The 121896-nt window shown below is 43.5% G+C and overlaps 2 protein-coding genes, 1 long non-coding RNA gene and 1 pseudogene across 15 annotated transcripts; 1 reads left to right on the top strand and 3 right to left on the bottom strand.

Moving 5' to 3' along the window:
- The first annotated feature begins 6776 nt into the window (after nt 1–6776).
- KIF7 (kinesin family member 7) lies at nt 6777–23415 on the top strand. 12 transcript variants are annotated; one of them, XM_082448540.1, is made up of 19 exons: nt 6779–6886; nt 9025–9376; nt 10649–10849; nt 11227–11620; nt 11881–12400; nt 12904–13020; nt 13598–13825; nt 14753–14889; nt 15288–15403; nt 15605–15757; nt 17015–17217; nt 18300–18497; nt 18900–19025; nt 19222–19398; nt 20504–20719; nt 21440–21646; nt 21812–22010; nt 22096–22242; nt 22446–23415. In XM_082448540.1, exons 1-19 carry the CDS (start codon nt 6788–6790, stop codon nt 22817–22819), a joined length of 4164 nt encoding a protein of 1387 aa, XP_082304666.1. In that variant the 5' UTR covers nt 6779–6787; the 3' UTR covers nt 22820–23415. The 12 variants fall into 12 exon arrangements, 11 of the variants coding, with proteins under 11 accessions (XP_082304662.1, XP_082304661.1, XP_082304669.1 ...); XM_082448539.1 differs by having other exon boundaries at nt 14750–14889; XM_082448538.1 differs by having other exon boundaries at nt 11881–12415.
- A 1116-nt stretch (nt 23416–24531) lies between these two features.
- On the bottom strand, nt 24532–75478 carry TICRR (TOPBP1 interacting checkpoint and replication regulator). Its single transcript, XM_082448917.1, has 22 exons — nt 72427–75478; nt 67513–67792; nt 66225–66463; nt 64676–64910; nt 63586–63715; nt 59720–59859; nt 58682–58900; nt 56015–56166; nt 55308–55405; nt 54160–54253; nt 53990–54069; nt 53581–53817; nt 52971–53064; nt 51294–51351; nt 48100–48246; nt 39301–39391; nt 38215–38273; nt 36898–37032; nt 36125–36282; nt 32178–34350; nt 31927–32052; nt 24532–31047 (listed from the first exon to the last, which is right to left on the bottom strand). The coding sequence occupies exons 1-22, from the start codon at nt 73087–73089 to the stop codon at nt 30935–30937; spliced, it is 5721 nt and encodes a 1906-aa protein (XP_082305043.1). The 5' UTR covers nt 73090–75478; the 3' UTR covers nt 24532–30934.
- Nucleotides 75479–84073: 8595 nt separating this feature from the next.
- Nucleotides 84074–85806, bottom strand: LOC309654905. Its single transcript, XR_014260486.1, has 2 exons — nt 85283–85806; nt 84074–84402 (listed from the first exon to the last, which is right to left on the bottom strand). It is a non-coding gene; the product is annotated as an uncharacterized lncRNA (long non-coding RNA).
- A 2569-nt stretch (nt 85807–88375) lies between these two features.
- LOC309654724 (heterogeneous nuclear ribonucleoprotein K pseudogene) lies at nt 88376–100540 on the bottom strand (annotated as a pseudogene). Its single transcript, XR_014268278.1, has 4 exons — nt 100502–100540; nt 97611–100312; nt 96583–96641; nt 88376–90013 (listed from the first exon to the last, which is right to left on the bottom strand). The product of XR_014268278.1 is annotated as a heterogeneous nuclear ribonucleoprotein K pseudogene (transcript).
- Between the last annotated feature and the right edge of the window lie 21356 nt (nt 100541–121896).

Here is a 121896-nt window from a genome sequence, read left to right as displayed (position 1 = left end):
AAACAGTTTGCCATATAAGTCTCTTTTTATTATTAAATAGATGGCAAAGTGCTCTGAGCCTGGCCCTCAGTATTTCTGAATACTTTTTGGTGAGAAATGAGAGCAAAGCCTCTCCTCTAAATGGCAGAAATTTGCCTCATTGGCTCCAGGTTGGATGTGGGACTTTTCTCTGTTCTGAGAACAGAACATGTTCTTGCTCATGTGGATGTGAGGGCTCATCCACTCTCATCTTTGGTAGCTCTGGACCTCAGGAAGACTTCCCCTTCACACTGGGATGCCAAGGTCCCTCTCCAGAGAAATACTCTGTCCCCTCTCTTCTATTCCAGCTCATAAAATGCACCTCCAACTCAATCACAGCTTTTAGAGATGGAAAAACAACCATTACAGACATACATTTATCCATGCAATTATTTACCACTTTTTTCTTCCATACTTATCTAGGATCTTAATATCCAAAGGACTTCTGAGCCTGGAGAGAGATAGCTCTACAACTTGGGTTTTAATGCTCATTGTATTAGCCATAGTTTTCCTAAACATTTAAGCACTTTTTACTTAATCAAACTTATAAAATGCATTAATCAAATTATTTTAAATATTTAAATGTTGATACGAACTAAAAAGTCATCAGCTCCATATTCCAGCCACAGAAAAGAGCAAGGGGGTAGAAGAAATTAAACTGCTTATAACTCACTAGAAAAAACTTAGAGTCACATGGCCACATCTGGCTGAAAGGGAGGCTGGGAAATATAGTCTTTATTTGGGGTGGCTATGCATCTGGTTAAAAATCTGAGGTCTTAAAAGGAGGGGAAGTGGATTCTGGGGGTGGGGGGCAACTTACAATCTCTGCCACACCACTCTCCTGTCAACAGACATTTGGGTTGTTCCTCTATTTTTACTATTACATACTTTTGGCAGTAAACATTGTTATGAGTTGCTTAGGGAATATGATGAAGAGTGGGATTGCTAAGTCATAAAGTATGTGTACTGTTAACTAGATATTGCCAAATTGTCCTCCAACTTGGTTGTTCTGATTTACCTTCTCACCAGAAGTATATGACTCCTCTTATTCAACATTCTTACCAACACTTGATATTGTCTGGTTTTATCATTTTTGCAAATCTGAAGTGTGTATAATGGCATGTCTTTGTGGACTTAATTCCGTGAATCACAATTATATTGAACATTGTTTATTATGTTTATCGAATGTTTGTATTTCCCCTCTGTGAAGTGTCTGCCAAAACTTTTGTGCAATTTTCTATTGGTCGTTTTTCTTTTTCTCATCGATTTTTAGAAGACTTTCATATTTTTTGGATACTAATCCTTTATCAGCTCTACACGTCAGAGCTTGTTCCAGTGTGTGGATTTTCATTCTCTTTATGGTTTCTTTCAATGAACAAAAGTTCTTAATTTTTACTTAGTCAAAATTATAATTCTTTTCCTTTATGTTTTGCAATTTTGAGTTGTTTTTAAAGCTCTCCCTACCATGAAGTCATGAAGATATTCCCCTGTATTTTCTTCAAATATTTTCATAGTTTTGCCTTTTACATTTAATTAATTTTTATGTATGGTTTAAGTAGGAATCTGATTTTTTCTTCCATATGGATAACTGATTATCCTATACTTTTCCTAATTTCTTGAATTTTTAGTTTCTCCTTGATTGAATTGTACACTGTGGGAAGGCTAAGAGTTTCTCATAGAAGTCAGCTGGAAGCTTCTGACCTGTTGATGTCTGATGCCTGAATGATGCTTTCTTGCATCCAGGTGGAACAGAGGGACCAGGTTCTGCCTCATGTATGGAATAGTCTGGCTTCCCCCCACTCTCAGTTCCGTTGTAGATCAAGTTTCCAAATGTGTTCTATTTATCTATTCCTGTGGCATTAGCACATTGTCTGACTTACAACGGTTTAAAATCTGTTTTCATATCTGGTTGGGCAAGCCCCCCACATTGCCCTTCTGTAGGAGGGCTTTACAACTTCTGGCTCTTTGCTTTTCCATACAAATAATAAAGTCAGATTGTCAAATTCTACAAAAGGAAAATTTACAGACTCAGCTTGTTTCAATTAACTATAATTATTATTTGCTCTTTTGATGCTCAGATTGTCACAATTTGGCCCCTTTAAGTTGGGGCCTTTGTCCTTTAGGTTGACAACAGACATTCTAAAAGCATGTTTTTTCTGACCACAAAAAAATTATTCCTGTTCTTGACCTAATCCATGGGATAAGCTACTTTTAAAGAGGAATAGTGGTAGCACAATTTGGACCCTGGGTATGCATATCTGATTGTTCGATGTGAATATTGGTGATAGACAGAAAAACATTGCACACCCACTAGTGACAGCTAGAAAAAAGGCACTTCTTTCCAAGGTCATCAATTCACATTGATAGTTCCAGTGAACTCTAACATCACAAAAATCTTTAAAATTACTGTAACAAAAGTTTCAATATTCTTTTCTCTAAACTTAAGCACTATAAAATTGTAATTATAATTATACCAAGGTTTCATCGATCATGATCACCTTTTGTTACATTTACATACATAAAGATCCAAGTTTAGTTTTAGGCTTCTTCTCATTGAGTCTAAATGAATCTTTTTTGACTGTGTGGTAACAGGCTGCTCCGAATCATTCCAGCTGAGGACCCCAACTGCTTTAGAATATTTCAGACCAACAGTGTAGTTCTGTAGCATATCAGAGAACACTGGGGTTTCATCTACTTTTCCCACATGCTTGAATTTTTGGTTTCTCCTAAACTGAATTATATATTGTAGGAAGGGTCATAGCTTCTGGCAGCTTCTAACAGATGAATGTTTGGTACCAGAATGATGGTCCTTCATGATACATGAATCAGTTGACCAGCCTCTCTTAGCTTTGAAACTTCTAGGAGGTGGTTGTGGATATTATGGATGACTTCCTGTATTAGGGTTCTATAGACAAACAGAACCAAGAGGAAGTATATAAATTTATACCAGTAGGAAATATATATACAATTGACCCTTGGACACTGCATAGGTTAGGGGTGCCGACCCTCTGCATAGCTGAAAATCCGAGGGAGTTTCCCTGGTGGTCTAGTTGTTAGTGTTGTGGTCTGCGATTCGGCGCTTTAACTGCCATGGCCTGGGTTCAATCCCTGGTTGGCCAAGGGGCCAAAAAAAAAAAAAAAAAGAAAAGAGTATCCGAGCATAACTTTACAGTCAGCCCTCTGTACCTGCAGTTCTGCATCTGCGGATTCAACCAATAGGGATTGTGTAGTAATATAGTATGTATTTATTGAAAAATATATGAGTATAAGCCAACCTGCACAATTCAAACCTGTGTTGTTTAAAGGTCAACTGTATATATAACTATATATACATATATATATTTTATATTTATGTATATATAAAGAGATTCATTATAAGGAATTAGCTCACAAGATTATGGAGGCTGGCAAGTCCCGAGAACTACAGGCTGAGTCAGCAAGCATGGAGACACAGGAGAGCCAGTGGTTTAGTTCCAGTCCAAAGACTGGCAGGCTCAAGACCCAGGAAGAGCCGATATTTCAGTTTGAGTCTGAAGGCAGGAAAAAAGCCAAAGTCTCCGTTAAAAGACAGGCAGGAAATCTCTCTCTTATTTGGAACAGGGTCAGCCTTTTTGTTCTATTCAGGCCTTCAACTGATTGGATGAGGGCCACACACGTTGGGGAGCGCAATCTGCTCTACTCAAACTTATATGTTAATCTCATCCAAAAATACCCTCACAGAAACATTCAGAATAATGTTTGACCAAATATTTGGGCACCCCACAGCCCAGTCAAGTTGACACATAAAATTAACCATCACACTTCCCAACATTCATGCATATTCATCTCATGTGCATATTCCAAGACAACCATAGTTATTCTGTCTCCTTGTCAGTGATGACTTCAGGGGTGGACAGGCCTCAGCCATGATGTGAGGGAAAGCTGATGGTAGGGCTCCTAGGAAAAGTTCCCTTGATCCAAAGACAGTGCTGTGTGACACAATGCTCTCTTCCCCCTCTGGATGTTTTATGGTTGATGGTGATGGCAGAGGGGAGAAATGGAAAAGCCAGGTCCCTTGTCACTGACTCAACCTGCCCCAGAACCCTCCTCCCTCTGGTCTCTCTGTTCACCGAGATAACAAATGGCCTATTGTTCAAGCCACTTCAAAGTGTGGTTTCTGCTCCTTGAGGCTGAGGATTTCCTAATATAGATCTATCCTAAGAGACTTGGCAGTTTCTACAGCCTTTAATTATAATGCCTGTCTGTGACAGGCAATCTTCTATATATATAATAAGTTGTTTCGTTACTACCTCAAAGTTTGATTTTTCGAATGACATTTTAAGTCGCAAAGACATTTCTAGATTTTCATTAAAATTCAACCATGCGTGATGCTCCCAATGCAACCAATCCATCAGAGGTCACAGAGGTGAAGAGACCATCTCTTTCAGGCAGCACGTGGACATTCCTATATCATCTCTCCTGGTGCCAAGTTTCCCTTGGCAATGACTACAAGATGCAACTCAATTTCAGAAATGTTAAAATGAGCGTCTTAAAACTGAGGAAGCATTTTTGGATGTAGGGAGATGCAAGTTTCTGCTGGTTTTGGCGGAGGGATGGCTTAGGGCTGAGAGTGAAAACAGGGATGAGTGGAGAAAGGACTCTGAACTGAGGACAGGATGTCTGTTATCCAGTTTGGAGGCTTGACGTAAGGAGATGCCATCATGAGGATACTTCCTCATTCTCCAAAAATGTTCTACATACCACTCTGTCGTTTGTGCCTACATAATGAAAATATGAGCCACGTTGATCCACATCCATATTTCTGTTAATGCAGACAGTTTTTCCTTCCTTTCTAAAATAACTTGACCAAAAACCTTCATGGAGTGACTATGCCAGGTCTTGGGCCAAGGGAGAGAGACTTGGAGATAAAGCACACTCCATTCAAGGACCTCACAGTTTAGTAAGACAAGTTATAATATGTATAACATACTTGTATATACTATATATGTATGCACATGCTTGTATATCATAGTGCTAAAGCTTGAATGTTGGTGTCCCCCAAATTCATATGTTGAAATCCTAACCCCCAGTGTGATAGTATTTGAAGGCTCGCCTTTGGGAGGTGATTAGGTCATGAGGGTAGAGCTCTCATGATTGAGATCAGTGCCCTTATAAAAGAGACCTCCAGAGAGCTAGCTCGTCCCATCTGCCATGTGGGACACTGTAAAAAGATGGCCATCTAGGAAGTGGGGCCTCACCTGACACTGAATCTGCCAGCACCAGGATCTTGGACTTCCCAGCCCTCAGAACTGTGAGAAATAAATATTTGCTGTTTATGAGCCACCCAGTCTGTGGTATTTTGTTATAGCAGCCTGAGTGGACTAAGCAACATGGAGAGTAATAGTTGGAAGGGTACCCTCCAAAACATGACTCTTCTTACCTGTCTCCTTCTGTACTTTTGTGCTTTTTAAAAACATTTTTTAAAAATTGGCATGCGTTACTAGGGCAGAAGGGGGACCAGTGATAAGGCTTTGCAGTGGCCCAGGCAAGAGATAGCAGTGGCTTGGGCAGCAAGGATGTGGAAGATGAAGAGACTTGCTTGGACTGGAAGCTACTGAGGAGGGGGAATCAGGGCTTGGTGGTAGATAGGAGAACAGAGGAGTCAAAGATGGCTTGAGCGATGGGGTGGATGGTGGGGAGCCTGCTGGAAGAGATGTTTGGGGGCAGTTTCCTGGTCAGCACCTGCCCAGGTAGATGCAGGATGAATACCTCTGCAGGATTTCCACTGGCTGTTCACCCACAAAATTGCCTCACCAGCTGGAGAGGTTGGCTAAGAACTCTACAGCAGCCCCCAACTCCCAGCGGCCTCTTCTAGGGGCAGTTGTCCATCCAGGAACCCAAGGCTGGGTGGCAGTGTAATCCACCAGTGGGCCAGTGGATCCCATGCCCATTCCCAACTGGGGGCTTACAAGCCAGACTTTGTCAGGGCCTGCCCTGGGGTGAGGCTGCCCCCAGCAGGGGGCAGCAGCCATCCTGCTCTCTGCCCAGAATGCTAGAAGGCCTGAATAGGAGCTCCCTCGTGGTTTCATCCATCCACCCCCTGCCTGGTGTGAGTGCCCAGGGTGCAGCCAGGGCCTCGGCCACACCGCCGGGAGGGGGCCCCCATCCCAACCCCGAATATCTCAGGGGGGATGAATCCTTCTCAGCTTTATAAGGGGTAGTGAAATCAGATGAAAAAAGGGGTGGAGGCTTTGCTGACTTTTGACGGGGCGTGGGAGTGCTGCGATAGAAGGTAGCAATGGCGGGAAGGAGGGAAGGTCTGCACTTGAATGAACGAACGAACTAACGAACCAAGAGTAGTTGATTTTTAGGCCACTTTAACCGGAGTCTCAGGGTTAGAAAATCCACCCTCCCCTCCCGGAACGAAAATGTCTCCTAGTTAGTTTTCATTCTCTCACTTGTTACAACTCGCATTATAAAACTTAGGCTCCCCGCTCCAGGAGCTGGTGGGCTTCTCCAGCTCGGAGAATCCGGGAGGCCTTGTTGGTCGCTGTGTCCCCAGAATTCGGCGAGTAGTGCTCGCGACTCCGGGCGGTGCTGGGGGACCCCACACGGGGCTGCGGGCCCAGGGGCGAGGGGCCCCGCACTTCAGCGCAGGCCACGCCCAATACCCCGCCCCTCCTGTACCCGCCCCGCCCCGTCTGCGGACAGACTCCGCGGCGCCGCGCAGCCCGCGCCTTCGCCCCCGAGCACCCAGGTGGGCGGAGTTGCGGATGAGGGGCGGGATGTTATGGTGGGCGGGGGTCCCGGTGACGGCATCCGCGCGCGCCGCACTGGGGCTCAGAGCCTGACTGCCCCGCGGGGGGGTACTACGCTCACAGCCGAGCAGGTGGGTGTGGGCCGGGGAGGGGTGGAGGTCGACGACCGGGGTGGGAGGGAGGAGGCGCGCGCTCGCTCCCTCCCTGAGCAGGCCTGGACCGGGTGGCATGGTGTCGGCACGCCTGGGGAGCAATGACCGAGCCCGGGGACCTCCCCCATCCTTGCTTTCTAGCCTCCTGGAGGTCCGTGTCTGGGCGGGTGGGAGTCTCCCCTTTCCTAAGTCGGGGGCCTGAGGCCGGCCTTCCGGGCCTGGCCAGGAGGAGCGAGCGCCCACGCTGCGAGAGTTGGGTTCGCATTTGTAATCACTTCTCCGAACTTTCCGTGAGCTCCTATCCCGTGCCTGGCGCCTCCGACTCCGGTTCCCCTACCCCCGGCGCCCGACCGCCCCGGTGTTGTCCGGGCGCCTTTGGTGCGCGGAGCACTGTGCCCCGAGCCGGGGTGCGGAGAAGCCGGGACCGCACGGGGCTAGAAAAGCTTTGGGTGAGGGGTGCGCGAAGGCGCCCACAGTATCGCGTGGCAGTTACCGCTGTGGCCCCAGGGCCGGGCACCCAGCAGGGGCTGATGATTGAATGAACAAACGAACCGTTACAGCTGCTGAGAGACGTTAAGTAGTGAAAAATAAAGTGCTGTGACCTGGGGGTCGGGGTAGGGAGTGGTGAGGACTGCGATAAGAGAAGGGAGGAAGGAGATGGGAAGGTTCCTTGGATGGAGATTATTAATCACTATTGGGCAGCTACTAAGCTTCGTACCTTGTGCTGGGTGCTGGAGATGCAGCACGAAGGGGACAAGAGGGTGCCTGCCTCCCAGCTCCCAGATTGGGACGTGGGGGGGAACGACGGGTAATCTGGCTTTTGCAAGGGAAGGGAGTGGTTAGTGGCTGATGGGAGAACCACAGGGCGTTGTGTGTGTGTGTGTAGTGGTGGGGGCACAGAGCAGAGGCCCCTCCCTGGCTCCCTGAAGGTGGGACCAGCCTAAGCCTGGAGGGATGAGGAGTCTTGGGCAACACTGAGTGTGCTGCAGGCGGAGAAAGGTGAGGAAAGGTGGGGTATAGAGGGTAAGTAGTCAAGGTAGGCAGGGCCCATTAAAAGTTATTTTTCCTGTTAAGGTTTTGAATCTCAAGAGCATTGGGGAGTCTCTTGGGGGGAGTTTAAGCAGGAGAGTGATGTGAGCACATTTGCATTTCTGAAAAATGCCCCGGTTGCTGCATAGGGAGGTGTAGGGAGGCTGAGGCCAGTGAGGAGGCTGGTAAATGTCATTCCGTCGAGATGTCGGCGGGCAGGATCAGGGCTTTGGTAATAGGATGGAAAGAAGCAGGTGTACTTGATATTTAGAAGATGGGATTGGCAGTATTTGATGGTGGGGGCTCGGTCTCAAAGGATCTGCTTTTTTTTTTTTAACATCTTTATTGGAGTATAATTGCTTTACAATGGTGTGTTAGTTTCTGCTGTATAACAAAGTGAATCAGCTATATGTGTACATATATCCCCACATCTCCTCCCTCTTGCGTCTCCTTCCTACCCTCCCTATCCCACCCCTCTAGGTGGTCACAAAGCACTGAGCTGATCTCCCTGTGCTATGCAGCTGCTTCCCACTAGCTATTTTACATTTGGTAGTATATATATGTCCATGCCACTCTCTCACTTCGTCCCAGCTTCCCCTTCCCCCTCCCTGTGTCCTCAAGTCCATTCTCTACGTCTGCATCCTTATTCCTGTCCTGTGCTGACTCTTTTTAAGAAGGTGGAGCAGGGAATGTGAGGTTACAAAGGCAGAGACTATGGAAAACCCAGTGGGTGTTAGGGAAAAGAGATCCCTGGTGTAGTGCTGCTTGTGTGTGTGTCTGTGTGTCTTCCTTCTAGGAGATAGGGTCGCAGGGGAAGAATGCAGCTGAAACACAGAAACCCTTGGATGTCAGGTGGAGGAGTTAGGGCCTTATTTTGCCAGTGATGGGAGCCATGAAATGTTACTGTGTAGGATTTTATCGTGGCCCTTGCAGCATCTGGGCATTAGTTTGGGGCACAGAGGATGTTCTGAGTGTTGACCACCCTCCCTTTTAATCCCTGCAAGGTCAGGAGCTGCAGGATCTGGCTCCAGGTCACCTGCAAGGTGAGTCCAGGTGCTGATGGCAGGGGCCTCTTCCTCTCTTCGCAGGGCAGGGAACAGCCTTCCCTCAACATGGGGCTGGAGGCCCAGAGGCTGCCAGGGGCTGAGGAGGCCCCAGTGAGGGTGGCCCTTCGAGTCCGCCCATTGCTGCCCAAGGAGCTGCTGCACGGGCACCAGAGCTGCCTGAGGGTGGAGCCGGGGCACGGCCGAGTCACTTTGGGCCGGGACCGCCACTTTGGCTTCCACGTAGTGCTGGACGAGGACGCCGGGCAGGAGGCTGTGTACCAGGCCTGCGTGCAACCCCTCCTCGAGGCTTTTTTTGAGGGCTTCAATGCCACCGTCTTTGCCTATGGTCAGACAGGCTCCGGGAAGACGTACACCATGGGGGAGGCCAGTGTGGGTGAGTGACCCTGCTTGAGGCCCCCTGCCCTTGTTGAGGGTCCTCAGTGTCTCCTGAATTTCTGCCCCTGCCCTCTTGCTGCCATTCCCTGTTGAAGATGAGGATGCTGGGGGAGGGGGGAGGGGCAGGTTTCCTAAACAGATCTGCAGCCCAGAGTGGGACCAGCTGTGTCAGTGGGCTGGGTCGGGCAGGCAGGAAGAGTCCTCGGAGGTGAGTGACCTTCTCAATTCCATAGAGATGGGACCATGCTGTCTGGCTCTGGGGACCTCACGGGGAGGAAGGGCACGGGAAGTTGGCTTGTCTCTGGAGGTTGTTAGGATGGCTGCTGGGGGTCAGGAATCCATGTTCTAGTCAGAGTGGTTGGAAGGGGAACTGTCCTGGAAGAGATATGCTTTGGCTGCTGCGTAGCAGGGAAGCAGGCTGGTTCCATGAGGCTCTGGAGCAGAGTTTTGGGAGAGATGCTTTGGGCCAACTGAAGGAACTGCCCCCTTTTAAGGAGCATGAACTGCTTTATCCTAGGTTTTAAAAGTGTACATGTTTGTTGTGGAAAATTAGGAAAATACAGAAAACACATACACAAAATAAAACTTACTTGATAATTGCCTTTCAGAAATCACACACCCTGTTAGCATTTCAGTCTTTCTGGGTGAAAATTAGTATACGTTAAAAAATGGTATTATAGTGTATCCATTCTTTTGTATCCTGTTTTATTTTCTTAACAATATATCATGAACATTTCTCTGTATCATTAAATATTCTTCAATCAAAAATTTTAATGGCTGCCTGGCATGCCATTGTGAGTATAAGGTAACTTATTTAACCAGCTCCCCTGTTTGGATGTTAGGATGGACACTTAGGATGTTTACATTTTTATTGAGTTATGAGGAAGAATGTGTTCTGAATATCCTCTTATTACTTCCTTGGGATAAATTTAGGAAGTCCTTTAGATAACTGAGCATAGACTATGGTAATGAGTCTCCAGGAGTAATCAAGCAAAGGGTATCTGACCGCCTGGCAGGGCTGTAGTGGAGGGGATGCTTACATCATGAAAGGGATTGGTTGAACCTTGAGAGGTTGCTTCCAACTCTGAAATTCTGCCTGACCACCCTGGGGCATGGCCTGGCTCAGGCTGCCCAGCCCATCCTGGCCTCTGCTGCTGCCTTCTCCACACTGGAGCCCCATCCTCCAGCTGCTGCTAGGGGCCTCTGGGCCTTCTGGGCGCCATGTCCAGCTGAAAGCATGGTGGCAGGAGGCCCTGCGGTGTCTCCTCAGCCTCCCTTCACGAGGACGAGCAGGGCATCATCCCACGGGCCATGGCTGAGGCCTTTAAGCTGATTGATGAGAATGACCTGCTTGACTGTCTGGTGCACGTGTCCTACCTGGAAGTGTACAAGGAGGAGTTCCGAGACCTGCTGGAGGTGGGCACCGCCAGCCGTGACATCCAGCTTCGGGAAGATGATCGTGGGAATGTTGGTGAGGAACTCCTGGGTCCTCCACTGGCTGGGAGCGGGATACCTGGCTTGGGGAGGCTTTACCTGCTTAGTGTGGCTTACCTGTCTGGTGGGGGTACCTCCTAACTGGGAAACCAAGCTCTGGAAAGTTTTGCTTTCTCTTCCCGTCTCTACTGAGTTCAGTATACTTTGGTGTGCCCAGAGTGAGAGGCATTGAGGTGAGCGTGGGGAAGCTGGAGCCCCCTCAAGCCCCAGCCAGTATGGGCAGGACCCCCTGGGCGTGGGAAGGGACCCCTGAGTCAGGAAGAGCTGTAGAGGACCAGCCGTGCTCTGCCTGCTCTCCTGGCTGTCAGTCTCAGGCTGCCCCTGCCCTGGGCTCATGGCCTTCTGTGCCCGCAGTGCTGTGTGGAGTGAAGGAGGTGGACGTGGAGGGCCTGGATGAGGTGCTGAGCCTCCTGGAGATGGGCAATGCGGCGCGGCACACGGGGGCCACACACCTCAACCGCCTTTCCAGCCGCTCACACACTGTGTTCACCGTGACACTGGAGCAGCGGGGGCGCGCCCCCAGCCGCCTCCCCCGACCTGCCGCGGGCCAGCTGCTCATCTCCAAGTTCCACTTCGTGGACTTGGCCGGCTCAGAAAGGGTGCTCAAGACAGGCAGCACAGGCGAGCGGCTCAAGGAGAGCATCCAGATCAACAGCAGCCTCTTGGCGCTGGGCAACGTCATCAGCGCCCTGGGTGACCCCCAGCGCCGCGGCAGCCACATCCCCTACCGGGACTCCAAGATCACCCGGTGAGCCGCCGATGGCCGCAGGCCCACGGAGAAGGGTTCACAAGAACCGGGCTAGTCTGTTCTAGCTCCTGTCTGGCCTCTGGGGTTGGGGGGAGGCGACTAGGAGATGGGTCCCCCTCAGGCTTCGGGGGCGTGCCGTCCACGCGGTTCGAGGTATCCGGCCCATGGGGAACCACGCCGAGGATCGGACCCGGTTTGGGGTCTGGACCTCTGGCCCTGGCACGTTGGGGCCCCTAACGCGTCTTGCCTGGCGCCCTCAGGATCCTCAAAGACTCCCTGGGCGGGAATGCCAAGACAGTGATGATCGCCTGCGTCAGCCCTTCCTCCTCGGACTTCGACGAGACTCTCAACACCCTCAACTACGCCAGCCGCGCCCAGAACATCTGCAACCGCGCCACTGTCAACTGGCGGCCCGAGGCTGAGCGGGGGCCTGAGGAGGCAGCCGCTGGCCCGCGGGGGCCGCCTAGACACCGCTCGGAGACGCGCATCATCCACCGGGGCCGGCGCGCCCCGGGCCCCACCGCCGCCCCCGCCACGGCCGCCGCCCGCCTGGGCGCCGAGTGCGCTCGCTACCGGGCCCGCGCCGACGCCGCTTACAGCCTCCTGCGCGAGCTACAGGCCGAGCCCGGGCTGCCCGGCGCCGCCGCCCGCAAGGTGCGCGACTGGCTGTGCGCCGTCGAGGGCGAGCGCAGCGCCCTGAGCTCCGCCTCTGGGCCCGACAGCGGCATCGAGAGTGCCTCCGCCGAGGAGCAGGCCATGCAGGGACCCGGTGGACGAAAGGTGGCCAAGGGTCAGGTGTGGCCTGGGGGTGGGGAGGGGATGGGGAAGGAAGAAAGTCTTCATACAGCTAGCTGTGTCCCTGCCCCTTGCTCATTAGCAGAGCACATTTGGGATTCAGAGGCACTTCTGCTGGTGATCTTGATGACTTTCCAATCCTCAGGGTCTCCATCTGTAAAATAGGGATAGCATTAGTATCTACCTCCTGGTGATGTAAGGACTGAAGGTGTCACAAGTGCAGGAGAAGGCTAGTTGTTCCTAATAATAGTGATGTTATTGTTAATGAAAATATGATTAATAATTACAAGAGCTGGCCCAATGGCTTGTGGAGGGGACTGCAGGCCAGGTGGGGTCTCGAGCCCCTGTTGCAGGCAGGGCTTGGAGCAGAGTAGCAAGCCCGGCTAGGGGAACCTCTGGCAGGGCAGGGAGAGGGCTGAGGTGTCTCAGGGACAGGCAGGCTTGTCTTGACAGCTCCTGCCCCTGAAGCTTCTCTCCCGGCCCCATAGGAAGATGAGGGGGCACTGCAGCTGCTGGCCCTGCAGAGCCAGGTGGCCCGGCTGGAGGAGGAGAACCGAGACTTTCTGGCTGCGCTGGAGGACGCCATGGAGCAGTACAAACTGCAGGTGGGGCACCCCCTTCCACAGTGGTGTGTGTGTGTGGGGGCACTTCTGCTGGGAGGTGAAACTGAGCTGAGCCTGTCAGGATGAGAGGAAGTTAGCCAGGGGAGTGTTCTGGCAGGATGGGTAGAGATACGGGGTGCGCAGTATGAGCAGAAGTGTGGAGGTGAGGAATACATTGGCGCGGGTGGGTGTGCAGGATGGTCATGAGGACGGATAGGAAGTGGGACTGGAGGGGTAGCAGGATGAGACTCCAGAGCTGGGCTTTTCCTTTTGTCCCAGGGTAACTGGGTCAGCATTGCTCCTGGCGCCCTCTGGTGGCAGTGAATGGCATGGATATGGAGGGAGTGATAGGATGTGGGTGGGTGGGTGAGTTTGAACCCGAACTAATGCAGTGTGTGTGCGCGGGAGGGACACCAAGAGGGGGTCAGAGGTATTTGGCCCTCCTACATTTTAGCACAGAGAGGGCAGGGTGGCCTCAGACGTGCTCTTCAGTTTCCTGCACTTCTGCCTCTCAGCATCCCTGCACCCCACCTTTCGCACATCCGCGTTGCCCCATCAGCACCTGGACCGTGTCTTGCAGAGCGACCGTCTTCGTGAGCAGCAGGAGGAGATGGCAGAGCTGCGGCTGCGGCTGGAGCTGGTGCGGCCTGGCTGGGGGGCCCCAGGGCTCTTGCAGGGCTTGCCTCCTGAGTCCTTTATGCCCCGGCCTCACACAGCCCCCCTGGGGGGTGCCCACACCCGTGTGCTGGGCATGGTGCCCCCTGCCTGCCTTCCTGGAGATGAAGTTGGCCCTGAGAATTGGGGAGAGGTGAGGAGGTGGCGAGGCTGGGTGTCTGCTGGGCCTGTTGACCTGGGCAGGCTCTGGCAGGGGAAGGTGATGCTGGGGAATGTGTCCCTCACCCCATGCTTTCATGGGACCAGCTATGAGATGCCCCTTTCTGGTGTTGCTAGAGGAATGGCCAAAATTTGGGTAGCGCTTCTCAGAAGGATCTGGTGCTGTTGAGCATCCCTGGAGTACCTGGAGATTGCTCAGAGTGAGGAGGTTATAGAGGGGGTTCTGGCTTCTAGTATAGAATGGAAAGCTCACATACCTCCAGGGATGGGGAGCTCATCACCTCCGAGGCCACACCCTCTCCGTCTTTGGATGCGTTTCTTTGCAAGTTCACTTTTCCGTGAGCTCTAATCTGCTCCTCAAGCCTGGTCTCTTGTTTCTAGTTCTGTCACTTGGGGCCTTTTGGACAAAGGCTGCTCCTGTATCTGCCTGAGAGCTCTGGGTCATCTCAGCTCTAAAGGCCTGAGGGACTGAGGAGAGGGAGGACATGGGTTTGGCAGAAGCTTGTTATGCAGCCCCCCTACTCTAGCAGGGCATTGTTGGTGAGATAAAACTTGGTGCAGTTGACCTGTATGCAAGATAGAAAGGGCCAGTTGTCCCCCGAGGAGTGCCAGGTTTGCTATGGGAGCTGGAGCAGGGGTGGAGAGGGGGAAGAGAAGAGGGGGAGAAGAGGAAGGAGCGAGGGAAGCGGGAGGAAGCTCCTGCTCCGACTTGAGACTGGAAAGGCTTCCCAGAGGTGTCATTTGAGCTAGATCCTGAAGGTAAGGTAGGGCTGGAAGAGGTAGAGATGTGAGGAGCATGCAAGGTGGGGTGTAGGTAGGAGCAAAGACTTGGTGTTGGGAGATGGCTGATGGAGAATGCCCTAGAAGCTTCCTATCCTGAAACCTGGCATTCCCCTAGCAGGTGACAAATGGCGGGGAGGCTGGAGCCAAGTTGCTGGCAGAGGGAGAGAGGCTGGGAAGTGGCTCTTCAGCTGCATCAGAGGAAGAGGAGGAGGGGGGAGAGGAGGAGCCACCCCGACGGATCCTGCACCCACGCAGGTGAGTGGAACCCACGGCCCACCTGACAAGGACCGGCTCAGGGCCCCGGCTGGGCAGGAGGAGGATCCCACTGGGGTCTCAGGGTGCCCTCACCTGCGTCGCCCTGGCTGGCCCTTGGGGGAGAGCAGGCAGGGACTGTGGGCTCTGAATCAAGAGTTCTCGCTGGGGTGAGTGTGCTGAGGGGATGGGCCCAGACCTCCTGGTTCTCAGCCTCCAAGGTGGCCCTCGGTTCCCCCAGCTGCCCTGCACCCTCTAAGCTCAGCTGCTGGCCTCAGAATTCTGCCAGACTGACATCCTGGGGTCACAGTGACCCTGGTGGCCTCTCTTCCCCTCCTGGGCCCAGGAGGTAGCTGGGCTGGGGCTGGGGAGGGGTACAGGCTCCCACTTCTGCCCTCCAGGAATAGGATCAGTAAGGGGAGCCAGAGGATGGGGGCCCACCCAGGGAGTCCACTCAACAGGAAGGACCCAGAGCTTCGCCTGGAGGAGCTGGGTGCAACCATCCTGGGGCCCAGAGGTGAGCTGGGTAGGGCACAGAGAGGGTCCTGACCCCTTTTCCCCTTCATGGTCCTGGACTGGCCACCCCAGACAGTCCACACACAACCCCTGGCTGCCCCTGGCCAGGGCATGCCCCTCCCCTCCCCTCCCCTCCCCTCCCCTCCCCTCCCCTCCCCAACTGTTAGCTGGGACAGCGGCCCTGACAGTCAGCCTATTACAGTGGTTGGTGGGAGCCAGGCCCTGGTTCGGCCCTGCCAGGCCCCCACTGCCATGGCCTCTGAATGGCGGCTGGCCCAAGCCCAGCAGAAGATCCGTGAGCTGGCCATCAACATCCGCATGAAGGAGGAGCTCATAGGCGAGCTGGTCCGCACAGGTGAGGGGAGGGCTTTTGGGCTGGCCTCCCACCTGAAGGTGGTTAGGAGCGGGGTCCAGGTGGCATAGGTTTGGTAAACCAGCTCAGTTTCTTCCAGATATGTGACCTTGAGCAGGTAGGATAACGCCTCTGTGCTTCAGTTTTCTCCTCTCTGAAATGGAGATAGTAACTGAACCTGCTTTATAGGTTGTTGAAATGAGCTAATTCAAGTGAAGTGCTTAGGCTGGCTTTCAGGAAGCATTAGTTCTTATTATTGGGCTGGCCGAAAAGTTCGTTCGGGTTTTCAAACGAACTTTTTGGCCAACCCAATATTATTAATCAATTGCTGTGTGTCAGGCACCGCACTGGGCACAGAATCTCCCGGTCCTGGGGAGCAAACAGCGTCCCCACATCATCTACGTCTACTACTGGTGATACCGGTGAACGAGCAGGGGATGATTTTCGGTAGTGACTAGTTGAGCTTTTTAATTTTAATAGTTATAAATTTATTTATTCCAAAATGCACTGGGAACAATCTCAAACAGACATATGAGAGTCCCTATCACCAGATTTAGCATGTCCAAGCTTTGCTCGCATTTGTTTCATCTCTCCCTTTTTTCTTTGCTGAAATGTTTTGAAGCAAATCCAGGACAGCATGTCATTTCATCCCTACACCTTTCAGTATGCCTCTTTTTCAGCATTTCAACCAAAATGCCATGAGCACATCTAACAGAACTAATGCCCTCTCAGTGCCCAGAGCAGGAGCAGCTCCTCAGCAGTGTCTGTGTGCAGCTCCGGGCTTGTCCACACATTATATTTGCACGTTAGTTCTCTGAAATCTCCCTTCTCTCACCTTTTCACAGTCATCCTACAGAATGTTCCAAACCCCAAATGTTCTGGGTTTGTCTGTTAGCTTCCTGTGGTGTCATTTAGCTTGTCCCTCTGTCCTCCATATTTCCTACAAATGGAAGTTAGTTCTAGAGGCTTAGTTGAATGCAGGCTCAAGTTACATATTTACTTTAGCATGTGTTAGTTAAAAGTAAAACAAGTAAACCCATATTTTCCCTGGGTCACTGCTTTGGATAAGGCTATTTTTAAAAATGTGTCAATTTAAAGAAAAATATTAAGTAAATCACGGTTCTAGGGGTACAGAGTCGTGGCAAAATCCATGTAGGTGTCCAGGGCTGACAGAGGTCTGGAAAAGCTCCCAGGGAAATGAACTACGATGCTCTTCAGGCAGAGGGGCTGTGCTGACACGACCCTCGCCTTTTCTTCCAGGGAAGGCGGCCCAGGCCCTGAACCGCCAGCACAGCCAGCGCATCCGGGAGCTGGAGCAGGAGGCAGAGCGGGTGCGGGCTGAGCTGAGTGAAGGCCAGAGGCAGCTGCGGGAGCTTGAGGGCAAGGAACCCCAGGACGCCAGTGAGCGTTCGCAGCTCCAGGAGTTCCGCAAGAGGGTTGCTGCCGCTCAGAGCCAAGTGCAGGTACTGACCTGTCCGGACCCTGGGGTTGGTGGTTGCAGCCTCCCAGGCTGGGGTCCTGGGATCAAGACATGTGAGCCCTGGAGCCCAAGCTCACTGTGGAACCTGTGGGTGGTCAGGCCCTCGTGCCCCAGCCCCGGCTGGTGGCACTAACGCCCTCCTGGTCTCTCAGGGTGAGGCTGGCATTAGATAGAAGCTGGCGGTGCTGGGAGTTGGCTCAGCTTTAAACACAGCAGAGGCAGGGAGGTGGGGCCTACTCGAAGACCATCTAGGAGACCAGTGAGGGTGAGGAGTGGGCATCGGGAGAAACCAGCCCTCCCTCCTGCAGCTCCCCCCACCTCCCTCCATCTGTCTACTCTTCCAGTTCTCCATTCACCCACCTCTCCAAACCATCATCCCTCTGTCCGTCCACCCATCAGTCCATGTGTCTATCTAATCCATCCATCCGATTGTCCTTTTATCAGTTGGTATGACTAACTGTCCATTTATGTGTCTATTCATTTGTCTTTCTATTCCCCTTGATCGACCCTTGCATTATCTGTCCATCCTGTTTTTTACCTTTATATGATCCCATCATCCGTCTGTCCACCCACCCTGCCATCCATTCTTCTTTGCAGCTGTCCATCCATTATTCATTCCTTCTTTTCTCAGTTCACCTGTCCAAGAGACCGTACAGTAGAGTGATTAAGAGCACAGGTTCTGGGGCCTTGACTGCTTGGGTTTGAATCCCAGCTCTGCCATTTACTAGCTGTGTGTCTTTGGTCAAGTTTCCTAACCTCTCTGTGCCTCAGTTTCCTAATCTGTTAAGTAGGAAACCTTTAAAACCTTTTCATCAGATTGTTAGGATCATTTAGTATACTGAGAGCACTTGATGTAGCACTTGGTACATAATAAGCGTTGTAGTATTTTGACATTCTTATAATTTTGATATTTTTATAGTCCGTCATCCATCTGCCTGTTTTCCCTTCTGTCTGTCCCTCTATGCGTCGTTCTTCTGTCCTGCCTGCCCTTGTTGAGTGCCCGGCACCATGCCAGCCTCTTGGCAGCCCCCACGCGTGGCCCAGCAGAGGCTGTGTTGGTCCCAGGTGCTGAAGGAGAAGAAGCAGGCGACAGAACGGCTGGTGTCGCTGTCGGCCCAGAGCGAGAAGCGGCTGCAGGAGCTGGAGAGGAATGTGCAGCTCATGCGGCAGCAGCAGGGGCAGCTGCAAAGGCGGCTTCGTGAGGAGACAGAGCAGAAGCGGCGCCTGGAGACAGAGATGAACAAGCGGCAGCACCGTGTCAAGGTCGGGCGCTTGGGCGGTGGGGTGCCTGTGTCCCAGCCAGGAGGCCAGGCGGGGCACACAGCCAGGGGAGCACTTACAGCCACGTGACCTTATAAAGCAGCTCACTTGGCTTCCCTGAGTTTGTATTTTTACTTGAAAATGAGGAGAGTTATAGGAAACTCAGGGCTAGGGTGAGAATTCAGTGGGATGAATTATATAAGGGGACTGGTGTCTTGCAAGTGTTTGCTCCTGTTTGCGGGTCCCCAGCGAGACTTGGGGGTGGCGAGGCTGGGGGTTGCTGTGCAGGGCTGTCTTGGGAGAAGGGTAGGCGCTCCTTTGGGCTTGGGAGATCACAGGCTCTGGGAGGATGTGGGTACCACTCACGGCCCTGCCCACTGAGCTTCTCACCCTGCACATCCCCAGGAGCTGGAGCTGAAGCACGAGCAGCAGCAAAAGATCCTGAAGATCAAAACAGAAGAGATTGCGGCATTTCAGAGGAAGCGGCGCAGCGGCAGCAACGGCTCTGTTGTCAGCCTGGAGCAGCAGCAGGTGGGGCCGGGGCTGAGGCTGCACCCCCAGGGGCACCCACAGCCTGGCTGGGCAGCCTGGCCAGTTGCTAGAGTCCCCGGGGGGTCAGCTGGTGGGTACACCATTCTCCCCACCTGACCCGGGTGGCCGCCCGCACCACCCATGCAGCCAGAGGTGAGAGCTGAGTTCCCTCCCCGCCTCCTCCACTGTCCTTCAGAAGATTGAGGAGCAGAAGAAGTGGCTGGACCAGGAGATGGAGAAGGTCCTACAGCAGCGGCGGGCGCTGGAGGAGCTGGGCGAGGAGCTCCACAAGCGGGAGGCCATCCTGGCCAAGAAGGAGGCCCTGATGCAGGAGAAGACGGGGCTGGAGAGCAAGCGCCTGCGGTCCAGCCAGGTGAGGTCCTGCCAGGTGAGGCCCTACCCGATGAGGCCCTGCCAGGTGAGGTCCAGCAAGGAGAGAGCCTGCCAGCTGAGTTTCTGCTGGGTGAGGTCCTGCCAGGTGAGATTCCATCAGGTGAGGTCCTTCCAAGTGAGATCTCTCCAGTTGATAACACTGCCAGATGAGTTCTAGACAGGTGCGGTTCTTCTAGGTGATGTCCCTGCCAGGTAAGTTCCAGCCAGGTCAGGCTGTATCCTATGGATCTCTCAAGAATCCTAGGGCTTTAGGGTATCTGTGATGCAGGTGCTGCTGTGTGGGTAGAAGAACCTCTCCAAGTATCTATCCCACAATTCATTTTACCTCATTAACCACCTGCTCTGGGACTGTGCAGGCAGAACAGGGAACCACAGGTATGGAGAGGTGGTATGGCCAGAGAGGAAGAGCCTTCACTGGCATTGGAGGCAGACGAACCTGGCCCCACCCAGCTCCGCCAGGCTTCATTGCCTCCTCTTGAGCAGGAAGCTTCTGAGCCATACCTTCCTCCTCTGTCAAATGGAATCACAGTGTGGCCATGAGGATCAGAGAAGGGGTATGTCACACACAAAGCCCAGAGCCTGTTCCAGGAGCGGGTGCTCAGGCTAGATTCCCACAGGGTTCCAGACCCACTTCTGCCCTCATGGAGTCCAAGAGAGTTCAGCTGGATTATCTGGAACTTCCCTCGGCCACTAGAGCCCTTACTTCCTCCCACATCAGGTTCCCAGAAGGGCCTTTGGGATTTGGCCACTGATTCCCCATAATTCCCATGGCAAGCTGGAGTCACGTCATCGCAGTGACAGGCCACCACCATCCCGCTCTGTTTCTGCCCGGGTCGTCCCCTCCTTGTCAGGACTGCCCTTTCCTCAGCTTGTCTGTATCCTCCTTCCAGGCCATCTCTGGGGGCCCCTCTTCAGAGGCTCGGGTCCCATAGGCCTCCACTCCCCGGCTTATGCAGAGCTGAGGGTCAGGCCTCCCGCTGAGCAGCACTCCTCCTCAGCATCCCATGGTGGGGCTGGGCCATCCCTGTCGCCCTGGGGAGGATGGGGTCTGCTTCTTCCCTAATCGCTAGCTGTGCCGCCCCCAGGCCCTCAACGAGGACATTGTGCGTGTGTCCAGCCGGCTGGAGCACCTGGAGAAGGAGCTCTCCGAGAAGAGCGGGCAGCTGCGGCAGGGCAGCGCCCAGAGCCAGCAGCAGATCCGCGGGGAGATCGACGCCCTGCGCCAGGAGAAGGACGCGCTACTGAAGCAGCGGCTGGAGATTGACGGCAAGCTGAGGCAGGGCAGCCTGCTATCTCCTGAGGTGCGCCCCGTGGGCTGGCCCTGGCCGCCTGCCCCACGCTGGGTGTGGGCCTTGCTGCTTTTGGACACGCACACGTTCCTCCCGGGTGTTAGCCCACCAAGAGCGCACAGAACTGGCCCTCCCCCCCCCAACTCCAGCCCCCGTGTCTGAGACACACGGCTGGGCCTGGCTGCCCTCGGTCCTGCCCAGCTGGACTCTGGACTTGTTCCGCGCCCTGCGGCACATTGACCTCGTGTATGTATCATGTGCTCACACCTCTCAGCTCCCTAACGTGGGATGAGAGTTAGGACCATGTCAGCACTCCTCATAGCCACACAGGTTTGCCCTCCGGACAGCAGAGAAAGCCCATGTTAAGAGCAGCGGACCCCAGCAGATCCTGGGTGCCTCTGTGGTCCCAGCATGCCTTCCCTTCAGTGCAGGGTCTCCCGAGTGCAGGTCACGCCAGAGGCCACGTGCTCCAGAGGGCAGCCTCTTGGCAAGCCCCAGCCTCCCGCACCCACCCCAGGCTGAGGCTGAGATGGAAGCGTCCCTGTTCCTGCCGTAGTGGCCAGGGGCCCCTCTCTCCATGTGCTGACTCTGCGCTAGGACGAGGGGACACGTAGGGGCTGAGTCATGGCTGCGTGTGACTGTTGCAAGCCTGCCCAGGACCTGTTCAGGAAGCGGGCGTTCCATGGAGCAGGAAGCCAGTACTCCACCTCCACACATCCCATGTCCCCGCAGGAGGAGCGGACACTGTTCCAGCTGGACGAGGCCATCGAGGCCCTGGACGCTGCCATCGAGTACAAGAACGAGGCCATCACGTGTCGCCAGCGGGTGCTGCGGGCCTCAGCCTCCTTGCTGTCCCAGTGCGAGATGAACCTCATGGCTAAGCTCAGCTACCTCTCGTCCTCGGAGACCAGAGCCCTACTCTGCAAGTACTTTGACAAGGTGTGTCACCGGCCCACGAACCCCTGACTCCTCCTTCCGGAACTCGGTGGGAGAAGGTTGATGGCGTTGGTGGCTAGTTGGCCAAATACCTGCTGCCCCTGGTTGAGGATTCCCTGGGTGAAGGGAGCCGGCACTGGGGCTGAACCTGGCTGGGCCTTGGGACAGGTGGTGACGCTCCGAGAGGAGCAGCACCAGCAGCAGATTGCCTTCTCGGAGCTGGAGATGCAGCTGGAGGAGCAGCAGAGGCTGGTCTATTGGCTGGAGGTGGCTCTAGAGCGGCAGCGCCTGGAGATGGACCGCCAGCTGACCCTGCAGCAGAAGGAGCATGAGCAGAGCATCCAGCTCCTCCTCCAGCAGAGTCGAGGTGAGGCCCAGGCCTGCCCCAAAGGCCCTGGTGACTGCTGCCTGCCCATGGCCCCTTGCCACCTCTTTCTGCCTTTTCCCTCCAGACCACCTTGGTGAAGGGTTAGCGGACAGCAAGAGGCAGTATGAGACCAGAATTCAAGCTCTGGAGAAGGAGCTGGGCCGCCACATGTGGATCAACCAGGAACTGAAACAGAAGCTCAGTAGTTTGAATGCTGCCGGCCAGAGCAGGGGTAATTGTTATGTGCTGTCACCAGGCTGGCCAATGCTTTGCCCTGACGTCAGGTTTTCTTTGTTTTGGGGAAAGCTTAGAAACCACTCTAACTTCAGCTGTTGGGTCATTTCACATGTTGCTTATTGCACTGGGGCATTGGAAAGCTAGGACTTCAGGAAGGTGCTTCTACTCCATTTCTGACAAGGATGTTGTTATTCCCAGTGACAGGTGGGGAGAAGAGGACCCTGTGCCCGGAGAACAGACAAGCCCCTGGAAGTGAAGACGAGCCCCACCCAGCACCTGAGCCTCTGTGGCAGCCCCCCGTCACTGAGGGTGTGCCCCGTGCCCGTGAAGAGATGCGGGACTTGGTCCATGCCCCATTACCGTTGACATGGAAACGCTCGAGCCTGTGCAGCGAGGAGCAGGGCTCCCCTGAGGAGCTATGGCAGCGGGAGGCCGCTGAACCCTTGGTGGGGCGGATGCTACCTGTGGGTGAGATGGGTCTGCCCTGGAACCTCGGGCCCTTGCCCAAGCCCCGGCGGGAACTGCGAAGGACCAGCCCAGGGATGATTGATGTCAGAAAAAACCCCCTGTAGGCTCTTGGGGCAGAGCCGGTCTTGGAAGGAGATTTGGAGCCTGCTGAAAGTTGTGATGTCGACGCTCCCTTCTGTGAAGGAGTCCTTACCTCAAACTGAATCAGGTCCTGATCTTTCTAATTGGAGTCAACACATTTGGGTCACAGCCCAGAACTGTTTAAATAAGATGCAGATTCCTACCATTCATTTCCTTTAAGCTGCGATACCCAATTGCCACCTTTTGGCTTTTTAAAAAATTTTTATTTCATATTAGAGTATAGGTGATTTACAGTGTTGTGTTAGTTTCAGGTGTCCAGCAAAGTGATTCAGTTATACGTATACATATATCCATTCTTTTTCAGATTCTTTCCCCATATAGGTTATTACAGATTATTGAGTAGAGTTCCCTGTGCTATATAATAGGTCCTTGTTGATTATCTATGTTATATATAGTAGTGTGTATATGTTAATCCCAAACTCCTAATTTATCCCTCCCCTTACCTTTTCCCTTTGGTAACTGTAAATTTGTTTTCAAAGTCTGTGAGTCTATTTCTGTTTTGTAAATAAGTTCATTTGTATCATTTTTTTAGATTCCACATACAAGTGATATCATATGATATTTGTCTTTGTCTGACTTACTTCACTTAGTATGATAATCTCTAGGCCCATCCATGTTGCTGCAAGTGGCATTATTTCATTCTTTTTTATGGCTGAGTAATATTCCATTGTATATATGTACCATGTCTTTATCCATTCCTTTATCGATGGACATTTAGGTTGCTTCCATGTCTTGGCTATTGTAAATAGTGCTGCAATGAACATTGTGGTGCATGTATCTTTTCAAATTATGGTTTTCTCCAGATATATGCCTAGGAGTGGGATTGCTGGATCATATGGTAGCTCTATTTTTATTTTTTTAAGGAACCTCCATACTGTTCTCCATAATGGTTGTATCAATTTATATTCCCACCAGCAGTGTAGGAGGGTTCCCTTTTCTCCACACCCTCTCCAGCATTTATTTTTTGTAGACTTTTTGATGATGGCCATTCTGACTGGTGTGAGGTGATACCTCATTGTAGTTTTGATTTTTATTTCTCTGAACATCTTTTCATGTGCGTTTTGGCCATCTGTATATCTTCTTTGAAGAAATGTGTATTTAGCTGTTCTGCCCATTTTTTGATTGGGTTGTTTGTTTTTTTATATAGAGCTGCATGAACTGTTTGTATATTTTGGAGATTAATCCCTTGGTGGTCACTTTGCAGATATTTTATCCCATTCTGTGGGCTGTCTTTTCATTTTGTTTATGGTTTCCTTTGCCATGCAAAAGCTTTTAAGTTTAATTAGGTCCCATTTGTTTATTTTTGTTTTTATTTTCATTACTCTGGGAGGTGGATCCAAAAAGATATTGCTGTGATTTATGTCAAAGAGTGTTCTGCCTATGTTTTCCTCTAAGAGTTTTATAGTATCCAGTATTACATTTAGGTCTTTAATCCATTTTGAGTTTATTTTTGTGTATGGTGTTAGAGAATGTTCTAGTTTCATTCTTTTATTAATGCATGTATCTGTCCAGTTTTCCCAGCACCAGTTATTGAAGAGACTGTTTTTTCTCCATTGTATGTCCTTTCCTCCTTTGTTGTAGATTTAATTGACCATAGGTGCGTGGGTTTATTTTGGGGCTTTCTATCCTGTTCCATTGATCTATGTGTCTGTTTTTGTGCCCAGACCACACTGTGTTTTTTTTTTTTTAATATTTATTTATTTATTTATGGCTGTGTTGGGTGTTCGTTTCTGTGCGAGGGCTTTCTCTAGTTGTGGCAAGTGGGGACCACTCTTCATCGCAGTGCACGGGCCTCTCACTATCACGGCCTCTCTTGTTGCGGAGCACAGGCTCCAGACGCGCAGGCTCAGTAATTGTTGCTCACGGGCCCAGCTGCTCCGCGGCATGTGGGATCTTCCCAGACCAGGGCTCGAACCCGTGTCCCCTGCATTGGCAGGCAGATTCTCAACCACTGCGCCACCAGGGAAGCCCCCCGGACCATACTGTTTTGATTACTGTAGCTTTGTAGTATAGTCTGAAGTCAAAGTGCCTGATTCCTCCAGCTGTTTTTCTTTCTCAGGATTGCTGTGGCTATTTGGGGTCTTTTGTGTTTCCATACAAATTAAAAAAATTTTTTGTTCTAGTTCTGTGAAAAATGCCATAGGTAATTTGATAGGGATTGCATGAATCTGTAGATTGCCTTGGGTAGTATAGTCATTTTGACAGTGCTGATTCTTCCAATCCAAGAACATGGTATATCTTTCCAACTGTTTGTGTCATCTTCAATTTCTTTCATCAGAGTACAGATTTTCAGAGTACAGATCTTTTGCCTCCTTAGGTAGGTTTATTCCTAGGTATTTTATTCTTTTTGTTGCAATGGTGAATGGGATTGTTTCCGTAATTTCTCTTTCTGATCTTTCATTGTTAGTATATAGGAATGCAAGAGATTTCTGTGCATTAATTTTGTATCCTGCAACCTTACTGAATTCATTGATGAGCTCTAGTAGTTTTCTGGCAGTATCTTTAGGATTTTCTATGTATAGTATCATGTCATCTGCAAACAGTGACAGTTTTACTTCTTTTCCAATTTCGGTTCCTTTTATTTCTTTTTCTTCTCTAATTGCTGAGGCTAGGACTTCCAAAACTATGTTGAATAAAAGTGGCAAGAGTGGACATCCTTGTCTTGTTCCTGATCTTAAAGGAAATGCTTTCAGCTTTTCACCGTTGAGAATGATGTTAGCTGTGTGTCTGTCATATGTCATATTTTAATTCTTTATTATGTTGGGATAAGTTCCCTCTAGGCCCACTTTTTGGAGAGTTTTTATCATAAATGGGTGTTGAATTTTGTCAAAAGCTTTTTCTGCATCTACTGAGATGACCATATGGGTTTTATTCTTTAGTTTGTTCATGTGGTGTATCACACTGAGTGATTTACAGATATGGAAAAGTCCTTGCATCCCTGGGATAAATCCTACTTGATTATGGTGTATGATCCTTTTAATGTATTGTTGGATTCTTTTTGCTAGTATTTTGTTGAGGATTTTTGCATCTATGTTCTTCAGTGATATTGGCCTGTAATTTTCTTTTTTTGTGGTATCTTTGTCTGGTTTTGGTATCAGGGTGATGGTGGCCACATAGAATGAGTTTGGGAGTGTTCCTTCCTCTGCAATTTTTTTGAATAGTTTCAGAAGGATAGGTGTTAACTCTTCTCTAAATGTTTGATAGAATTTACCTGTGAAGCCATCTGGTCCTGGACTTTTGTTTGTTGGAAGTTTTAAAATCACAGTTTCAATTTCAGTACTTGTGACTGGTCTGTTTATATTTTCTGTTTATTCCTGGTTCAGTCTTAGAAGGTTGTACCTTTCTAAGAAGTTGACCATTTCTTCTAGAGTGTCCATTTAATTGGCATATAGTTGCTTGTAGTAGTCTCTTATGATCCTTTGTATTTCAGTGGTGTCAGTTGTAACTTCTTTTTTGTTTTTAATTTTATTGATTTGAACCCTCTCCCTTTTTTTTTCTTGATGAGTCTGGCTAAAGTTTTATCAATTTTGCCTATCTTTTCAAAGAATGAGCTTTTAGTTTTATTGATCTTTTCTATTGTTTTCTTTGTTTCTATTTCATTTATTTCTGCTCTGATTGTTATGATTTCTTTCCTTTTACTAACTTTGGGTTTTACTTGTTCTTCTTTCTCTAGTTGCTTTTGGTGTAAGGTTGGTGTTTGAGAATTTTTTGTTTCCTGAGGTAAGATAGCATTGCTATAAACTTCCCTCTTAGAACTGCTTTTGCTGTGTTCCATAGGTTTTGGATCATCGTGTTTTTGTTGTCATTTGTCTCTAAGTATTTTTTGATTTCCTCTTTGATTTCTTCAGTGATCCATTGGTCGTTTAGTAACATATTGTTTAGCTCTATATGTTTGTGCTTTTTTACAGTTTTTTTTTTCCTGTAATTGATTTCTAATCTCATAGTGTTGTGGTTGGAGAAGATGCTTGATACAATTTCAATTTTCTTAAATTTATGGAGGCTTGCTTTGTGGCCCAGCATATGATTTGTCCTGGAGAATGTTCCATGCGTACTTGAGAAGAATGTGTATTCTGCTGCTTTCAGATGGAATGTTCTGTAAATATCAATTAAGCCCATCTGGTCTAATGTGTCATTTAAGGCCTGTTTCCTTATTAATTTTCTGTCTGGGTGATATGTCCATTGATGTAAATGGTGTGTTAAAGTCCCCCACTATTATTGTGTTACTGTCAATTCCTCCTTTTATGGCTGTTAGCATTTGCCTTATATGTTGAGGTGCTCCTATTTTGTAGGCATATATATTTATAATTGTTATATCTTCTTGGATTGATCCCTTGATCATTATGTAGTGTCCTTCTTTGTCTCTTGTAACAGTCTTTATTTTAAAGTCTATTTTGTCTGATATGAGTATTGCTACTCCAGCTTTCTTTTGATTTCCATTTGTATGGAATACCTTTTTCCATCCCCTCACTTTCAGTCTTTATCTGTCCCTAGATCTGAAGTGGGTCTCCGGTAGACAGCATATATATGGGTCTTGTTTTTGTATCCATTCCGCTAGTCTATGCCTTTTGGTTGGCTCATTTAATCCATTTACATTTAAGGAAATTATCAATATGTATGTTCTTATTGCCATCATGTTGTTTTGGATTTGTTTTTGTAGGTCTTTTTTCTTCCCTTCCTCTTTTATTCTCTTCTCTTGTGATTTGATGACTATCTTTAGTGTTGTGTTTGGATAGCTTTTTCTTTTTGTCTGTGTATCTATTGTAGATTTTTGGTTTGTGGTTACTGTGAGGTTTTGATATAGCGGTCTATATATATACAAGATTGTTTTTAGTTGCTGGTCTCTTAATTTCAAATGCTTTTCCAATATCCTGCATTTATATTCTCCTCACAATGATGGTTTTGATATCATATTTGTGTGTGGATGATTTTCTACCTTTTCAGTATGTTTGTCTTTACCGGTGAGCTTTCCCATTTGTAATTTTCTTGTTTCTAGTCGTGGCCTTCTTTTCTGCCTCAATAAGTTCTTTTAGCATTTGTTGTAAAGCTGGTTTGGTGGTGCTGAATTCTGTTAGCTTTTGCTTGTCTGTAAAGCTTTTGATTTCTCCATCAAATCTGAACGAGAGCCTTGCTGGGTAGAGTTAGAGTATTCTTGGTTGTAGGTTTTTCCCTTTCATCACTTTAAATAAATTATGCCACTCCCTTGTGGCCTGCAGAGTTTCTGCTGAAAAATCAGCTGAAACTCCCTTGCATGTTATTTGTTGCTTTTCTCTTGTTGCTTTTAATATGTTCCTGCTTGGGTTTATCCTGTATGGGACTCTCTGTGCTTCCTGGACTTGAGTGTTCCCTTTCCCATGTTAGGGAAGTTTTTGGCTATTATCTCTGCAAATATTTTCTCAGACCCCTTTTCTCTTCTCCTTCTGGGACCACTATAATGCAAATGTTGGTGCATTTAATGTTGTCCCAGGTCTCTGAGACTGTCCTCATTTCATTCTTCTTTCTTTATTTTCTTTCACAGCAATGATTTCCACTAATCTGTCTTCCAGCTCACTTATTCATTCTTCTGTCTCATTTATTCTGTTATTGATTCCTTCTAGTGTATTTTTCGTTTCAGTTATTGTTCATCTCTGTTTTTTAAAGTTTCTAGCTCTTAAACATTTCTTGTATCCTTTCAGTATTGTGCCTCCATTCTTTTTCTGAGATCTTGTTATCTTTACTATCATTACTCGGAATTCTTTTTCAGGGTGATTGCCTATCTCCACTTCACTTAGCTGTTCTTCTGGGGTTTCATCTTGTTCCTTTGGAACATATTTCTGTGCCATCTCATTTTGTCTAACTTTCTGTCTGTGGTCTCCGTTTCTCAGGCTGCAGGATTTTAATACTTGGTTCTGGTACCTACCTGCTGGTGGGTGAGGTTGGTCTAAGAGGCTTGTGCAGGCTTCCTGGTGGGAGGGACTGGTGCCTGCCCACTGGTGAGTGGAGCTGGGTCTTGTCCCTCAGGTGGGCAGAGCCATGTTAAAGGGTGTTTATAGGCTATTGGCTCTGGATGACTATAGGCAGCCTGTTTGCTGATGAGTGGGGCTGTGTTCCCACCCTATTGGTTGTTTGCCCTGAGGCATCCCAGCACTGGAGCCTGCAGGCTGTTGGGCAGGGCCGGGTCTTGGTAGCCAAATGGCAACCTCTGGGAGAGCTCACACCAATGAGTGTTGCCTGGGGCATCCACCACCAGTGTCGTTGTCCCCACAATGGGCCACAGCTGACCCCCACCTCCCCAGGAGATCCTCTAAGACCCACAGGTAGGTCTGGTCCAAGCTGTAATGGAGTTACTGCTTTGTCCTGGGCCCCAGTGCTTGTGAAACTTTTTGTGTGCTAAGAATGGAGTCCCTGTTTCCCCCAGTCCTGTGGAGCTCCTGTACTCAAGCCTAGCTGGCCATCAAAGCCAAATGCTCTGGGGGCTCCACCTCCCAATGCCAGACCCCCAGGCTGGGGAGCCTGACGGGCTCAGAACTCTCACTCGTGGGAGAACCTCCACAGGTATGAGATTTGATTATATCACTAATGTGCCCCTCCTACTGTCTTGTTGTGGCTTCTTCTTGGTCTTTGGGTGTAGAATATCTTGTTTGGTAGGTTCAAGTCTTTTTGTTGATGGCTGTTCAGCAGTCAGTTGTGATTTTGGTGTTTTCGTGAGAGGAGGTGAGCTCAAGTGCTTCTACTCTGCCATCTTGTCTCTCTCCTTCTGCCACCTTTTGGCTTGAGTTTCAGAAGGATGATTCTGGTCTCATGCTGATGTGTGTGTGCTGTTGGTTCTGAAGTTCAGCCAAGGCTTGTCACAGAGCAGTCAATGGCAACAGGGTTGTGGTTTAAATGGTCTTATGTATATGGTGGTGGGGGGACTGAAAAGCTTAGTAGTATCAGGGTTTTCGAAAACCATTTAAAAATAAATGACAGTAATCTCTGGAGGGAGAAATGGGAGTTTTCACTTAAGAGTTTGATTTACAAGATCATAGTAAGACTCAGGTTTGGAAACACAACAGGCTTGAAAGTTTTTCAGAGACCATGAGACCGTTTTGAATCAGCTCTGTTAGCCAAGCTCCTGGCCAAGACTTGACAGCAGACTGGTCCACGGGGTGCTCTGGACAGATCCACGACTCAGGTGAGTCTCCCTGTGAATGGTGGGAACCGTGCCAGGGACTAGCCGACTCTCGGGGCAGACCTTGAGATGTGGCTGCTCCAGAAACCACTAGAGCTGGACCATGGTCACATTTAACCTCAGGCTGGAATGAATGTTATACAGAAATGCACTGGACGCCAAGTAGCTAGATGATTTTATTGTTACACAGGGAATGCAAAACATTTATTCTGCCCCCATGCCACAGTCTTCTGTTTGGTGTATGCTGCTTCCATCTCCAGGCACTGCCTCTGTCTTGGGGTCCTGGCCTATAGCAGCTCTGTGAGGGACCAATGTAGGGGTCCTTCTCCCATTTCATAAGTGAAGCAGAGTGGTCTGAACTTGCCACGGTCACGGTTGGGGTGGCATGGAATGGGATCCTGATCTTAACAGTTCCTTGTCTGGTTGCTGACTCCCAGGCTGCCTCTGAGTTACACCACCAGCTATACCACCTTACTAGGGCAGGGCAGGCATCGTGGGTTAGGGCTGGGCTTGGAGATGGACAGACTCCACACAGGGGTATGAAAAGCTGAAGGCATTCACGTGGGAATCTGAAAGCTGATCATGGTAACGGAGGCTTGGGACCAGGCCCCAGTTTCTTTATGCCCATGGGGACCTGGCTGACCTCACCTTCATGTTTTAAATTATTTCCTCAGTTCCATTAAGCCTTGGTTATTCCTGTTTCTGTGCAGCAAACTGAGGGTTACACATGATGAACAGACCAGTAGAGCCCTGGCTCAAATGAACCAAGTTTCTGGGTACATTACTAAGAATTCTTTTATGGTACATGTCTGGAATTCCTTGTACGTCCAGAGAAAACTGCTGTCAGATCACTTCTGTTAAGAAGTGTGGTAGCTCTGGGCAAGCTCAGTAGTGTTTGTAGTTATAAGTCCCCCAACCAGTTCCATCCTAACTAGCTAATCAGCTTCTTCCGTGTGTAAGTTCTGCTGATGGGACGTCTCCTGGAGAATGCTCGGCTGAAAGGAGAGTCTTCTGCCGTGGGGGAAAATACCTCCACATCCTCATCTAGAAAAAGGCAGAAAGACAGCATACAGGAAGTAACTGAGAAAAGAACAAAAGAAAATGGGCTTCAACTGCAGAGGGTTACATGTTAAGATGGACTTAAAACCAGCATTGCTTGTAGGTTCTCCCATCCCACAGACACACTACCTGGACTTTTTCAAGGCCCTCCGCCCTTACTGTCAGCACGGAGCTGACAACAAGTAATTGTGAAAATGCAGAATACCTGTGCGCTTCAGTTAGGTACTCTGCAGTTCTTTTTGTCTCAGATCTGTGGCAGTTTTGCTGTTTTGCATGATTTCTATCATGGTCTTGAGGGAAGAGAGCCACTGAAGAGCCCCACCTCCTGCACCCTGCTTCAGTTCTAGCAGAAGGAGGAAACCTCTCTAACCAGTGCAGCTAACAGGGTGAATCCCGTTCTTTCCAGGTGGGGTTGAGGGGAATCCTAGGGTCTGAAGGCTGATTATAATAGCCAGTCCGTTCTCAGACTGAATGTATGGAAACACAGGGGTATAACCCCCGAGGGGCAATGGCTGGCTCTGCACACACCACCTACCACTCGTGCTGCTTTCCCCTCAGATCCCAGCGACCACAGACGAGCAGGAAGTGATTGTGTGCCAGCTTCTGTCACTGTCTTCAAGAAGCTGAAGTAATTCGGTAGGATTTTGAGGGTTTTTTTTGGTTCAAATACACATAAGTTCTAAAGTGGTATTTCTCTGGGAAGGGCACATGACACTGTGGGGATAAAACCATCCCAAACTGTGGCAGTCCCTACGACTCCTCCAAGATGCAAGTGCCTGAAAACCCCGAGCTAGCTTGGGATAGAGCTAACCAAAGGGTAGAAGTTTGATCCTGGTAACATCTCTAGGACCTTCAACAAATTACCTCTGGTGTCTTTACACTGAGAGGAGGGTGCCTTCCCGTGGAACAGCAGCGGAGAGTGGGTCAGCGCCTGCAGACCGCTGGCAGAGAGGCAGCTCTGCATGGCACAGCCGGGAGGCGGGGTGGCACCTGCAGCAACGGCACGGTCAGCACAGCCCGCAGCCCTCACAAGGAAGCCCCAGCCTTCCCGAGGGGCGTCTCTGCAGTGCCTCCTGGCCAACATGCCCGACAGAGCTGCGTGGCGGCCAACTCACCAGAAACAAACACCTCGTCGCCTGCCGTGGAGGGGAGCTGTCGCACACCCAGGCCTGGAGACCTGTCGTCACTCTTACCGACTTGGGAGTCTCCTCTCTGCTTGTCACAGACTCTTTTGGTTTGACACTCAGCCTCCTCCTTGGCAGAAAGGAGTCTCTTCCGAGATCCCAACCCAAACTGTCCCCAGGAGAAGGCTCCCTCAGCCTTAGGCTCACTGTCCCTGGGGGGTGACTGGTCTGGCAGCTGACACACCCCCTCGAGCTCAAAATCCCCCAAGACGGGGGTCTTGGCGATGCTGAGTTCAAGGCCTCGCTCCTTCCCCTCCGGCTCCAGCAGCGACACTCCCCCAGGAAGGTCTGTACCGACCTCGCTCCTCCCAGCAGAGGCGCTGAGGCCGCAGTCCACTGCCCTCTTCCGGCGGGGCCAGTCTTTAATTGTGTCAGGAGTTGTCTTCCCACTGTGCTTGGGGGATGGTGTCCAAGGAACCCCGACTTCTGTCTGAAATGGAGAGGGGGTACTAGAGGGGCAGTGGGTGGGGGTACAGGACTGGCAGATATAGGTCTGTCCCCCGCTCTTGCCAGGGGTGCCGTGCGAGGGGCGAAGGCAGGGGGGCGACAGGTAGGTGGCTTCGGGTTTGCCTGAGGACTTGTTGGCCCTGGGCACACTGAGACCAGGGAGGCAGCTCTCCTCTCCCAGAGAGCTCTCCTCCCTTCGCAGGGGCTCAGCTTCTGACAGACAGCTGGGGTCTATCTTTTTAATTCGAAGCTTGGGAAGGCCAGAAGCTTGCATCTCCAGCTCAACCTCATAGGTCTGTGGGCTGGCAGAGGCTCTGGAGGGCCAGGCTGACGCCTGCAGATTCTCTAGTTGTGCGGCAGCCTGGCACTGCTTCCTGTCTGCAGTGCAGTGCAGGTCGTAGCAGGGTGTCAGGGGAGAGCTGGGCCCAGAGGAAGGAGAAGAGGGAGGGATCCCGGGGTTACACAGAGACGGCTTCTCATAAGTACCCATCCTTGACCCCTCACCTTCCTCCACCGGTGAAACGTTGCTTTTTAAGTTATCGCTGCTATGGTGCTCAGCAGCTCCATCCAGGAGAGTGAGATACTCCGAGTCTCTTGCAATAAGCAAAGGAGAGGATGTATGCCAGTGACTCCCAAAGCTAGTCCCAGGGTAACTATGTGTTTCAGGAGGAGACGGAGGAGAGAGGGTCACTTCCTTCTGGTTCTTTCTAGCATCTGTGATGGCAGCTGGGTTGTCAGTTATGGCAACCCTCAGAACAGCAGAGCTGTTAGGCTGGCCCTCCGGGAAGTTTCTCTCTGTTTTAGAGGTCTTTTTATGCCTTTTCCCAATTTTAGAAGGCGGTGGAGGGGGTAGGAGGTCAGATCTAGCTATCTGTGAGGCTTTGTGGGGAGTCGAGGGAGCAGGACAGGAGGGAGATGTGGCTACACTGGGTGATTTCTGGGCTTCTTGCCAATCCAGTTCTCCAGAGGGAGGAGATTCTATAGAAAAACTCCCAAGCAGAGTCTCCTCGGAAATACCACGTGAAGGAGAGGTAACAGGTTTCTTTGGAGAAGTCAGAGCTGTGTTCCCTGGTTTCTCTGGGGTTCCAACAGCATCATTCCACGGCTGTGCCAGCTTCTCTGCCTGAGACGCTCTGGAGCCACGGGGGAGCTGGCGTTTCTGACTTGGAGGTGTGCCCACAAAGGCAGCTCGTCTTCGGACCCCCGAGGCTGCTGCCCTCAGAGGCATTCGAGGAGAGTATCTGATGGGAGTCAGACACTCACTCCTGGTCTGGGCAGTTGACGAAACCAGGGCTGCCGGACAGGAGGTGCTTTCTGGACTGGAATTCACCAAATGTGGCCAAGTAGAATTCTGCAAAAATCTAGGTGGCTGACCACCTTGTCTCTGGGGAGTTCTCGGTATTTCTTCAAGAGGAGAGTGACCTTCTGCCAGGGAGTGTCCTTTCTGAGGAATGGCTTTTGGTCGAGATGGTGAATGCCAGCCGTGTGAGGAGTCTTTTAAGAACTCCTTAAAAATGACCGGTTTGGCAGGGGTCATTTCTGCAGGGGATTTTTGCAGCCTTTCAGGAGTGCGCAACGGAGTTCGTGGTGTATGAGGGAACTTTCTTGGTGTAGCTTTAGAAGAGATTGGAGATTTCCAGTAACTCTTCTCAGGAGTCTGTAAAGAAAAATGCTTATTTCAGTGCTTGAACATCATATTCTCTGAAGAGTGTTTTAATAATGTCTAAGATGATTAAAAAGTCAAATTTGGAAGATTTATAGTCAGCCAAAGGAATGATCTTAAGTTGGATTTCGTATAGTGACACGTTTCCACTTCCAAAACATGACCCAGATTTCACGTGTCCACTTTTTCTAGCACCAAGCACTGTATCCAATCTTAGTTTCTTCTCCTAAGACAAATAGTTTTAATAATTTGCATACTACAGCTAAAACATGCTTTGCCTCTAACTATGTCACTCCACTACTCACAGCTATCTTCTTCTTCAATGAGACAACTATTTCTGATCTTTGCCTAAAGTAACCTTTCAGAGCCACATCACCTGCTTTTGACCTGCATTCAACATGTGCTTTTAAGTACCTGCTATGTGCGCCAGGCAATGTGTGTGCGGGAGGAGGCCAGGGGGATGAGGTGGAACATGGAATATATGGATATATAAGGCACAGCCTCAAAGATAACATCTCAGAAAGGAAACTCTCCAGCAAAAGACTTCCCTTCCTTCTTGCAAAAATGCAGTTAAATACTCCAACAGGTAAGGAGGTCTGACACCTATTGTTTAATCTTACCTGATCATCTCAAGGGAGTCCTGGTCTAGTTGGCATTTCATGTGGGATACAGACAGATATATAGTATGGCCAATGCAATGACAGGGGCACGCATGGGACAATATAGGAGCACCGGGAGGGTTGGCTATCTAATCCAGCAAAGGGGAGAAAGAGGGAATAGGAATAGCGAGTCAGGTCTTAAAAGAATGGGTGTCAGCAGGTGAAGACAAAAGGTGGGAAAGTGGGGGAGAGGGAACTTCAGGCATAGAAAACAGTATAAGCAAAGGCACAAAAGCGAAAAACAGCAGTTGTGTGCATCCTGAGGCTGCTGGGAAGGTGGAGTGTGAAGCAGAGATGGCTGAGCAGGGATCAGATCATGGAGGTCCTCGCCTGTCCAGGGAGGAGAATGAACATGGTCCTATAGATCTGTGGTTTTCAAACCCTTCCCCACAGTTCCCTCCGTATCCTCCTCCATTCTCTAAGCAGTTTTTGGGTTTCCAAACAAAGATTATTATCTTTGAACACAGGGTTCCATTTTAGGAAAACTTAGAAAACCCTGCTTTAACAGATGAAGAGTCTGTAGAGCTTCAAGCAAAGTGATGTGGTCAGAGGAGCGTCCAATGGGGTCACAAAGGTCCCTTTGACCTCTGGGGACAGGATGAATTTGAGAGAGAAGAGGCTACTGAAGTGTTCCAGGCAGAACTGAACTAGGGCAGGAACTGCAGGGATGGAGAAGAGGGAATGGGTAAGAGATAGTTTGTCAATAAAATGGGCAGGACTAATTGAGTAGCCAGGCCTGAGGAGAGGGGGAAGTCCAGGATGACTCCCAGGTTTCTAACATGGGTGACTGGATCGAGTGGGCAATCTAACAGAAACAGATGAATGCTACTGCACATTTCAGAAGGATATATATGTAGTGTCCAATATAAATGGAAGATGAAGCCAAGAGAGTAGGGCGAGATCTTTCTATCTCCTCCCTGCCACCTTGGCCTCAGTCCAACTGCTAACCTAAGTCCCCATACACCCAATAATCGTTCACTCAAGTCAACCCCAACCACCTCAAATCTCTGTTATTATCTTCTCTTCCCTACTGGACTCAGTGGCTTTCCTTGTCCATGACTACATGCTCCCCAAACTATACAATCTGAAACATCATCGTAATTTTATACCTGATAAGCTATAGGTATTTCAGAACCCAGTGTGTTTCCTGAAGGCCTTTTAATTCGAGCTGAACCCTTCTCGGAAGGACTGATCATCTCAGACACTGCCCCGAAAAGAAGCCTCTTGGGAGACCGAATACTTTGGATTGGAGAATTTTCTCTTTGGTCTGCAAGTCAAAAACAGTGACAATATTTCATTCTTTCTCAACTCCTGCGCCCCCCCACCCGCCTCCCGCACCAAATACTCATAAAACAGCCAGTCCATACGAGAAAGATGATAATTCTTTTAGAGCAAATAGGGGCAGATCCCACCTAATTATGACAGCAGTGCCAATAATTGCTGCCTTCTTGAATTTTAAGACTGCATATCAAGCCCAGTCCCTGTGTTAGATGTAGGCAACTGAAATAATTTAATTTGCAAAGACAAATATAAAAAGACATATCTGATAATCCAAGCTAATAATGATAAAAGAATGAAGGACAAACAGCACCTTCCACCTGGAGATGCCTTTCTGTAGGATCTGAACATATGGTAGAAATTACAGGTAATTTCCTCTTGAATGAATGCATTACCCACAAGGATAATGTGGACAGCCAGCCGTAGGAATCCAAAGGGATGACTCTGATAACGGTGGCCACGGATTGTTCAGCTGGTCATCACTCTGAACCTCAAATATTTATACCGATTCTATTTCTCCAACGTCAAACTTCATTCTTTTCCCAACAACACTTCCCACCAAATTTGCATGGACCTCTGAAGACAGGTAGGCAAGCATTGTTACCTGACTTGACTTGCTGGAATGAGTGAACTCTTTGTATACTTCGAGACTTTGGCTGAGACACAGAGTAGAAGGAACCAGAATTTTTCCTGCTGAATGCCAACTGCTTGATTCGAGGACTTCGTCTCAAACTTACTTCTGTAAGAACTGATCACAGTTAGTTCTGACAAGAAGAAATGCAAACTTGACGTTTCCCCACATATTAAATGGGTAAGATTTATGTAACACCATGTACAAGATAGAAATTTGACAAGCTACTGGCTTTGAGATCTCTGAAGTGAGACAAAGATAAGAGGGATATGATACGTGGCCCCAACAAAGTACCAAAAAAAAAACCAACAACAAACCCCACAAAAACCAAAAACACCCCGACCCCCCCACTATAATCTGCAGAAGTCTCATAACCTGCCACCTTTAAGAATGATGTAGAGTGAAAAAAGGTTTGTATAGTGACTTGTTAAAAAGTTTAAAAATCAGTTTTCATATTTATGTTACACATATTTGTATAGAAACAACACCTGTAAGAGTATTATTAAAGCTAAATGTTAATAGTTATTTCTTTTTTTTTAAACATCTTTATTGGAGTATAATTGCTTTACTATGATGTGTTAGTTTCTGCTGTATAACAAAGTGAATCAGCTATATTTATACATATATCCCCATATCTCCTCCCTCAACAGACTTATTTCTAATTTGTGGGATTACCAAGTGATAAATTTTTGGCTTCTCTGTGTTTTCTAATTTTTCTACAATAAACATAAACTACTTGATTTAAAGAAGTTAGTTTTTGGAAACCCCTCCTTCATCATGTATACTTTAAAAATAAGCCACAGGGGACTTCCCTGGTAGTCCATTGGGTAAGACTACATGCTCCTAATGCAGGGGGACCCAGGTTCAATCCCTGGTCGGGGAACTAGACCCCGCACGCATGCCGCAACTAAGGGTCCGCATGTCACAACTAAAAGATCCTGCATGCTGCAACTAAGACCCGGTGCAGCCAAAATAAACAAATAAATAAATATATATATATTAAAAAAAGCCACAGCACTTTATATTAACGTAGTAGTTTAGCTTCCACTCTGAATCCCATTTCTCTTGTGTCAAAATATTTCTTCTCCAGAAACTCTCAGTACATTGTATGTAAAAGACCATTCACCAGTAAATATGTACTGATATACATTGTGGGCCCAGAGCTGTCACAATGTCTGTAAAATATCTTAGGCTATGCTGAGCGATAATACCAGTATAGAATAGCTTTCATAGAAAGCAGAGGAAACACAAAAACTGAGAACCCTAAAACAAAACAAAAGTAGGTAATACCATCTTCTTTTTCCGGGGACTCTTCAACAACGTCAATTTCAGGACCAGGATCAGAGGACCTTGAGGAACAGCAAGTACAAGGATTATTCAACACCACTCATAAATGATGCATGTCAAAGAGCTACAGGTTCACACCTCACAAGGTAACAAAGACCACAAGTGGTCTTTGGCAAGCACTCTCACACATTACTGTCAAGAGTGAAATGGTAAGAATATTTTTTTTTGGAAAGCAGTTTGACAACATAAAGTTAAAAATATGTATACCTTCTGACCCATAAATTTCACTTCTTACAATTTACCCTGAAGATAAACAAGCACAAGTGTGTAAAATCCACACACAAATAATGTCCAGAGGGAGCCTTGACAAGAAGTAGATGCACTTCTCCCCATTCTTCCTGTTATGTACAGCTGAGAACCCTGGATATTACATATAAAGGAAGCGTAAGACTCTCAAAGGTGGAGAGAAGAGGCTTGGGACTTTAGGACCTGAGGAGAGACAGGGCAGAGAGCTCCCGGAGCTCCTGGATTGGGCGCTCGACAAGCTGACAACCCCGATACACCAAGAGGTGCAGATGAAAACTGCCCTAAGGAAAGCTAGCTCTCCTTCGCCAAAGAACCAGGAAAGAGGCAGCCAAGCAAGACAGAAACTTTCAGACCAGAACTGCCCTACTCCAACCAAGTGCCATAGAAAGCTGTGGTCCCACCACACGCCAAGCTGGGATCCCAGACTTCCAGCCTTGCCTGGCAGTGAGACTCCCTCCTTCCCCAGGTCAACACATGAATAGATTTTTAAATCAGGCAGTATGCATTCAATGGAACACTACTCAGCAATAAAATGGAATGAACTATTGATATATGCAACAGCATGGATAAATCTCAAAATAATTATGCCAAGTGAAAGAGGCCAGACACAAAGAGTGCATTCTGTATGGATCTCCAGCCCCCATAAAATCTACAGAATGCTCTTTGGTTATAAGCAACACAGTTGAGACTAGAGTCACAAAGGTCATGAGAAGGTAAACATGGCCCATAAGATTAGGAGGGCTGTGTAGGTGTATGAAGAAGTTAGACAAGGATGTCATTTACCTGCCCTTGATCTGTCTATGAAGCAGCCTTCTGGAGATTTGCTTATGTACTGGAGTCTCGGCCACACTCTTGGTTAGCAGCTTGCGATAACCTAAAATGTAAAAAGGATAAATTTCACATAATCTTATCAAGAAGGAACAGCAAGGCAAAGGGAACAGTTTGAACTTAAATATGGTTTAATGCTTAGCCGGAGTGGCTCTTAATGGTCTTTTGGACCAAGGTCTAACCATAAGACTCAATTTAACATGATATAACAATTTATCAGCACTATTAGAGTTTAATAATAAATAAGCCAATGTAAAATATTATAAAATTTTAAGATAATATTCCTGAAAAAGTGAAAAGTTCTCATTTATTTGGGCTAACACATCTGTGCACCTACTTGGTGGTTCCTGTATTTATGATTAAATGAAATAAAGCATGTGAAAATGCTGATGTGTCATGCAATAAGACATTTAATATAATGATAAATCTAACTTATGCTCTGGCATAAGTTTTCTCAATAGAGTAGGTATGCAAGCTACTCATGGGAGGACTGGTTTTAAGGGAGATAAAAATGACTAGAAAGGGGAGTGATGTCAGCAGGAATGTGGAGTAAGGACCTCTTAAAAAAACTCTCCTCCATAAAAGGAACGAGAACACTGGCAAAAATTCTAAATCAATTTTTCCAGAACTCTGGCAATTAACCAGTTTGGAACAATCCAGGGAGTATTTATTCAACAAAAGCAGCTGAATCTCATTAAGAATAGCAAGCTTTGTGGAACTTTAACTTGCCCCAATCCCAACCTCCTCTCCCTAGGCCTGTGGTACCCTTGAGAACCAAAAGCCCATAATTACAGTGAAAACCAACAGCCCAGGAGCCTCTGGATGGAACAGAATGGGATCCAAGCTCCTCCAAAGCCCCATTCCCAGATAACTGTCTATTTGGCCTGTCTGGCGGTTCCCTGGAAAATCCCACTCACAAGGCCTGTCTTTATTTGACCTGACTCAGAACTCATCCAATGCAAACAACTTTTTCCCAGGGAGCATTTACTGAAAACAATCAGCAGCAACTGTAAACATCACAGCTGCCTGAGGTGGTGATAACACTTGGGGTAATCCACAAGCTGACCAAAAGTTTAGATGGGAAAACTGGGGAGTGAGATGTCCCTAAGGGACTCTGCTGACTTCTGACACACTCCTGGGACCCTAAAAGTACATGTGTGGTAGGGCTGTGTGCATGCCCAGGATGGACCTAAGAAGGCCCTTAGCTGTCACCTCTGGCTGACCTTGAGGCTCTGGAAAACAGAAAGAGTTGTAAAATGTCTGGCTGAGTATTTAAGACATGGGCCAATGCACACATAGGGCCCCTCAGCAAAGGCTGGGAAACTTACTGGTTCTGGGCATGTAAGAAAATCTCTGTCCAACCCTTAGCTGACCACTAAGCTAACCAAGCAGAGACTTCAGTGGCTACACATGACAGAATACAGACTTAAAAGACTTAGTTCAGGAAAGTAAACAAACAAAAGCAGTAATGGTAACAACAAACCCTGCCCTGGAGCAGTGGCAATCTGATCGTCAGAGTTGACTCATTATATTATTTAAAATGTCCAGTTGTCAACAAAAAATATGAGACAAGAAACAAGAAAGAATGGCCCATACACAGTGGGCAAAAAAATCATTCAACAGAAAGCATCCCTGAGGAAGTCCAGACATTGAATTTATTAGCCCAAGACCTTAAATTAGCTATCGGGAATATGTCCAAAGGAAAAAAAAAATCATATCTAAAGAACTAAAGGAATGTATGAGTGAGCCTGATGACCTGCCAAACAGAGAATGTCAATAAAGAGAGATATCATTAAAAAACAGAACGAAATAGAAATTCTGAAGTTGAAAAGTACACTATCTAAAATGAAAAACTCATTAAAGGGGCCCAGCAGTTGATATGAGGTGGCAGAAGAAAGAATCAACAAAATTGAAGACAAGTAATTGAGATTATCCAGTCTGAGGGACAAAAAGAAAAAAAGAAAAATGAACAGTCTCAGACACCCATATGACACAATCAAGCATAATAACATAGACACAGTGGGAGTCCTGGAAGAAGAGGAGAGTAAGAGGCAGAAAAAATATTTGAAGAAATACTGGCTGAAAACTTCTGATGTTTGATGACAGACATTACGTAGCCAAGAAGCTCAACAAACCTAAGTATGATAAAGTCAAAGAGATCCACACCAGACAAATCATAATCAAACTGTTAGAAGCCAAAGGGGAAGAGAGAATCTTGAAAGAATCAAGAAAGCAGTGATCCATCATGTACAAGGAACCCTCAATAAGATTAACAGCTGATTTCTCATCAGAAACATAGGATAACAAAAAGGCACTGTGATGAAAGGCAAAGTGCTGAAAGAAAAAGACTCAAGGATTCTATATCCTCTAAAACTGTCACTCAAACATGAAGGAGAAATCAGCACATCCTCTCCACCCCCAAAGAAACACCCAAAAAACAACACTGAGAGAATGTGACACTAGCAGACCAGCCCTAAAAGTAATGTCAGTACTACAGGGAGTCTTTCAGGCTGAAAGGAAAGGGCACTATAGAGCAACATGAATCCACGTGAAGAATTAAAGAGCACTGGTAAAGGCAACTATACAAGTAAATGCAAAGGACAGAATAAAAGTATTTTTGTTTGTAATTCTTTTCTCCTTTGAGTTAAAAGATAAAGCAATGATTACAAATGTGCTGATGGGCATACAATGTATAAATATGTAATCTGTATGACAATATAGCCCAAAGAAAGGGATAGAAAACAGAGTTATACTGGAGCAAAGTTTTTGTATACTCCTGAAATTAAGTTGGTATTAACCTCAACTAGATAAATTAAGATACTTAATTGTAACCCCCAGGGAAAGTGACATCACATGAAACAGTGAAGTAGGAAGCTCTAGGGTTTGGTCCCTCCCCCAAAACAACTAGTAAACTAGGAAAAAAAATGATCAGAGTAAACTATTTTGGAACTCTGGAACCTGACTGGCACTTACGACAACCAGGGAAGTGCCTGATGAAGGGAGAGGCTGATATTTAGTAAGGAAATGACGTGCACGAACCAGCTACCAGCCTCCTTTCCTCAGTCCTGCTGCAGCTGTGGGGACAGTGGCCCACATCCTAGGAGCAGCTGGCTGGTGGTAGGGCAGACAGTGGGGACCCTGTCTTCCAAATTTGGGGTTATACAGTTCAGTCAGTGTGCTTTGGAGAATGGAGTCCTATGGGGCTGGTGCAGACATTCGCCTTGGTTTCTGCTCTCTCAGGCTGCAGCAGCTTTCCCCCACTGAATCTAACAGAAGATTTAGAGGGACAGGAACACCTTTTTGTTTTTCCCTTTTTGGAGCCAGACACTTAAGGAAATCTTTGTCAGGTCACTGGCTAACCACAGAGATAACAGAACAGAAACTTCAGTAACCACACAAGAAGGAATACACGCTTTGTAAAATATAGTTTGGAAAAGGCACAAATGGACAGGCCCTCAATAAGCAAAGATCAGCAATTCCTCAGGAGTGGGAGAATTTGATCTCCGGAGTTAACCAACTGTAATATTCAGAATATCTAATTCTCAAAAAAGAATTACAAAGCATACAAAGAAACAGGAAAGTGTGTCCAGGAAAAAAGAATTTGACAGAAACCACCCTTGAGAAATCCCAGACATTGGAATCACTGGTCAAATATGTTAAATCAAATATTCTAAACATGGTCAACGAGCTCAAGGAAAAAAAGAACAAAGAATTAAAAGAAATAAGGAAAACAATGGATAAATAAAATGAGAATACCAATAAAGTGACAGAAATTATAAAAAGGAACCAAACAGAAATTTTTGAGCTGAAAAGTACAATAACTGAAATGAAAGTTCACTAGAAGGGTTCAACCTCAGATTTGAGCAGGCAGAAGAATCAATAAACTTGAAGATAAAACAATCAAAATTATCCAATCTGAGCAGAAAGAAAAAAGGATGAAGAAAAATGAACAAAGCCTGCTTAAGGGAACTGTGGGACACCATCAAGCATAACAATATACAGACACCGGGAGTCCTAGAAGAAAAAGGAGAAGAGAGAAAAGGGCAGAAAAAAGTCGGGAGAAATGATGGTTGTAAATTTGCTAAATATGATGGAAATATATAGGAACAGAGTGTATACTATTGAAACTAAGTCGTATTATTCAACAGGTTTAAATTTAAGGTGTTAATTGTAATCTCCAAAGTGAACACTAAGAAAATAATTAGAAAATATACAGAAAAAAAGATGAAGGGAATCGAAACGGTACACTACAAAAAAAAAAATCAGCTACAAAAATGGCAGTAACAGAGAAATGAAAGAACAAAAGAGGTATAAGATATATAAAAAAATAAGTAGAAAATGGCAGAAGTCCTTCCTTATCAGTAACTACATTAAATATAAATGGATCAAGTGCTTCAATTAAAAGGCAGAAATTGGGGACTTCCCTGGTGGTGCAGTTGTTAAGACTCCATGCTCCCAATGCAGGGTGCCCAGGTTCGATCCTTAGTCAGGGAACTAGATCCCACATGCATGCCATAACTAAGGAGCCCGCATGCCACAACTAAGGAGCTGGTGAGCCGCAACTAAGACCCAGCTCAACCAAATAAAATAAATAAATAAATGTTAAAAAAAAAAAGAAAAGGCAGAAATTGGCAGAATGGATTTTTAAAAATATGATCCAACTATATTCTGTCTATAAGCTCACTTTAGATACAAAGAGGTTGAAAGTAAAAGGACAGAAAAAGATATTGTATGCAAAAGAGAGCTCGCGTGGCTATATTATTGTCAAAATAGATTTTAAGTCAAAAAAGGTTCAAAAGACAAAGTTCATCATGTTGATTTAAAAAATTCAATCCATTAAGTGATACAATTATAAACATATACACACAACTAACAACAGGGCCCCAAACTCTATGAAGCATGAAACTGACAGAATTGAAGGAAGAAAAAAATAGATAAGTCAACAATAATACTTGGAGACTTTAATACCCTGATTTCAATGATAGAGCATCTATACAGATGATCAACAAGAAAACAGAAGACTTGAACACCATAAACCAACTAGGCATAACAGACATCTATAGGCATTCTACCCAAGAGCAGAACACACATTCTTCTCAAGTACACACAGAACATTCGCCAGAACAGGCCAAATGTTAGGCCATAAAACAAGTCTCAAAAAATTTAAAAAGACCAAAATCGTACAAAGTATGTTCTTCAACTACAATGGTATGAAATTAGAAATTAATAAACAGAAATTTGTGAAATTAACAAATATGTGAAAATTTACACCCTCCTAAATAGCCAAAGGACCCTTGAAAAAAAACTACAAGGGAAATTAGAAAATATTTTGAGATGATGAAATTGAAAACACAACATACCAAAACTTACAGGATGAAGCTAAAGCAGCGCTTAGAGGGGAATTTGTACCTGTAAAAAGCTGTATTAAAAAAGAAGTCTGGGGAATTCCCTGGCAGGCCAGTGGTAAGGACTCCGTGCTTCCATTGCAGGGGGCACGGGTTCGATCCCTAGCCAGGGAACTAAGATCCCACAAGCCATGCAGCGTGGTCAAAAACAAAAACAAATAAAACAACAAAGAAGCCTGGAACCCTCCTACACTGTTGTTGGGAATGTAAATTGGTACATTTACATTGGTACATAAACCACTATGGGGAACAGTATGGAGGTTCCTTTAAAAACTAAAAATAGAACTACCATATGATCCAGCAATCCCACTCCTGGGCATATATATCTGGAGAAAGCCATAATTCGAAAAGATACATGCACCCCAATGTTCATTGCAGCACTATTTACAATAGCCAAGACATGGAAGCAACCTAAATGTTCATTGGCAGAGGAAAGGATAAAGAAGACATGGTACATATATACAATGGAATATTAGCCACAAAAAAGAACGAAATAATGCAATTTGCAGCAACATGGATGGACCTAGAGATTATCATACTAAGTGAAGTAAGTCAGAGAAAGACAAATATGATGTAACTTATATGTGGAATCTAAAAAAATGATCAAATGAACTCATTTACAAAACAGACACAGACTCACAGGCTTTGAAAACAAACTTATGGTTACCAAAGGGGAAAGGTGGGGGTAACTAGGAATTGGGAATTAACATGTACACACTACTATATATAAAACAGATAATCAACAAGCTTCTACTGTAGAGCACAAGGAACTCTATTCCATATTCTATAATAACCTATATGGGAAAAGAGTCTGAAAAAGAATGGATATATGATAATGTGTAACTGAATCACTTTGCTGTACACCTGAAACTAACACAACATTGTAAATCAACTATACTCCAATATAAAATAAAAATTAAAAAAAAAGAACAGTGGTGATAAACTGTTCAATGAGTGATGTAAAAAAAAAAAGCATGTATTTTTAAAAATCAATAACAAAACCTTAATCTTAAAAAACTGAAAAAGATCAAACTAACACCAAAGCAAGTAGAGGGAAGGAAAAAATAAAGATTACACAGGAAGTAAACGAAATCAAGAATAGAAAAACAACAGAAAAATCAATGAAACCAAAAGTTGGTTCTTTGAAAAGATCTTTAAGTTAACAAACCTTTAAACAGATTGACCAAGAAAAAATACAGAACACTCAAACAACTACAAAAGAGAGAATAAAACTACCAACCTTACAGAAATAAAAAAGGACTATTAGGTAATACTACAAACAACTGTATAGCAGCAAATTAGAAAACCTAGATGAAATGGACAAATTTCTAGAAAGACACAAACTACTGAAAACAGACTAAGCAATAGAAAATCTGAATAAACCTATAACAAGTAAAAAAATGAAATTGTTACCGAAAAACTTCCAAAAAATACCCAGGACTAGATGGCTACACTGCTGAATTCTACCTAACATTTAAAAAGAATTGGGGGGGACTTCCCTGGTGGTGCAGTGGTTAACAATCTGCCTGTCAATGCAGGGGACACGGGTTCGAGCCCTGGTCTGGGAAGATCCCACATGCCGCGGAGCAACTAAGCCCGTGTGCCACAACTGCTGAGCCTGCGCTCTAGACCCCGCAAGCCACAACTACTGAGCCCACATGCCACAACTACTGAAGCCTGTGTGCCTAGAGCCCATGCTCCGCAACAAGAGAAGCCACCACAATGAGAAGCCCATGCACCGCAATGAAGAGTAGCCCCCGCTCGCCGCAACTAGAGAAAGCTAGCATGCAGCAACGAAGACCCAATGCAGCCATAAATAAATAAATAAATTTATTAAAAAAAAAAAAATTGGACTTCCCTGGTGGCCCAGTGGCTAAGACTCCATGCTCCCAATGCAGGGGGCCTGGGTTTGAACCCTGGTCAGGGAACTAGATCCCAGATGCTGCAACTAAGAGTTTGCATGCCGCAACTAAAGATCCCGCACACCGCAGCGAAGACCCAATGCAGCCATAAGTAAATAAATAAATACATAAATAAATTTTAAAAAATGGATATCAAAATTAAAAATATTTTTTGTATCAAAGAACACTATCAAGAAAGTGAAAAGAAAACCCAACAGGTTGGGGAAAAAATATTTGCAAATTGTATATCTGATAAGGGACTGGTATCTAGAATATATAAAGAACTCTTACAACTCAATAGTAAAAAGACAAACAACCTAATTTAAAAATGGGCAAAGATTTCTCCAAAGAAGATATACAAATGGCCAGCGAGCACATGAAAAGAAGCTCAACAACATTAGTTATCATGGAAATGCAACTCATAACCACAATGACACACCACTTTACACCCACTAGGATGAGTAGAATCAAAGAGGGACAATGGAAGGTGGTGGCAAGGATGTGGAGAAATTAGAACCCTCATACACTGTTAGTGGGTATATAAAATGGTATAGCCACTTTGGAAAACAGTTTGGTAATTGCTTAAAAAGTTAAACATAGAGTTACCATATGACCCAGCAATTTCATTTCTAGGCATATGCCTGAGAATTAAAAATGTGTCTACACACAATCTTATATATGAATGTTTACAGCAGCATCACTCACAATAGCCAAAAGCAGAAACAACTTAAATGTCCACCAATTGATGAACGGATAAGTAAAATGTAGTTTATCCATACAATGGTATATTATTGTCAATAAAAAGAAATGAAGTACTGAGACGTACTACACCATGTATAAACCTTGAAAACATTATGCTAAAGTAAAAAAAGCCAGTTACAAAGACCACATAATATGATTCCTCTTAAAAGAAATATCCATAAGAAATCTATAAAAACAGAAAGTAGACTGGTGGTTGCCTACAGCTGGGAAGACTGGGAGAAATGGAGAGTGACTACTAATGGGTAGGTACAGGGCTTCTTTCTGGAGTGATGAAAATGTTCTGGAATGTGTCATGATGGTTGCACAACTCTGTGAATATACTGAAAACCACTAAAAGTTGATTTTATGATACATGAATGGTCTCAATTATAAAAAAAAGCAAAAAACAAACCAACACACCAAAAGACTAGAAAATTGCTAGTCACTATCTTTCGTTTTTGTTTAATTGGTTTTATAAAATAGATGTTTGTCTGTTGTCTGTAGGGGTAACTAGAAAGGGAGGAATGAGAAAGACCAGGATTAATTCTTCATCTAAACTTGGAGGGAGAGACCCCAAGTGGAAAATTAACTGATGGTAACCAAAGAGGAGAGGAAAACATGAGATTAATGAGCTTCTGCAACAAAGAGTCTGGAGACCGGTTTGGGTCCAAGAATCCCCTTCTCTTGGTTACCCTAAAATGTAGTACCTTTGGTCCTCTTGAAGTTGTCAAGTTTATACTCTAGACCTTCCACAGCTGACACAGAATGGCTTCTAGGCAACCCCCGCTTTACAGATCTCTTTGAAGGAGAAATCATTTTCTGGTTGAAGAGATTTCTTCGAACTTTGGTCACTTCTGAAAGCATTAAGAAAAAAAGAAAGTCAAATATTATCATTAATAAAAGCCACATGTGGGAAAAGAAAGATATCCAAAACAGAGAATCTGCTTGAGGAAACTATTTTACAGGCTGACTGCTATATTCACATTTACTAATAGGATTTCTTTAAATAGTACACTCACATGGTATATCAAAACTATTTACAGGACTTCCCTGGTGGCGCAGTGGTTAAGACTCCACGGTCCCAACGCAGGGGGCCTGGGTTTGATCCCTGGCCAGGGAACTAGATCCCACGTGCATGCTGCAACTAAGGAGCCCACCTGCCACAACTAAAGGAGCCCACGTGCTGCAAATAAGACCTGGTGCAACCAAATAAATAAATAAATATTAAAAAAAATTTTTTTTAAATTAAAAAAAAACTACTTACATTTATAAATTTAATTTAAACCCAACCTTTCAGGAATACAAGGAAGGCCCACATCACTTAAATTAGAAGTTTTATTCACTGTAAAATGGACATAATCCTTAAGTAAGAGGTTGGATAATGTAAATCATAGTCCTTTTAATATATCCCAGTGTTACGATATTTTTCTCACATTGGAACTTTTTGCTGCTTTGTATTCAGCGTCAAGCAGAGAAACTGTTCTTTTCAACCCCAGAGATTTCATTTTTCTTCTTTTGAGTATTTTACTAATTTGCTGGGATACAGTAGTCCCTCCCTATTCGCAGTTTCACTTTCCACATTTTCAGTTACCTGCAGTCAACTGCAGTCCGAAAACATCAAATGAAAAATCCCAGAAATACATAAGTCATAAGTTTTAAAGTTGTGTGTCTTTCTGAGTAGTGTGATAAAATCTCATGTCATCCTGCTCTGTCCCACCCAAAACATGAATCATTCCTTTGTCCAGCATATCCCACCCGTTAGGCGCTTAGTAGCCAGCTGGGTTATCAGAGCGACTAGCAGTATAGCAGTGCTATATTCAAGTAACCCTTATTTTACTTAAATACTTCTTGTGCCCCAAAGCACAAAAGTAGTGATGCTGGCAACTTGGATATGCTGAAAAGAAGTCATAAAGTGTTTCCTATAAATAAAATTTCTCAACTTAAGGGAAAAAAAATCGTATGCTAAGGTTGCTACGATCTATGGTAAGAGTGAATTGTCTATCTGTGAAACTGTGAAGGAAAAATTCACGCTAGTTTTGCTGTCACAACTCAAACTGCAAAAATTATGGCTACAACGCATGAAAGTGCTTAGTTAAGATGGAAAAGGCATTAAATTCGTACAACAAGATATTTTGAGAGAGACCACATTCATGTAACCTTTATTATAGCATATTGTTATAATTGTTCTATTTTATTATGGTATTGTTAATCTTACCATGCCTAATTTATAAATTAAACTTTATCATAGGTATGTATGTATATAGGAAAAAACATAGTATAGGGTTCGGTACTATCTGAAGTTTCAGGTATCTGAGGGTATTGGAAAGTAACCCCTGTGGATAAGGGGGGGAACTACTATATTTTAAATCCTCTTGCTAACTCCAGAGCATGAGAGTTGTAACCATCTAGACTCAAAGTTAGGAAAAATAGCTGAAGAGTCAGGAAATACTTGACAAAGCTAGCAGGCTAGCATTTTAATCTTAAGCAAGATGGCCTGGTGGAGGCTACTCAAAAATTCACCAAGAGTAAAAAAATTCTAAGAGCAAGTCACTTAAATAAAAACCAAATAAACCAGGATCCACAAACTGGGAGAAGTCTTTTTAACCCATCAATGACATAAACATTAAGGACACCAATAATGCACACCAAAGTTTCAAAAAAATGTTTCTCTATCTCCATTATAAAAGCCTCTGTTACCCACCTTAGGCTGTCTATGAAACTGATTTACGGCCTGACAGCCAAATTTGATGTTATTTTCCATTTTTCCCAAGTTTTGGAGAAGTTTAATATCTATAGAAAATTTCAACATAGAATCATGGTGACTTCCATGGTGGCGCAGTGGATAAGACTCCACGCTCCCAATGCAGGGGGCCCGGGTTTGATCCTTGGTCAGGGAACTAGATCCCACATGCATGTTGCGACTACGAGTTTGCATGCCACAACTAAGGAGCCCATGTGCCGCAACTAAGGAGCCCATGTGCCGCAACTAAGACCCAGTGCAACCAAATAAATAAATATTAAAAAAAACCAAAACCAAAATAACACACATAGAATTGTCACTAAAATTCACCAACTGTCAACATTTGTTTTCTCCCTCCATCTCTCTCTCTGTTTGTACAACTGCCCACCCCAGAACGCTGGAGAGTGAGTTGCAGACATCACAACTCTTCAGTTTCCTGTATTTCAGCATGTATCTCCAAAGAACAAGGGCATATATCTAATCCATCTTCGAATTTCTCTCATCATCTCAGTAATATCCGTTATAGCTTTTTACCCTAAATTTAAGACCCAAGCAGGGATCATGTAGTGCACTTATGTCACACTTAAATTCCTTTTATCTAAACCAGCTCCACTGCCTCTTTTCTTTTTCGGCTTTCATGTTAATGGCATTAAAAAAATATTTTAGGGCTTCCCTGGTGGCACAGTGGTTAAGAATCCACCTGCAAATGCAGGGGACACAGGTTCGAGCCCTGGTCCGGGAAGATCTCACATGCCACGGAGCAACTAAGCCTGTGTGCCACAACTACCGAGCCTGTGTGCCTAGAGCCCATGCTGTGCAACAAGAAAAGCCACCGCCATGAGAAGCCCGTGCACCGCAACGAAGAGTAGCCCCCGCTTGCCACAACTAGAGAAAGCCCACGCACAGCAATGAAGACCCAATGCAGCCAAAAATAAACAAACAAAAAAATAAATAAATAAATAAAAATTTTAGACCAGTTATTTTACAAAATGCAGTATTCTGAGACCGTGTGAACATCCTACTCCTCTAGCACACAGTATATGGACATATTTCATAAACCAACAATTACACAAAACTATAATTTTTAACTATATGCAACTGCTTAAATATATGTAATCAAAATAAAACTGTCACTGAGTACAACAAGGAAACAAAGTATACCTTGTACCGTGTCTTTCACTGGGAGTGGAGGCTGCTGAAGAGTAGGGTGAGAATTCTCCTGAAAGATGAGAAAATCCAATAAGAAAATTTAAATAGGAATTCATTTAAAAGAATAAAAATTCCACAAGAAACCCTTTGATCCTTGCAATTCCACTTGTAGGAATCTGTAACAGAAATAGTTGTAAAATGCACAAAAATAGGGCCTGGAAATATACACAACAAACTGTCATCAGCGATTACTTCTGAGGAATGGATGGTGAAGAGGCACTAACATTTAACTTTATATAATTTCAATTTTTAAATGATGTTTCTGTATACCTTTTATAACTAAAACATCAGGGAAACCCCATAATATTAGAGGATGGCTATACTCTTAGGAACGTCTCTGTATAAAACTGCTATTTGGGGACTTCCCTGGTGGTCCAGTGGCTAAGACTCCGCACTTCCACTGCAGGGAGTGCTGGTTCGATCCCTGGTCAGGGAACTAAGATCCCACATGCCGTGTGGCGCGGCAGAAAAAAAAAATACCCACCTGCTATTTATTTGCTGTTATAGTAGAGGATTCAAGTGCCTAAACTCAAATGGCATCTAAACAAGAGAATTGTTTTTAAAGATTTTGTTGCTGTTTTTTCAATTATGCCACTGTAATCATTAAAGAATAAACAGCCAAATAGCAGAAACTTAACAAACGATATTCTTTTTTAACCAAAATCAAATCCTGATCTTAGTAAATCTGGTCTTAAAGAAGTTAACTTTCTAGGCCAAACTGAAACAAAAGTTTTCCAAAAGGAGTGCTAGAAAGGACTGCTAATCGTGTAAAATCTAGTGAGAGAGGTGGTCTGATACCTTTTAGACTTCATACTCTCTGAACAAAATCTCCAAGATATCTAAGATTTGCATCTTATTCACTCATACGTATTAATAAGGTATACTAAGAAAGTGAACACCACTAACTCTTCAAAAGAAACCCCACCTCCAGTACTAAAGCACAGCTATAAATCTCTAGAAGCAAACCACTATTGTAATGATTAATGCTTCTAAAGCTAGTTCTCCTAGAATTTTAACTCTTCTCATAATTCACGCAGTTCAAAAGTTTCAATGCATTTTTTTGTCTCTCTCCTTCTCTTAGTAAGACATTAATTCTACTTAGTAAATAGACTCCAGCTGGATTTCTTTTTCTGCAACCAACAAGTCCTAACATCTACTGCCACAGAAAAATAATTACCACCTGGCTTCATGAGTTTTTTTGTTTGCTTTTGTAACTTGTTATTGACGTAAAACATACTTACTGAAACGTACTTTCTGGTACACAAAGTCCTATTATGATTGTACATTATTTTTCAATGGCTTCTTTTGCTTATGTTATTATTTCATGAGTTTTCTTAACTACATTAAAGACTTTGAATTAACTTATTCATTCCTAACTTTTACTATTTTTTTTCCCCTTAATATTACCTCTGTCACACTTCTGGGAAAAATGATTAATCTTTAATAAACTTATATTTCTTTATTCCTTAGATTACAGTTGTAGACACATTCATAAAAATACCTAATTTTATTTCTGTATCCTCCAATGCTCATTTCTTAAAAGTAAAGACACCGTGTGTTTCATTCTTATTTATTGTATGAACTCATGCCCAAAGTGATACCACTTTCTATCTCCTGGAAATGACTTACATTTTTCGTAGCTCTCTTGGATACCTTGGGAATTTCAATTTGTCGCAGATTTTGTGAAACCTCTGCAATGCTTTTATGTCTTATTGCATTTTTCCTTTTAAAAATAGAAAGAAACAGTCAATATACACTGAAAACAGGTTACAGCTAGTTAGACGAGAATGGAACTAAAGTTTAAAATAAAACACTTAAAAGTCGGTTATTTTGAGGTTGGCCTGAACTTACAGTAAAACAAGTCAATCCCAGAATTTCTAAAAGTAACAACTATAAATTTAACTAGTTATGAACAACGAAGAGCATCATGGAATATATACAAAGTAAGCTGAAACCCTAAGCTTATCTCATGGAAGGCTCCTAGTTCTTGGAGACCCCATGTGGAGAGTCAAGAGGGGTCTGTGCCTACACAATACAAGACTATATGTTCCCCAGATAATATAAAGAGTGTCAGATGCTCCTTGTTAAGAACTCTAATAATTGGCTTCTGTGATTCAGACATAAGGGCAACTACTAATTCAATAAATTATAGACAAAGACAACTGGAATATGGCTTAAACATACCCTATACCAGAACTGTAACAGTGCAAGTAATTCCTTTAATTCCTTGAGCTCCTACCTTCTCTTCTTAGCTGATCTGGTACGAAGCTCCTCCAGTTGGTCAGATTCAGTGCCACCCGACACTGACCTATGAGCATTTGACATAAGAGGCACAGAAAGGGGTGATTTGCTCTCTTGCGTCATGGAGTCATCACCGAAAAAATCTGTAGGAAGGACACGAGCCAGCTTCTGAGGAATCAGAAATCCTAGGCTGTCGTAAAGATTTCCAAGTATCTTTGGGATTGAATCAATATACCTGTGGAATAGATTGATTAAATATGGAACAGTCAGTCACCATTCCACCCTCTCTACTCCTTTCCTCACCCAGCATGAGAAATAGTCCTTACAATTCTACAATTCTGAGACAATACCTATATAAGTTCTTGGTAAAATTATTTTAAATTTAAATTAGTAGTCATCAAACTTACAATTCCAAAATTTCTTCCAGAAATTTTGCTAGGTATGCCGAATCTTCAGTTAAATACACCATGCGCAGCATATCTGTCACCTGAAGATTTTAGAAAATTACCACATGGCCTCTGCAGGAAGCTGAATGCATCTACAGCACATCCCCAGTGGCACTAAGCAGTATACTTGCCTCCTCCATTACTTGCTCCATTTCATCTATATGTTCATATACTGAAGGGCACTGCCGACACATCTCCAAATGAAGAAATACCTGGAGCTGGCACCTTGAGAGAAAAAAAAAGCTTGGTTTTATCTGCTTTGAGTGTCACTTAACTGAAATGAAAGTTCCCTCCTTATGCAGAGATCTGTTTACATAAGAAACAACAACCAAAAAGAAGAGCCATTGCTTTCTAAATAGCAGTATGGTTATTAGGTAAACAGGTGTTGCAAACTGAATGTTAGAACATTATAGAGAATCAGCTACAAAAGCCTCTTCAAGCAATTGGCAATCTATTTTAAACTGATATATACTCAGCCATTAAAAAGAAAAATGAAATAATCCAATTTGCAGCAATAGGAATGGACCTAGAGATTATCATACTAAGTGAAGTAAGTCAGAAAGAGTAAAACATATATCACTTATATGTGGAATCTGAAATACGACACAAATGAACTTACCTATGAAACAGAAACAGACTCACAAACATAGAAAACAAACTTATGGTTACCAAAGGGCTAAGGGCATGGGGGAGGGATAAATTAGGAGTTTGGGACTAGCAGATACAAACTATATTATATATGAAATAGATAAACAATGACATTGTAAAGCAACTATATACTCCAATAAAAATTTTTAAAAAAAGATAAACAAATAAGGTCCTAGTGTGTAGCACAGGGAATTATATTCAATATCCTATAATAAACCATAATGGAAAAGAATTTTTTAAAAATGAAATATTTAATTGATACAAGTAAATCTTGGGAGCTCTGTTTTGGAGTAATGGTTTAAAAAAAAAAAAAAGGGGACTTCCCTGTTGGTCCAGTGGAAAAGAATCCGCCTTACAATGCAAGAGACGCGGGTTCAATCCCTGGTCAGGGAACTAAGATCCCACATGCCGCGGGGCAACTAAGCCCACATGCCACAGCTACTGAGCTCGTGCACCTCAACTAGAGAGCCCACGTGCTCTGGAACCCACACGCCACAACTAGAAGGAAGCCCACGGACCGCAAGGAAGAGCCCGCATGCCGCAACTAAGACCCGATGCAGCCAAAAATTAAAAAAAATTTAAAAATCATAATAAATAAATCTTTAAAAAAATTAAAAAGGAAGTTAATTACTCTCTGACTTTATCTTCTTTATCCAGTCTTCCTACATTCTGTCGAAGACTTTTGCTAGTTTTCAAGAGGTTGTTTCTTACTTGATGTAGGCAGTTCATCTGAAAATACAAAATTACATAGGAGAATATTAATATTAATGCTTATCATTATTTCTAATTTCTTCACAGCTGACTAATGCCCTAAGAAGGGAAGTACATCCTCTTTCTTTCATTTGAATGAAAAATAGTGTAATATTCTTTTATATTTTTTAAAAGAACATGTAGAAAAGTATTTGAGAGCAAGTGGGCATGGATACAGCAAGCCTGCAGATTTGAACTTTCATAAAAGGAAGATTCCATAAAGTAGTGATTGAGAAGTCTAAGCAAAATGAATCAACATTTTAAAGAAATGTTCCAGGTGACTCTAAAGTGCAGCCAGGGTTAAGAACCACTGGCTTAATTCATGCAGCTAACATGCAACTTAGATGAGGACAGAGCTTTCATTGGAAGGGAAGTACATGTAATTACTCCCACCTGGCCCGTTTCCTTGATTTCTGCCTTCTCAGTGGACCATGTCCATCTTCCAAGACCTAGAACTGTGCTCACCCCCTCACTCATCATTTTTGAAATGTGCACTGCATAACAGATATTTTCCAAGACATATGAGCCAGACCCACCAACAAGCAACTAACATTGTTATGACAAACAACAATATCCGGATTCCCTTACTTCTAATTCCTTGGTGCCTTTGGACTTTAGGAATGCTTTAATGTTTGAGATCATGTTCCGAGCACATGAATACAACACGATTTCTCCTGTGGCCACAGTCTTTCGGTAATTTTCATGTATGTAAGATAGTAGCTCCTCCTCAGTTTTAAAATCTGTGGGAAAAAAAAGTCAAATTGATCATCAGACCCAGCTGAAGTCATTGTATTGTTTAAGCCAGTGGTTACCAACTGGGAAGTTTTGCTGCCCAGGGGACATCTGGCTATGTCTGGGTGGCAGTGACTGGTGGGGAGAGGGAGGGTACTACTGGCATCTAATGGGGTGGAGGCCAGGAAGGCTGCTAAACATCTTATAGTTCACAGAGGATTATCTGGTCCAAAATGTCAAAAATGCTGAGGTTAAAAAGTTCAGAGATAGTGATTAATTTTAAGGGTTTGCAAATCACGTGTACATGTTATAAATTTAAGGATAACCAGTAATGGAGAAGAAATAAACTATACAACCTCCAAACCTAGCAGAAAGGAAAAAGATGCATAAAGAAAACTTGATTAATCCCATAGCCTGCTAGAAAGGAAAAAAACAATTGAAAGCACAAAATAAGACACTAAAATACACCATAGGTTATCAGTAATCATAATAATTATAAATATTTATTTTACGAATACACTGGTTAAATAAAAGATAGAAACTGTCAGATTGGGTTAAAAAAAAAATTATGCTGTTTACAAAAGACATACCCAAAACACATGACAAAGAAACATTGGAAATAAAGGAATAGAGGTATAATCACAAGGAAAACATAAATGATTTTGTATGGACCTAAAAAGAAAGCCTCAAAATATATGATGCAAAAATTGGCAGAACTGCAAGGAAATTTAGACAAATCTACATGGTGGAAGACTATAATACAATCATCTCAGTTATAGATTCTTTTAAGTAGAAAAAAATTAATAAGAATTTTGAATATTCAAATATTAAGATGAATATGTATGGACCAAGTACCCCAAAATTAGAGAATACACATTATTTTCAAGTACACATGGAATATTAACAAAACAATCACATATTAGGCCATAGAGTTTCAACAAATATTAAAGATTCAATATCTTACAGAACACACTGTGCACAGTCCAAAAAAATTAAAAGCTAATTACAAAAATAAATCACTCCCTTCTATTACTGATGTCAGAAAATATTTAGATGTATCAATGAAAACGGAATACAGCAAACTTATATAATGCAGCTAAATTTATACCTAAAGGAAAATTTATAGACAAATTATCTTTTTAAAGAAAAATTCAAAACCAAATTAGCTAAGGGTCCAACATAAGAAATAACACAAAAGAGTAAATCCAAATAATAAAGAAGGCAATAATAAAGATAAAAACAGAAATGAATTAAGTAGGAAAAAAAGAAATGAGAGAGCAACAAAAACAAAGATGATTCGAGAAAATAAAGCAGAAATTCAAAATACTATTAAGAGATAAGGTTTAAGTTCAATTTTTCCATAAACATATCATTATTCCTACACTATCTTTTGAAGATTATCCTTGTCCTGTTGAATTGCTGGGGGCACTACTGTCAAATATCAATTTACCACTGTTGTACAGGTCTATTTCTGGAAAGGATCTAGTCCAGAAATTATGCTAATGCCACATTGTCTTGCATTACTGTTAATTCTGCTCTCCCATCCGCATTCTGGTATACCATACTAGCTCATCAAAGATGTGCTATCTCACTCAAACTGATTATCATCTATGATACAGTATTCCACAGGAAAAAAAAAATGTTTAAAGAAGCAGAAAACTTTCATTCCAGAATTTTCAAAAGAACTCAAAGGTGACATCAGGTAATTATTGCCCAAAGTTCATAAGCTATTGTCACAATCACCCCACAGTACTGGCACTGTCAGTGTAAGCTAAGAATGTATCCTGAGAATGAGAAACATACTGTAATTCAATCCATTTTTAAAGAAGAAAAAAACAAATAGGAAAATAAAAGCTACTGGACTAAATTCTTCTGCCTGACTTTGAAAGACCTCAATAATCTAACCCTAGATTATTCACGAACCTTTTCCTTTCTCTTTATTTACAAATGTATAAAACTTCTTTAACCACTTAACTTCTTTAACCACTTAAAGGGCCAAGACACAGCCCTTCTTTGTGACTTTGCTTATGCTAATCCTCCATCTAGCACACACTTCTTTTACCTTTCTGCCTTCTAAACTCTGCTCAGTCTTCAAAGTCTAACCTGGGCTCCACTGGCTCCGTAAAAGTCTTCTCAGCCTGTTCTGCTCAAGACTGGACTTTCCCTTTCTTGACTCCTAGGATGTCTTTACTTCCAAAATGAACAAGTATTTTCTGTTACAGTCTCTTGGCTCTCTTACGTATTCATTTTACCAATTCGTTGTGTATATGTATGTGTGTGTATATATATATATATATATATATATATATATGTTCATTATTATTCTTTGTAGCTGGATCATAAATCTAAGGAGAGGAAATTATCTTATTATTTACTGTACTCCCCATAACACACTTGTGGACATACAGTAGATAGCCAATAAATGTTCATTAAGCGAGGGATATGATTAAAACTTAAAAATATGAGAGTACAGAAGAGTAAACATGAATTTAGATACCAAAATGCAATGGAACTGACGAATACCTTTAGGTTTAGAACTTCTCAGTGTCCTTCCTTTGTTTTCCAATTTATCTGCTGTTCTTCCATTGGCTATCTTTTGGATCCCTTTCTCCCCAGCTGTGTCTGGACTGCCATCTGGATGTAACTTCTGAGCCTTTACATTCAGTCTTGCAACATTCAGCATCTTCAAGGAACGGCACATGGTATTCATCTTCTGCCTCACTGGAGTACGAGGGACACCTCCTATCAAAACGACATCGTGGGAAGAAAAGTAAAGTAACTTTTACTTCTGTGGAATCAAGAACTACTTTAATTCATATGAAATATTCTGTGAAGGAATACTGAAATGAAGTATATCCATTCAGAATGATCTGAATTAGGTAGTTCTTGCATCTCTTTCTACCTACAACACAGGGTAGAAAGGGAGCTCTTTTTTTAACTGAAGTTTAAGAACTAAATATCTCAAGGTGGTTAGATGATTTTTACATCTAATGCCAAACAGACAACAGACAAATGCCGAGCAGACTCATTTTGGTGTTACCCAGTAGTCACAGAGTTGTGATGAAACTCTTTTGAAAGGCAATTAAGCAGTCTGCATCCAGAGCTCCCTTTTCCATGAATAACTTGTTCATGGAAACTTATACTAAGGAAATCACTCAAAGGTAAATCATATGCATGATGTACACTATAGTATTATTTATAATGGTGAAAACTGAAAACAATCTACATGTTCAACAACATAAGAAATTTGCAAATTTTGTTAAGCAATGAGGTAACTAAAAAAGCAAAGTAGCAGATGAACAAGTATTTATAAGCAGCACACAAAGTTGTATTTAAATTTCTGTTATAACTAAAAACAAAAATGGTTTAATTCATTAAGAAGGTAGGATTGTGGGAGATTTTTAAAATCACTACTGTACTAATGTAATTATTTTCAAATATGAAATATAAGAACTTGTCCTTTATTCAGTTACCATTTCAACTCCATTTTAAGGAATATCAATCTTGTAAAACATACAGTGTCAAAAAAGACTGTAAGAAACAGCCTTTCTATGTGCTTACGCTTCTTTTTGCTGTCTTCCTGATTGGACACAGTGTATTCTTCACGAGACTTTCTCTGGTAGAGCTCAGAGAGGCAACGTGTCAATTCACTTTCAGTTTTGGAAGGCTCTTCCTTATTAGATGAGGCAGCCTGTAGTAACCTGTGAATAAGTCAAGATGTCTAGTACAAAGTTGAAATTCTGATTTTCCAAAATGCTTTAAAAACAAAGCAACAGCAATATTCATTATCCTTTTAAAAGCTAGTCAAAAGATGTCTCCACAAGATGCCTTCAAAAGTATTTTTTCTCAGGAGGGAAAATGTCCCTCTTCTCATTTATGATTTGTATAAATTCAGGGGCAGAAGCTACCTGTTCACAAAACCATTTATGTATTAATACATACAGTATTGACTTTTATTAATAAGATTCTTCATGTCCTAGGGTACATGTCTAATTATGGCAACTATTTCACTCACTTCTGGGCTTCCATAATTTTTACCCAGTTTCCATACATTAAAGTACAAGATGATGTAATACAGTGTAGTGAGTATCAGAATAACTTTTAAATAATTATTTCACACTCTAGTAAACTAATTTGGGATTGATGAGCAGGGAAAGAAACAGGGCAGGGGAGATGATTAGTTATTAACTGCTTTTCCGCCTAGAGCTAAATATCAGTCACTAAGGAAATAATGAAAATAGCACAACTTTCAAAATGTATTATTTCTATTTCATTATCTTCCATTATCTGATATCATCTGACTTAAAAGTAGGAGAAAGTTATGGTGCCATTAGTTGAATTAGTTCATACAAGCAGCAGGTCTGAAGCAGACTAATTCTCTTAAGTGTGCTGGTATTTCCTTGAGCAGTGAGGAGGGTTGCTTTTTCCCCCTGTTAATTTACTGTATCTGCTTCAGATTTTTTTTAAAATGAAATTAAGCATCATGGACACAGAGAAAGCCTCACCCAATTTCTTCCCATCCCTTCCTCCCAGAGGTATTCCTAGATTTGTGTGCACCTTATTTACAGAGACATACATATGTAACAAAACGAACAAAATGCTGTTTCATATGTTGTAAATCTTATGAAAATGGTATCATACAACACCATCCTTTGGCAATTTTGTTTGCACTCAACATATTTTTCACGTGTTGCTCTGGTTTATTCCGTTTTACTAATGTATGTATAATATTCTATTGTATAATGATACTGTAATTTATTTATCCATTTCCCTGCTGAGAGTCTGCTAGTTCTTTCCACTGGAAATGAACATTCTAGCACAGCCCTCCTTGTGTTTGTGCAAAAATTTCTTCAGTGCAGACACCTAGAAGTAGAATTGCTGAGTGTCAGAGTATGTGAAGTTTCTGCTTTACTAGGAACATTGTTCTCTAAAATGGTAACCATTTAACACTTCTACCATCTAAAATGTGCTCATTTCCCCACATGCTAATTTTTGACAATCTAATAGGTATAAAATAGAACCTGGTGGGTTTTTCCATGTTGTGGTTTTAATTTCCACTTGCCTACACTGAGTATCTTTCCAAATTACTGCTCTGTTGGATTTCCTCATCTGAATTGCTTGTTCACAATTTTTTAAAAAATTTATTTATTTATTTTTGGCTGCGTTGGGTCTCTGTTGCTGCGCACGGGCTTCCTCTAGTTGCGGCGAGCGGGGGCTACTCTTCGTTGCGGTGCGCAGGCTTCTCATTGCGGTGGCTTCTCTTGTTGCAGAGCATGGGCTCTAGGTGCGCAGGCTTCATTAGTTGTGGCTCGTGGGCTTAGCGCAGGCTCAGCAGTTATGGCACATGGGCTTAGGTGCTCCGCGGCATGTGGAATCTTCCTGGACTAGGGATCAAACCCGCATCCCCTGCATTGGCAGGTGGATTCTTAACCACTGTGCCACCAGGGAAACCCCGCTTGTTCACATTCTTTGCCCGATTTTCTATTGGATTTCTTATTTTTAGGAGATCTGTACTAATTTGGATACTAATCCTTTGCTGGTTATATGGATTACAGCTACCTGAGTCTATGACTAGTCATCATATAAACATTTTAAAATTCATTATAGTCATATATGTTCCTTCATGGTTTGAATTTTTTAGGTCTTATTTGAGAAATCCACCCTTAGCCTAATCTTCTCTCGTGTTTCTCCTTCTTACAATTTTAAAGTTTTTACTTTTCACGTTTGGTTTTTCAGTTTATTTGGAATTTATCATTATGTATGCTGTGAAGTAGAAATCTAATTTTTTATCTTTTCTCTTCTGGATAGCCAATCATCAACACCACCATTTACTGAATAGTCTATTCTTTCCCTGCTGCTTCTACTCCACTGGTCTATCTGTTGATCCTTGCACCGATACCACACTATGTTATTTACTAGAGCTTTATGGTAAATTTTGCTATCTCATATGGGAAGGTGCACCTGTTATGCTCTTAGCCTTTTTGAGCTATACCATGTCCATGAATCAGAAGACTCATTATTATAAGATGTCAGTTCTTCCCAAGTGGACCTATAAGCTCAATACACACTCAATCAAAAATCCTAGCAGGCTTTTTTTGGGTGTGTGGAAACAGGCTGATTCTAAAATTTACATGGAAATGCAAAGGGTCTAAAATAACCAAAGCAATTCTGAGAAAAAAAAAAGAACAAAGTTGAGAGGACACAGACTACCTGATTTCACTACTCAAGATAATGTGGTATTAACATAATTTCTGGACTAGACTCTTTCCAGAAATAGACCTGCACATTGGTGGTCAACTGATTTTGACAAAGGTGCCACAGTGATTGAGAAAAAGATTGTCTTAACAAATGGAGTTGGAACAACTGGGTATCTTTATGGAAAAAATAAACCTCAACTTTACTTCTTAATATTTTGAATTTCTGCCATATCTTTTACATTTCCAATATTATTTATGACTGCTCATACAAGTAGCTCAATCTTGCTATAGATTATTTTATTTGGCTTCTCAAAGAATCATCTTTTGTTTCTCTTGATTTCTATTTGATTTATTATTTTTTTATTTTATTTTTTATTTTTATTTATTATTATTTTTTTTTAATTTATTTATTTATTTATTTATGGCTGTGTTGGGTCTTCGTTTCTGTGCGAGGGCTTTCTCTAGTTGTGGCAAGCGGGGGCCAATCTTCATCGTGGTGCGCGGGCCTCTCACTATCGCGGCCTCTCTTGTTGCGGAGCACAGGCTCCAGACGCGCAGACTCAGTAGTTGTGGCTCACGGGCTTAGTTGCTCCGCGGCATGTGGGATCTTCCCAGACCAGGGCTCGAACCCGTGTCCCCTGCATTGGCAGGCAGACTCTCAACCACTGCGCCACCAGGGAAGCCCTGATTTATTATTTTTATTATTGCCTTCTTTTTTTAATTTTTGGGTTTACTCTCTTGTATTATTTCATGTGTTGGTCTTAGCTAATTGGTTTTTAATTTTTCTCTTCAAAAGATACTAAAAATTTTCCTTTAAGTATTAATTTAGCTGCATTATTCAAGTTTGCTATTTTCCTTTTTTATTGAAATTTAATACTAAATATTTTCTGACATCTATGAGTGTATTTTGTTTTTGTAATTAACTTTTTCTAAATTTTTAGTTCTGATAAAATACACAACATAAATTTATCATCTTAATCGCTCTTAAGTACATAGTTCAGTGGTATTAAGTATATTCATAATACCATCATCTCCATCCATCTCCAGAATTCACCTTGTAAAACTGAAACTCTATACCCACTAAACAATATTCTCCATTTGTAATTAGTTTTTAATATTATTGGACTATACTCAAAAAAGGTGGTCTGTTAAAAACAACAACAAACTCACATGCAGATAACTGAGAGCTGACTTCAATAATCAATACCCAGAGAAAAAAATAAGTTTTACCAAAATGACTCCATCAAATTTGAACTGGCACCACTAAAGTTAGAGCAAGGAAACCACTTCTCCACAACAGCGGAATTCCAGGGAGCTGTGCGGCCAAGCTCCTGCTGGGCCCATTCTGGAGTAGGCGGAGCTACAGAAACAAAGGAGCAGAGATGGGAGAGGAAAAGAGGCATTAGAAGCAAAGCAGAGAATTCCAAGCACTTGCTCCTCCCTTGGACTGACTGCATTCTTCCAAAGGACATACAAAGCAGCATTGTTAACAATGTTCCTTCAGCTGCATCCCCAATCCCAACAGGCCTATGTTGTCTATGAAAAATTTGCAAACACGGGCTTCCTCACTGTTCCTCCAACACACCAGACACACAAACCTTGGCACTTACTGTTGCTTCTACAATGTTGTCTCCCTATCACTTCCTTCAAAGCCTTTGCTCAGATATCACTTTTTTTAACAAGGCCTGTTTAAAATTACAACCCTCCTATCCTTTAACACTCCCCATTCCTTTTTCTCTGCTTTATAACTATAGCACTTAACTCTTTCAAACATACTATATAATTTCCTTATTTAATTTATTGTCTTGTCTCCCCTGACTAGATAAGCTTCTTAAGAACAGAGACCTTTGTCTATTTCGTTCTCTGATGTACTCCCAGCCCCTGGAACAGAGCCTGACATACAGCAGGCACTCAATAAATCTACTGAGTAAATATGAATGGAAGAAATATCGAATTGATTATATTTATATCTATCTAGCATAAATAAGGTTTGTATCATATCAGTAACAGTGCAACAAAGTGGAAGGAAGACAGAATCATAACAGTTTTACGTGCAGACTTTATTAAACATATTAAAAACCAGGTTTCCTCTTATACCTTCGATTTCAAACTGGTTTCACAGAGCCTTTGGCCTCCTCAGAAGTGCTTCAGGATTTCTATAAATAATGATTTAAACTGCCAGAAATATTGTAGCCTACTTTTATCTGTTTTATAACAGATATTGGGCTCTACTAAGAGCACACTGAAAAAAAGTTATGTTGCTAGAAAAGATGGTAAACCACTAACCTAGAGTATGGTAGCTATTGGTTCAGAAGCTTACCTGAGGTAGCAGGATCTTCAAGTGAATTGTGAATCTGATTCAATACACCATCCACAACCTCAGAAAAAAGGGAAGCTAAATCCTGGGGGCTCTCTGCCACAACTGTTTGGAGAAAATGTCTTTGAAATTCAGTCTCCTTGGTGTGGAACACAGTGAGAATTGTAGCACTGGCAGAGAAGGGGGAAATAACTCCAGTGATGGGGGGCCAGCCTTCACCAGGGTCCACACTGGTAACCTACATAAGAAGATCTAATTAGTGGGGATATTGTTGACATATGTCTAAAAAGGCATGTAGTTTAGTAAGAGACAGAATGATAGTTTCATCCAATGATTAATATAAAAGAGAAAACTGGAAAAGACAGACTTCACGGATATTAGTGCTAGAATTGAATTTACTCATCATCTAATCCTAATCCCTCAATTTACAGATAAGAAAAACCTAAGGTTATTAGGAATATTTACTAAGCACTTATTATGTACTTATTATAACTCACTGGATTCTCATAACCACTCTGAAGTAAAAATGATTATTATTGGAACTTCCCTGGCGGTCCAGTGGTTAAGACTCTGTGCTTTCACTGCAGGGGGCATGGGTTCGATCCCTGGTTGGGGAACTAAGATCCTGCATGCCATGAGGCACAGCAAAAAAAAAAAAAAAAAAAAAAATTATTATCCCCATTTTATAGAGGAGGAATTGAGGTTGAGCAATAAGCAACCTGTTTGTCACCCAGTTAATAAGAGGCAGAAGCCAAGAGTGTATGAATTTTAAACCCATGCTCTTAACCAGGAATCAATTCTACCACTTAAGGGGATTTATTCAGATCACATGGTGGGCAGCAGAGCTGAGATCTAATCCAGGTCACCTGACTCCCTGACTCCAGTGCTCTGTCAGAGCACACAACTCTTAGAACAACATCTGTCCAAATGACTACCCAGTTTTCTCTGGAATGTTTTACAGTGGAATCCAGAAGATAGAAGCTTTCTGAGGTTACAAAAGCAAAAGACAAGTAAGGTAAGGAATTACTGGTAGTTAAAAAATTAGCATCACCTTTATATCAAATCTGGATATGTATGTATTCCTTTTCAGAAGACATTACTAAATTTATATCAAATCTGGGTATGTATGTGTTCCTTTTCAGAAGACATTACTAAATTTGTATAACTACTGGACACTAGTATATCTGATTTTACAATGTAGGGTTTTTTTAAAAAATGAAATATATTTATTACGTAAAAGTAATAAATACATAATGCAACATTTAAAAAATGAGAAACCACCCATCACTTCACTGCCCTAATATAATCATTCCATTTGGCCCACTGCCTCTTCCCTATGTGAATATAATTTGGTTTAATTGGATTCAAGGTACATACAATTTTTATAAGCTGTTTCTTCACTAATGAGCATTGTCACGATGCTATAATACTTGCAAAAATATCATGTTTCACTGAGACTGTATTATGTAGGGCACTCCTTGGCATTTCATAAATGCACTTATTTCACTTTACCAGTGTGTGATTAGACTAGAATAACGTGAAAGATACCTACCAGATGTAACTCTTCAGCAGTCAGCCTGTTTACCAACTGCTGAAATAACATCCTTTGAGTTGATTTGTTACCCTCTGGACTTTGTAGCATCCAGCTATCAGTGCCCAAAGTGCAGCTTGCTGGGAGGGACCACTGGGTCACTGTGCCTTTTAGAAAAATTCTGACTGGTTTCTGAAAATGTCTCTGATGCATGGCCAAGGGCTCTAGAGTAACTGTCCATGTTTCTTGAATCTCTTTGCCTGTTCGAAATAAAGAATATTGAAATTCTAATATAAGAAATAGCTTCTAATAAGAGATTTAATAGTAAGAAAAAAAAATTAGATTGCCAGCCGAGGTACTAGTATTGTCACTTAGTTCACACTTCAACGCTCATTCTACTGCTATCATAGTAAGTTCATTCAGTTCTATAGGAAAAGCTGTATATGACTGGAATTACAATGGTGTGACTTGATTTCAGAACTTCTCAGTAATTATGACTTAGAAATAAGTATTCAAGCAATAAACACACACACACACAACCCACTGCTTCTTAAATCCAGAAAATACAGTACATCCTATCTTACGAGTTTAAATTCTAAAGACCATGTAAGACAAAACTGCTTTCCATGAAGAGAGGTGAGGTTCCCTTAACATCTTTCTTTCACTACCAAGCAGTGTTTCCCCAGCTTTAGTAAAATCCTGGCTGAAAGTTTCAAAAGTACTCTTGAAATTTCCTTAAATTGTCCATAGTGTATAATATAGTTTTATGTACATATCTCTATATGGTATTATTTATGTGACTACATAATGATTCAGAAATTAGATTCACTATATAGCAAATCATATGATAAAGCAAATTTATGAAGATTCCAACGTGCTGGCTCTTCCTGGTACCAGGCACCATTTTCTGCTTCAATTGACTAATTTGTTATTTCTTCTCTTAGTCAGTCACTGATTTTCTATGATCTTCAATTTATCAGTCTCTTTTATGAAGCAGTGAAACCTTACTACCCATTTGCTTGGGCACCTGAGCAATATTATCCTTCTTTGCAAAAAGTTGGGAAACTCTTTAAAAACATTCACTTGTCCTTTTTACATGGGCTTACAGTTGTACCAAACTTCAGTCGTTTCCTGTGGTATCTCTGATTTTGCTTAGATATCTTTCAATGACAAGCGTTAATGGAGTGCCTAGGCCGCTGGAAATTCTAAATTCTAAAGAATTCATGGGCCTGCCTTGCAGAAATGAATGAAACCCAGATCAACCACCCCATCACCACTCCTCCCCCGGCCCCAAGTATTATTTGCTTACCTTCAACAGGGAAAAATAATGTTCCTTCCACCCGTGGAAATGAGGCTTCATACTCAGGAGAATTATAGAGCAAACAGTTTAAAGTAGAATCAGTTGGCAGAGTTGAAATCCACGAAGAGAGGTGAGGTTCCCTTGACAGCTTTCTTTCACTACCAAGCAGTGTTTCCCCAGCTTTAGTAAAATCCTGGCTGAAAGTTTCAAATGGCAAGACAGTGCCTCCTACATGGTGGAGCAGTTCACATACTGTCCAGTACCCAAGGTGGTCCGGAGATTCCCACAACTAAAATAAAAATCACAAAGAACCTTGGGTTATTGTAAGTTAGGCATTCATTAAGCTAAGGGAAATCAGGAGAAAGTAAAGTTGATATGTACATTAAAGGATCAAATTACACAATTAATGTATTTGTTGAATCAAACACAAATAATGGCCAGCATCCCATTACTTGAATAACTGCTATATAATATGCCTTCAAGAAAGCACCTATTTAGTAAAAATAGCACTTCAATTCTATCTTCTGTCAAGGAGCAGAAGTGATGCAACTCACGAGGGATAAATCATAAAACGTTAGAAGGAATGCAAAGTCATTACACATTAATAAAAAAAATCAAGTCCTCCAGAACACAACAGCGGCCAAGTGTCACAGGAGAGAGGCAGGAGCACCTCCCTTAGAGGGTGATCACCACTGACTCACCCACCCTGCCCGCACCCACGGGTCTGTGTGGAGACCAAACAGGTCTTCTCAGTTCTATCTTCAGTGTTTTCACTGAAGTCTGGACCCTTAACTGCAGCTTACAGAGTCTGTGCTCTGCCTCCAATCTTTCCTCCTTTGTTTTAAGAAGTATTCTTCGAAACTACATATCCGATCATGCTACTTCTGTAAAAACTCTGAAGGGCTTCCCGCTGCCCTACAGTATAGCCATAAAGCCCTTTACAGCCCAGCTCTAAACAATCTTTCCAAACACATTGTCCTTTCCTCACCCATCCCTACCTTCCTGGCACCCTGAATCATTTGCTGTTTCCTGAACATGCCACATTTTACAATGCTTCCATGTTTTTGCCGGTGCTGTTTGCTGTGTATTCCCCTTCCATCTTCACCAACTGGATGCTTATTATACTTCATTATCTAGCTCAAACCCTGCTGTCTCTGTAAAAGCCATTCCTCACTCCTTCACACATAGCTGACTCTTCATCCAACCTTCTTTCGGCAAACTTTTATTGAGCAACCTTTATGTGCCATTGAGATAGGCTGGGACATGGGACCCTTTATTGGAGTGCTTGCACCTGGACAAACGAATACAAAGAAACTAGAAGGGACTAAAAATAACTGCATGCAGTCAGGACAATTATGTATAGGATACAAAAAGGCCACAAATCAACTGCCATTTCTGAGGTGCTGAGAGCAAAAGCAGGGTACTGAGTATGATCCCTGCACACAGCACCAAGGGGGTGCACAGACCACCTAAGCTATGCCTCCTGCCCAGCCCACCAATCTGGTGGGCTACACCCCCATTTAAGGAACCAGGCCCCTGCCCCTCTCTGGGGAGTAGGAAGGGCCCCTGTTTCTTGTTCTTGCTCCCTTGTGCAGCACGAGTCCCAATAAAGCCTTGCCTGCATTTCTCATCTGGCCTCTTATCAATTTCTATTGCTTAAAGAGTCCAAGGACCCAGGTTGATAATACCATGAACTAGCAAGACATAGTCCCTGTCTTCTATGATCTTAAAGTCAAGGGTGGGGTGCGTAAAAAAGCAATAACATGAAATATTTAACTCACAATCACAATATGCCATGACAATATTCAGGTACTATGGCAACATGAAGGAGAACCTACCCTAGAATACATTGATCATGCTGCTTTGCCTACTCCACAGGTGAGTTGACAACTGTGAACCATAAATTGCTATGTGAATGTGAAAAATCAGAACTGGAAGGGTCTTCTAGGTCCTCTCCAAACTTTCCATTATATTGAAGTTCAGAGGGTGCCCCAGTTCACAGCAAGGCAATGACAGTCCAGTCTAAGAACCCACGGCTCTCTTGGATCGTGCTTTTAAAATGAGGATCGTGATCCTGATGAACTTGGATGGACCCTGTGACGAATCAACTGAATGGTTTAAGATCAGTGTTAAAGAAAAAAAACCCGGAAAGAAAACATCAGAGCACAACAGAAACTATCACATGTAGTGAAGATAAGCAATGTACTGCCAAACTTTTGTTTTGGTTATGCCTATCAGTTTGGAAAATGCTGTGGTAGATTAATCAATTAGTATTTGATGTTACCACCCATATATCCACACCTGTGCTCACTGCCAAGGGGGAGAATGGTAAGCCTGTTCAGGTATCATAGATCCTGATTAGGATTTTCTGCCAAAGGGAAACAAAAAATTTGTTGAAATTATTTCAGTCAGAGGACCGGCCAGGAAAAAAAAATTGCTTGGCAAATGAAAAGTAAAACTTTAAAAGGAGCTGAAAAGGACATCAGCTTTGATTAAAAATATATGAACATGATAAAAAAAAAAACCCACAACCAGTATATAGAGTATGGCTACATTTTTCATTTTTATGTACATTATGGGCTAAGTAACAGACAAGTCCTAGTGGTAGTTTCAAATTTAGGGATTTATAAATGTCCACAAGACTATAAGCTCCAAGACAGCAGGGACCACATCTGTCTGGCTCACTAATGGTGCACCCAGTACTCAGCATACCTCGCAGTTTGTACAACAACAGGTATGTGTTGAGTAAATCAGGGGCATAAAGTGGAAAATGTGAGAGAGGTCTCTTACGCTTCCTTCTATCCTATATCTTTGCCAAGAGTTCTGTGTGCTTGGATTCCCTCCTCCCTGAGTCTGTTTATCCCAGTTTTACTTCCCAGACTGTAAGCTCCACATGCCAGGCCCTGGAATTTCTCTTCTCTTCTCTCTACCCTCGTAGTGAGAGCTCCCCAAGGACAGAACCTAAGTCTCCCTTTTGCCTCCACAGTGTGGCTAGGCAGAGGCTTTTGAACAGGAAAAGACAGATCTACACCAGAAAAAAAATTCCAGAAAAGCTTAAGATTATCTGATGGGCTTTTTCTTATGGGAAACAACATAACAGATGTAAGAAGCCTCAGAGAAGACCCATCTCCACAGATGATGGGATGTGCGAACTGGAAGAATCTTTAAAAAGATCCTGTCAACCTACTTATTTTAATGCCATTCAGAAAAAAGAAAAAGAATCTCCAAGCCCAATCTGCTAAGACTTATTTCTAGCCAGTATTTGATAAAATACAATTCCAGCATAAAGTCTTTGATGTGATTTAATATCAACTATCCCAAATCGAGCCCTTGTGTGTTGTGTATTGTGTCCAACACTTGATTTGCTGCCTTAAACAAACTAAGTTATAGGATTCCATTTTCTCCGTCAATGTTTACCATTCCCTTAAACACTTTTGCCTTCTCCTTTTCTTTTGACCAGCCACTGCTGCCTTACGTTGCATTTGCTAAGTCTTCCTTAGGCTTTGCATGTGAAAGCAATTTGGAAATTTTAACCCACTATATCATTATTTGTGTTAAGTATCTGCTCATTTCCCATTTGCAACCTTGCAATTTAACCCACCCCTGCTTTAGTGACATATGTTTCCAACAGATGCAATCACATCTTTCACCTGGTTAAGCCACTTTCCCAACAATTAGAACAAAATTTGAATTTATTACCTTGGCCCTACAGATATGCCCCTGCTACCTTCTAACTTCCTCTCCTACCGTGCTTGCCCTTGCCTACTAGGTTTCAGCATTCCTTGCCTTTTTGTTTCTGAAACAAACTAGGCTCATTTCCAGCTCAAATCTTTACACTGGCTCTTCTCTTAGCCTGGAATGTTCTTGCCCAAACTTCACTATCCTCCTTCACCATTCAGTTCTCTGTTCAAAAAGGCCTTCCCTGACTACGACCCTATTTACAACTGTCTCCTGCTTCTACTTCCTCTGCCCCACGGTCAGCCCCTTACTCAGCTTTATTTTCTTGAGAGCATTATTTGAAATCCTATCACTTGTTTATCTGTTTAATCTGTTAACCATACCTGTCTAATATATCTTCCCCCGGAAGGTAAACTCCACTTTGCTGACCACCGCATCCCCAGCAGCTAAAACAATGTAGTCGGTACTCAATGTAGTGGCTCCTCAAATGAAGTTATTTATTGACAAAATGAAGTGACAGGAAGAAAATGATGGAGGTAGAAATTTATACTTAAGCACTGGAGCAGGGGCTCCACTGCCTCAACGAAAATCCAAATTAGCCATTTAGGACTGTAAGTACATAAGAATTTGTTCATTTGGTCAACAAATATTTACTGAACACCTATAACAAGCAACGACACATCTGCAGGAGATACAGAGATGTGTGTGCCTGCCTCTGAGGTTATTTCTAGGCTAGATGGAAGGTGAGGGAGTGCACGACTGGAACATATAATGGAGAAAGGGTAAGTGCCACAAAAGTGTTTGGAAATTCAGAAGTTGAGATTGAGTAGTTGCCATGTGGGCAAAGGCCCTAAAGAATGAGTGTGATTTAAACTGGCACAGAAGAGAGAGCAGTGGCATTTCACTGCTAAGACAAAACAAGCCGTCAAGGCCTGTTGGCCAATTAAACTGTTTCAACAGTCTGGAATAAGGGTCGTGTGTAGGCAAGATTAAGTCTGGGAAGACAGATAGGGCCCAAATTGTGAAGGACCTCAAATGCGTTGACTCAGTAGGTACCGAGGACCTACCTATCCCGTTGTGATGAATGTCCCTCTTTGTGACCCCAGAACTTTCCTTCTGAAAGGACACCTGTTGGTCATGTTAGTCTCATTCTGGGTTCACGGGCTGCTCTGCAGACGCTGTCAAGTTCTGGTTCATCAGCACCAGCACCACGCACTAAAATCTGAGTTTGCTGTGTAATCTTACCTTAGGCCACTCGGTGGTATCCACCCAGTACAAGGTGATTTTTCGGGTTATCATGACTTCCTGGACTCTCTTGGGCAGCAACTTGTCCATCACCTGCTTAGGAGTAGGCGGCAGGCGCTGGGCCTGGGCCTCGCAACCGGACACGAACTGCAGCAGCTCCCTCTGCGAATGCGGACAGGGGGCTAGGAGGAAGACGGCGTTCACAAAGCCGCCGAGCGCAGACTCGGCCTCCTTGGCCTCGCCCTCCACGACCAGCAGTCTCCTCCCGCTGCTACGCAGAATCGGCTTCGTGGGCGATGTGATCTCGGGCCGGTCCCACTGATAGTCTAGCAGCGTCTCCATAAGGGCACTGTGCGTGTGGGTGGCCCTGGGCGCCGGGCCCGGCAGGTGGGCGCCGTGGGCGCCATCCCCGAGCCTGGCCTCCAGCTCCTCCTCAAAGTCCTCCCAGGAGCGGACCCCCAGCTCGCGGAAGTCAGACACGCGGGAAGGCCGGCTCCGCGCACCCTGAGAGTCAAAGAACCTGAAGGCCCAGCGGACCCTGGCCAGGCCGAACCGGCAACTCAGGTAGGTGAGGAGGCGCAGGGCGACCCGCCGGACCGGGCTCTCACCAGCGGCGCCTCCCGCGGTATCCAGGAGCAGCATTACGTTGTGACAGCAGGCCATGTCGGCCGCGCAGCCGCCTCAGGGTTAGAGCCAGGGCCGGCGCCGCTCTCTCCTAGGCCCTCGCTTCAGAGAACCAGCGCCATTCTCTGCTTCTCTCAGACACCCAGATCGAAAGCCTCCCGCGCTCTCCAAGGGCTGCTGGCATTGGCGGAGCTAACCCCCAAGGTCAGCTCCCATTGGTCGCTTGCCTTACATAAGTTACGTGAGCCACTTTCATCCTTGGCGCTGATTGGAAGGGTGATGGAGAAGAACCCTGCTTGATTGGTGGACTGCGGGACGGCGGGCGGGACGCTGTGTTCCGGGAGAAACTTAACGTTCATTGGCCTGGGCCTTCGTTTTAAAATTTAAAGAGGTGGTGCTGGGGGCCTGTGGCTTTAAGTTTCTCTTTTCCGAAGGAGGATTGGCTCCGTGCGATTGTACTGGGAGAGGTTTACTAAGGCCTTGAAAATAGTAGGGGAAGAGAATTTGGGATGGTTTGAATCCAACTGGTTTAAAGCAACCCTAGACTTTCTATGGAGCGGGATCTGATGGCGAAGACTTAAATTTTCTGTAATTTAAGAAAAAAATATTAAAAATTAAAAGTTCACTTCCTTTGCCCTAGTAATTTCTAAGCGTTTCTCTTGAAGAAGGTGATCGAAGATCAGGATAAAAGTTTAATTTGAGAAAAAAAGGAAACAGCTTGGGAATGATTAAATAAGGTATGGTGCACCCCCAAGGGGAACATCGTGCAGCTTTTTAAAGTAATGTTTTTATATGTAATGTTAGATGGAAAAAACTGCAAAACCGCACATGCAGTGAGATCCCCAAATTTTCTATCTACCTATGTGTATATTTTTAAACTGTTAAGATAATACTGTGTGCTGAAAGTTGTTTTTAATTGTATCTGGGTAACGAGATGGTGATTTTTAAAAGTTTTTTTTTCTTTTAATTCTGAAGTTCTATATTTTTATTTTACTTTTACATTCGAGGAGGGGGGAATATTCTTAATGAAAAGGATCCTTTTGTTGCAAATAGAAGAATCCTCAATTGTAGAGAAGGTTGTGACTCTAGATGGGAGAAATCCCTATTATTGGTTCTAACAGCAGAGGAGAATTTAAACTCTCTCTAGCTAGGACTGGCCTACCTTTAAGTATCCTTCCAATCCTGGGATTCTCTGAACCAGTTGTTTCAAGAAAGACCACCAATGATACTTCGTAGATTGTCAGTTTATTTTATTCATGGACTTTTCCTGATCCACCGACTGTCATTTTAGAGTCACAAACATTTTTTAGTCTTAATGTGTCAGGTGCTTACTAAACTGTACACACCCGTTGTGTTGTTCATCATTCAACAAATAGTCATTACAGGGAACAAAAGAGCTAGCTATACTTCCCCTGGGAAGCTTACATTCCAATAGGGGAAGCCAAACAAATAAGTAAAAGATACAATATGTTAGGTGGTGATAAAAATCTTTGGAGAAGAATTAAGTGGAAAAAAGAATATGAAGTAGGTAGGAGTATGCAGGGTAAGGAGAGAGGCACCGTGGACATCTGGGAGAAGAGGGTTTCAGGAAGAGGCAACAGCAAATGCAAAGGCCCTGGGACAGGATTTTGCTCCCTATTCGCCAAGCTAACTTCTAAAGAGTTATTATTAAACTCATGCTTTTATAAACAGAGGAAACTGAACCTCAGAGCAATGGAAGAATCTCCGCCATGATTTTATACACAGCAGAACCACAAGTGGAATCAAATTCAGATTCCAAAAAGCAGGTTCCTGGGGCGCAATGCTTGCAACCTAGATTGAAAAACCAGCTTCATAAGGAGGGACTTAGTATACTTTTAAGAGTAAAGTTGATTGGTTAGGTCTTCACTGAAAACAGTGACAGGATCTGGCTATTTAATCTGCATTTCTTCTCCCCTCTCCATTCAACAATCTCCCTTAAAGGTTGTTTGTTTATTTAATATTTGTTTCTCTTTCTCTCCCTGTCTTCTACACTTTTATTTAGTTAACGAAAAGTTATTGCCTATCTGCCTACTGTTAGTGGAAGTGAGGGATGGATGTAAAGGAAGAATAAGTTTAATATTTTTCCCTAGGGGGAATTAAAAACAAAAATACACAGAATGCTTAAGATACAGTTCAATGCTAAACTGAATGTTTAGTATTGCCAAAAGAAGAAACCATCCAAAAAGAAACCATCACAGTGAGCTGGGGTTTCCAGATATGCCACCCTCACACCAGGCTGGGAAGGGTGAGCGTGTGAGAGAAGCATTTTATCATTGCTGGAAAATTTGGATGCCTTTAGGCACCAGATAGGTAAAGGAAATGAGACATGGTGGGCATTAGTGATAAATGGGAAATAGAGGGGGGTGAGCTTGTGGCCCAAACACATTCAAAGTCTCTTTATTTAAAATAAAAGACATTTTATTTAAAATAAAAGTAAAAAACCTCCTTGCCATACTGCTTAACTAATTTAATTGAAAACTCAGCATCTGAGCACCTTTCTTGTAGTGACAAAAGTAAAATGATTCCTATTTTAAAGAGGTCACATAGCAATCAAAACAGCAACTTGCTAAATGCTTATTTCTATACTGTGAAATAAACAGCAGAGGAAATGTTCCACATCACTGTGGACAGTGGTGGAATATTTGGTTTAAAGTGCTCCAAAATTGGAGCCGAATACAAAATCATGATGAAAAATAGAAATATACATGTCCTTAATTTTTTTTAAATCTTACCAGAGAAAAGGTTAAGGCACTGGTCTGTCCAGTTAGATACTAGAAAACTGCGCTCCCACCCCCACTGGAAGATATCGTCATAGTGAGAGCTAGTTTATTGAGTGTTCACTGTGTACTAGACAGTATTTTGCAGAGGTTTCATAGAGCAGGTAAACATTTATCTGAGTTTATATCATTTATCAACTAGGATAATATAGGTAGTGAGATTTTATTATTTTATGTCACACTAAAAGAAAAATTCAGCCAATTATAATAACCCAATGTTTTCTAATCACTTCAAATTTGGGGGGTTTATATATGAAAGAACTCCTTTAGATTTATGTAGACATAATTTTTAAAAAATCATTTATCACTCTTGTACATATGAAAGAAAGAAAAAAAGAATATAAGCAAAATTAATTGGTTAAAGTATTCCTAAAACTTCTTCAGAATCCCAGTCAATCACTTTTCAATTCATTCTCCAGGGTCCATCTGTTTTCATAAACTATCATCCATCCTGTCTGCCATCAGGAGTGTTGGCAATGCAGTATTTCTCAAAAGAATGCTCCACTACTGCCTCTGGTAGTTACTTTCAAACCATTCTCACCCATTCTGCAAGTTCTGTCACACACCCACTGACCATGACACCTACCTCACTGCTCTCACCGGCCAACAGATTTTTCATAAAGGAGAGCAGAGAAATGAGGTGGTAGCCAGGGAAAGGTTTTGTGTGTGTGTGTGTGTGTGTGTGTATTTTTAAGGTAGGAGACATTACAGTGTATGTGGTTGGGAATGATCAAGAAGTGAGTGAAGGGGAATTCCCTGGCGGTCCAGTGGCTAGGACTTGGCACTTTCACTGCTGAGGGCGTGGGTTCAATCCCTGGTCAGGGAACATTCTGCAACCAGCGCAGCATGGCCAAAAAAAAAAAGGACTGAAAATCTGACGATACAGAAAAGGGTTGGGGAGGGAGAGGATTGCAGTAGTGCAGTAGCCTGATGTCTGGGTGGGTGAGAAGGGTGGGCTCCTCCCTTTTTCTGGGTGACCATGGGCTCTGTGACAACTTTGCGGTTCTATTACTAAAGGGAAAAGGGGAGAATGGATACTGGGGAATAACTTGCAGCCTTAGACACCCCAGGATTTGGTGATGCTGGACAAGAACAATAGGTGAAAGAGGAAGGTGAGGGATTTGAGGATGTGCCCCAGGGAGAGGTTTACTGATTAGAAATTGTTTCAGCTGCAAGGGCAGAAAATTTGACCACAGTGGCTTAAAAAACAGCTTTTTTTCCCTTTACATAACAAGAAGATTGGAGGTAAGTGGCTTCTGGTGTAAGTTCCTTGGTTGAATGATGTCAGGACCAACAAGTGTGCCATCCTCCTGCCTTTTCCACATGCTCATAATCACAAGAAGGCTGCATACACCCCATTCATACTCAAGTTAGGAAGAAGAGAGCAGATCCCACAGCAGGAAAGCAAAACTTTCACAGAAACCACCCCACCGTCAGATTTTGACTTAAGTCTCAATGGGTCACATAGCACTACCTCTAGCTGCAAGGGAGGCTGGGGAATTCGGGGAGATTGTTATGATTGACTGAGAGGTCTAGTGTTGGATGGATCATTTTCACAGATGCTGAAGTTACCAAGAATGATGACAGGAGCAGTAGTGGAGAGAGACAGTGAGCCAGTGGCCAAAATGTTCAGTGAAGAGGAAGAGATCTACAGATGACTGAGACAAGGAGGCAGGGTATAGTCTAATGTCAAAGAGGCTGGGGTTTTATGGAGAAGGGGAAAGGAGGACAGCTACTCCCACCTGCAGGCCAGGTGGAATAAGGGGTGTGAAAGGGAAAAAACAGCCCTTACTTGGGGAAACTACATTGGAAGCAATATCTGCAGGCATTAGCCAGGTTTCCAGTAGAGCAGGAAGGTGAAGGGCTGAGGACATAGGGGAGTTTGTTCCTGGTACACTACCATTCCAGAAGACACTGTAGGGAGGTCAAGGAAGGGTGGGAGATGGGGTCAGCTTAGGGGATATACAGAGCTGTAAGTGGTTAAAATCAAGATGATGAAGATTGCCTGGAAAAAAAGGGCTGAGGGTTCAGTGCAGGACTCAGAAACCATTCTAGGTATTTAAAGCAGGAAGAATTTATTTTATTTTATTTTTTTAACATTTATTTATTTACTTTTGGCTGCGTCGGGTCTTAGTTGCGGCACGTGGGAATCTTCCGTTGCAGCGCTCGGTCTTCTCTCTAGCTGTGGCGCACGGGCTCTAGAGCGTGCAGGCTCAGTAGTTGCAGCGCACAGGCATAGTTGCCTCTCGGCATGGGGGATCTTAGTTCCCCAACCAGGGATCGAACCGCGTCCCCTACATTGGAAGGAGGATTCTTAACCACTGGACCACCAGGGAAGTCCCTAAAGCATGAAGAATTTAATGCAAGCATTCAGTATCGGCCTAAAGTGGGAGGAGACAACCTCTGTCTATAGTAAGATAATGTGGCAGCTCTCCTAGTGTTTTAGCTCTCCTAGTTCCTTTTGCCTTTCCATATAAATTTTAGAAAAAGCCCACCTATATCTATAAGTAATCTTGCTGGAATTGCTTTAAACTTATAGATCAATTTGGGGAAAATTGACATCTTTACTATGAGTCTTCCAATACATATGTGAACATGGTAATGTCTCTTCATTTATTTAGATCTTTGATTTTTTTTGGTTAAAAAGAAAACTTGTTTTGTAGTTTTCAACATACAAGTCCTATACGTGTTTTGCTAGGTTTATACCTAAAGTCTTTTTTATTTTTTTGAGCAATTGCACATGGTATTGTATTTTTAACTTCAGTTTCCAAGTATTCATTGCTAGCATATTTAAAAAAATGCATTTTTTCATGTTGATCTTGTATCCTGCAACCTCATTAAATTCATGTATTAGTTCTATGGGAGTTTTGGGGTTTTTTTGTTTTTCTTGTAGATTCCTTGGGATTTTCTAGGTAACCCATAAAGCCATCTGCAAATAGGGGCAGTTTTACATCTTCCTTTCCAATCTATATGCCTTTTATTTCCTTTTCTAGCCTAATTGAGCTGGCTTAGTAAAAGTGATGAAAGCAGACATACTGGCTTTGTTTTTGATCTTAGGAGGAAAGCATTCAACCTTTTACCATTAAGTATGTTGTTAGCTGTTTTGTAGATGTTCTCTGCCAAGTTGAGAAATTTCCCCTTTATTTTTAGTTTTATGGGAGTTTTTATCAGAAATGGGTGTTAAATTTTGTCAAATGCTTCTTCTGCTTCTATCGATATGATCATGAGACTTTTGTATGTATACATGGTAGATTACATTGAATGATTTTTCTTTTTTTAAATTTTATTTGTCCATGCCATGTGGCATGCAGGATCCTAGTTCCCTGACCAGGGATCAAATCCCTGTCCCCTGCGTTGGGAGCGCAGAGCCTTAACCACTGGACCACCAGGGAAGTCCCTTGACTGAGTTTTTAATATCGAACCAGCCTTGGGTATCAGGAATAAATCCCACTTGGTCATAGTATATAATTATCTTTATGTATGGATGAATTCTCCTTGTTAATATTTTGTGAAGGTTTTTGCATCTATATTCACAAAGAATCCTCGTCTATAGCTTTATTTTCTTACATTATCTTTGTCTGGTTTTGGTATCATGGAACACTGGCCTCATAAAATGAGTTGGGCAGTTGTTATACAACAATGTGAATACAGTTAACACTACTGAACTGTACATTTAAAAAGGAATAGGAGGATAAATTTTATATTATGTATTTTTATCACAATTAAATATTACAAAATGAGTTTGAGAAGTTTATTAATTACAAATTCTACTTCTTTAATAGTTATTGGGCTATTCAAATGATATATTTTATGTTGGGTGAGTTATAGTAGTTTGTGTTTTCCAAGAAATTGGTCCATTTTGTCTAACTTATCAAATTTATGTGGGTAGAGTTGCTTGCAGTATTCTCTTATTATCTTTTTTTTTTTTAATTTTATTTATTTATTTATTTATGACTGTGTTGGGTCTTCGTTTCTGTGCGAGGGCTTTCTCTAGTTGCAGCAAGTGGGGGCCACGCTTCATCGTGGTGCGCGGGCCTCTCACTATCACGGCCTCTCTTGTTGTGGAGCACAGGCTCCAGACGCGCAGGCTCAGCAATTGTGGCTCACGGGCCTAGTCGCTCCGCAGCATGTGGGATCTTCCCAGGCCAGGGCTCGAACCCGTGTCCCCTGCATTGGCAGGCAGATTCTCAACCACTGCGCCACCAGGGAAGCCCCTCTTATTATCTTTTTGATGTCTGCAGTGTTTGTAGTGATAGCCTCTGTTTCAATCTTTTTTTTTTTAAGCAGTTCATTTTATTTTTTTATTATTATTATTTTTTAATGTATTTAGTTATTTATTTATTTTTGGCTGCATTGGGTCTTCATTGCTGCACGCAGGCTTTCTCTAGTTGTGGCAAGTGGGGGCTACTCTTCATTGTGGTGCGCGGGCTTCTCATTGCAGTGGCTTCTCTTGTTGCGGAGCACGGGCTCTAGTCACGCGGACTTCAGTAGTTGTGGCTCAAGGGCTCAGTAGTTGTGGCTCGCGGGCTCTAGAGCGCAGGGTCAGTAGTTGTGGTGCTTAGCTGCTCCGCGGCACATGGGATTTTCCCAGACCAGGGCTCAAACCCATATCCCCTGCATCGGTAGGCGGATTCTTATCCACTGCGCCACCAGGGAAGCCCTCTTTCCTCATCTTTTGACTAGAGAGAGCAGGCTTTGTTGTTGTTTTGTTGTTTTTTGCCTGCCTCCATTGGCGTATTAGGTTGTCAGCTTCTCCAGTATCCAGTTAGATATAAAAGGCAAAAAGAAAACCCAGGGTACTCACTGCCGTATCATTTCTTGGGTCTCTAGAGAGACCTAGCCAGTCTGCCTCTTCTCTCAACCTCTCAGAGTCTTCTTATGTTTGTTTATGTGGAATGTCCAGGGGATATTTAGCTTTTACTAGTGGGAAGACTAGGAATAAATATGTCTACTCCATTTTGTCTGGAACCAGAAGTCGGGAGTCATTGTTTTTATTAAAATATCACGCTGCACTATAATTCAAGCTATGTCCTTAGGAGTTTGTTTCACATTCTAAACTATGAGGGAAAGAACTGTGTTTTCTTCGTCTTTGCATCCCTAGTGTCTAGCAGAGTAGCAGTAAATTATTTTTTTAATTGAATTGTAGTGTGTTATCAAGCATTTTTGTATTTCCCAGAAGGATGGTAGGAATTTGGGCAGATACAGATATATTACCACCAGAGGGCAGTAGCAGCAAAACTTCACTAAGGGCTCTGGAGCATACACACCCTGCTCCAGAATGAAACCTTTCCCCAGAACTACTTCCTCCTAGTCTGTGTGAGAAAAGCTGAAGTCTGGGAACTTAACGATGGGCCTCCCGGGGGGGAGGGGGGGGAAAGGACTTGACAAGGCTGTACTGGGAGCACATGGGTCCCCCTCTTCCCAATAAAGGGATGGGAAGTCACATATTTCCAGCATCTAGAGGGACAGTCATGCTTCTGGGCACTCCTCACAATAATTCACAGGCATTATTTCCTCCATTTTACAGATGAAGAAACTGAGGCTCAGAGAGCCTCTCACAGAGAGTAAGAGGGAGCTCTGAAGCTCTTACACTGCTTCCTCCAAGAGACGCAAGGGCAGCCTTCTCCCTGTGATGGAATGAACAGGAGAAGGAACCTCCTTGGGCAATGAACCCAGGTCAGCCCCACACCCAGCAAGCCTCTGAGCCCTGAGTGTGTTCCTCATCTTTCTCTAGAGGGGTGATAATCCATTCTGCTTTCAAGAGCTGTATGACCTTGGGCCAGGGCCAGTGCAAAGTGAAAAAATGTGGGGCCCCCTTGTTAAAAAAAATTAAAAATTTCAAAACAGCAACAGCAGAGCATTAAACCAAGCATAGGGCCCTTCTAAGCATGAGGGCCTGTGTGACTGTGCAAGTCGCCTGTCCCTGAAGCCAGCCCTGTCTAGAGCAATAATAGAAATAATGAAATAATAATAGCTTCCCTCTTTGGGGCACCTACTTTGCACTAAATTCTCCCTGCCACTTTAAATATTTTATTTCTTTTAACCTTTCTGAGGTTGTTTTTTATTTCCCCCTGTGTGTTTTTATCTCTACAATGGGGAGGTTGGACTAGACCAGTAGTTCTTAACCCTGGTTACACATTAGAAGCACCTGGGGACTTTTAAACAATACCCAAAGCTGGCCCCACCTCCACAGATTCTAACTGAACTGGACTGAGTCTCAAGATGGGAATTTTTACTGGCAATGACATGAAGAATAGGTGTCCTTGGTGGGTCTGGGTAAAGGGTGGGTCTTCGAGGACATCGTTTCTCCTCCGCAGCAGCCATTTACCCAGCCGTCGGTTCCGCCCAGTGTGTCAGTACTCCAGTGTTAGCTGGTGGCCTCTGGAGGAAGCCATCCATTGGTGGCAGTATTTCTGGGCACAAAGAGAAGACGGTGGCTTCCCCACCTCTTCTGGGAACTGCCAGCTTGCCTAGCTTCCCTGATAGAACCAAAGCAATGTGCATAAAACTGTTACAGAGAAGAAAGCAGAGAGGAAAATGATGTGTATTGCACACTTTCTGAGTGTCTGGCATTACACAAGGAACATTCATATTTAACCTTCCAAAAACCCTTCTGGGTATTTTCTAGAATCCCCATTTTTGCAGCTCAGAAAGCTTAAGGATGTTGCTGGACATCACACAGCTGATTGAGTGGTCCCTGTACTTACTGGAGGGGCAGTGCTGCGGTTCAGAGACATGGTGGAGGGTGGAGTGGGGTGCAGAAGTGTAGGTATACGGCTGGGTGGTGCTTGCCTCACCTCTGCCCCATCATCTCTCTTGACCCCTGCTAGCCTGAGGCCTGGGACCCCTACCGTCTTGCTCCAACCCCACCTCCACTCCCACCCACCAGTAGTCCCTGGGCAAACCATGTCTGAGGGCCAGTACAATCTCAGAGCCCTGTGGGACTGGCCCTCCCTTTTCTGGCAAAGAGAGCCAAGCCGTGGATGAAGCCAGTGAGGCATGTCCCAGGCCTGCCTTATCAGGACCGCACAGAGCCCAGAAACAGCTCACGTTGGGTCCTATGGAAATGGTCTGGAACACTGGGTCCATTCACTTTTGTGAGAACCCAAGGACAAAAGGAAGGTCCCCTGGGGAGGCAGCCCAGGCTCCTCACAGAAGCCTGTCAAGAGATGGGACTAAAGCAGAAGGGGGACTCTGGAGCCGCTGAGCAAGGCTGAAACTCCTTCTAAGATTAAACTCCTTCTTTGAAGCCAGTTACGCTGCAAAGATCCTGAGTCTGCACACAGACTGGGGCAGTTCTCACCCTGATGACCGACCGTCAGCCTCAAGCTCTGCCCAAGGCGGGATAGCCTCACTTTTGAGGAAGGAGCTCAAATTCCCCTCCCTACTCTTGGAGGGCCTTGGATGGCATCTTGCCCATCCTTCCCTGGCTCAGGGAAGCCATGGGGTCTGGGGTGGAACGTTGGGAAGTAATGCAGACCCCAGACAATTTAGGGGGTGGGCAGGACTGCAGCCTCTCTAATGGAGCCATGGCCAGAGCAGAGGGGAGGGCTGGAGCTAATCTGGAGGGCCCCTCCCAATAGGAATCCACCCACCCTTCCAGTTAGGCAAGTAGACCTGCAGTTTCACAGCCCCAAGCTGGGCTAAGCCAGTAAGGCCTGGACCAGCTAATAGAAGCCACAAGGAAAGAAAGATTTCTATCACACCATTCATCTTGGGGCTGCCAAGTAGTTTGGGGGTGGAGGGCTGGGGAACCTGCTTTTTTTAAAAATTTATTTATTTTATTTATTTATGGCTGTGCTGGGTCTTTGTTTCTGTGCGAGGGCTTTCTCTAGTTGCGGCAAGTGGGGGCCACTCTTCATCGCAGTGCGCGGGCCTCTCATTATCGCGGCCTCTCTTATTGCGGAGCACAGGCTCCAGACGTGCAGGCTCAGTAATTGTGGCTCACGGGCCTAGTTGCTCCGCGGCATGTGGGATCTTCCCGGACCATGGCTCGAACCCGTGTTCCCTGCATTGGCAGGCAGATTCTCAACCACTGCGCCACCAGGGAAGCCCCAGGAACCTGCTTATAATTCATTCTTTTTCTTTTTTTTTTGTTTGCCCACGCGGCATGTGGCATCTTACCTCCCCGACCAGGGATGGAACCCACACCCCCTGCATTGGGAACACGAAGTCTTAACCACTGCATCACCAGGGAATTCCCTAATTCATTCTTTTTTTAAAAAAATAAATTTATTTATTTACTTATTTATTTTTGGCTGCTTTGGGTCTTCGTTGCTGCTCGCGGGGTTTCTCTAGTTGCGGTGAGCAGGGGCTACTCTTCGTTGCAGTGCACAGGTTTCTCATTGCGGTGGCTTCTCTTGCTGCGGAGCACGGGCTCTAGACACGCAGGCTTCAGTAGTTGTGGCATGAGGGCTCTAGAGTGCAGGCTCAGTAGTTGTGGTGCATGGGCTTAGTTGCTTTGCGGCATGTGGGATCTTCCCGGACCAGGGATTGAACCTGTGTCCCCTGCGTTGGCAGGCAGATTCTTAACCACTGGACCACCAGGGAAGTCCTAAAATGGTAAATTTTATGTTATGTGTATTTTACTACAGTTTAAAAAAAGAAAAAGGAGATTTAACGGCAGTTAGCTTAGAAAGCACACCAGACCAGAAAGCACATCATCAGACCGTCTCATCTGAGGCTGAAAAGAGGTTTCCAGAAGCGCCTGCAGGCTTCTGGGGGAGGCATCATCTTCCCCTCAAGGCTCAAAATGATCCGCCCATGGGGTTAGAAATGAATTCTTAAAAGCCTGTCAGATGTGCCTCCCTTCTCACCCTTTCTGGCTATCCTTAGGTCCATGAGATGGGATTGTCTCTCTCCTCTCCAGTAATATTTCGGGGTGCATGTGAGGACCGAGCCAGTAAGTCAGCCCCTGGCATTTTTGCACCCTGCTTTAGGACTGCTGAACCATTTTACAGAATCTTAGCTGGTGTGAGTGTGTGAAGTTTGCAGTGGAGAACGCAGACTGCATCCAGGCTGAAAGAGGCAGCTAACGATGCAGCAGAAGGTATACTCTCCGGGCAGAGGTCCCATACGCCCCCGGTAGGGGTCTGTGGCAGTGTCTAGGAGCACAGGAGGCCTCGGGAGAGAAGGGACTTACCTGCCTGGAGTGTATTTTTACTTAAAAATTCACAAGAGTGGATCTTATTATGTTTTTACTTAAAACACATATAACATCACTTTGGCAGCCCATATAATAAAACTGGAATGACACAAAAGATTAAACTGGTCCTTGTACAAGGATGACATGCAAATTTGTGAAGCATTTCATATTTCTTTGGCAGTCGATAATTGAAAAGTGAAATTGGGAAAGCAAGCCAATTTACAGCAAAACAACAACGAAAACAGAAAATACTTAAGGATAAATTTAACAAAAGATGGGCAAGACTTACATGCTGAAAACCACAGGTCACTGGGGCACCATCCTGCCCCCTGGCCTGCTGGCTTTGACTACCATGTTGGGTGACTCCTCAGTTGACCTGAGAGCAAAGGCACCAGCCTGTGTTGTTCTTGCCAGAACTGGCAGGGGTAGAGTGGGGTAAGGCTGGCTGGGAAGGGCCAGATAATCAAAAGGCTCTCAAAGACAAAGACAAAGATGACTTGACTCTTTCAGCTAAGGGCCTGTGGCATCCTGCCCTGGTCACCCCATCCTGCCCCTCCCCACCCTGTGATTAGTGTGGTAACTGTGAGTGGTGAGGATGGCAGTGAATACTGTGAGAGTCAGAGTTGATGAGTAGATGTGTAACATCCCTGCAGGTACCTACAAGCCTGGTGTTCTCTTGCCTAAGCATCTCCGACCTTAAAGGCATGGTCCTGGGTCAGCCCAGTTCTTGTTTGCTTACCTAGTATGGCTACTCTTTGAGTATCCTTGTGTGTTTATCCTGATTTCATTTCTTAAATATTATTTCTTATTAAAAAGTGATACTCAGGGGCTTCCCTGGTGCCGCAGTGGTTAAGAATCTGCCTGCCAATGCAGGGGACGCAGGTTCGAGCCCTGGTCTGGGAAGGTTCCACATGCCACGGAGCAACTAAGCCCGTGTGCCACAACTACTGAGCCTCCGCTCTAGAGCCTGCGAGCCACAACTACTGATCCCGCGTGCCACAACTACTGAAGCCCACATGCCTAGAGCCCGTGCTCCGCAACAAGAGAAGCCACTGCAATGAGAAGCCTGCACACCACAATGAAGAGTAGCCCCTGCTCGCCTCAACTAGAGGAAGCCCACACGCAGCAACGAAGACCCAACACAGCCAAAAGTAATAATAATAATAAATAAAAATAAATAAATTTTTTAAATATTAAAATAAATAAATAAATGAGGCACAGAGAGGTTAAGTGACTTTCCCAAAGTCATATCATCTCCTTCACATACTCTCTACTATTTACTCATAAGGGTAAGAAGCAGAGTGGGAATTGCGTTTGTAGAATTGTACCCTAATTTCTGGGAGGGCTTTTTACTCTGAGAATGTCTGGAGGATGAGGCCGTTTCTCTAGGCTTTCTGTGAACATGAGGGGTCTCTTCTCATGATCCTCAAGGGTTTTCAGTGGCTCTCTGTGTATTCAGTTCCCTGGACAAGCACACATGAGGAGCCAGAGGAGCCTGACGTCTTGGTAAGACTGCTTAGCTCTCCTCTGACCACATGTGCAGCCTCACTTAACCTCTTTGAGTCTTAGTGTCCTTACTTGCAAATTAGGAATAATACTACTACTCAGCTCATGGAGTTGCTATGAGGGTTAAATGAGATAATTCATGCAGAGTGCTTATACAGATTAAATGAATGTTCATTGTAATTATTAGATATGTTGTCTTCCCTATTGTCCATATCCACACACCAGAGTTACATTGCACGCAATGAATACAGGACAGATGGAAAGCGTCTGAGCTGCCTAACTCTTTCCTAATCCCACAAGAGACTGGGAAACCACTAAAGACCAAGGGAAGGCAGAGGTCACCAGACAGAACTGACCTTGAACAAACACTTGCAGGATGTTGGCCTGCTGTTGGGAATCATAAAAGACAAATGAAAAATGGGAGAGGGAGACAAAACAAACTAGTGAGGGGGATGTGCAACGGCCCCACCTAAACTACAGGTAAGGAACTGTAGGGTCAGAGAGTAGAGAAGACACTGTCCCCATCTATGGAGAACCGAAGGGGACAGGACAGCAAACTAGGATGCATTTAAATTGTCCTCCAGTTGCAGAACTTGATGCTGAAGCAGGGCGCCCAGCATGGCTCACCCCCAGTCCTTTGCAGAGTCCCATTTTTAATCTGCCTTTACAACGACCTTTTCCTTCTTTCTTGAAAAAAGTTATGATTGTAATTATAATGACAAAATATTTTACACATACAAAATATTATTAAAATTGAACTATTTTAAAGAAAAATAATAGAATGAATATCTATATACTCATCACCCAGCTAAAAAATAACATATGACCAATGCCTTAGAAGCCACTGTGTGTCCCGCCTTGATTCCACACCTCCTCCTCCTCATTATCCTGATTCTGGTTTATCCATTACCCTGATGTTCTGTATATTTGAACCACTTATACATGTTTCCTAAACAGTACAGTATTTAGTTGCTCCTGCCTCTGAACTTTACCTCCTTTCTTTGTTTTCTTTTGATTTTTAAAGATTTTTTCATTCCATTGTTCCCACCTTCCTACTTGTTTGCAACTTACGTGCTTTATGTCTGTTCTTTTGGTGATTACCCTAGCTTCTTCTTTCTTCTTTTCACTGTGGTGAAATATACATAACGTTAAATTTACATTTAACATTTTAACCATTTTTAAGTGTACAATTCAGTGGTGTTAAGCGCACTCATGCTGCTGTGCAACCATCACCACCATCTATCTTCAGAGCTTCATTTTCCCAAAGTGAAACTCTGTACCCATTAAGTAATGATGGATACATTATTATCTCCATTTTCCTCTCTCCCAGCCCCTGGAAACCACTATTCTATTTTCTGTTTGTAGCATTTTCTTTTCATTTTTTAATATTTATTTATTTATTTTGTTGCACTATGTCTTAGTTGCAGCAGGTAGTCTCCTTTGTTGTGGCTCCAGGACTCCTTAGTTGTGGCTTGCTGGCTATTTAGTTGTAGCACGTGGGCTCCTTAGTTGCAGCACACGGGCTCCTTAGTTGTGGCATGCAAACTCTTAGTTGTGGCATGCATGTGGGATGTAGTTCCCTGACCAGGGATCGCACCCAGGCCCTCTGCATTGGGAGCACAGAGTCTTATCCACTGCGCCATCAGGGAAGTCCCTGTAGCGTTTTCTTTAACATGCATACCTAACATAGTGAAGTCTAAAGTTCAATCAGTATCTGTGCATTCTTTCCAAATACATAAGGATCTTAGAATTCTTTCATTCCAATCACACTCTCTTAATTTATTTGGTATTCTCATCCAGCGCTGTAGCCTGTTTCCCTTGTCACACACACACAAATTTCACAGTATTTAATATTTTTATACAGACAATATGTGCTTAGTTTTATACACATATTTGTTAACATCTTTGCTCACCAGTTCTTTTTTAATTTTATTTCAGTTCTTCTATCCAGGATTTCTGAAGTACATTCTTTAAGTTTTCTTTAGTGAATTTTTTTTTGGCAGCACACTCTGTTTTTATTTGTTTGAATGGCTTTATTTCACCTTTCTTCTTGAAAGAGAGTTTCACTAGGTATAGAATTATTGTAGGTCAACAGTTATTTTCTGTTAGCAAATTAAAGCTATTATTCCACCCGCTTTTGGTTCCCTTTGTTGCCATTGAGAAATTGGCCATAGTCTAATTCCTATTTCTTTGGGGGTGATCTGTGCTTTCTCTCCAGCTGCTTTTTAGACTCTCTTGCTCTCACTCTCGCTCTGTGTGTATGTGCATGCACACACACACATGCGCGTGTAACAGTCTTGCAGTGATGTACCTGAATTTGGGTTTCCTTTTATTCATTTGCCTAGGATTCATTGAGCTTCCTTGATCTGAGAATTAGTATGTTTCAACAATTCTAGAAACATTTCAGCCACAATTTCTGCATATTTTTCTCTTCCCTACTCCCTCAATTATCTCCTTCTGGAACTCTAAGTTTACATATTTGAGACTTCTCAAATTGTCTTTCTGACCTGATTTTTGGTATTTCCTTCAGCTCTATCTTCTAGTTCACTAATCCTCTCTTCTACTATATCTAATCTCCTATTTGAAACAGAGGTTGGCAGACTATAGCCTGTATGCCAAATCTGGCACATGGCCCATCTTTGTATGGCCCTCAAGTTAAGAATGTTTTTTTAAAATGTTTTAATGTGTTGTAGAGAAAACCAAATAATATGTGACAGAGACCTATGTGGCCCACAAAGCCTAAAATACTTATTATCTTGCACTTTGAAGAAAAGTTTGCTAACCCCTGATTTAAACCATTTACTGTTGAAAAAATTTGTTTTGAATTACGGAAAATTTCAAACATTAAATATAGAGGAAAGAATTGTATAATAACCACCTATATTCTTGTGACCTAAATTCTATCATTTTAACATCTTGTCATACTTGTTTCATTTATATGTGTTTGTTGAACTATCTTAAAATAAATAACAGACATCATGATACTTCAATATTAAATACTTCAGCATGTATCTCTTTTTTAAAAGGCATTCTCCTAAATAACTCAATATCATTATCACACCCACGAAAAATAACAATAATCCCTTAATCCTGGCTAATACCCAGTGCATTAAAATTTCTCCAATTGACTCTAAGATACTTTTTATAGCTACATTTTCAAACCAGGATCCAGTCAAGGAACGCACAATGCATTTGGTTATTTTATCTCTTATCTTTAATCTAGGATTGTTCCTCCCCTCCCTCACCTCACTTTTTTTTTTTTTACATTGATTTTTGATGAAACCAAAGAATGAGCTTGTAGTATGTTCCACATTCTGGATTTGTCTATTTCTTCATGGTCATCCATTGAATATTTTATTTCAATTATTATAAATTGATTTGGTTCTTTTTCAAATCTGCTTCATCAGTCTTTATAGTGGTCTCAACGGTGGTGGAAATCCTATATAATAGTATTGTGATGTTCAGTGATGTCACACTGGTAGCTTGAAATCAGCCATGGTGGGAGTATTTACACCTGAAAATAAGCAAATGCTACAAATGAAGGCTTGGTTTAATGCTTTATTGTCTAGCCTTAAGAAACTGATGGAAAATGTTAATAATTTAAACTTAAAAGTGTGTTGTGTGTGTAGCCATTACATTGAGAATAGCACAGAAAAACTGAGGAAATATTCTCCACTATTCAAAATTATTATCTGATTTAGCAAAGAAGTAGCTTATATTACCGACTAATGAAGGAAGTGCCAATGTATGTCTTTGTTGTTTCATTTTATCTTCCTCCTTAACATAAATAAAAGTGTTAGCCAACATTCACGTTAGAACTGCAGTGAACTGCAACCATAGGTTGGCTATGGATACAAGAGTTTGGCAAAAATCATCAAGTGTTTTGTGTGAATCAATTTTCTATGTAGAATTTACAACAAGGAGTATTGTATATTTTATTATTATTTGTAAATTGGTGCCATACATCCTTTATGTCAGTAAAATTTATGTACATATATCTGCATGCATTTTTCCCATATCACTGGGTGGAACCTGAGATTTGTCTTTGATCTCTCACCTGGGGCGCCATCAACGTACAAGCTCACAGTCTCCAGTGTCCAGCAGAAAGCCTCAGAGTACCAGCTGGCCTTGGGGCTCCTTTACCCCCAGTTTTGAGATCTGTGCATTACTCATTTTTGTGTCAGTTCAGTGATAGATTTTAAAAGATATTTTGGGAACTTACCTGGCTGTCCAGTGGTTAAGATTCCACGCTTCTACTGCAGGGGGCATGGGTTTGATCCCTGGTTGGGGAACTAAGATCCTGCATGCTGCGTGGCACAGCCAAAAAATTAAAAAATAATAAATAAAAGATATTTTGTTTAATATTTTATTCAGTATTCAGTTTTTTCATTTTCTCATTGGGAGAATCATTCAGGTATCTAACCTACCACACTCATGGTTTCCAATGACTTGCAGGCACAGGGGGCTTGGCTAAACTGTAAGAGCCAGGGCTTTGTTTATTCATTTCACCTGTCCACTCTACAAGGCTGCAGACTCAGCCATCTCAGTATGTGCAGCAAATTAGTGCGTAATACCTGATTGCTGTGCCATTTCCTGTCTTCTCAAGGAAAATGTTTGGATTTAGGTTGTGATGTTTGGGGTGGTTCTATTGTTCTGAGCTTGTTTTTATGTGTTTTCATTTGTGAATGTTACAGGTGGCTTTGGCTTGGGTGTGAATTATCATCATTGTCATCATCATCATAATTATCATCATCATTTTGGTTCTTCCCCAGTCCTGCTCTTTTTGGGCAGAGCAACATTCCATAGAAGAGGAGCTGTTCATTTTAATTGGCATCCTTGGCTGATCTGCAGCAGCTGGGCCCCTGTCTTAGTCTGCTTGGGCCATAACAAAATACCGCAGACTGGGTGGCTTAAACAGCAGAAATTTATTTCTCACAGTTCTGGAGCCTGGGAAGACCAAGATCAAGGTGCCAGCCAATTCAGTTCCTGGTGCAGGCTCTCTTCCTGATTTGCAGATGGCCACCTCCTCACTGTGCCCTCACATGGCAGAGAAAGAGAACAAGCTCTCTGATGTTTCCTCTTATGAGGACACTAATCCTATTGGATCAGGGTGCCACCCTTATGACCTCATTTAACCTTAATTACTTCCTTACTCTAAATATAGCCACCTGGGAGTTAGGACTTAAACATATGAATTTGGAGGGGGTACACAGTTCAGTCCATAGCAGTCTTGCTGAACAGGAGGCCCAGTATGAGCTATAAAGTCAGACAGACTCAAGTTCAAAGCCCAGTTCTGCTACTTACTAACTTTGTAAAATATTTCATCTTTCTGGGAATTCCCTGGTGGTCCAGTGGTTAGGACTCAGCGCTCTCACTGCTGTGGCCTGGGTTCAGTCCCTGGTTGGGGAATTAAAGATCCTGCAAGCCAGGTGGCAGGGCCAAAAAAAAAAAAAAAAAAAATCATCTTTCTGACCCTCAGTTCGCTATTCTGGAAAGTAAAAACAGTAAGTTCCATTTCAGAGGAGTAAGTTCCACTTCCAATGTTGTAATTATTACATTAGAAAATGTATAGAAAGTAGCTAGCACAGTGGTGCCTGACATGGGGCTCAATGTGAAGTTTCCTAGATGATGCCACTCAAAGTGTGGTCCTTGGACCAGCAGCACCTGAGATCATGACAGACATGCAGAATGTCAGGCCCCATCCCAGACCTGCCAGATCAGGGTCTGCATCTTAACACCATCCCCAGTGATTTGAATGCACATTGAAGTTTGAGAAGCACTGAAGTAAATGGTATGACTTGGCCCAGCTTGGCCATGAGGCATATTGGGAATGCAGTGTCATAATTCAGCGGGGGAGAGAGCCAGAGCCAGGCAGCCCTGAGAATTGAAGGGAAGGGAGGGGAACCTGAAGAATTGGGACTGCTGAGAGCTGACACCAGGCCAAGCTCCCGCCATCCACTTGCACTGCCTAGAGGGGCAATACCAGGCAAGGTCCCCACTGTGCTGCTCTCCAAGGGGTCTTTTTTTTTTGGCCTCACCATGCAGCATGCAGGATCTTGCTGCCCAGGGATCGAACCCATGCCCCCAGCATTGGGAGCATGGAGTCTTAACCACTAGACCACCAGGGAAGTCCCTCCAGGGGTCTTACTGGTCGGTTGTGTCAGTGGTTACTGGTGACTATAAAAGGCTCATCCTCAGTCAGTTCTTCTCTTGTCTGAACTCTTAGCTGTTGACAGAATCTGCCGTTTTACTCTCATCTCTGGGACTTTGTACCTTTCTTCCCCATCCTTTTTCCCCTGACTCATTCCTGCTCCTTCCTGAAAACTCAGCTTGAAGGCCACCTTTTCCAGGAAGCTGTCTCTGCCCCTCCTTAACTAACTGCTCCCTTCCCAGCCTGTCTTCCCCACACTCATGTATCACATGCTTTAGGGATGCTGTGCACCTGCCTGCCTTTCCCTCTAGTTCCTTGGAAAAGTCTAGAGAGTTGTGAGGTTAGGAGGGCATGCTCAGGATTGAACGCTGGCTGTGCCACTTCCCAGCTCTGTGAATTTAAACAAGTCTCTGAATTTCTAGGAGCTTCACTTTCCTAATTGGTAAAATGGAGGCACAGATCTTTTGAGAATTAAATAAGGTAAGAGGTGAATGGCATGTGAGACTTTGCGCTACAACACAGGTGTGCAAGAAACACCACACTTCCTTATTTTCTTTAAATCAGCTTAAGTCTGACTCCAATAGGCTGGAGGGGAATTCAATTTCAGTTCTTACTGGGGCTTTCCTCCTCTCTCTCTTTCTCTGTTCACACATGAAAACTTTCATGATGTATGGAGAATGGGAGAAGGGCCCTAGATCTTGAGTCCCACCCTGGACGTCAGGAGATTTGCACACTTGTGTATGTAGGATAGTGGTCGTGGTTAAGGGAGAGTTCAAGAGTCGGTCCAGCCTCCACCCCACAACAACTGTGTCGCTATGATAAATTCACTTGACCTCTCTGACCCTCAGTTGCTTCATTCTTAAAGTGAGGGTTGTTCTAAGGACTCAAGCCAGTCCATAGAAAGCACTTAGCATAGAGTAAATATAAAGCACGTGGCACCCGGAAATAGTTAATTCAATAAAAGTTAGCCATTATTATTATAATGTACAATGTATTTATTATTGATCTTGTAGTCAGCCATCTTGCTAAATTCTCTTATTATTTCTAACAACTTGTTTGTAGATTCATCTTTTGGCTTTCCATGCAGACAATCGCATAATTTGCAAGGATAGTTTTATTTCCTCCTCTCCAATCCTTATCCTTCCATTCGTTTTATGACCTGACTGTGACCTCTGGAATAATGCTAAATAGAAAGGATGATAGAGGGCCTTGTCCTCATCTGAATTTTAAAAAGGATGCTTCCTATTTTCCCCACTAAGAATGATGTTTCCTATAGCTTTTCAGTAAATTAAGGTAATCGGTGTATTTACGTTCTTTGTTGTCTATTTGCTGACCTTCTCTCTCCAGTGGCCTTTCGACCCTTGATGACAGGGACTGTATGTGCCATGAATCAAGACAATTCCCACAGGGTTTAATTTACTGGTGGCCTGTCATTAGCCAAGGCTCTGGGCTTCCTGCCCCATTTGAGGCTGCACTGGAGTCCAGCCTTCAGCCTGCGCCACTAGCTCTCTTTCCCATTGCTGGTTGATTACAAGCGTTTCGTGGGAAACCTTTTAAATAGAGAAAACCTCAGTCCACCTCCTGTGTATCTCCTTTCCTCTCACACTACTACCACACTCACAATACTTCTGACACCAGTTGTGTGGGTTTTATCCCCCAACAAGCAATTCTCTGTGACACCAGCTGGGTGCCCTACAATTTAACTCAATTCTGACACTATCTACCTGGAGAGAGTGTCAGATCCCATAGGTTAAGGGCTCAGTCCCATGAGACTGCCCCCCACTTCAGATGCCAATGGCACATAGTAGGTCCCCAAGTTATGTACAACTTCTGTCCAACTTGGCTACAAATCAAAAGTTCCCATAACCTCCTCCCCCTTGGATCTGATTATTTGCTAGAGCAGCTCACAGAACTCAGGGAAACACTTACATTTCCCAGTTTATTAAAGGCTATGATAAAGGATGCAGATAAACAGCCAGATGAAGAGATACACAGGGCGAGGCCTGGAAGGGTCCTGAGCACTTTCTTTGGGTTTTTTGTGTTGTTGTTGTTGTTTTAATTTTTATTGGAGTATAGTTGCTTTACAATGTTGTGTTAATTTCTGCTGTATAGCAAAGTGAATCAGCTATATGTATACATATATCCACTCTTTTTTGGATTTCCTTCCCATTTATGTCACTACAGAGCATTAAGTAGAGTTCCCTGGAGCACAGGATTTTCCCTCCCTGTGGAGCTGGAGCATGTCAGCCTCCCAGGACATGGATGTGTTTACCAACCTGCAAGCTCCCTAAACCCCACACTACTGGGATTCTATGGAGGCTTCCTCACATGGGCATGATCAATTATTGACTCCCTTTCCAGCCCCTCTCCCCTCTCTAGAGAATGGGGAGCATAGCTGAAAATTCCAAGCTTCTAATCATGGCTTGATCTTTCTGGTGACCAGCCCCCATCAAGAGCCCACCCAGAGTCAACTCACTAGAACAAAAGACACTCCTATCACCCAGAAAATTCCAAGGGATTTAGGAGCCATGTGTCAGGGACAGGTCAAAGACCAAATATTAGAACAAAAGATGCTCCTAATGCTCTTATCACTTTTTTACAAGGGTGTTTTTTGTTTATTTGTTTGTTTTACACTCAGGTTGCCCTGTGTCAGGAGCTGGAACAGAGACCAATGTACCTTGCTTTTTCACATCCAGGATAACCAAAGGGGATCAGGTGCTGGCTAACCTCTTCCTTGGACCCTGGCTCCTAATCTCAAGGCAAACAAGGCCCCAAATCAAATCCATCCCAGAGGAATGACCCAGAGGACCATTGGTATCCTTCCCAGATTCTTATTTAAGATCTTTTCCTTTTCCTGGGAGCTCCAACACGTGGGGTTCCGGGTGGGGCCTGGTGACCCTCTGTGGAGTCCAGCGTACACTGCAGATAATAAACAACCCCCTTCTCTCCTTCTTTCAACCCTGAGGCCCTTCCCCACTCTGCATTCCTCCCCTCTCTGACTCCCTGTCCATCAAGGCCTGGCCTTGAAGTCTCACAGTTTGTTCTTTACCCTGCATGCCTATCAGCATCTCTCTATAATTGTCAGGTGTCAGGCAGACGCTTCCTCTCCCTAGAAGTGAAGGAGGCTGTCCTCTCAGGCCATTTGGCTGAGCCAGCACCTTGTCACACACAGATGGATCCACTTTAGACCTGCTTGTAGGGGGGACCACCAGGCCTGCTCAGACCTCCAATCCTACACGTGATTCCTACTTTTCTGCAACTCTCCTGCTTTCTCACAACTCCATGTATGTGACCTCCCTAATTAGTACATAGGGAGAAATATACTTATCTGTACTTCATAGACAGATATATGCTTAATAAAGAAACTGAACCCCTGCTGGGTTCCGTGGGGTCCACAGTGAGCACCTGATTCCCAGGTAAGAGGTCTGGGGCCTGGAGGACCATTGGTAGAGGCAGGGCCTTGGGGACTTGCACTTTTGCGAGCCCTGCCTTACATTATGTAGAGCATATTAAAATGCCTCCACATTTCACATTAAATATAAATTTGCCCTAAAATCATTTGAAATGATGTGGGGACATTTCTTTCTCTTCTTTCTGCTACAAAAATATATTGTAAAATTTTATTACATTTTTCATAAATAAAATAAAGAATAATATAATAAAAACCTGTGGTACTCACCACCAGCTTAAGCAATAAAATGTTCCCAGGATAGTTGAAATATCCTGTGTACCTCTCTCTGATACCCTCCCCTCCCTACAGAGGAAACTACCATCCTGAATTTTGAGTGTATTGTTCCCATTGATTTCCTTAAACTTTATATATATTTCTGAAACAGATGGAAAATGTTTGCATTTTCAGCTCTATCACAGTGATTTACGAAAATAATTTTTACAATTTTGCATTTGAAGTTATCTGGTTACAAGTTACTTACATTCCGATTGGTTCTGATTCTTAGTCGTCATCACTTAGATTCTTGTAGAATGAGAAAATCTAACATATAAATGGATTTCAAATGTTATTAAATGTTTGCAAAGACAGTTAAGGAAGTTAAAATAATAGTGTTTTGTAGACACTTCACAAGGCATTCACTAGTTTTGGTTTTGCACTTTTCCTTTCATATTTTGAGGCCAAGCATTTTTTTCCCAGGTGATATAAATGTTTCTATCGATAGGAAAACCTCCTAGGCCTAGCACTTGTCCAGAGCCTCTGCGGGGTACGACAGGATGGCTGTGCCCACCACAGACTAAGAGCAGCGGCAAAATTAAGCTGACACTTTGGAGAACCCACTGAGCCAGGCCCCCCTGTCCTGAGCCTTTCACATCTGCCTATGAATTCACTTACTCCTATCGGGTAGATGCTACAGCCACCCCACGTCCTATTAGAGGAAATAGGCACCAGGCAGTCCTGCGCCAGGTGGAAAGGGGCGGAGCTGGGATTTGAACCCAGGAAGCTGCCACCCTTCCTCCCGCTGCCTTCCATTTTCTGAGCCCCACCTGTACCGTACATGAACGTGTATTTTCTCAGAATCCTCTCAAGGACCAGGCATTGTTATCCCCATTTTATGAGGGAACCTGGCTCAGAGACTTGCTCCGGGTCACGCGGTTGAAACAGGTGGCAGATTTGGCATTTGAATCTGCGCCTGCGTGTGTGATTTTCGGGACACCGCACCGCTTCCCCCTCCCAACCTTGCCGCTTGGCAGCCAGGCCGAGTTCCCTCCTGCCCACACCTCCTCCCTCAACTCACCCCTTTAGGGGAGGGAAGGATCTGCAGGTGTTAGGGGTGGGTGAAGAGGGGCACCGACCTAACTCACCCTCACCCGGATTCCAGGCCTCTGTCAGCCCAGGGCCTCTGCAGTAGGGAGGGGGCTATTTATCTGCAAGTCCTGGCACCGTGCCTCGTTCTCCCCTCCCCACCAGCTCCCCCTCCCCACCCCCCTTCTCTCCCCACCCGCCTCCTACCCAGGGTGGTGAGTAGGTGGTTAGAAGCAGGCCTCACTGCTTTCTGCTTTCCACGTGATAGTCTCAGCTGGCTGGCCCCCCTCCCCCTGCAGATCTCCTTTATCTTGAGCGTCAGAATCTCTCTGGAGGGCACCCTCCCCTCCCCCAAGGTCACCTCCCGGGGGTTTGGCGCTTGCTCACTGAACAGGCCCCCTTCTGCCTGGAAATGGGGGATGGTTTTAAAGAGCCAGATCCTTCCCTGGAGTCTTCTACTTTCCACCCCAGGGAATAGAGGTCAGAGTGAAGGTGGGGAGGGGGAGGGAAGGACCATGGCTTGGAACCAGAAGACTAGGGTTTTGTCTCTGGGTCTGTGCCTCATTTGTTGTATGACCTTGGACTAGTCGCATCCTCTTTCTGGGCCTCAGTTTCCTCAACTAGAGAGTGTGACTGGACCAGATGCTCTCCAAGATCCTTTTCTTCTAGAAGTGTATGACTAAATGTATACCCTGCCCTGCAACGTTGGATATGTGACAGGTATATATACACATAATTTTTTTTTCTTTAATTAGCAATACAAGCAAACCTGTCTCCTGCTATTTCAGAAAGAAGTCTCACTGACTGTTCAGCCCAGAGAGGGAAGAGAAAACCAAGGTGAAACTAATACCTAGGGGAGAGAGGAGGAACTCTCAGGCTGAAGCAGGAAGGGAGAGGGAATTCCAGGGTACAATTTTGGAAGTACACTAGAATCAGAGATGGAGTTTTTTGTTTGTTTGTTTGTTTTTTAATATTTATTTATTTATTTGGCTGTGTTGGGTCTTAGTTGCGGCATGTGGGATCTTTGTCGTGGCACGCAGGCATCTCTCTAGTTGTGCCACATGGGCTTAGTTGCCCCAGCATATGGGATCTTAGTTTCCCAACCAGGGATCAAACCCGTGTCCCCTGCAGTGGAAGGCAGATGCTTTTTTTTTTTTTTTAGGTTCACTAAATTATTTTAAAAATCATAAAACGTTTCTTACAAAAAAGCATTACATTCTGCACACTGCTCTGAATAGATGCCAGGGACATATGGACTATTGTTACTTTTCCTCCCTGTCCCACACCCCCAGATGTTACAGCGACCACAAAGCAAAGTGTTCACAGTAATTACATGGGGGGACTTTTTTTAAACCACCAACAATGAACAAAAATTAAAATTCACTCTGCTGCTGTTTCAAATTTTCAATGTTAGTTTTTGCACACCCTCCCCCAACCCCCAACCCTGTTTGTAAGGAACTAAAACATTTCATCTGGTGAACAGCAAAGATTTCACTACACCTCAAATGCAGAACACCTACGAGGTAGAGGAATGTTGGCTTTTTAAACAGAAGCAGATTAAAAAAAAAAAAATGCAGGACTCCTTCAGTTCTTCACTAGTCTTAGAAAAATTTTCCAGAATACTGCTTCACACTGTTCTGCAGCAAATACTGTGCATTCTGTATCTGGTCCTGTGTTCCTGTAATGGTAATGATCTGATCTTCGGACCCCTCTAAAGGCTCATCAATTTTGATTGAAGCTCCTGACTCATGACGGATCTGTTTAATCCGCTGACCACCTTTGCCAATAACCGATCCAGCCAAATCTTTGGGAATAGTTACTTGTGTAGTAATAATAGGTCCACCAAGATCACCATATGAGCCACGACCCCCAGCATAGGAATAATCACGTCCAGAGCCACCCTGTGGTTCATAGGCTGTCTGCCACTCTGATGGGCTCCATGCATCTATTGCAGAGTCCCAGGTTTCATCAGCACTGAAACCAACCATGCTGTCATAACGGTCTCCAGGTCTCCCTCTTCTGTCAGAGGCCATTATATCTCCTCCTCTAGGTGGTGGTGGAGGAAGAGGAAGAGTCCGAGCTCTGCTACCACCCCAGCCACCTCGTCCAGGAGGAGGTGGAGGAGGTCCTCGAAGAGGGCTCATATCATCATAATCTCTTCCGGATGGAGGCATGGGATGCCCACCCCAACCAGGAGGCATTCTGTCAAAACCACCTCTTCCCCGCATGGGAAATCCCACGGGATATCCATGGCAGTCATCGACCATCATTGTAAAACCACCATAATCATAGGTTTCATCACAAAAATTGGGATCATAAGGCTAAGCACGTCCCTTGATGGGAGACTCTAATATAAGATCAAGGATGATCTTTATGCACTCTACACCCCTATCAGGTTTTCCTCCGATAAGAACGAATCTGTCAGTGGATTGAGGACAACATTCCTGGAAAAGCTTGATTGTTGTCTGACTGCTCTCTTGAAGTTCTTTGATTTTAACACCTTTGACGCCAATAATTCCTCCAGCCAGACTCTGGTGAATCAACAGTCTCAACTCGCAGTCAAAGTCGCTTCCTTTATAGTGTTAGTAATTTAAGCATTCCACAGCATCAGATTCGAGCGGGAGCTGGCTGGTTGCAGTGGGTGATGGCAACTGCAGGCCCTCTTCCAAGGTAGGGATGATTTTCTTCAGAATTTCTCCAATTGTTTCAATATTAGCACTGTTATTCAGTATGCGCTCGGGGCCACTGCTGTCTGGGACTGAAACACTGGCATTGTGGTCTGTAAGGAGAGCCTTAATATTCTTGCCTCCTTTTCCACTCACTGCCCCAGCATTCTAGCTCTGCAGCAGAATGCATAATTCAACCATCTCATCAGTGTTTCTAGATCTTTTAAAAGCTTGTTCCTCTTCCTATCTTCCTATTTAAGTCACAGGCAGGATAGGGGATTATGAGATCTTTTTCTTCAAATACCAGGGATGCTTCAGATGGGCCCCACATGAAAATAGAGGTCATGTTAGCTGTTACTTCAAAGGCATCACTCTGTACAAGTGGCACCTGGAAGGTTCACCTCCCTACAGACTGCTGCCTTTTGGACTTACCACCTGGAGTGTTCCCGTTCCCTGTCCTGATTCTGACATTCTAACCTCATCCTTCCTGACTCCCTTTTCCTTTCCCTTCTCTTCACTTCCCTTGCTCTCAGGTCCTGTCCAACCGCCAGAAAACACTTCCTTCTAGAGCACTTCATGGATTCCCCTTTCATGATTTTAGTGCCCATTTCCCTCTACTGTTCAACATGTTCTATGCCAACTGAGGATAGTGCTCATTTAATTAATTTTAGTTTGTTTTTTACTTATTTGTATTAGGTCAGAAAGGTCTTAAATCAGTTTAAGATTATTGGAGAACCCAAGCTCTATGTTGTGTTTGAGTTTGAATCTGCTAGAGCCACTTTTTTTTTTTTTTTAACTTGCACAGCCAGTAAAAGGAGGAGATACACCCAGGGGTCTGAGATTTTTCTAACAGAAGGGCCTGTAGTTAGTTCATTAATAGCCTAAGTTAGCAAATTCCAGTTCCTTCAACAAACATTTTATATATTAAATGAATAATATATTGTTTCCAGGGCTTCCCCAGTGTGGAGACTCTGTAGTTAACACTAAATAACCATCTCAAGAGGAACTCTGTATTAGTTTGCTCAGGAGTAAATGAGACAGAGGTTAAAATGTAAATAGGAGCTTTCTGCCACCTGTCTGGTGTCTTGATTCCTTTTGCTCTAGAGATCCCTGGAATTTAAATATTCTTCCATCCCCTTTCGCTTTCCTTTACTAAAATTCAAAGTAATTGACATAACAGTACTCTTCCCTGTAGTGTCTTTTCATCTTAATCAAACCTAAATCAAAGTGATTCTTTTTAGATATATAATTCCTATTTCCACACAGGGATACATGACATGCAGCAAGATTATATAAATAAAAAGTAAAGTTTTCCCCTTGATGGGGAAAACAAGGATAAGAACATAAAATTAAATGAGGAACAAGACTACAATTAAAAACAAACAAGCAGGGCTTCCCTGGTGGCGCAGTGGTTGAGAGTCTGCCTGCCAATGCAGGGGACACGGGTTCGAGCCCTGGTCTGGGAAGATCCCACATGCCGTGGAACAACTAGGCCCGTGAGCCACAATTACTGAGCCTGCGCGTCTGGAGCCTGTGCTCTGCAACGGGAGAGGCCGCGATAGTGAGAGGCCCGCGCACCGCGATGAAGAGTGGCCCCCGCTTGCCGCAACTGGAGAAAGCCCTCGCGCAGAAACGAAGACCCAACACAGCCATAAATAAATAAATAAATAAATAAAAATTAAAAAAAAAAAATGATCCCTAAGAAAATCAGACTGTTAAAAAAAAAAACAAACAAACAAGCAAACAAAAAAACCCACTATGGAGTTCTATATTTTTGCTACAAGTGCTTGTGTATTGGGTTTCCTGGCAGGCAAGGGGAAAAGGGACAACTAGTTAGTTACATACTTCATAGTGTCCGTGTGGTAAAAAATGAATCCACGGCTTAGGAGAGGCACAGCTAAAAGACCAAAATGACCCTGTGTAAAGTAGGGAGCCACCCCTTCAATACCAGCTTTGCAATAGACTTGGTGTTGAGTTTTGCATAGCATTTTTTTCGCGAAGCACAGCAGAGTAAAGGTAACTCTGCAGGAAGTGGTGTGTTAACCCTGGTATTCATCCCCTGTTGGTCTGGTTTAAGCTTGGGTTAATTTTAAAATATCTGGATTGGATCATCTGGTTGACCTTCAAAGAGAGTTGTATTACCAGAAAAAAGGTCTATCAGTTAGGATCCTGAGAGTGGCAAGCAACAGAAACTCCAGCCCTACTGGCTAAAACAAAATGACGTTTCTGGGTTCCTGGGACCAAAAAGATCAGCAGTAGTTTTAACATCAGACAAGGGCTTACCTAAGACTTAAGTGCTCTGAACAGGCCTGGTTTCTTTCTCTACATTTCTCAGGATCACTTCCTGGGTGTTGGCTCCATGCTCAGACAGATCAAACAGCTCTCAGAACTGACAGCACTGAGAGTAACAGTGTGCTGTTACATTGATACAGATAGTTATAATGTTGGAAAATTTCTATGCTCACTGGTAAATAGCCACCATCCCAAGCTATCTGAGTAACCCCTAGTGTGATGGTTAATTTTATGTTCAGCTTAACTGGACCAAGGGGTGCCCAGGTTAAACATTATTTATGGATGTTTCCAGATGAGATTAGCATTTAAATGGTGGACCCAATGTGGGTGGGCATCATCCAATCCATTGAAGGCCTAAATAGAACAAAAAGATGGCGGAAGGAGGAATTCAACCCTTTTGCTTCCTACTTGCCTGCTTGAGCTAGGACATCAGTTTTCTCCTGCTCTTGGACTGGAATTTATACCACAGTAAGTCCCCTACATATGAACAACTTGCATCCCGAGAGCGTGTTCGTAAGTCCAATTTGTTTGTAAATCCAACAAAGTTAGCCTAGGTACCTGACTTTTACAGATAATGTCAGAGACACATGAACTAACTTACGTGATTGGACATGCGAACACACGTTCGCATCTTTGAAAGTTTGCAACTTGAAGGTTCGTACGTAGGGGACTTACTGTATTGGCTCTCTCATTCTCAGTACTTGGGACTCAGAATAGAATTACACCACTGGCTTTCCTGGGTCTCCAGCTTGCAGACGGTAGATCATGGGACTTCTCCACCTCCATAATCATGTAAGCCAATTCCTCATAATAAATCTCTTCCTATATTCATGTATTCTATTGGTTCTTTTCCTCTGGAGAACCCTGAGTAATACACCTAGCCACCCTGGACCTCCCTAAAACGCAACTAAAGTGTTAATGCCCAGCATAGCCAGGAGCCTTTAAATCCTTACTTCCTGCACTGGCTTGTTCTGATTTTGAAAATCATCCCTAACTATATTTTCTCCTTTATATTGACTGGGGTAGAGAAGGTGTTTTCCCCAGCATCCTCAGCAAACATCCTGAGTCTCAGTCTGATTGCATCAATCACTGTGAACTAGAAAGCATTGATTGGCCTAGGCTAGATTACATGTTCTATCCTTGACCCCACTAGTCCCAAGAAAAGCACCTTGTCTGGGAACAAAGTGGTGGAGCAGAAACTCATGGGCTTTAGAATCAGACAGATCCTGGTTAGTTCATTCATTCATGAATCAAAGCAATGGGAATAAGGTACCAAACAAAACAGACCTAGTCCCAGCCCTAATGGAGGCACTAAATGAGTGTATCAGTTATCTAATGCTGTGTAACAAACCACCCCCAAACTCAGTGACTTAAAAACAACAACCCTTTTATTTGCTCACCACTGTGTGTGTTAGCAATGTGGGCTGGGCTCAGCTGAATGATTCTTCTGGACTCACTCCTGTGGCTTCAGTCAGCTTGTGGGGCAGCTGGGGCTGGTTGATCTAGGGTGGCCTTACTCCAAGGTCTGGCAGTAGTGGTTGGCTGGGCCAGGGTACTCCAGCAGGCTAGCCTGGGCTTCTTCACTTGACAGCAGTGTTTGAAGAAGGCAAGCCCCATGCACATGTGCTTTTCAAGCCTGTGATTGCATCATCATGCTAATGTGCCATTGGCCTAAGCAAATCACATGGCCAGGCCCCAGAATCATTATGATGAGAGACTTCCCAAGAACGTGAGTATGGAGAGACATGATCAGTTGGGGATAGACTGTAACAATCTCCCACAATCAGTAGCAAACACATAAACAAATGACAAATTTTGATTACTGCTCTGAAGGAAGAGAGCAAGATGCTGTGAGAGGATCATAGGAAGGACCTCATTTAGGTGGTAGTCAGGGCAGGCCTTTCTGAAGAGGGTCATTTGCGCTGATATCTAAAGAAGGAGTAACCACATGAATGCAGGGAAAGAACTGGAAAGGAGGACATCTATGACCTTGCTACTCCAAGTGGTTCCTGGACCAGCAACATTGGCATCACCTGGGATTTGTTAGAGAAACAGCAACTCAGGCTCTGTTCCAGACCTTTTGAATCAGAATCTGCATTTTTTTTTCTTATGATTACCCTTTTTATTTTTATTTTTTGAATTTTATTTTATTTTTTTAATATAGCAGGTTCTTATTAGTTATCTATTTTATACATATTAGTGTATATATGTCAATTCCAATCTCCCAATTCATCCCACCACCACTCCCCCAGAATCTGCGTTTTAACAAGACATTCGTGTGCACAGTAAACTTTGAGAAGCTTGTGACTATCAGAGAGAAGGCAGAGGTGTAAGAAAGAGGGAAGGAAACAGCACAGCTAGCCGGAGACACTCAGGTGCGCTCCTCAGTCCTGAAGTTTCTACTGTGACCTGGCTACCAGGCCAGGAGAGACCCTTTCTCCACTGCCCTGGGCCCCACCGGAGGGCCCCATGTTCACAGCTCCGCTGTGAGAAGGGCTTTGGTTCAGTGGGCATCACCCAGAGGGAAGCACCCGAAACCAGAGCTCTGCTGGCCTTGGCAAGCACTTGCCCTCTGATAGGAGGGGACAGTACAAATGGGGCCTCTGTTTATGCATACACAGTTCCAGGTGGGAGGGAGGCCAGTTATGCAGCAGCCAGTTCTGGGGCACCCTGATAATCCCTGGGAAGGCCAAACCCTCAAGGCTGCTTGGTCCTCTGGCCCCCACTGGGTATGGAAGGGGATGGTGAGTTTTCAGGTCCCTCTAGCCATAAGGCTACAAAGAAGCTTTCCTGGAGGGCAAGTGGGTGGTATTCAGCTGTCATGGTAGGGTGACCATTTGTCCCATTTGCCCATGGCAGTCCTGTTTACACCTGCTGTCCTGGTGTAATGATTAATAATGCCCCCTCTCACTCTGGTTTGGATGATAATTAGGGTCACCTTAGTTATAGCCCAAGTTTGATCTCCAGAACCAAGGGAAGGTGATTCTGAAAGAGCACTGGTCCAGGAGTAAGAAATATGGACTCTCGTCCTGCCCTACTGCTGACAAGCTGGGGGACCTTGGGCGAGTCTTCTCTGGCTGCAGCTGCCTCATCTCTGAATTGAAGGGGTTAGATCAGACAGGCCTCTTCTAGCTGGGGAGTTAATGAATGCGAGACATGGGTCCCTGGGGGTTCTGGCCCAACAATAGGTTTATGGGGACATTGCCCCTTCTCTAGCATCTTTGACTCCACGACCTCTGGGGACCCTGCATTCTGCTAGCTCTTCCTCCAGGTCCTGCTGTCTGTGCCCACAGCTCTCAGGAGCCCTAGGCTGGTGTCTCTGCCCAGGGCTCTGTGTCAACAGGGCCTCGCTGCCTGTCAACCACCTTCTCCTCCCCTGCACTCCACCCTAGAGGGACCCTTCTTTAGCCTGCCCTTCCTTATTGTGTGATGTTTGGGACAAACAACTAAATCACCTGCAATTGAGTCTCCACCTGTCATGGGGGATAAGATGTCAATATTGTAGGGTTAGGGATAATGTTCATAAAGTGCCCAGCTCATAGTAGGAACTCACCAAGATATTACTAAGCCTCATATTCCCCCATCTTAATGTTAATGCATCATCTCTTTCCATCTTAAAATTAACCATCTCCTGAAGGGTCTTAACAGAGTTGTCTGAGAACCAAAGGCAATGATGGACAGACAAGTGTGAAGGCACAGAAGGTCACTCCCTGTAACTTTCTGTAACTGGAAACCTGGTTTCTGTGAAACCTCTCATTCCTCAGCCCCACCTAATGGACTACATGTTCCGCCTGTCACTGGCTGGTGCATGGGGTGAAGCCTTATGGGCCCTTGAATCCCTGAAAAATGACCACATAGCTTCGGTAATCTTTATTCCCATGACATCATGTTGCTAAATTTAACTTTCTTCTTACTTGCTCCTTTAGTCTTGCTTTCGGGTGCTTTGCTCCAGCAAAAAAGAACACCACCTCTGCAGTCTGACACTTAACTAACCCTTCTTATCCCCTCAGAACCCCCATTTCCTCTTTTTGACCGGGGGTAATTGTCCCCAGCTCATAGAATCATGAGGGTTATAGGAGGTGGTTTATGAAAAGGATCTGTCTTATGGCAGGACTCAATAAATGGAGGCCTTTTATCCTGTTACCTTTCTCTTTGCTGAGAATAAAGAATTTTCTCTGGGGCAAGATAAGCAAGCAAGCCAGAGTTTCTAGTCTCTATTGCTGCATAATAAATGATCTCCAAACTTAGCAGCTCAAAACAATTTTTTTTCTCATGATTTTTTGGGTCAGGAATGTGAGAAGGCTCATCTAGGCAGTTCCTGCTGGGGGTCTCCCAGGCAATTGTTGAATGGAGCTGTCATCATCTGAAGGCTCTGCTGGGCTGGATGTCCAAGATGACTCTCTTACTCAGCTGGCAGTTGATGCTGGCTGTTGGCCGGGAGCTCCATCTGGGACTGTCAACCAGACTGCCTACATATGCCTGTCCTGCATCAGGGTAGTTGGACTTCTTACACGGGGACTGACTTCCTTGCCAGAGCAAGCATCTCAAGGGGACCAGGCCAAAACTGCCTGGCTTCTTATGACCTAGTTTTAGAAGTCACATAGCATCTCATCTGCCATACTCTGTTTGTGGAAGCCTGCCCAGATTCAAGAGGAGGGGCCATAGACCCCACCACTCCATGGAAGGATTGGCAAGGTTATATTGTCGATCAGTGTGTGGGATGGGAGAAATTGACTGACGAGGGCATCTTGGGAAAATACAATCTGTCACATTCCCCCCAATTCATATGTAAATCAGGGCTGTTATCATTCATAAACTACAGAAGCTGGCTCTGGTTAGCTTAAGAATAAAAAAAATTTTGGACACCTTTAAGGCTCATAGAATTGATGGAGGTTGGAAGGCCAAGATTGGCAAATAGGCCAGAAACAAGGAGGTCTGGAGGCCTGGGCAGCAGGTACGCACATAAAGAAGAAACGTAAGAACTATCCAGTCTAAATAGTGTAGCCCACCACTGCTAGAATAAATACAACCGCTAGGCACTCAGCTTCCTTGCAGCCCTCTGAAGAGCAAAGCCCAGGAAAGGTGAGTTGATGGGTTGAGTCACATGCTTTCCTCTGCTTGGGCCAGTGTAGACAGAGAGAGGACTCACTGGTACCTTTTTGTACTCATTGGTACCTTCCCACCATAGGGGGAAGTTGGGCTGTCCTCCACAGAGACTGTACACAGTGGGAGATTCTCCAAAGGAGATGTAGGGTGCTATAGGACAGTGTGGAGTAGGTGCTGCAGATCCCCAAACCACAAGTGTCCACCAGAGAGCCCACCGACTCAGACACCCCTCTGTAGTGATCGGTGCCCCGAGTACTGAGAAGGAGGAACAGAGAGCTGAAGAAGATGCTCAGAGGGACCAGAATACTGTCCTAAGGATTTAAAGGGCTGTCATTTAGAGGAGGATTTGATTTGTTCAACATGGTTGTAGGACATACTTTTGCTCAACATCAGAAAGAACTTTCTCTTAAAAATTTTTTATTCTATTTTTTATGTTTTGAATAGGCAATACATTCATTGAAAGAGTATTAAAAGGAACGCAGTGAAAGTCTCCCTCCCACTACTTTTCCCTATCCACCTACTTCTCACTTTATTCCCCACCTCCACTCCAGATACTCATCTTAATAGTGCCTTGTATATGCTCCCATAGGTTTTAAATTTCCTTTTAGATTTTTAAAATTTATTTTTAGTTGTGATTAAAATATACATAACATAAAATTTACCATTTTAACCATTTTTAAGTGTACAACTCAGTGGTATTAAGCACATTCACATTGTTGTGCAACCATCACCACCATCCATCTCCAGAATGTATTTCATCTTCCCAAACTAAAAATCTGTACCCATTAAACAATAACCTCTCATTCCTCCCTTCTCCAAGCCCTTGGCAACCATGATTCTACTTTCCGTTTCTATGAATTTGCCTATTTTAGGTACCTCATACAAGTGAAATGATACAGTATTTGTTCTTTTGTGTCTGGCTTATTTCACTTAGCATAATATCTTCAAGATTCACCCATGTTGTATCATATGTCAGAATTTTTTTCCTTTGTAAGCTTAAATAATATTCCATTGCTTCATATATTTTGATGGTCTGTTATTAGATGCATATATGTGTATAATTATTATATCTTCTTGCTATATTAAAGCTTTTACTGATAGATAATTCCTTCTTTGCCTTTTATAAACTTTTTTGATTTAAAGCCTATTTTGTCTGATATTAGTATAACCACCCCTGCTCTTTTTCGGTTACTATTTGCATGGAATGTCTTTTTCCATCCTTTCACTTTCAACTTATTTGTGTTTTCGGATCTAAAGTGAGTCTCTAGTAGACAACATATAATTGGATCAAGTTTTTTTTTTTAATCCATCCTACCAATCTCTGTCCTTTGACTCAAGAGTTTAATCCATTTACATTTAAAGAAATTACTGCTAAGGAGGGACATACTTTTGTTATTTTGCTATTTGTTTTCTATATGCCTTTTGACTCTTTTGGTCCTCATTTCCTGCATTACTGTCTTCTCTTGTATTTCAGTTATTGATGTTAGAAAACTACATCTTTATACATTATGTGTCTAAAACCATAGACTTACAATTTTTTTTTAATGTACTAGTTTCTTAAATCATATAGAAAACAAAAAGTGGAGTTACGAACCAAAATTATAATAATTCTAGCTTTTATAATTGTCCATGTATTTCTCTTTAGGAGAGATATTATTTCTTCATATGATTTCAAGTTAGTGTCTAATGACCTTTCATTTCCATCTGAAGCACTTTTCCTTTAGCATTTCCTGCAGGGCAGATCTAGTGGTAAGAAACTTTTTTTTCCTTTTAAGAATTTATTGTCAGAAACAACTTTAAAAGGAAATTTTAAAAGAAAAAATTCCACCACTCTGACAAGGCTGTTTTTATTTTTCTATAGTTTCCAGTCTTCAGCATAGGAATATATAGTTCTATATTTTGTAAACAAATGTTATGCAAGTTTCATTTCACATTGTTTCATAAACACTTCCTTGCTGCCAGAGATTTTCATGGTCTTTGTAATATTTCACCTGGAGAACACATCTGGATTTATTTAATCAGTCACTCATTGTTGGACACTTAGTTGCCTCCCAGTTTTCCACTATTAGAAGTAACACTGCAGTGGACAGCCTTGTTTGGCTTTTTCTTCACTTGAATTGTTCCCTTAGAAGGATTCTGTTCTCATAGGATGCTTTTCCTTTTAGGAAAATGAGGTCCATTCAAATTATGTCAAGGAACTGGGGGAAAATAATAGTTATTCTACAGATTTTGTATGCGAGGGGATCCAAGAAAAGGTAAACAACAAGGCTGTGGGGAGGAAGGTTGTTTAATAGAGCTAGTCCATGGGGTCTTCTCTCAGGGACTTCTCTCTCTTTCTCTTTTTTTTTGCCACACTGTTCAGCTTGCGGGAACTTCGTCTTTCCCTGACCAGGGATCAAACCCAGGCCACGGCAGTGAGAGCACTGAGCCCTAACCACTGGACTGCCAGAGAATTCCCAGGGACTTCTCTTTTAATAAGTCCCAGCTACTACATCAACCAGTGCCCTTGACTCCAATTGAGTTAGGCAAGAAAGGAATTTATTTACATGTTTGTGGGTAGATTTCAGAATTGGATGGAAGGAAGGAAGGAAAGAAAGAAGGAAGAAATCCTTCCTTAAATTCAGGTGGGATTAGAGAATCAGGCTTAGAGACTTCACGGGATCAATGATCAAAATCACATTATGGGACTAATCCAGGGAAGACCATCACAGGCCCTAGACACCCCCTGGACCACCACCACTGGACATACCACAAGAACTGTGGCCATGACAACCCTAGAGACTGTATATGGTCACTGCTGCAGCTACCACCCATCACCAAAATGAGCTGTGCACTATCCCTGCTACTTTGCTTCCAATTCCGAGTCTGAGGCTGATGCTCCTGATGAATGGTACTAGGTCAGCTCCCAAACTTCCAGGAAAACTGGGAGTGTACCTGGAATTTTCCACTTCTATAATGCCTCATCAGAAAGGACTTTCCTCAAACACTGGAAGGAGATTTAAATGCTGGTCAGCCAAAAAGAATGACAAATACCTGCTACAGATCCCAAGCCCATTGGGAATAAAGATCAAAACAGGGGTGGCAAATTCAGATGCCTACAGTGAGTGACCAGGCAGGTAATGTACTGGGTGAAGAGCTCTGAGTGGGCACTTATGTAAATTTATTGCCACACAGAATAAGAGGTCAGCAGGGCCACTTCTTCCAATATTTCAAGAGAAGCTAGGAATCTAAAAAAAAAAAAAAAGAAATGTATGAGAAATCTCCTGTTTTTAAATGTTGGCACTGTGGAAGACAGAGTGTATCAATTGTCTAGATTTGCTCCAAGGGCAGCTGGTTTGTGGCTTTTGTATAAACCAGGGCTTTACTAAGGCTGCTCAGTGTCTAGGGGCTGAATATGCACATTTTGTAGATTTATCTGTTGCTATATTTTGCTTTAAGAAATAATTTTTTTTACCATCTTAACCATTTTAAGTGTATAGTTCAGTAGTGTTAAGTACATTCACATTGTGCCATCTCCAGAACTTTTTCATCTTGCAAAACTGAAACTCTATACCCATTAAACAAGAACTCCTCATTTCCCTCTTCCCCAACCTCTGGCAACCACCATTCTACTTGCTGTCTCTATGAATTTGACTACTCTTTGTACCTCGTGTAAGTGGAACCGTACAGTATTTGTCTTTTTGTGACTGGTTTATTTCAGTGAGCAAAATGTCCTCAAGGTTCATCCGTGTTGTGGCATGTGTCAGAATTTCCTTTCTTTTTAAGGCTGAATAGTATTCCATTGTATGCATACGCATTTTGTTTATCCATTCATCCATCAACAGACATTTGGGTTGCTTCCACCTTTTGGCTATTGTGAATAATGCTGCTACGTACACAGGTGTACAAATACCTTTTCAAGACCCTGCTGTCATTTCTATGGGGTATATACCCAGAAGTGGAATTACTGGCTAGTATGGTAATTCTACTTTTAATATTTTTGAGGAATTGTATTTTGGGTTTTGAGAGTTCTTTCTATATTCAGATACAAGTCCCTTTTCAGATAGGTAACTTGCAAATATTTTCCTCAAGTCTGTCATTTATCTATTCATTCTCTTAAGAGCATCTTTCAAAAATCAGTCCTTCATTTTGATGAAGCACAATTTAGCAAAAAAGAAAAAAATTTTTACAGGTAATGCTTTTAGCATCATATTTAAGAAATCTTTGCCTAACGCAAAGTCACAAAGATTTCCTCCTATTTTCTTTGAGAAAGTTTATAGTCTTAGGTTTTACATTTAAGTCTATAATCCATTTTGAGTTAAATACTGTAAGTAACATGAGGTATGGATTGAGGTTTTTTATTTTTATATGGATATCCAATTGTTCTAGTACGAATGTTGAAAAGTTTATCCTTTCTTCATTGAAATGCATTTGTGGCTTTGTCAAAATTCAATTGACCATATATGTCTTGGTCTATTTCTGGACTCTATTTTGTTCCATTGATCTATATTATCTTTTCACCAGTACTACACTGTTTTGATTATTATAGCTTCAGAGTAAGTCATGAAATTAATGTGAATTCTCCAACTTTGTTGTTATTGTTTGAAATTGTTCTGATATTCTAGTCCCATTGCCTTTCCAAATAAACTTTAAAATCTGCTTATCAATTTCTACAAGAAATTCTTATGGAATTTTTATTAGAATTACATTGAATCTACAGATCAGTGTGGGGATAATTTTATTGAGTCTTCCAACCCATGAACATGATGTACTCTCCATTTTTCAGGTTTTCTTTGATTTCTTCCATCAGTGTTTTGTAATTTTTAGCATACAGATCTTGCACATATTTTGTTAGATTTCTACCTAAGTATTTCATGTTTTCTGGTGCTACTGTAAATAATGTTTTAAAATGTTTTTTTTTCAATTTTCAATTGTTTATTGATAATGTATAGAAATAATTTTAATTTTTGTATATTGACCTTGTATCCTGTGACCTTGCTAATAAGCTCACTCATTAGTTAACATTTATTAGTTATTATTAGCTAATAACACATTAATGTTTAAATATTATTTAAAATTGCAATCCAATCCTTGCCATCCTGATCCATTTTAGCACACTCTTCCCCCCACTTTTTTTTTTTTTTTAAACAACAACAGCAGTATTTATTATTTATTTTTTATGTTTATTTTTTTATTTTTGGCTGTGTTGGGTCTTCGTTTCTGTGCGAGGGCTTTCTCTAGTTGTGGCAAGCGGGGGCCACTCTTCATCGCGGTGCACGGGCCTCTCACTATCGCGGCCTCTCTTGTTGCGGAGCACAGGCTCCAGACGCGCAGGCTCAGTAACTGTGGCTCACGGGCCCAGTTGCTCCGCGGCATGTGGGATCTTCCCAGACCAGGGCTCGAACCCGTGTCCCCTGCATTAGCAGGCAGATTCTCAACCACTGCGCCACCAGGGAAGCCTTCCCCCCCACTTTTTTTGCTAGAGCATTTATTACCTTCTAGCTTTCTGTAATTTACCTGTTTTGTTTAATGTCTGTCCTCCCCACTCCATGCCATTAGAAGGTAAGATTCACAGGAGCAGAGATTTTTGTCTGTTTATTCACTGATTTATTTCTTAGCGCATAGTAAGCACTCAGTACCTAGCACTCTATATGCACCATTTGATTGAATAGATTACTAAACAGCAGTATCTAATGAGTAATTGGGCCACCTTGAGAGGTACAGTGCTTCTTGCCACCTAAGGTGTCCTTCTTGCCACCTAAGGTAGAGATCAGAGAGAAGATTCAATCTTCAGTGGGCCAGGTCAGTTGAACAAGGTGACCTTTAAGCTCTCTACTAGCCTACTGGAAACAAATCTGAAACTTGCCTGATCTCAATAACAATACCAACACCCTGTGCCTGAAGGTGTATGTACTGTGCAGTGGCATCCGGGGAGGAGCAGCTGCAAGGAGGAGGCAGGGGACTCCAACATCCTGGTCTGTTTAGGAGAAGCATTTTCTCATTCCCAGGGAGGGTGTAGCAGGGAGTCAGCACCCAGGAACTCCTTGATCCCAGCTGCTGCTCAGGGCCACAGAAGGAGGGGAGAAGGCCGACTCTTAGAGGCCCAGCCTGTCTTCACTGAAGGCCTTGCCACTAAGCCTGACAGGGAGTGAGATGTGGGTGGGTCTTGCTTACTGCTCCATCCCCAGAACTTAGCACAGTGCTTGGAACAGGGAGGGATCCCTGGTGTTTGTTGACAAACTAACACTTACCAGGGGTGCCCTGAAAGGGTACAATTACAAAAAGAGATTGGTAGATGGAATGATTACAGGCAACAGCTTGTTCAAAACAACTATATTTGGAGAGGTCTACTGATGCAAAAAAAAAAAAAAAAAAAAAAATCCTGTTTCAGGATGAAATGTCTCCCTTTCCACAGCTCACTATCAATTATCTCAATCTCAGCTATTGCCCAATTCTTTGTTTTCCCCACAAGGTCGGATTTGAATGATACTGCTGCTAATTATCAAAGAAGTTATTTCTAAAACTTGTAGTTCAAAATCAGCTGTCTTTTATAGTATACTTGTGTGTTTGGGTTTTTTTTCAAATGACAAGAGCTAAGTTTTCCCAAAACTTGCTTTTAACAGTGAAAAAAAAAAAAAAATGGGGGGAAAACTCTAAATGTTCAAAGAGGTTAAATAAATAAATTATGTACCTTCATTTACTAAAATATTTGCAGCCACTATGATGATGTGAAATTTTATTTACTAATACAGAAAAGTGTTCATAGGCATTATTAGATGGAAAAAAGGAAGTTTCAAAACACTATGTACAGTGTGATTCCATTTTTGTTTGTTTTAAAAAATCTTTTATATATTTTAATATACAAATATATAAATATAAATATATATATAAATTCTAGAATGATATGCAGCAAAATGTTGACAATAGTTATCTCTGGAATTTTAGGTCATTTTTGTATTCTTTCCTTTGTATTGGTAATCATGAGCTTTCTTTCCTTTATATTCAGGGAGAACAATAATACTATTGTCATTTTGTGGAAAACATTAAAATTAAATGAAAGCACATTTCCCTCTAAGAACACAGCTCTGAAATTACGTGAATCAAATAGAAATGAGCAAGAACTAGACCTAATAAGAATTTGCCAGTCCTGTCTGTTCCCAAGCTCTCCCTTGGACCCCAGAGCTGTCCACGCTCACTGGTCAGCCTGTGCCCATCCCAACCCCCCATAGTCCCAAGCTCTGATGCTCAGCAACCACCAGCCTGGCCTGACCCCTGTCCCTGGGCTGGGGCTGCACGGGGCAGGAAATATGTAGCAGCCCAAGTCCCAGCTGCTGCAAAGCCTGGGGTAGTGTTGCTGTTGATAAACCGCTGACCATCAAGCAGGGGTGAGTCTTGGGCATCTGTGTAAACTCTGGGTACAGGAGTCCCTCCCTCCTGCCCTCCTCCCTTCCTTCTTCTCCCCCTCTCTCTTCCTTCCTCTCTCCCTCTTCAGTTCCTTTATCCTTCCCTTCCTCTCATCCTCCTTCCTTTTCTCTTTCCCTCCATTCCTTCCTCCTTCCTTCTCTCATTTCTTTACATCTCCAAGCACCTGCCAAGCACAAGGGACACAATGATGAATCACCCTCTGTCCTCCCTCAAGAGACCTACAGTCTGTAGAAGGAAGTAGCCAAGTCCCAGAGTTCACTGCTGTAAACTCAGAGTCCTAGGGGACGGCTTCCTGGAGGAGGTGGTACCTGTGGTGGATCCTGATAAATGAGGAAGAGTTGGTCAGGAAAGAAAATGGGCAAGAGCTCAACCCTCATGGGCAAGAAAGTTGTAGCTTCAGGTTCCTGACTGGCCCTCCTGCTCCACAGAACCAGCCTTGCCCAGAAACCCTCTTTGGCCAGGGCAGGCTCCCTGGCCATCTCATTCCACTGCCTCCCTGGCAACCCAGCCAACCTGGCCCTACAATGGCAGCAGCCCTGACTACAGGGCTTGGCTTAGTTTCACTCCATAAATGCAGCTGAATCAGCGCTTGTCTTTGTGGCCAGGACTTCCTGGAAGGAGCTGGCCCAATTGCTCCTGCCGGGTCATGCCCAGGTTCTGAAGTTCTCACCATCAGTTTGGCAGTTCTTTTCTTATTTTAAGCCCAGATCCTTTCTGCTGCATTTAATCCAGTGTTCTTTTTATTATAAGCAAAGATTTAAAAACTGGTCTCTCAGCTCTAGATCCAGACCTTCTAGAAAGATGTGATTAGGTTTGTCTCTCCATCATTGTTAAGCACTTGGAGCCACTTTAAGCAAAAGTGTGGGAGAGCAGGAATGTGTTTGGGGATCTTTCTCACTACTTTCACCTCTGCCAAGGACCCCTCCTGGGTGTCCTGATCCACTTGCCATGTTTGGACCATAATTTGATAAAAGACCCATTCAGGGGTGATTAGTCCATGTGGATAAAGCCACTACCCTCTCCAAATTTTCCTAGTTTTAAAAGGTGTTCCAAGCGAACATAGACCTTGAAGAGATCAGTGTCGGTATGAGTCACCGTGGAAGCTCAGACATGGAAGCTGGAGACCAGGATGAGAGGTTTGGAACAAGGGCAAAGAGAGAGAGCCACTGAAACTATTTAAAGAAAGGAGAACAAGTAAACATGCATGGCTGTATGATTTAAATTTTTTTTGCCAATAAATTATATTCAATTTCTGTCTGAATTAAAAAAAAAAAAATCCCACAAGGACTCAGAGGCAAAGAATATACAAATCAATTTTCACTGCAAAGTAAAGGAGCTGTTACAGTGGAGGATTGCTGGACTGAATGTCAATATAATGACATAGTATGAGTGTGTTTCATGTTTGGTAATTGCAATCATTGTTGCTTTTGTTGTGGTCATTCATGTACAATGCTTGGTGTCAGTCTATTTATCTCTTGTAAAAATAAAATACAGTGTGTGTGTGTGTGTGTGTGTGAAAAAAAAAATTATATTCAAAAAACGAGAGAGAGACGGATTGGAGGGAAACTGCTGGAGTCAATGAGAAAGGAGCATCCACCATGGAGGCTAATTCAGAAAAGATGGAATAAGGTTGGAAGGGGCTTTCATCAGACGAGGCAGGATGGAGCAGAATCTACAGCTGCTGCCTACGGAGACCTTCCACCAGGGCCAGCAGGGAAAGAGGGAACCTGGGCTGAAGGAGCAGGGCCCACGGAGTGTGGTCTAAGGTAGGGGGATAAGAAGGATGTTGGGGTCAGTGTAGCTACAGATGTCTCTATTTCTCTCCTTCCTTTATTCTGTTATCACTGATGGTCCATCTCAAAGTCCTTAGAGCACATCCTGAATGCTCTCCAGTTTCAGAGCCCAACCTACCTTCCCTTAAAGGGAATTGGAGGAAAAAATGTACCCAGATCGTCAAACCACCCTAATCCCAGGCACAGCCTAACTCCACCAGGTCCCTGATCCCCAAGGCCAGAAATCCACTGGGGAAGATAGACAAGTAAATGTAACCTTGCAAGACTTACATGATGGTGTAATAAGACCAATCCTAAGTTCATTCATTCGTTCAGTGCTTACTGTGTGCTGCCATGTGTCAGGCTCTGTTCTAATCTCTGAGGATAGAGTTGAGCAAAACAGACAAAAATCCCTGAACTTTTGGAGCTAACATTTTATTCTTTTATATTGAAGAATAATTTACATATAGTGGAATGCATTAATCACAGGTGTAAAGATTGATAAATTTTTATAAATATATACGTCTGGGTATCTGCCATCCCCAGTCAATAACTGCCACCCCCTCCCCAAGGTAACCACTATTCCTGACTTCTTTCACCATCAGTTAATTTTGCCTGTCCTTGAACTTTATAGAAATGGAGTCTTTTGTGCCTGGCTTCTTTCGTTTATGTTTGTGAGAGACATCTGTATGGTTGCATGTATACGTAGTTAGTTCTTTTTAAATTTCTATGTAGTATTCCATTGTGCGAATAATCCACAATTTATTTATCCATTCTCTAAGTGATGGACATTTGAGTTATTTACAGTTTGAGGTTTTTATGAGCAAAGCTGCTATGAACATACTGTATAATACATATCTTTTGGTGGACACACTCATTCATTTTTCTTTAGTATATCCCGTGGCATACCTAGAATATTGGACCCTTGGAATGGATATATTTTTTTTAATTTTATTTATTTATTTATTTATTTATTTATTTATGGCTGTGTTGGGTCTTCATTTCTGTGCGTGGGCTTTCTCTAGTTGCGGCAAGCGGGGGCCACTCTTCATCGCGGTGCACGGGCCTCTCACTATCGTGGCCTCTCTTGTTGCGGAGCACAGGCTCCAGACGCGCAGGCTCAGTAATTGTGGCTCACGGGCCCAGCTGCTCCGCGGCATGTGGGATCTTCCCAGACCAGGGCTCGAACCCGTGTCTCCTGCATTAGCAGGCAGATTCTCAACCACTGTGCCACCAGGGAAGCCCCATGGATATTTTTAATGCTTCCAGTTCTCTATACAACAAAATTATTTTTAGCAATAATAATGAAATTGATAATAATAATAATGATGACAAGAAAAACAACACAGAAAATGACATTTTAATTTTATTGCACTTCATGTATATGTCATCACACCAGTTAAAAAATTAAGAATAAAATAAATATTACCATAACCCCCCAAAAAGGATTAATATTTTTAAAGTATGTTAACTTTTTTTTAAAGGAGACAAAAAACATATACCAGTTTATACTGTTTTACTCTATTAAATTTTAAACACAGAAATGCCAATAGGGAATTCACTGGCAGTCCAGTGGTTAAGACTTGGCACTTTCATTCACAGGGCCTGGGTTTGATCCCTGGTTGGGGAACTAAGATCCCACAAGCTGCTCGGCCCGGCCAAAAGAAAAAAAAAAACCAATAATCACATAAAATGATAGAATTAAATTAACTTAGGTTCTGCTTCTTTGTCTTTAAAATCATTGTGCTACCATTATTTATTTCAAATATATGGTTAGGTGCAGGAATATGTAATACCACGGGGACTGGAGAGAGGAACTGTGACTTGAAAAAGCTTGAATGATTCTGAATCTTTAGGAAATTACTCTCAAAATAAATACAGGTACAATGGAACATTATACAGCCATAAAAAGGAATGAAGTTCTCATAAATGTGACAACATGGATGAACCTTGAAAACATTATGCTAAGTGAAATAAGCCAGACATAAAAGGACAAATACTATATGATTCCACTTACATAAGGTACCTAGAATAGGCAAATTCATAGAGACAGAAAGTATATTAGAGGTTACCAAGAGATAGGGGAAGGTTGTAACAGAGAATTAATGTTTAATAGAGTTTCAGTTTGGGAAGATGAAAAAGTTCTGCAGATGGGTGGTGGTGATGGTTGCACAAAATCGTGTATGTAATTAATGTCACTGGACTGTACATTTAAACATGGTTAAAACGGCAAATTTTAGGGACTTCCCTGGTGGAGCAGTGGTTAAGACTCCGCACTCCCAATGCAGGGGGCCCGGGTTCGATCCCTGGTCAGGGAACTAGATCCCACATGCGTACTGCAACTAAGAGTTCACATGCCACAACTTAGAAGCCCATGTGCTGCAACTAAGGAGCTGGCAAGCCACAACTAAGGAGCCTGCCTGCCACAACTAAGACCCAGTGCAACCAAATAAATAAATAAAATTTTTTTTAAATGGTAAATTTTAGAGTATTTATATTTTACCACAATAAAAACCTCGCTAAATAAAAAAATACACAGAATTCATGTGTGTTGAGGGCCAAGTGTATATCTGGACATTCTCAAAATTAACTTCCATGTACAATGCAATGCTTATTAAAGGATAAGTACTATAGGGACTTCCCTGTTGGCTCAGTTGTTAAGAATCCACCTGCCACTGCAGGGGACACGGGTTCAATCCCTGGTCCAGGAAGATCCCACATGCCACAGAGCAACTAAGCCCATGCGCCACAACTACTGAGCCTGTGCTCTAGAGCCCATGAGCCACAGCTACTGAAGCCCGCATGCCTAGAGGCTGTGCTCCGCAACAAGAGAAGCCACCGCAATGAGAAGCCCATGCACCCCAACGAAGAGCAGCCCCCGCTCACTGCAACTAGAGAAAGCCTGGGCGCAGCAACGAAGACCCAACACAGCCAAAAAGAAGAAAGGATAAGTACTATAAATGTGCTAATTTGAAGCATATATGTGTATATATATGTGTGTGTGTGTGTGTGTGTGTGTGTGTGTATATATATATTTATTTATATAAATAAATACACATATATATTTAACTCAATGGTAATTGCAGCAATTGTTTAGAACTTAGACCAAGAAAAGATGTTCTAGGGGGAAGGATATTCTATAACTGACACTGTTTAGAATTTCTGGTCCTGGTGCATGGTGACAATAAAGCAGATTGACTTTTAGTCGTTTTTATCACTGTCCTAAATTTTCTACAACATCATACCCCTTATTGCCTGCACGCTGATTGAACTGCAGCTACTATCTCACCTTGGATATATGACTAGGAGTGGAATTTCTGGGACATAGGGTAGGGGTATATATGGTTTTTACCAATTTATTCTCCCACTAGCAATGTATGAGAGCTCCAGCTGCTCCATATCCTTGACAACTCTTTGTGCTGCTGGTCTTTTTAATTTTAACCATTCTGATGAGAGTGTCACAGAATCTAATTGAGGTTTTATTTCGCATTTCCCTAATGACTAATGGTGTTGAGTGCCTTTTCATATGTTTACTGGCCCTTTCAATAGCCTCTTTTTCAAGTCTTTTGCCCAAATTTTTGTTGGTTTGGCTGTCCTTTTCTTATTGATTTGAAGAAATCTTTATATATTCAGGACATGAGTCCTTTGTCAGAGATATGTATTGTGAAAAATCTCTTGCCCTCTCACTCTCTTAATGACATCTTTTCATAAACAGAGGTTTTTATTTTAATGAAGTTCAATTTACCAATTAGAAAAAATTCTAGTAAGTGCCTTTTATGTCCTACTTCAATGATCTTTGCCTGATCGTGAAGATCTCCTCCCATGTTTTCTTCCAGGGGCTTTATTAGTTTAGTTTCACATTTAGGTTATGATCCACGTTGAGTTAATGTGTATGGTGTGAGGAAGGGGTCGCAGCTAATTTTTTTCCCTTATGAGTATGCAGAGAAAAAAGCATTGGTTCCTCCCCAGAATTGCATAGGTGTCTTTATTGTAAATCAAGTTACCATATGTATGGATCTATCATGAACAACTTCAGAGGTATTAACTTCCAGATCCTCAACTTCTCTCTGTCCTCTTTTTCTAAAATGGATCTATTTGCTTCTGCAGTCAAACATCAAGCCAGTTGTCCTTTCCCACTTCACTTACCTTTCCAAGTAAGGCTTACCTTTCACTCAATCTCGGTTGGACCATGGTCCATCATTTAGACAAGTGCAGACCACTATGGACCCAAACAAAGGAGCAATTAGAGAGTGCACACTTCTGAGGGAGAGATCCCCCTCAACAAAGCACAGAGAGCATTGGCTATAAATATTGAAGGGGCAGCATCTTATTCCATCTAAGGGACAAATTCTAGGTGACAAGGCTCTGTGCACTATTTAGCTTAGAACTAGAATATGAAAGTGAGATGGTTGTCACGAGGCTATGTATTAACACATTTATTTGAATTGAAAAATGAATCCAGATTTTCTTTTGACAGATAGTAAGTCTGATTGGGCTGACTGGCTTGACGATGAATTCTGGCTTTGCCAATTAGCTTATATGGCAGACATCTCCCATAAATTAAATAAACCAAATCTGCAACCCTGAGGTTCTGGAGACAATATATACAACATGCAGGAAATTATATTTTTACAGCTATTAAAATTGTGATAAAAAATTAAGATGTCAACTTAAAAATATGAAAGTATGTAGTTTTCCAAAATTCTTTTAGGGGCTACACAGCATGAAAATTTAAAGAACACTGATCTAGGGCAGTGGTTCTCAACTCTGGTTGCAACTGGAATCACTTGGGGAGTTTAAAAGATGATGACTGGGCTTCACTCCAGGCCCATTAAATCAAAGGAGCTGGGAGTGAGTGCTTTTTAAAAGCTCCCCAGATTCAGCCAGGCTAAGAACCACTTGCTCCTTCCTCCACCCTGCCTTGTCTCTGTAAACACACAATCTAAACCCCTCTCCCTTCCTCACCCCCAGCACCCAAGGCTGTCTCCCTAACCCACACCCATATCTAGCTCCAAGCCTAGACATTACCTCTTGGACAATCACAGGCCCTTCAAACACAACATGTCTCAAGCCAGCCTTGGCAACAGTTTTGATCATGCATCAGTAGAAAATGTGGGAGGGGTGTGCCTCAAAATACATATATTAAAAAATAAACCAGGAGGGTTCCCTGGTGTCTTAGTGGTTAAGATTCCTGGCTTTCACTGCTGTGGCCCAGGTTCAATCCCTGGTTTGGGGAACTGAGATCCCACAAGC

The sequence above is a fragment of the Balaenoptera physalus genome (assembly GCF_965194825.1).
Source record: "Balaenoptera physalus genome assembly, chromosome: 2".
NCBI lineage: Eukaryota > Metazoa > Chordata > Mammalia > Artiodactyla > Balaenopteridae > Balaenoptera > Balaenoptera physalus.
The sequence above is the reverse complement of the archived record's forward strand: the minus strand, read 5'-3'. Positions and strand labels throughout refer to the sequence as shown.

Bases quoted from the DNA above. Each gene is read 5' to 3' on its own strand.
- KIF7 (XM_082448534.1), top strand. From the start codon at position 6,788: ATGGTGGGCGGGGGTCCCGGTGACGGCATCCGCGCGCGCCGCACTGGG. The intron at 11,621-11,880 runs GTGAGCCGCCGA...TGGCGCCCTCAG, and splicing joins CGGGACTCCAAGATCACCCG to GATCCTCAAAGACTCCCTGG. The intron at 13,021-13,597 runs GTGGGGCACCCC...CGTGTCTTGCAG, and splicing joins TGGAGCAGTACAAACTGCAG to AGCGACCGTCTTCGTGAGCA.
- TICRR (XM_082448917.1), bottom strand. From the start codon at position 73,089: ATGGCCTGCTGTCACAACGTAATGCTGCTCCTGGATACCGCGGGAGGC. The intron at 59,860-63,585 runs GTAAAACTTATT...ACTTATTCACAG, and splicing joins AATTTGATGGAGTCATTTTG to GTTACTACAGGCTGCCTCAT. The intron at 31,048-31,926 runs GTAATTTGTTGA...GCCTTTTTCTAG, and splicing joins TCAGTGTAAAGACACCAGAG to ATGAGGATGTGGAGGTATTT.